This window comes from Pleurodeles waltl, chromosome 3_1 (genome assembly GCF_031143425.1).
Source record: "Pleurodeles waltl isolate 20211129_DDA chromosome 3_1, aPleWal1.hap1.20221129, whole genome shotgun sequence".
In the NCBI taxonomy this organism is placed as follows: Eukaryota; Metazoa; Chordata; class Amphibia; order Caudata; family Salamandridae; genus Pleurodeles; species Pleurodeles waltl.
This window is the reverse complement of record NC_090440.1, coordinates 55,900,097-56,044,275: the sequence shown is the minus strand read 5'-3', so window position 1 is coordinate 56,044,275 and position 144,179 is coordinate 55,900,097.

Below are 144,179 nucleotides of genomic sequence, written 5' to 3'. Positions count from 1 at the left end.
AGAGTGAAAAATAGCTATCAAGAAAACCTTTGTATTTCCAAAATGAGCACACGATAAGGTGTTGAGGAGCAGTGGTTATTTGCACATCTCTGAATTCCGGGGTGACCATACTAGCATGTGAATTACAGGGCATTTCTCAAATAGACGTCCTTTTTACACACTCTCTTATATTTGGAAGGAATAATGTAGAGATAGACAAGGGGCAATATCACTTGTTTTGCTATTCTATGTTCCCCCAAGTCTCCCGATAAAAATGATACCTCACTTGTGTGGGTAGGCCTAGCGCCCGTGACAGGAAATGCCCCAAAACACAACGTGGACACATCACATTTTTTGACAGAAAACAGAGGTGTTTTTTGCAAAGTGCCTACCTGTAGATTTTGGCCTCTAGCTCAGCCGGCACCTAGGGAAACCTACCAAACCTGTGCAGTTTTGAAAATTAGAGACCTAGGGAAATCCAAGATGGGGTGACTTGTGGGGCTCTGACCAGGTCTGTTACCCAGAATCCTTTGCAAACCTCAAAATTTGGCTAAAAAAACACATTTTCCACTCATTTCGGTAACAAAAAGTTCTGGAATCTGAGAGGAGCCACAAATTTCCTTCCACCCAGCGTTCCCCCAAGTCTCCCGATAAAAATGGTACCTCACCCCTTGGGGGCAGATCGGCCTAATAACAATAGGCCTAAAATAAATTTGCCCCCCGGCCAGGAGAGACCCTTGCCTACGGAGTCACTCCCCCTGAGTGACATTGGCGCAAAAAAAAAAATCCCCGGTGCCTAGTGGTTTCTGCCCCCCTTGGGGGCAGATTGGCGTAGCGAAAATCGGCCGATTTGGGGGCAGAAATGGCCTAAATACAATTTTCCCCTCCAGGGGAGCGACCCTTGTCCAAGGGGTCGTTCCCCATCTGTAAAACAAAAAAATCCCCGGTGCCTAGTGGTTTCTGCCCCCTTTGGGGGCAGATCGGCCTAATCAAAATAGGCTGATCTGCCCCCCAGGGTGGCAGGAATGGCCTAAAATAAATTTTCCCCCAGGGGAGCGACCCTTGCCTAAGGGGTCGCTCTCCTTTCGTGAAATTCACGTAAAAATAAAAAAACTCCCTGGTGTCTAGTGGTTTCTGTCCCTCTTGGGGGCAGATTGGCCTCATAAAAATAGGCCAATCTGCCCCCAAGGGGGGCAGAAATGGCCTAAATATAATTTGCCCCCTAGGAGAGCGACCCTTGCCTAAGGGGTCTCTCCCCACCTCCAAAAAAGGAAGAAAAAAAAGAAGAAAAAAAAAAAGATCCCTGGTGCCTAGAGGTTTGCTTTGTGGGAAACCTTGGTAGGCAGTGTTTGCTTAGCCAGCTGTTATTTTGTATTCCTTTCTAATTATATGAGTCTGTGTCTGATGGTTGCATTGTGGAAAAGCTTATGCTCAAAACTGTAGGCTTTAGTTGATTATGGTGACTAGTTATAGTTGATCTGAGAAACATTATGTCTGATGTCATAGGTCTGGTCTGCTTATTATGAACCATTATAATAAACGCAAACTTTAAATATGCTAGAATAATCAGAGTATTTTCACTAATTATGCATTACTCTTGTGATGTGAAATTACCAACAATATGACATTATGCCAGTTTAAGTAATTAAGGGCCTGATTTAGATCTTGGTGGTCTTTCCACCAACTCATGGCAGTGGTGGCCTGACAACACCGTCAAGTCAACGGTGTTTCTTTAGATGCATTGCAGCGGAGTCGCACACCGCCACTACAGAGTGCTCTTCCTAGTCGTCAGGCAGGTGGGTTCCTGCTGACCCTATCTAGATGTAACAGTCCTGCAGGCGGTGTACTGACAGTGGATTTCTAATGGAGGGAGACCACCTCCAGACCCAATGGACATCCGACAATGGCAGTGGCTATGGAATACAGGGAAGTCTCTCACACACAGTGTACCTGGGTCATATCTGTACACCTGCATCAAATATGACACAGCACACCACATGCACACTTGTCATTGCCATTCTATCCCAATACAACATGTATGTGCCACAAATACACTCTGACGTACATCCAAGACACAACATACACACATTAATGACTGCACTCACACACGACACAACCACAACAATCAACACAACTAGACACTCTTCTACATAAACACACTTCCACAACGGCACAACTGCACACATCACAACAATGATCTCAACACAACAGCACACACATGAATGTTGCATGCAGCAATACAACACACAACACAACATACACAGCACCATCAAAGCCATATGCAAGTGCCACACATTCTCATGCAACCACATCACCCACTCCAGCTCCTTCTACCTCAACCAGCCCATTGCATCACACACATACATACGTGTATTGACTCACATACACAACAGGAAGCACAGAATTACATGTACAGGTCCCCTTGAAATGTGCTCACATGGACACAGTTGATAAGTGTGATTGTACCATCATTGTGGTGACAACATTCATTTAGCAATGAAAACTGACACGAAAATGAGAGTCCCCATCCATTTCTGACCCAATTGTGTTCCGACATATGCATGTCACAGTAATTTAAAAACATTACTGTGACATGTATGTGACTGCTGTGGTCCCCTGCTCATATTCGGTGCCCCAAAAATGTACATAGGCAATGCAGGATCCCTACCTTTGGGTCCGGCAACAGAGGAGTTGTGTTTTCTCTGTGGTCCAGTGACAGTAGTGACGGAAGTTGAAAACAGAAGTAGATTCTGGAAAAAAAGGTATGTTTTCATCCCATTTCCCCCCAGTCCATCCACTCAGATGGGGAGGTCAGACCGCCACAGTTGGCTTGGCAGTAAATCACATTTAAATCTACCTGGAGGTAAGGGTGGCTGGAGTCCCACCTTCAGCCACAATTTCCTAGGGCACCATCAATGCGAATGGAAATCCTTTGCTGACTCGGTAGGACTCGGGCAAGCTTTTACCTATGGGACCATCAACATCTAAAGCAGGCTAGCGGACCTCCAAGGTGGCAGACGGGCTTTCAGTCAGAAAATCCATGAAGGGACTGTTACCGCCAAGATCCAAATCAGGCCCTACGACCAAATAGGGGCAAAAATCTTCCTCTGACCATGGTTCTGGAACTGACTGCATCTAAGACAGAGGAGGAAGTCCAAGATTCTGGCAGTGAATTTTCTGTCTGAGAGGAATTGTTAGAAATTGGGTTTCTGGTTGGCTAGGGTATGCACCTAAGCCAGGCAGAACCCATCCACTTTAGTCAGGGCAAGGGAGTTACACGTCCAAGATAACCCCTGCTCACCCCCTTGGTAGCTTGGCACGAGCAGTCAGGCTTATCCCAGAGGCAATGTGTAAAGCTTTTGCACAACACACACAACACACGTGATGCTCTATCCCCGCCACAAAGGAAACACAACAACAAGTTTTATGAAAATATACTGTATTGTACACGATGCAATTATTAGATCAAACATCACATATCAGTAATATCCTGCTACCTTAGCAGTTGTCGGAACATTACATATTAGTTACTCTGCAAACTAGCAGTAGTCACATATAACACACAGGTTCCTCAGTATTCTGCAACATAAGAAGTAGTCAGGAAACACGTTATTACAATAAAGCACTTATCATAAGAATATCATAAACGTCCATAGCAGGAACATTATAGAACATATGGAAGTCTGAAAAACATATTAGCATGTTATGCCCATAAAAAAAACATTTGCATACACATATGAAACATCATAAAACAGGTAGGAAACACATAAATCAATAAAGTCTTTAAAAATAACGTATGTTGTCTATATATTGTCATTGAGTAGTACCTGGTTAGATGCAGGCACCTCTAGTGCCTGCAGAACGGAAAATTGGGCCCCTGGTGCTCCTCTGAGCCAAGCGGGGGCCTCCTGCGACTTCTGAGGCAGAGAGGAGCGGCACGCCCCCCCTCTGTACTACTGATGGGCCCCTCTGGTGGCCCACGATCGCTGGGGCCTCCCTGGGCCTCCACCGGCCTTCACGAGGGGGGGCCAAGGCCGGCGAATACTTTTGGTAAAGGAGGGCACACCACGCACCGCCTCCGTTTTCAGGACGGGCCCCTCCCGGCCCTCACAAGGGGGGCCAGGTCCAGGCACTGGCCCAAAAGGGCCCAAACAAGGTGCCAGCAGTGCGGCGAGGCTTCTGTCCCACCTGCGGTCCGACAGAAGGCCCGACAGGGGCAGGGAGAGACCTCCTTCTCCCCTGCCCCTCGTGGAAGAGGAGAAAAGGGGCCTGGTGGGGCAGGGGAGCCTCCGATGAGGCCTCCTTCCCCCCGCCCGGTAGAAAACAAACGTTGCGGCCTGCCCAGGCTGTTAAAAGCAGCAGGCACCAAAGTAGGTGCCTGCCTGTGCCCTGGGGCGCTCCAAAGACCCTGCTTCATCCCAGGGCACGGTAGGAGCGCGCACGTTCCAATCTTTACTTTGGCAGTTTTCTTTGTGCCCCGAGAGCACAGAAAACTGTGCGACTCCGGCGCTGCATTCAAGACGGCCCAGGTCGCGGTGGTGATCTTTTCCATAGCAGAAAAATCTCCTTTGAAGCGCTAAACGAATAAAAGAGGCAGAGCTTTTCTGTTTCAGCGCTAAGCCTCTAAAATATGAAGCGCTTTCCAAAGCGCTTGGTCTGGCTAAGGATTGAAGCACTCCTCGTGCTTCACGATGTTGCAGAGGTCAGGGGCCACAGCACCCTGCCCCTGGGCAGTAGAAATTAATGAGCAGGCTCACTGGTGAGGGGGCCCAGCAACAGGCCAGCACACAGAGGATGCAAGAAGGTGGCAAGTCCTTACAGTGACCAGGCAGGTCACAGGTCAGCACAGCAGCAGCAGTCCATGGCGGTTCCTGGTGAGTCATTCCAGCCCTTTGTGTCCAGTTCCAAAATGGTTTTAAGAGTCTCCAAATTGTGGGGAAAATTCCCCTGCACTTATACTCAGTCCTTACAGTGTTATACCATGGTGGGGGAGAGGAGGTTTCAACCAATTACAACTGGTTCTGGGAGTGCCCTAACTCTCCTCCAGCACAGGCTGCGAACATCAGTGGGGGGTAAACGACCTTACTGTGTGAGGCCAGGGCACAGCCTCTACAAATGTAGGTGTACCCCGCCTCTTCCTTCTCTCAGCCCGGGAAGAGTATTCAGTATGCAGATGCACCTCTTTGGCACCTCCACCCTCCCTGTGTACAGGCTGTCTGAAAAGTATGCAGAAAGCCCAGCTGTCACTTTGCCCAGACGTGGATTGGAGTCAAGCTGCAAAACACCAGAATCACAGAGAAACACGCACTTTCTAGAAGTGGCATTTCTGTAACAGTGATAAAAAACACACCTACACCAGAAATCAGTATTTATTATCACCATCACAACCATACCAAACGCGCCTACGCTACCCCTCATAAATCAGACAATACCCCTTACACATAAGGCAGGGCATTTCTAATGCAATCCTATGAGAAGTCAGCAGTCACAGCAGTGAGACACCAAGTTAGGCTGTTTGTCACTACCATGGCAGGCCACGCAACCGGGCACATGTCCTGCCTCCTACATGCATGGGACCCTGCCTATAGGGCTAGTTATGGGCCTACCTTAGGGGTGACTTATATGTAGTAAAAGGGGAGTTCTGGGCCTGGCAAGTAAATTTAGATGCCAGGTCCCTGTGGCAGAAAACTGCTCACACAGGCCCTGTGCTAGCAGGCCTGAGACAAGTTTGAAAGTCTACTTCAGTGGTGGGTGGCGCAAGCAGTGCTGCAGGCCCACTAGTAGTATTTAATTTACAGGCCCTGGGTATATAGAGATACCACTGTAAAAGGGACTTACAGGTAAATTAAATATGCCAATTAGTTATAAGCCAATCATACCAACTTTAGATGGGAGAGCACTTGCACTTTAACACTGCTCAGCAGTGATAAAGTGCTCAGAGTCCTAGAGCCAACAGCGAGATGTCAGAAAAAATAGGAGGCAGGAGGCAAAAAGATTGGGGATGTCCCTGCAGAAGGAAAAAAAGTCCAACAGGAATCATCTGATGATGAAGCCACTCTCAGTGCGGTGGAAGTGCCTCTATTAGAGGAGGACACTGATATGCTGATAGTGCAGCCAGAGGAAGTGCTAAACTCTGGGTTTCCCTCAACATGGTGAAGCCTCAGTTGCCTGCTTTTTAGTGGTGTCACAGCGTGGAGAGTCAATACTGAAACCTTTTTGCTTATGAATTTCTTTCAGTTGCTTATGGATAATGTGTGCTTTAGATGAGATTGTTGACCTGACTTATTTTTTGCTGAACAGTATTTAAGGGACAACAGTGCCTAACTTAAGTCCCACTCTACAGCTAACCGGTGAACTCCCACAAATCTGGATGAGTTGAAGAAGTTCTTGGATTTAACTTTTTTGATGGGCTTGATAAAGAAGCCGTTTTATTCTTCATATAGGTGTACTAATCCCTTAGGGGCAACTGCTATAATTTCTGCAACCATGAGTCGTGCTCGGTATTTGCTTTTGCTTCTCATGCAGCTTCAGTATTGTCCTGGGGCCAACATGATTGTGACTGTCTCTTCAAGATTTAGCCTGTCCTTGATCATTTTGTAGATCGCTTTTCAGAGATCTATGTTCTGGGGAACTAAATAGCTGTGAATGAGTCTTTGGTTCGGTTCAAGGGACATTTGGTTTTTAGGAAATACATTCCTAGCAAGAGGGCATGTGATAAAATTAAGATGTCTCTGCTGTCAGGTTATGTCTTCAATTTCAGGGTGTACACAGATAGGGATTCTTCTATTGACTCTTCTGGTTGTCCATCCGCGTTTGGAGTCATAAGAATGTATGAGAACTTGGGAGAGGATATTTTAACAAAGGTCATCATTTATACATAAGTAAACTTTACAGTGATGTGCAATTGTTCAAAGTGAGCTGTTGGGCCTGGCAGGGATCCCCAATCTTTTTGACTCCTTCCTCCTATTTTTTCCTGGCCAGTTTGTGTTGGCTTTAGGATTCTGGGCACTTTACCACTGCCAACCAGTGCTAAAGTGCATATGCTCTGTGTGTAAATTGTATTGGTGATTGGGTTTTCCATGATTGGCATATTTGATTTACTAGTAAGTCCCTAGTAAAGTACACTAGAGGTGCCCAGGGCCTGTCAATCAAATGCTACTAGTGGGCTTGCAGCACTGGTTGTGCCACCTACATGAGTAGCCCAGCATACATGTCTCAGACCTGCCACTGCAGTGTCTGTGTGTGCAGTCTTGCACTGCCAATTCGACCCAGCAAGTGTACCCAACTGCCAGGCCCAAACATTCCCTTTTTATACATGTAAGGCATCCCTAAGTTAGGTCATAGGTCGCCCCATGGGCAGGGTGCAGTGTATGTTAAAGGTGAGACATGTACTGATATGTTTTACATTTCCTAACAGTGAAATACTGCTAAATTCATTTTTCACTGTTGCAAGGCCTATCTCTGATAGGTAAACATGGGGGCTACCTTTAAATAACTTTAAAGTGCAGATTCCATTTGGGAGCAGATAGAAATTTGGAGTTTGGTGTCTCTGGAGTGAATTTGGTTTTTATACTGTTAGTTTGAAAATGCCACTTTTAGAAAGTAGGCATTTTTTGCCTAAACCATTCTATGACTCTGCCTTTTTGTGGATTCCCTGTCTCTGTCAGTTTGGTAGTTGGGCTCTTTGTGAATCCCCTCTAGACAGTGAGACAAAGGTAGCTGGGCTGCAGCCTGCATATCCTTATGAGCCATCTGTGCTAGGTTGGAGGGGATGAGTGGTCACTTACACCTGAATGGGCTGTGCCTGCCCTCTCACAGTGCAGTTTTCAACCCCCTGGTGTGTGTCTGGGGCCTGGCCTGGGCAAGGCAGGATCTTGCAAACAAGAGAGACTTTCCTTTGAAGTTTACCAACTTCAGAGGCAGGAAGGAGTATAAGTATTGGACCCAAAACACCTGAAAATTAGATCACTTCTGGAACCTCTGCCAAAGAACAGAGCTGAGGAACTGAGAAGAAATGTTTCCCCTGCCTGTGACTGCACTTTGTTGGGCTATCCTGCAGTTGCTGCTTCTGCCTGTGAAAGGGGACAAAGACTGGACTTTGTGGTATATTGCTGCTTGTGAGCAATCTCCAAGGGTTTGGACTGAGCTTGCCTCCTGTTTTGAAGACTCAGGGTCATCAAAGACTTCCTCTGCAAGAACCTGGACTCTCTGCTGTGACTCCTGCCCTGCCAAGTGGCATCCTATCCAGGCCCTGGGCCCTTGAAAGGTGAAGTTGTAGGAGGCTGGCCTGGTTTTTAGTGAGTACCAAAGGTACTTACACCTTATACCAGGTCCAGTTACCCCTTATTAGTGAAATGTAGTCAGTGTCTAGCAGCTAGGCTGTCTAGAGGTAGCTTGTAGCAGAGCAGCCAAGGCTGAACTAGGAGACGTGCAAAGCTCTTGCAATACCGCACTTGTGGAACTGCGCCCATCGTCCGGCTCCATGGAAGTGAATGTGATGCGTTGTTGTCAGGCCATACAGTGTCATTGTCGGGCCGCGCAACCTGTGGATCAGCTGTCTCCAGGAAGCCACTGCATCATCATCGATGATCGATGTTCTGATATTCTGCCACACTCAAGGCGATGCCTAGCTTTTGCAGGTTTTAGCTGCAGAACCCACTTCTGAAGGCCAGGACTAGAGAGGGGCACCTAAGCCAAGGGTTGGACTAACTAATGGCAGAGTCCAGCAGCACTAGGAAAGTTGCAAGCAGTCTTTGAAGTCCCTGAGCCTACAGAATAACAGGGATCAAGATAGCAAGCCCTTGGAGATACTCTGATCAGTAGGGTGGACTGGTCCTTGTCCTCAGCAGGGAAGAAATCAGCAGGCAGCACAGCAGCTCAGCAATGCAGAGAAGCAGTCCTTTGAACAGTCAGACCAGGCAGAGTATGCACAGCAGTCAGCACAGCAGTCTTTACTCCAGCAGAGTCCTTCCCAAGTCCAGCAGTGATCTGATTTCGGGGGGGTCAGAGCCACAGTGCTTATACCCCAAAGTACCTTTGATGTGGAGGATAACTTCAAAGAATCTCCGTCCAGCCCTGGCTCCAGGCTATCAGTAGGGGGTAATCAGCCCTTTAAGTGGTGCTCAGGCCACTACCCTTTGAGGTGTAAGTGTGAGCCTTTGCCATCCCCCTGCCCACGGAGACCAATCAGTATGCAATGAATGCAGATGCAGCTGGGTGTCCTGTGTTATTGGTGTCTGAAGGGAATTCACAAATGTAGCTGTCAACTAGCCCAGAAAAGACTTGCATTGGGAGCAGGCTGTCAAGCACACAGAACAGTGATAGCAGAGAAATGTCCACTTTCAAAAATTGGCGTTTCTAAAATAGTAATAATAAATCTGATTTTACCAGTAAAGAGGATTTAACATTACCATTCCAATTATATGAAACATGATGCAGCTACTCCTTTCTAATCAAGAATTACTGTTTAAAAGTATATTTAGGAATTCCCAATGCTGGCCTATAAGAGGAGCAGGTCTCAAAGTAATGAAAAACAACGTGTTTTTCATTACCAGGACATAAAACACTTAAAAGTACATGTCCTGCCTTTTACTTACATGGGACCATGCATTATGGGTTAACTAGGGCCTGTCTTAGGGGTGAATTATATGTAAGAAAAGGGGGCTTTAAGGCTTGGCAAGAGGTTTTAAATGTCAAGTCAAAGTGTCAGTAGAACTGCATGCACAGGCCTTGCAGTGGCAGACCTGAGACATGTTTACTTTACAGGGCTACTTAAGTCAGTGGCACAATCAGTGATGCAGGCCCATTTGTAGCATTTAATTTACAGGCTTTAGGTATATGGTAAATCACTTTACAAGTAAATTGTGCCAATTGTGGATACACCTCTGTTACGATGTTGTTTAGGGTAGAAGCACATGCACTTTAGCACTGGTTAGCAGTAGTCTTGTGCTCAGGGTTCTAAGGCAACAAAAAGATACAGCAACAAAACAGAAGATAAAAGGCAAAAAGTCCACCCTAAGGATGTCAGGACTAACAGTTGCCTTTTAGACATTTTATTCTCAGTACAGTAGGGTTCCGTTGGTTATGGTGATATGCCAACGATAAAGGCCATAGGCCCTATTGTTTATTATGAATCGTTATGATAAAGGAAGTAGGCCTGGCATTTTAACTGTGAAAAGCAAATGTTAAAGTCAATAGGCACATTAAGGTGGATTAGTATTACTCTGAACTAAAACCTACAGATAGTTTTTTTGTTACATGGAACCTCACAGATTACCTCAGTAGCCTAAGATTTTGATATTGGGTACCACCTATGACAAACTGTGGGTATAGAAATGTTGCACTGTGAAAATCATTGTTTAGTCTTCTTAGGATAGATAGTATATTGCTTTGCCAACTGTAATTTTGTGCATGTTTGCAATTTTATCCCTGTATGCCTGATGGTTGCCTTGTAAGAATGTTTATGCTCAGTTATGTAGGCCTGCGTTGGTTATGGTGACAAGCCAATAATAACAGCAATACGCTTACTTGTTGTGAAGGGAAATGTCATGGCAAATGCCATAGGTCTTGATGTTGTGTTATAAAATGTCACTACAACAGCAGTGGGCCTGGCATATGTATTGTGAAAAGCATATAGTTGTTCAAACAGGCCTCTAAGAGAAGATTGTTGCCACATTATGTTACAGTCTGTAGAAAGATATGTGGTTACATGTATTCTGACAGATTAGCATAGTATGCACGGCTTTTGTTGTTAGTCACCCACCCTCACAAACTCAGGGAGCAGAATTTCATTGTGATGATTCTTGTTAAACCCTATATTTGTATATAGCTCTACAAACTGTATGTATGATGGTCGCCAGTTTATGCACACTTCAATGGGCAAAGGCTGTATATAGTGTCACACCAATGGTAAAGGCTAGCGACCTTAGCAGTTCAGTAGTAAAAGTTATGTCAGATTCCTTAGGTGTGATCTGTTTATAAGGAAAGGGTACGACTAAGCAAGTAGGCCTGGCTTATTGTGAGTGAGGAGCATGTGTTAAAGGTAGTAGGCTTTTAAGGGCAAGTTGTTATTATATTATGCTTGAGTCTGGATGCAGACATTTTATTACATGGTATCTCGCACATTACCTGAGTAGGCAAGGGCTTTCGCGTTGGTAACCCACCTGATCAAACAATGGGGATAGACAATTTGAACTATGATAATTATTATTAAGCTCTATTAGTAGAGATTTAATATTGTTTTGACAGCTGCATTATGTTTTTTTTTTTAATTTTATTGGTTGCCTTGTAGGAAGGCTTATAACCAACAGGGTAGGTATGAGGTGGGTATGTTGTCAAGTAAGGAAAAGAGCTGGGGGTCTGATGGTTCAAAAGGAAAAATATTTCTGATGTTGTACATCTGATCTGTTTATTATGAAAAGTTATGATAAACCCAGCAGGCCTGATATGCTAGTTGTGAAATTCATGTGGTAAATTTAACAGGTATTTAAGCGTGGATTGGTATTTAACTGTGTTAAAATATACAGATAGAAATTTTGTTAAATGAAATATCACAAATTACCTTTGAAGGGAAGAATTTTGGTGTTGTACAAAGAAAGTCATTACATAATACATACATCAATATATAAATATATATCCAAATAAGTTGGGTCAGCTCTGTTCTGCCATTGGTCTGTCTAAGTGTAATTTACACTGTGCTTGCATCCATGACACAGTACTGCATGTGGTAACGATTCAGCCCACATCAGTCATCGGCTCTCTTGCACTGTGAATGGCGGCATTTTCTGATCACGTGTGTACATCCGCCTGAAAATGAGCATGCTTCAGTGTCTGGGCTGGTTGAGCAGTCCTTTAGTTTTCAGTTTTGTCCTTTTCTGTTTCCCCTTTCATTTCTTTGCTTCTCTTCTTTTTATTTTAATATTTCTTAGGATGATACTACAGCTCTCTAGTGAGGGCTAATGGGTCACTTGCTTGATGCTCATTTCCTCTGCATTGTACCACTTCCCACTTGGGCACTTCCTCTAAACTAGGAGACCATGATGGAAAACTGTTGTCCATAGTGCTGGAACTTTAAAAGAAAGACAGACTGTTGACAATCCCTCGGCAAGACAGACGTCCACTGCTATGTTTAGCTTAGTTATTGCAAGCATTTGCCTATCAGGTTTTAGCCAGAAGCAGGTTTTCTTTTCACTACTTACATTCTTTTAATTTATTGTGCATGTGTTGTTGAATTTGTGTGTGTTTTACTGGAATTGTGTCAGAGAGTAACTGCAAGTAACAGTAGTCAGTCTGAAATGATGAATGAATGCATGCATGAGTACAAAGAGGAGTGACAAAAGTACATATATGATGATTCATAAAGTGATTAGGTGCCGAAATGCATCAGTGACACAATAGGCATTTCCATTCATAACATGTATTGACAATGCCAATGCTTGTTTTCTCACTGTGGATAGAATGCCATTCATTGAAGTAACCTGACAATGCTGATCTATCAGGGGCAACGAAGAAATGGTGGGAAAAACAAGGAAAACACATTTACACCCTTTTTGCTGCTTGTTTAATATCGTAGCCAGCATACCCTTAATTAAGTTCATATGTATTCTTTTGTTTTGTTTAAATAATCGAAACAGAGAAAATACATTTCTTCTAGTCCTAAAATGCGAAAGATAGCACCATTATTCAGGCAAATTAATTTTTTTTTTATAGAAGTTGCACAAACAATACAGATGCAATTGCTATGTTTTTTTAAATCGATGATCATGAGTTCCGTTTTATTTGTTAAAATCTCTGTGGCACTGGCGAATGTATTTATGAGCGAACAAAATTGGTATATTTGCCAACGGTTTCAAAATCTACATTCTGATTGTCACACTGAGGCTAAATCTTTCATGGAGTAAAAATGTTATGCAGGATTACCTAGTACTGAAAATAGTGCTAAATTGGATTTGTTCTGGCATTGACTCGTGTGTAAAGATTCCAAGGCGCAGGCCCAGAGGTATTGCCTTTGCCAGGATGCAACACCTGCTTACTATGTTAAGCAACTGACTCCCGCTCATCCGCGTCCGCTTCCGTTTCGTCAATTACTAATGGCGCCTCAAGCCTGTTCGCGTACATTTCTGCGCCCTCCGCAATTGACTCTGCTGCTCTGACCACATATAAAATTGGTGGCATTGTCAGCGCGGAATGTTCATGCTAATGCCGGGCATGCGTGTCACAAAGGTGTCTGAAACCCATTACCGCGGCTTGTTGGCGAAGGCGAGAAATAGACTGTGGCGGTTCAGCGCGTTTCCTAGCTATTATTGCTGGTAGCTTATTACCATCCCCGCCCACCGTACTAAGTCATCTGCATTTGCACCTGACTCTGAATCCGTAGCAGGTGTGGGGCGATGAAGAAGGATTCAGCAAATTCACGGGTTCCGCGACGAGATTCACCGCGATGCATCAATGTGGGTATCCTTGGCCTCCCAGAGGGCATTGCCTCTCCTGGAATGCAACGCTCTAGGGCATTGCATCTCCAGGAATCCAACACTATGGCCCATATTTGTGAAAAAGTGGCGCATCAGAGATGATGCTCCACTTTTTCTGCGCCCTTCCCTACTGGCATCTAACCACGCCATGGTTGCACCATATTTAACGCAGTTTAGCGTAAAAAAATTTAGCGCCGTCTAACGCCATTCCGAAGCGCCATGCGGGCGCCGTATTTATGGAATGGCGTTAGCCGGCGCAAGCAGACTGGCGCTGCCTGGTGTGCGTGGAAAAAAACCACGTAGACCAGGCAGCGCCGGCGTAGGGGGAAAATGGCGCTAGGGCGTCTTAAAATGGCGCAAGTCGGGTTGACGCTAAAAAATCGTCTTAACCCGATTAGCGCCATTTTTTCGACGCCCAGACGCCATTTAAATGACTCCTGTCTTAGTAAAGACAGGAGTCATGCCCCCTTGCCCAATGGCCATGCCCAGGGGACATCTGTCCCCTGGGCATGGTCATTGGGCATAGTGGCATGTAGGGGGGCACAAATAAGGCCCCCCTATGCCACCCAAAAAAAATTGAAAAATAACAAAAATTATACTTACGTGAACTTACCTGAATGTCCCTGGGGTGGGTCCCTCCATCCTTGGGTGTCCTCCTGGGGTGGGCAGGGGTGGCAGGGGGGGTCCCTGGGGGCAGGGGAGGGCACCTGTGGGCTCATTTTGAGCCCACAGGCCCCTTAACGCCTACCCTGACCCAGGCGTTAAAATGTGGCGCAAATGCGGGGTTTTTTGACCCGCCACCTCCCGGGCGTGATTTTTGCCCGGGAGTATAAATACGACTCATTTGCGTCGCCGTCATTTTTTTAGACGGGAACGCCTTCCTTGCATCTCATTAACGCAAGGAAGGCGTTCACGCTAAAAAATGACGCTCTTTGCCAATACTTTGGCGCTAGACGCGTCTAACGCCAAAGTATAAATATGGCGTTAGTTTTGCGCCGAATTTGCGTCGAAAAAAAACGACGCAAATTCGGCGCAAACGGAGTATAAATACGGGCCTTAATTGCTAGCCCAATAGCATCAACATTTTTTACGCTAACGTGGCGCTTTGCTACATTTGCTAAATTGCTCAAGTTTGACGCTAGTGTAGCAAACCGCAAGGAGGCCCATAGTTTTCTATGGGAGCGTCCTTTTAAACGCCTGCTCTGAGCAGGCGTTAAAAATGATGTGGAAAATGGCGCAGTCAAATCTCGCCGCGCCATTTTTGTGGGCCTCCTAGTGCCGGGAAGCCCCCCTTGCATACATTATGTCTGATGCAGGCAAAATGTGTTGCAAAGGTTTGCAAAGTGGCGCAATGCATGCATTGCGCCCCTTTGTAAATAGGGAATGTGGAAAAAGCCACTTTAGAGCTGATTTAGCATCAAAAGAATTATGCTATGGCCGCGATAAGGTGGTGCTGGGGGCTCTTAAATATGCCCCTACATTCCATCACGTTTTATACACTGTAGCATGTAAATAGTGGAGTGATGTACGCGATTCAGTGGACATGTGGCCATCTTAAGGAGCTGGAGAGAAGAAAATCACAGGTTAGGAGACAGGAGATGCCAAAAGAGGTTATACAACGTATGTTCACCAGGAACAAAATAGTGTAGATTGCTGAAAAAATGCATTAATCTATTGTAAATAACAAAGGGCCAGCATGTTGGGAAACATGCAAATTCTACAATACATAATCATATGCAATTAATTTGAAAAGTCTCTAGCACGCATTGGATTAAATATCTGTATGAGCTTTATAGACAAGAAAGATAGCTTTAAAGGCATTATTTCTGTCCTCAAACACATACAAATTGGTACAGTAGTCAGTCTGAAAATTGAGATACTGACTGAGGCAGGATTGATTACCCTCGCAAGTGGGGTGATATTTAGAGCGGAGTAGAGGCAAAAGTCACGCCATGAAATGCATGTGACAGGCTTTGAAAAGATTTCTGACAAATTTGACTGAAACAAAGTAAATCTTTCCATCCACCTGCTGCAAGGCACATTTCCACCACAGGATAAGCAATGGACAGGACTTGAGTTGCAATGACCTCTGTGCACTTTCAAAACTAGGAACTGGTTCAAGGGCTTTCATCAGTACCAGAGGTAACATTCGCCTTCTGTGCTTAAATTGTGGGTTAAATTTTAGAACGCTAGTTAGGTTTCTTATAAGTGTTATAACAGTTGGTCCTATTGGGGCACAGCTTCTTTGTTTATGATAGGGTGTCAGTGGGGTTACCATTGCTTCTGGTCATAAGATTTCCATATAGTTCACATCACACACAGCCACCCCATCACATTCCCCATATTGAAAATCAGGAAATGCAAAAAACTAAATATAATACACAGGATTTTTCTCCTGCTATCTTCGTAGGATTTCACTTCAGATCCACAATCAATCAATCAATCAATGCATTTGTACCCGTTAGGGTCTCAAGGCGCTGGTGGGGGGCATAAGTGAAGGTCAGAGGGGATCAGGTGAAGAGCCAAGTTTTGAGGTCCTTTCTGAATTGTGATAGAGTGGGAAATCTTCTGAGGTGGCTAGGAAGGGAGTTCCAGGTCTTGGCAGCGTGGTGGGAGAAGGACTTTCCTCTGGCTGTGGCCTTCCAGATGCGTGGGACGGCAGTGAGGGCGAGGTCAGCGGAGTGAAGTTGCCTGGTGGGCTTGTAGAAGTGGAGTCTTTGGTTGAGTGCGTGCGTCTCTTGGGAACCAGTGCAGGTCTCGCAGTAGGGCGGAGGTGTGGGTGTGTTTGCGGGCGTTCTTAATGAGACCGGTGGAGGCGTTCTGGGTGCATTGTAGTCTTTTCTGTACCCTGGTGTTGTTTCTGGCGTAGAGTGCGTTACTGTAGTCAAGGTGGCTGCTGACGAGGGCCTGGGTGACTGTTCTTTTGGATTCAGTTGGGATCCATTTGAAGATCTTCCGGAGCATGCGCATGGTGCTGAAACAGGCGGAGGAGACTGTGCTGACTTGACGGTTCATCGAGACTGCTGAGTCCCGGATGAAGTCGAGGTTGCGGGCGTGGTTGGTGGGGGCCAGAGCGCTTCCAAGGGCAGTGGGCCACCAGGAGATGTCCCAGGCTAAAGGGTTGTTGCTGATGACGAGGACTTCTGTTTTTTCAATATTTAGTTTGAGGCAGCTCTTCTTCATCCAGGCTGCGACTGCCTTCATTCCGTTGTGGAAGTTGGCTTTGGCTGTGAGCGGGTCGTTGGTGAGGGAGATGATTAGCTGAGTGTCCACCAGTTCTGATCTCTTCTCCAATTGCCATAGGAGCTGAAAACACACCTTTATATTTGTCATTTATTATTTTTTTATTAAAAGAACAAAACCAGCGTACATGACTTCTGACAAGTCAATCTATTAGTGAAAATGTATAGAACAAAAAAGGCAAATGATGCAACATGTTCAAACAGTCTATAACAAGAGAATAATGCTTGTCTTGAAACCAGTGTTAACAGAAGATGATCTGAGAAGTAATATGGGAAGAAAAGTTGACAGGCAAGTGTAGTGGGGAGAAGGACACAAAAGAAGGAGAAGAGAGAGAAGAAAAGAGAAAAAGAGAAATATATTACCGTCAAAACTTCCCAAACAGTGTGATAACAGATCATCGTAAAAACGTAAAGAAAACAACATGGCAAATAATCAGAATAATAAATATAAACAATAAACTGTAATTTGGCAAATAATTATGCTGTTCTGCTTGCAAGTGAAGACAAACAATGGTTTCCACAATGCTTCGCATTTGGTAAATAGAGAGGTAGAATGTAAACTATTCCGATCCAGATGGTGGTTATGACAAACCAAGGTCCACCATTGTTGGAGAGTATTAGTGTCTGTAGATTTCCAGTTGGAGGTGACTGTAAACCAATTGTGATCATAAGGTCTACTAACTTGACAAACTTGACAACCATTTTGTAATGAGAGCACAAATTATTCAAACCACCTAAAAATAAAGCAGCCATTGAGAATGGAGTAGGAATGCTAGTAATGTCACCCCGAATATGAGCCCCCGAATTGTGTGAGGTTAGGGCACAGAAAAACATGCAGATGTAGGTTCCATGACTTTTACTGCCAAGCCAGCAAATATCTTGTTTGAGCAATTTGATTTAAAGAGTGCTGGGGTATAAAAAAGTCTATTATGAAAACAATATAGTGTTTGAGTAAGGTTAGGTGGGAGTACCGTATTGTGAATCTTCTCCCATATTTTCTCCCATAAGGGTATAGGCCAATTAGATTTTAAATCTAATTGCCCTATCTGTTCTGATTTTGGTTTCATTCTGTCTGTTGGAAGGGTTTTCAGTGTTTTACATATAAAAGCAGCGTTGGAGTGGTTGGTGACGGAGATGGGGAAAATCTGCAGACCATGATCCCAAATGGGAGAAGATAGAAAGGAGCAAAGTGTGGCAGTAGGCACAGGTTTCAATAACTGATATTGTTTCAGACTCTTAGGTGGTAGAGAAAACGAAGAGGAAAGTATTTAGAAAGGAATAGCTGCATTATTATGGCATAGCAATTGAAAGACTGTTAATGAACGCTTGTTCAACCAATAACGCCAAAACATAGATTTTCCATTTTTCGAGAGCTATTTGTTATACCCGATGGGACTTGGAGCAAATTGCTCATATGAGGATAGGTGAGCTACCAAATACAGCTTGAATAATGAAAAGTAGTAGGATATAACAAAATGTAGGAAAGAGCTCCTTTTTGACCTGATCCCTGCCACTTTTTGCCTGGTACATGATGCACTTTCAGCAGAAAATGCACTGGGTTCCTGCTAGCCAGGTCCCCAGTGCCAGATCTCTTTCCCTGTAACTGTACATTGTTCCCTAATTAGCACTATCTTAAGTACCATTTGTAAGTCTCTAGTAAATTGTACCCCTGGTACCTGAGGCATAAGTACCAAAGAGGGTCCCGAAGGACTGCAGTATGTATTGTGCCACCATCAGGGACCACTCACCTTGAACACACAGACTGCCATTACAGGCCGCGAGTGTTGGTGCAGATAAAAGTGCAGCTTAAAGTGAGCCATGTCCCTTAAACACTGCATGCAGTATATGTAAGTCACCCCTACAGCAGGCCTTATAACCCTAAGGCAAGGCACATTACATTGCGTGTGAGAACATATATGCATGAGCAGATATGGCCCTGCTATGTCTTTGTCGATTATGAGTGAGTGAACAGTGAAGCCATTTTAAGTACATGTGCTGGACTGTAGTCATTACGAATTCCCCAGTGACATGATGGCTTCCCTGAAACTGGGGATGTATGCTATCAATCATCTTGCATTAATAAGCCCTCACTGATGCCAGTGACAGATTTATTAATGCATGCACCCAGAGGATACCTTAGATGTTCCCCCTAATACCCTACCAACTTCCAGTGTGGGAATCAACCAGTTTCAGCCAGTTTGCCACCACCAGACATCTAGTATTCAGGGAGCTGTGTTCATCGCTTAGGCCAGTTCCACCCCTAGGGTGCGCTGCCTGAAGTGGACACAACTTTTAAAAATCTCCCATCTTGGTGTTGGCAGATTTAGGAACTCTGGGACAGAGTTATGCCCCCTTTCCTCAGGAAGTGGTCATATAGGGGGCATAGTGACTCCAAGGGTCAGTAGCCGATTTGCCACTACCGTACATTCCCCTAATTCCCCTACATTCAGTATTTAAGGGAGTCCCTGGAACCAGAGAAAGAGATTCTTGCTGACCTTCGAAGAAGGACACTGAAGAGCCACGAAAGCAAAGGAAGAAGCACTTAACCTGGACTCAGCCCTTCTGGCCTGTCTGCTGCTCCTGCCGAACTGCGCCAAAGTCTTCTCGCCCTGTAGCTCCTGTGCTCTCAGAGCTTGTGAGGACTGCCTGCTTTTTAAAAAGACCCGGGAACTCCTGTGGAACATCGGAGCTGCTTCCCTGCATCTCCAAGCAACCCAAGAAAACCTGTGAGGACTCTGGACCATTGAAACCCTGACACCTGAAAGCATCACTGCACCCGTGCTGCACAGCTTGTGTCAAAGTGAATCAACAGTGCCAACGTGGTTCCCCAGCCTTCTAGAGGCAAAGTCCATCTCAGACTTGACCACTGAGGGTCCTCCAACAACGCCTGAAGCATCTGCACGCAGGCCCTCTTAACCGCGAGTGCCCCGGTGAAGAAACCCTGATTCCTCAGGACCCTTCTGCACCCGTTGCCCCTGACCCATGGAGAAGTGGACTGACGGTGTTCCCACTTCTTTGGACATTGCAAGATTGGAACTCCCTTGTTGGTTCCTCCCGACTGGATCCCATGTCCTCACCTGCAGCATCTTTCCAACCTGACGAATTCCCATAGAATAAAATTGGGCATGGGCTCCGTACTACCCCTGTGTACGGGGCCGCCCCAGTGCCGCCCGTTGTGACCTGTTGGTGTGGTCCTGACCCTTGTCCAGTACTTACCTAAGGTCCAGGAGATTGACCTCATAAGTCACTGTACTGTACCTGATTTTGTAGTGAATCCAATTGAGCTTTTATTGGGACTAAAGAAATTAGCTTAGACTTTGGCTTGCAGGCCTGGGCCCCCATCACCTTGTGACTTTTAACCTACTTAGTTTGCTCTGTCTGAGCCCATTTTCTTTATTATTTCTTTTAGGATGGCTGCTATTGTTTATATTTCGTGCAAATCAAAACATTTCTCTATCAGTGCCACTCTTTGAAGGCATCACTATTAGCGTCATAGTCAAGTGATGTATGCAGATATTCACACCATGTCTCGTTCTCATTTCCGAGTGACAGGAACATAATGTACACTTGTTGGAAATTGTTTACATAATTGCCGCCACAAGTCTGCCCCCTTACTATTGTTTGGGAACATACCTGTGACAGGGGTCTTACAAGACCTGTATTAATACATCCCAGACAGACAAGGTTATCAGAGGGATTCCTACCAGATGCCATCTACATCATCTATGCTGCACATCACCTCGCTGCAGAACTCAGCCTTTATGTCACCATGGAGTTTGACCTAGAGACCTCATTCCAAGGTAATCAGGGTTGTGGGGCCCTTCTCATGGACATGGTACTGACAGATTAGATTTATCACACCTAGCTCTCATTAGGTTAGAGATGAATGGGCATATTTATAGTGCCCTAGTGCCACCTTGCACCACATTAACGTCATTGTTTTTGACGTTAATGTGGCCCAACAAGGCAGAAATAACCCTGCACCTTATTTACAGGGTGCCACAATGTATGCATTGCACCACTCTGTAACCCTTTGCGCTACATTATGCTTGCACCAGGCATAATGTATGCAAAGGGGGCGTTCCCCAGTTAGGGGAGCCGGAAAAATAGCGTAAGGAAATCTATGAGATTTCCTTACACCATTTTTTATGGCACTTTTAAAGCCTGCTCAAGAGCAGGCTTTAAAAGGCACCTTCCATTCTTTTGAATGGGGCCCTATGTAGTCTGCAGGAGTAGCGCCAATATTTTGGTGCTACTCCTTCAGAGTACATCAGTAACCTCATGATTAATTACGCTATTGCCCCCTACCATGTGCCATGGTGCGCAGTATTTTAAATATGGCGCACACATGGTGGTTGTAGGGGGGTGTTAAGGGGTGCAGGGAAAGTGGTGCTGCACTTGGTGCAGCGCCACTTTCCATAAATCTGCCCCTAAGTTCTCTATGCTAGGAATTTTACATCTCATGTTTATTGCAAGATGGTGGGGGTCTTTGTATTCACGGCTCTCATCTTCACAATCACGCTTCTTTTCTTGTTTGCTATCCTAATCATTGCAGCTCACACATTTTACCGTAAATTGCAGTCTTTTCAATAAATACATTGAAAACTTTCCTGCATCATCGTCATTGCCTGGGTGTGACTGAGACTTATTGCTAACATGAGAAAAGGGTAGCTTCTGATGCATCACAACTCCCCTGAGATGTGGCACTCTAGAGTCCATCCGTAAGGTTGCCAGAAATCACTTTTACTGTTTGGGGTTTTGGTGAGGTACTGCCTGTAAGCCGGGAGGGTTGGGCCAACAGTTGGGGCTTGTTGTAGGATTGGCTTAGTCACCTAGAAAGAAAAGTGCTGTCATCCCTAAACCAGCATTCTGGCCTAGGAGCGAGAGTCCTACTACTACAATTTGCCATCTTTGATTTCCTCCAGAGGATTGGATTGCATCTTTCAGAAATTGCACAGTGTCGACTTTTCCAAAACTGTAAAGATTTCTCTTGCAGGACCTACTTACCTGAACCATCTGACTCTGGTACTAAAATATATATATAGATACTTGTTATTTTTGTAAATTGGTGTGAATCTCCTTCTAAGGCTCCTCGCCCACACTACCCCCTAATATTGTAGTTAGGGATTGCATAGCAAGCTTTCCCCACTGGTAAGGGAACACCTGGACTCTTTGCATGATATATATACATTTTGATATATCATATAAATAGCCAGCTTCATACACTGAAGGTATCCAATATTTAGGAGGATGAGACATATGAATGATGTAGTTATGAGAGAAAGGAGAAATCACGACAAGCTCTAATTGGTACCACAATTTGGAATGAGAATCTGGAGGGTCATAAAACAGCTTTGGCACTGCTTAATCCCAAAAGCTTCATGATAAACGGAAAATCAGTGAAAGTGACCCTACCTAAAGACTTGGGTAATTTCAGACATTATAAAGATATGTCAAATAATTCCCTGTTCCAAAGAAAATGAGATAAAAGCTTATCAATTGCTTTGAAATCTTTCCAAATTTTAATAGGTAACATCATACGATAAAAGTTAAAAAGAAGTATCATCATTTTGATGGTATCAAGGCAACCCCACCATGACAAAAATAATGGTGATCAACCCTGAGTTGGTTTAGTAAGTTTAGAGAGAAGAACATCCATATTAGACTATATTGTAGCTTTAAGATTATTGTTGTACAAGATCTCCAGACATTTTATTCTGTCAGGTTTCCAGGATAAGCATATTACAACGAGGAGGGGTTTGAAACAGAACTTATTCAAAGGCATCACTTCAGACTTTTCTATCTTAAGTTTATAACCAGACACCTCCAAATATGCTTGAATGAAAAATGAAGAGTGGATTCTGGTTTGGAATTATAAAGAAGGATATTGACCGTGTATGCTGTAAATTTGAGGTGTACATTCAGTCCAGTGATTGAACCAGAAATGACTGTAGGGAAATGCCATGTTCCCAGGAGTATGCTGGAGATGCTCGGAAAGATCAAAGCTTGGCGGCCATCTTGGGTGGCACGCACATCGCTCTCCTGGAAAACTCACCATTTGAAGCTAGGCAATTTAATAGAGTACCCATCAGTTACTAAACCGCCCAATAAAGATTGCCCTCTCCTATTCTTTCTAACTTTAACTCCTCTATAATTTGTTACTGTTCCACTCCACTAGTGACCTCAACCCAGTCCCCAGTGTGTGTGCTCTGATCACTAAAACATGGTAAAATTGACTAAACATTTTTTAGACCAGGCTTTTTCTGCAGGGTCAGCCCATATTTGTTGGCTTCTTTTGCTGAATCAGTTTGTGTTGGCTGATTGGGCTCTGTGCACTTTACTTCTGATATCCAGTGGTGAAGTGCTTGTACTCTCCCTTCTGAACGTGGTAACATTGGTATACACCTTATTGGTCCATGTAATTTACTCATAAGGCAATGGTACCTAGTACACTATGTATCCAGGGCCGGTAAATAAATACTACCAGTGGCTGCAGGACACATTGTGCAACCTACTACAGTATCCCTGTAAAGCATGTCTGGATGTCTGGGCCTGTGCCATTGCAGCCTGTAGTGCAGTTTTAGACTGCCATTTTGACCTGGCCTAAAGCGTCATTTTTCAATACTTATAAGGCACCCCTAAGGTAGGCACTAAAGGTTTATAGGACTGGGTGCATGTTATTTAAAGGAAGGACATGTGTACTTAAGTTTTACAGGTCCTTATAGTGGAAAACTCACTGTAGCAAGGCTCTCTCCCATTGACTAACACTGGGTGACCTTATTACATTACATTTAATAGGAGATAACTTCAGTTTCAGAACAAATAGAAAAATCCGCCTTCCACTCATTTGAATTGCAATTTAAAATCCTCTTTAATGGTAAAGGATGGCATTTTTCTGCCTAAACCAAATGTGCCTTTCTGCCAGTGTCCAGGGTCACATGACTGTGAATGCCTCTCTTGTGGTGTGTTGTGTATCCTTCCAGACATGGGGAGAGAGGGGCATGGGTGTATGGGGAGTGGGTCTTCATGACAAGATGGCTGAGGAAGAGTGTTGCCCTGCCCTCCTGCTTAACCCTTCAAAGAACACAGTATGTAGCATGCACAAATGAACCTGACACGAGACTTGCCATTGCCTTTGTCCCCTTAGATAGATTGGAGCCAAACCCAGGCAAGAAGGAAGAACCGGTCATAATTAGTATGGAAGTAGGCCAGGGATTGCCCACCACACAAAGGCTGAAGTGAGTCCTGATTCCCAGTAAGTGCATCAAGGTCCTGGACCCTTGCCTGACATCTGCAAGTACTCTTCTTGCTTTAAAACCAAGCTCCAGGTGAAAATCTAAAATTTTGGAGATCTTGAGCAATCCAGATCACGCTCCTCATATCAGCATTCTCACTTCGTCGCCCACCTTTGTGAAATTCCAACAGCAACCAGCTCTTTGTTTTAAACAGTTCCAGAGTCTCCTGCTAATTGCTAAAATGATGCTTCAGCAATGACCTGCTCCACACAGCTCCTGCCAGTGAGAAGCTCCAGCTGAGGATTCTCAGGTGGACTGGGACTTTAAGAAGGCAAACTCTTCACTGGGTTTAAACTGGTCCCTCTATATGACCCATGCTCAATCACAGTTGACCTGGACTTCTAACATTGATCCAGCCAAGCATGACCAGATAACTGTCCTTTGTGCTTTTCGGAGCTATTTTCATCCAATTTATCACTCTGGTTCTACTGAATGGATTTTTGTCATTTTATTCAGTAAAATATTATTTGTTTTCCTAAATTGGGTTGGAATTTTTGTTGTGTTGTGTTTTCATTTTATTGATGTTTAAGTGATGCATAAATACTTTAGGAATAAAGTTAAGCCTGACTACTTTGTGTCAAGCTACAAGAGGGTTAAGAACAGACTTATTTAGTGACTTTCGTTGTTCACCTTGACAAGGATTGCATTTATTATTTCAGTGGGGCTCTCCCCTTTCTCAAATAATAACTCAATTTCTTCCCAATTGGAATATTTAACTTTACAATAAGACCAGAGTATGTGGTGCAAGAAATACTCCATGGCATGGAAGCTAATGGTCATCTATACATTGCAGCGCATATTGTATCATCTGGTAGGCTCATAAGGAAAACCCAGTTTCAGTCTTTCATGTGTAGCCTGACGACTTAATCTTTTTCACCCCTAGTCTTTAATAGTGGAACATTTAAGAATTTAATGTTGGCATATTCCTATGAACCCAATACCAAGTTTCACTGTATGGGTCCTCTGGCTTTTCTATCAGAAGAGCTGAAGTAAAATTAAATTGCTATTTTTTCCTTTTGGTTTAAAATTAGCTACTTTGAACCACTGTTTTAATAGCTACTAGTTCGAATTTAAGTTCAAGTTTATTTAATGAGTTGGAACTCCGAAGAGGTCTACATTATAAACATAACCATACAACATACAAAAGCATAACATTCTGAGAATATTTACATGCACAATACACTATTAAGAAAAACTGTAGTAGATCATTTAGTCAGATTAATATGAGTTTAAAAACGCTTTAAAAAGTAAAGACTTGATAGCAGAGCATTTTATTGGTGAGGTTATACAATAAAGGACGTTTTTGCATTGAATTTTAGAAATAGTGGTTTCAACCCTTTTCTACGTAGTAGGAGCAGAGCTGACAAACAAATAGAGCATGTTTTACATCTTGAATATCTAATTGACAAAAGTCACATACATTGGAGGTACTGTACCATTTTGAGGTTAAATCATTTAATGGTGACATATCTAATCTTACTAATAAGAACCTGCGCCTCATCCGTGAGGCAAGTTCCACCCTAGATAAGGTTGGGCTCTTTTAATCTCATCAAAATTGGTCAACACTTCATATATTTTTTTTTTTGGTTGCATAGATTCAAATACAAATGATAACTTTTGTTTATGGAAGCATGTTTTACACAAATTCTCAACTGTGCAGGCAATAAAGAATGCAATACACTTAAGTCTAACTTCAGGTGCTCTAAAGCAGATTCCAGGTTTCTGAAAAACAATCATTTCTCCCTCATTGTTATAAAAAACCTCTTTATAAATAAGATGCCTAAATGAATATACCCCACTTTGAGTAAAACAATAGGCCCATCTGATAATCCCAAGTAAGCCTTGTACGAAGGAGCTCCTAATTTCAAACTCTAACCTTAGAGCAGCAATTGATGGTAAGGTATTATAAGAGGTCAAATGTCTTAATATTCGGTTTTATCCAGGAATCTTCAGGCTGCTATATCTATCAGTTCTACTGCATATGACAAATAAACAGGGGCCTTGGATTGAAAAGCTGCCAGAAGATGAGAAAAGTGCACCTACCTACTGCCTTGTAGAAAGTACCTAGCCTGCATGCTTGGGACAGGGCCTTCCCTACATTATTCAAAATATTCTCTGAATTACTAAGGGAGCTAGACATGATTTTCGCCCCCAAAACGGTATTGTTTTAACTTGCTTTAACTTCTGGGTGCTCAAATACCATGAATAATTTACCTTTTTACAAACTTTTTTACCCAAAAAGCATAATACCTGGAATTTAGAAGGGGCATATGTATAATGTCTTAGCTCCACCTTGCGGCGCATTAAATTATTTTTGACGTTAATGTGGTCCAACAAGGCCGAAATCCCCACACTCTATTTACAGGGTCGCGCAATGCATGCATTGCGCCACTCTGTAACCCTTTGCGCTACATTATGCCCGTGCCAAGCATAATGTATGCAAAGGGGGTGTTCCCTCGTTAGGGGAGCCGGAAAAATGTCATAAGGAAATCTGTGAGATTTCCTTGCTCCATTTTTTACTGCACGTTAAACGCCTGCTCGAGAGCAGCCATTAAAAAGGGGCTTCCATTCTTTAGAATAGGGCCTTATATACTCTGTAGGAGTAGCCTCAATATTTTGGCGCCACTCCTGCAGAGCACATCAGTAACCTCATGATAAATGATGCTATTGCCCCCTATCCTGCGCCATGGTGCGACGGATTTTAAATACGGTGCACACATGGTACGGTAGGGGGGTGCTAAGGGGTGCAGGTAAAGTGGCGCTGCACTCAGTGCAGCACCACTTTCCATAAATCTGCCCGTTAATATTTAAAAAATGTTGATCGGTGTAACCTTAAAGGGACCCAAAACGTTTATTCAAACCTTTCAGGATCAGATCAAAAAGCAGAATATCTTCTGCATAAAGTAGACAATCCAGAGGGTGCCCTCCTGTATTACATTAGGAAGATCATGGATGTATAGTGAGAAGTTTCTCCCACAAGGTAGCGCTTCAACCTAATCAAACACAGTGGAGAAATCTATGAAAGCTGCATAGACCGGAGCCCCCCTTCTTGTTACCTATTTTTCAGTTATTAACTGTAATGTGGCAATGTTATCAAGTGTACTACGCCCTTTTCTAAAGCCAGTTTGTTGCAGCGGAATAATCAGGCTTCTCTCTGCCCAGGACTAAAGGTGTTCTAGCAGGCTTCTAGTGAATACCGTGCCAACCGCGTACTGCAGGGCAATTTGACGTTAATTAGCAGGATTGCTTCTATCACCTTTTTTTAACCCCTTCGCTGCCAGGCCTTTTCCCCCTCCTCTGCCAGGCCTTTTTTAGCCTATTTGGGGCAGTTCGCGCTTAGGCCCTCATAACTTTTTGTCCACATAAGCTAACCAAGCCAAATTTGCGTCCTTTTTTTCCAACATCCTAGGGATTCTAGAGGTACCTAGACTTTGTGGGTTCCCTTGAAGGAGGCCAAGAAATTGGCCAAAATACAGTGAAAATTTCGTTTTTTTCAAAACAATTGGAAAAAGTGGCTGCAGAAGAAGGCTTGTGGTTTTTCCCCTGAAAATGGCATCAACAAAGGGTTTGCGGTGCTAAACTCAGCAGCTTCCCAGCTTTCAGGAACAGGCAGACTTGAATCAGAAAACCCAATTTTTCAACACAATTTTGGCATTTTACTGGGACATACCCCATTTTTGCAATTTTTTGTGCTTTCAGCCTCCTTCCAGTCAGTGACAGAAATGGGCATGAAACCAATGCTGGACCCCAGAAACCTAAACATTTCTGAAAAGTAGACAAAATTCTGAATTCAGCAAGGGGTCATTTGTGTAGAGCCTACAGAAAATAACAACTGAAAAAGAAAAATATTGAAATTGAGGTGAAAAAAACATAAATGTTTCTCTACGTTTTACTCTGTAACTTTTCCCTGCAATGTCAGATTATCGAAAGCAATATACCGTTACGTCTGCTGGACTCCTCTGGTTGGGTGTATATAGGGCTTGTAGGTTCATCAAGAACCCAAGGAACCCAGAGCCAATAAATGAGCTGCACCCTGACGTGCGTTTTCATTCTATACCGGGTATACAGCAATTCATTTGCTGAAATATAAAGAGTAAAAAATTGCTATCAATAAAACCTTTGTATTTCCAAAAAGGGCACAAGATAAGGTGTTGAGGAGCAGTGGTTATTTGCACATATCTGAATTCCGGGGTGACCAAACTAGCATGTGAATTACAGGGCATTTCTCAAATAGATGTCTTTTTTACACACTCTCCTATATTTGGAAGGAGAAAATGTAGAGAAAGACAAGGGCCAATAACACTTGTTTTGCTAATCTATGTTCCCCCAAGTCTCCCGATAAAAAAGATACCTCACTTGTGTGGGTAGGCCTAGCGCCCGCGACAGGAAAGGCCCCAAAGCGCAACGTGGACACATCCAAATTTTTGGAAGAAAACAGAGGTGTTTGTTGCGAAGTGCCTACCTGTAGATTTTGGCCTCTAGCTCAGCCGGCACCTAGGGAAACCTACCAAACCTGTGCATTTCTGAAAACTAGAGACCTAGAGGAATCCAAGATGGGGTGACTTGCGGGGCTCGGACCAGGTTCTGTTACCCAGAATCCTTTGCAAACCTCAAAATTTGGCTAAAAAAACACATGTTCCTCACATTTCTGTGGCAGAAAGTTCTGGAATCTGAGAGGAGCCACAAATTTCCTTCCACCCAGCGTTCCCCCAAGTCTCCCGATAAAAATGATACCTCACTTGTGTGGGCAGGCCTAGCGCCCGCGACAGGAAACGCCCCAAAGCGCAACGTGGACACATCCAAATTTTTGGAAGAAAACAGAGGTGTTTTTTGCGAAGTGACTACCTGTAGATTTTGGCCTGTAGCTCAGCCGCCACCTAGGGAAACCTACCAAACCTGTGCATTTCTGAAAACTAGAGACCTAGGGGAACCCAAGATGGGGTGACTTGTGGGGCTCGGACCAGGTTCTGTTACCCAGAATCCTTTGCAAAACTCAAAATTTGGCTAAAAAAACACATGTTCCTCACATTTCTGTGGCAGAAAGTTCTGGAATCTGAGAGGAGCCACAAATTTCCTTCCACCCAGCGTTCCCCCAAGTCTCCCGATAAAAATGGTACCTCACTTGTGTGGGTAGGCCTAGCGCCCACGACAGGAAACGCCCCAAAGCGCAACGTGGACACATCCAAATTTTTGGAAGAAAACAGAGGTGTTTTTTGCGAAGTGCCTACCTGTAGATTTTGGCCTCTAGCTCAGCCGGCACCTAGGGAAACCTACCAAACCTGTGCATTTCTGAAAACTAGAGACCTAGGGGAATCCAAGATGGGGTGACTTGCGGGGCTCGGGCCAGGTTCTGTTACCCAGAATCCTTTGCAAACCTCAAAATTTGGCTAAAAATACACATGTTCCTCACATTTCTGTGGCAGAAAGTTCTGGAATCTGAGAGGAGCCACAAATTTCCTTCCACCCAGCGTTCCCCCAAGTCTCCCGATAAAAATTATACCTCACTTGTGTGGGTAGGCCTAGCGCCCGCGACAGGAAACACCCCAAAGCGCAACGTGGGCACATCCAAATTTTTGAAAGAAAACAGAGGTGTTTTATGCGAAGTGCCTACCTGTAGATTTTGGCCTCTAGCTCAGCCGGCACCTAGGGAAACCTACCAAACTTGTGCATTTCTGAAAACTAGAGACCTAGGGGAATCCAAGATGGGGTGACTTGCGGGGCTCGGACCAGGTTCTGTTACCCAGAATCCTTTGCAAACCTCAAAATTTGGCTAAAAAAACACATGTTCCTCACATTTCTGTGGCAAAAAGTTCTGGAATCTGAGAGGAGCCACAAATTTCCTTCCACCCAGCGTTTCCCAAAGCCTCCCGATAAAAATGATACCTCACTTGTGTGGGTAGGACTAGCGCCCACGAAAGGAAAGGGCCCAAAACACAACGTGGACACATCAAATTTTTTTATAAAAAGCAGTGCCTACCTGTGGATTTTGGCCTGTAGCTCAGCCGGCACCTGAGTAAACCTAGCAAACCAGTGCATTTTTGAAAACTAGAAACCCAGGGGAATCCAAGATGGGGTGACTTGCGGGGCTCTGACCAGGTTATGTTACCCAGAATCCTTTGCAAACATCAAAATTTGGCCCAAAAAACACTTTTTCCTCTCATTTCGGTGACAGAAAGTTCTGGAATCTGAGAGGAGCCACAAATTTCCTTCCACCCAGCATTCCCATAAGTCTCTCGATAAAAATGGTACCTCACTTCTGTGGGTAGGCCTAGCGCCCACAAAAGGAAATGGCCCAAAACACAACGTGGACACAACATATTTTTTCACAGAAAACAGAGGTGTTTTTTGCAAGGTGCCTACCTGTGGTGTTTGGCCTGTAGCTCAGCCGGCCCCAGGGAGGGGCAGAAATGGCCTAAAATAAATTTCTCCCCCACCACCCCCGGGAGCGACCCTTGCCTACGGGGTCGCTCCCCCTGCGTGACATTGGCGCCAAAAAACAAATCCCCGGTGCCTAGCGGTTTCTGCCCCCTTGGGGGCAGATTGACCTAAAATCAGCCAATCTGCCCCCAAGGGGGTGCGGAAATGGCCTAAATACAATTTGCCCCCCAGGGGAGCGACCCTTGCCTAATGGGTCGCTCCCCATCTCTAAAAAAAAATAAAAAAAAAAATATTCCCCTGGCGCCTAGAGGTTTCTGCCCCCCGGGGGCAGATCAGCCTAATAATAGGCCGATCTGCCCCCAGGGGGGGCAGAAATGGCCTAAAATAAATTTGCCCCCCAAACCCCCCCCCCCGGGAGCGACCCTTGCCTACAGGGTCGCTCCCCCTGCGTGACATTGGCACCAAAAAACAAATCCCCGGTGCCTAGAGGTTTCTGCCCCCCCCCCCGGGGGCAGATCGCCCTAATAATAGGCCGATCTGCCCCCAGGGGGGCAGAAATGGCCTAAAATAAATTTCTCTCCCCCCAACCTCCACCCCCCCGGGAGCGACCCTTGCCTACGGGGTCGCTCCCCCTGCGTGACATTGGCGCCAAAAAACAAATCCCCGGTGCCTAGCGGTTTCTGCCCCCTTGGGGGCAGATTGACCTAAAATCGGCCAATCTGCCCCCAAGGGGTGCGGAAATGGCCTAAATACAATTTGCCCCCCAGGGGAGCGACCCTTGCCTAATGGGTCGCTCCCCATCTCTAAAAAAAAATAAAAAAAAAAATATTCCCCTGGCGCCTAGAGGTTTCTGCCCCCCGGGGGCAGATCAGCCTAATAATAGGCCGATCGGCCCCCAGGGGGGGCAGAAATGGCCTAAAATAAATTTGCCCCCCAAACCCCCCCCCCCGGGAGCGACCCTTGCCTACAGGGTCGCTCCCCCTGCGTGACATTGGCACCAAAAAACAAATCCCCGGTGCCTAGAGGTTTCTGCCCCCCCCCCCCGGGGGCAGATCGCCCTAATAATAGGCCGATCTGCCCCCAGGGGGGCAGAAATGGCCTAAAATAAATTTCTCTCCCCCCAACCTCCACCCCCCCCGGGAGCGATCATTGCCTACGGGGTCGCTCCCCCTGCGTGACATTGGCACCAAAAAACAAATCCCCGGTGCCTAGTGGTTTCTGCCCCCTTGGGGGCAGATTGACCTAAACTCTGCCAATCTGCCCCCAGGGGGGCAGAAATGGTCTAAATACAATTTGCCCCCCCTGGGGAGCGACCCTTGCCTGATGGGTTGCTCCCCATCTCTAAAAAAACAAACAAAAAAAATAAATAAATAAATAAATTTCCCCTGGCGCCTAGAGGTTTCTGCCCCCCCACGGGGGCAGATCGCCCTAATAAGAGGCCGATCTGCCCCCGGGGGGCAGAAATGGCAGAAAATAAATTTCTCTCCCCCTATCCTCCACCACCCCCGGGAGCGACCCTTGCCTAAGGGGTCGCTCCCCCTGCGTGACATTGGCGCCAAAAACCAAATCCCCGGTGCCTAGCGGTTTCTGCCCCCTTGGGGGCAGATGGACCTAAAATCGGCCAATCTGCGGAAATGCGGAAATGGCCTAAATACAATTTGCCCCCCAGGGGAGCGACCCTTCCCTGATGGGTCGCTCCCCATCTCTAAAAAAACAAACAAACAAAAAAAATAATCCCCTGGCGCCTAGAGGTATCTGCCCCCCTGGGGGCAGATCAGCCTAATAATTTGCCCCCCATACCCCCCCCCCCCCGGGAGCGACCCTTGCCTACGGGGTCGCTCCCCCTGCGTGACATTGGCGCCAAAAAACAAATCCCCGGTGCCTAGTGGTTTCTGCCCCCTTGGGGGCAGATTGACCTAAACTCTGCCAATCTGCCCCCAGGGGGGCAGAAATGGTCTAAATACAATTTGCCCCCCCTGGGGAGCGACCCTTGCCTGATGGGTTGCTCCCCATCTCCAAAAAAACAAAAAAACAAAAAAAAAACACAAAAAATAAATTGCCCTGGCGCCTAGAGGTTGGGGGCAGAAATGGCCTAAAATAAATTTCTCCCCCCCCAACCCCCACCCCCCCTGGGAGCGACCCTTGCCTACGGGGTCGCTCCCCCTGCGTGAAAAAAACAAACAAAGAAAAAAAAAAAAATAATAATAATTCCCCTGGTGCCTATAGGTTTCTGCCCCCAAGGGGGGGCAGAAATGGCCTAAAATAAATTTGACCCCCACCCCCACCCCCCCCCACGGGAGCGACCGTTGCCTACGGGGTCGCTCCCCCTGCGTGACATTGGCACCTAAGAAAGAAATGTCCTAAATACAATTTGCCCCCCAGGGGAGCGACCCTTGCCTGATGGGTCGCTCCCCATCCCTAAAAAAAGAAACAAACAAAAAAAAAGAAAAAAAGAAAAAAAAAATTGCCCTGGCGCCTAGAGGTTTCTGCCTCCCCTGGGGGCATCTTCCCCCAGGGGGGCAGAAATGGCCTAAAATAAATTTGCCCCCCCAGGGAGCGACCCTTGCCTAAGGGGTCGCTCCCCTTGCGTGAAATTCACGCAAAGAAAAAGCTCCCTGGTGTCTAGTGGTTTCTGCCCCCCTTGGGGGCAGATTGGCCTCAATAAAATAGGCCAATCTGCCCCCAAGGGGGGCAGAAATGGCCTAAATATAATTGCCTAAGGGGTCGCTCCCCACCTAAAAAAAAAAATGAAACATAAAAAAAAAAAAAAAAGGTCCCTGGTGCCTAGAGGTTTCTGCCCCCAGGGGGAGCAGAAAAGGCCTTCCTGAAAAAATGCCCCCCATGGGAGCGACCCTTGCCCAAGGGGTCGCTCCCTTATGTGAAGATTAGTAAAAAAAAAAAAATCCCTGGTGTCTATTGGGTTTCAAAAGCCGGATTGCAAGCAATCCGGCTTTTGAAACCCTCGGAGAGACTTCAAAGGGAAGGAAATACTTTTCCTTCCCTTTGAAGCCCCTCCGGGCCTCCCAAGTGATTGAAAGAGAAATGCTTTTGCATTTCTTTTTCAATCGCGCTGGAAGCAGAGCTTCCAGCGCGACGAGGGAGGCCCCTGTGACTAATCAGCACGCGCGCGCGCGCTTACGTCACAGGGGGGTGGGGAGGGTCGGGGGTGGAAGGGGAAGGTCTTCCCCTTCCATCCCCGACATGGGGGGGGAAGGGGGGTGCACGGGGGGCGCGCTAGCGCGCCCCCAAGTTCCCCTGTGCCATGGACGAGATGATCTCGTCCAAGGCACAGGGGAACTGTAGCCTTGGACGAGATCATCTCGTCCAAGGCACAGAAGTGGTTAATGCAAGGGAATGATTACACTTCCAACCCAAGAGGGGGTACTGTACCATTCAAGTAACAATATTCAAAAACAGGCCGCAAAAGTTTTGCCCAGAGAGAGGCCTCTTGCTTGGTCACTGAAATGGTAACCTCATCTAGGCCCATTGCTCCTGAAAATCTGATTGCCTTAATTGATAGCTCAATCTCTGCTGCTGAAGGGGGACCATAACTAACAGCATCCCTTTTGCAGACAGGCAGAGCATCTTTAACAAGATTAATGGTGTCAAGGTTTTCTGAGTATGGAGGGCAGATGTGGAGCCTTTCTGGCACCACAGCAATCTGCAATAATTGACCAGTACTTACATGAATTTCTCAAACTGGCCACTTCTTTCAGCTCAATCCACCTACGATCAGCGTTCTGTTTTCATAAACCTAACTTTACCAGCATCCTTCTTCTTTTTAATAATGTTATCAGCATAACCCTTTTCTTAGAGAATGAGATAAACTGTAGCTGAGTTAATTTATTAATGTCCTTACTTAGGGGTAGCATTAGAGGGAACCTTGCTTTATGGGAATATTAGGACGGAACTTGATAGTTCGTCTTTGTTATCAATTTCATAGACTCCAAAAACGAGTTAAGAATTTCATGTTCCCAAAGAGTAACATTTAAAATAGTCCTCTTTAAGCATCTTTATAAATTGTTTATTTTGGACAGTGGCCAGTGTGTTCTACCTGTGCCTCTATTGAACCTGGTACAAGAACCATCCAATTTACAAGACTCTACAGAAGAAAGCCTTTGATTTAGAGAGAGGACAAGTAAACTGTGATCACTTAACAAAGTATCCAGTACTGTCATTTCCAAGACAAATTGAGCTACGTGATAAGAGGCTATAGAGTAATCAATGACAGAACATCCCAACAGGGTTTTGTGAGTGAATTGGGCTGGTGAATCCATATTAAATCTCCCATTTAAAATTATATAACTATTCATTCTGAGCTGATTTAGAAGCACAAGCTCTGTTTTGTCTGTCTTTACATTTGAAGGAAACAGCAAAGGTGGCATTCTAAATGTGGTTTCCTTTTCAGCATCACAGTATAGATTAATGGAGTTAGACATTTTACGATTAAAAACACCAGCTATCAGTACCTCATAGCTACTAAAATCCAGTTCAATGGTGAAATACAAAAAAACATATATAAAGTTATATTATTCCTGCCTGGAGCTTTAGTAGCCTAATTAGGATTAGCCTGCATGCAGCTGCCTTCCCTGCCAGTGATTTACCCTTGACAAGGTGTGAAAATTGCTCCTCGAGAAGAGCTAATGACTTAGACTTTTCGGCAAAAAGACCTGGGGTTGTGGTATGTGACACATACTCTCTCAGGCAGAGCAGTTGAGTACAGTTTATTAACTGGAAAGGTACCAAAGTCAAATCTACCCATTTATTGTCAAGTATTTAGTGACACGAGGGCTGTAGGGGCCTTTTGATCCCAGGGCACACTTTAGCCAACCTAGATCAATCCTAGTGGGATGTGGAGCTTGTCCTAGAACCAGTTTATTGTGTTTGAGGAGATGGAGTCTGATCATTTTCTAGGACACACACCTGAGAGTTCTACCAACCTCTTCCAGACGCAGACAGATTCTACCATGTTGGTTTGAGTAAGTAAAATGAACTATGTGATAGTTTACAGTAAGGCAAAACAGGATGTGCTTCAAAAGAAGGGTGGTTTCCCCTGGTACTCTTTGCCCATTGTTAAGGAAGTGTAAAGGAGTCACCCACTGGATAGTGTACTGTATAGAAATGGAACCTCACCCCAAGCTCTTTAGCACACATCTCGACCTGTGGATGAACAGAACAGGAAAATGGCTGCTAGATTTTAGCTCTGGGGTGACCTGAAGGGCAGGACCTGCTCCCACATACATCCAGGGCATAAAAGTTGACTCCAAGGGCCTCATTTACGTGGCCCGTGGCGCAGGGTGGTGCAGCAAGTACCCTGCACCACAGGGAAAGGCAGAAATGTGCCATATCTACAAAATACTGCTCATTTCTGCCCTCTCCCTCTGCGCTGGCCCACAAAGTGCCTAGCGCCAATGCAGTCACCCCCATTGTGCAAGGATGCCTGCTTTACGGGGATGATTGTTTTTGTGCAAAAAGGGCCTCCTCCCTGCACAAAAACAATCACAAGAGGGTTTCTAACACTTTCTATGTGTGCTGCAGAATGCAACACACCTAGAAAGAGGAAAAAACAGAAAAGGAAAATATTTCTTCCTGTTTCAGCATTCTTACGCCACCCCTGAGATAGCATAGGAATCTGATGCATTCCTAGACTTGTAAATCTGGTAATGCGCCAGATTCTTTCCGGATCCATGGGTGTTGCATGGGAACACCCCAAGCAACACCCATGGAATGCCCCTTTCATGCAGTGTTATGTTTGAAAGGGGTCCATATTTACAATGCCATGAAAAGCCTCAGAGGTTGACTTTGCGCGGCTTGTAAATATGAGCTGGAACACTGCACTACTGGAGTTTTTAAAAAATGACGCTCCAGTGGTGCAGTGTGCCGCTAGGGACTCATAAATGAGGTTCCAAGAGTCAAGTGACTGATGGGTCTGTGTGGCTAGAGGGAAACAAAAAGCTGCAAAACCCTTTTTACATGGAGTGACTAATTGACAGGATGCAAACAGAGTCTGACTAGAATATCATGGTGCGCAATGTTGGACTGGGTACAGGACTCCAAGTGCTGCCCCTGGGTTCTGGGATCCAGAAAGTGACCAAGGCGAACTGATCCAAAAATCAGAAAGAAGTTTGGACAATAGTCAGAGAGACAAATATCCAAAGCTCACTATGCAAACAATACCTGCACAATAGGTATGGGGACATCAGGAGAACTCAGGGAATCTTGCTGCACTGGGACACACCACAGTTTGCACATTCCCTTTGAACAACATTTACACAGGAACTGACCCTTCAGGTATCTCAGGGACAAATAACACTAGAGTCAAGTGGCATGCCTAGCTGCACAATGTGGAGTGCAAGTCAACAAAGCAAATACAACTCCGACTGCATGGGACATACATCTAGATTAAGTTTTCACAGCCCCAGCAAGAGGCTCTTGTTTCTCTCATGCATAAGTTAAAATCTGTCTCTCCGTGCAATCCCTACTCCTCTACCACTATACTAGCTTTATCTGTCATAACTGCCAACCCTATGTTAGACCCTTTGAATAAGTCACTTGCTCAGTTTATTGTCCCTGACAGGTGAAAGGATGCAGTGATTCCTTCCTTGTCGAACAAACTTTTTGCACCCATTTCACTTCTCTGTGCAGCCAAAAGTTTAGAACATTTTGTTATGCAGGAGTTAAGCAAGTTTCTTTACTCACCCAACTTTCTTCATTCATGTCCGGCTGGTTTCTGCCCAGTCCATAGTACAGAAGCAGGGATGCCTTCTGTTCTTGATGACCTACATTCATTGAACACCTGCATTTCAAGGTGCAAATCTCACCCTGAACAGAATCTTTAGCTGCCGACCACCAGGAACACGAACCACATTTACCCACCTCATTATTGACTTTGTCTCTTCACCCACCATCGACTCCAGAGCCTACATTCTCCTCGGTGACCTCAACTTTCACCTCAAAGACCAAAACGACTCCTACTTCACTCCTAGAAAGAGCAACATTGGATTCAGAGAACCAACACACACATCAGAACACACACTGGACCCTATCTTTACCACAAGCAATAGCATCAAATACAATTCCACCACACACCCCATATGGACGGACCACTCCATCATCCAATTACAAATCAACACATCTCAAGTCAACAGCAGTAACAGGTTTAGCATTCCAAGCCACCGGCACCTACACAGACTCCAGACCATCCAGAATAATGCCACAAGACTCATACTCGACCTCCCATGCCGCACCCACATTACACTGCACATCAGGATACTTCACTGGCTCCCCAGTCAAACCTTTCATGCACACATACGAAGCCCTATACAACACAGGACCAGAATACCTGAACAGCTGCCTGCACTTTCATTACCCCAAAAGACACCTATGTATCCCTGAATCCCACACACTCCCTACAACCACAAAAGCAAAATTAGAGGTTGCTCATTCTCCTAAATTGCACCTAGGGCATGGAACAACCTCCCTCAACACATCAGAGCCTCCTCCCCACTTCTTGGGGTCTGCAAGAAACTGAAGACATGGTTCTTCATATCAGTACCTTTTGGATCACACACCTACACACCTTGCCCAAGTGCCCGGATACTTCTCAGGTGATTAGTGCACTATACAAATCAAAATAATATAACATAATATAATATAGCATAACATAACATAACAACAGCTTATAGAACAAAGCACACTGGCTGCTGCTTGCCTTACTGTGCAGGATATCCTAATGCTCAGGGGTGTAGTATAGGCCCCTGCAGCCCCTGTGCTGCAGTTGGACAGACAGCCCTTTAGGGTTATTTTCTAATCCCAAACCCAAGATAGCAGAGTTAATATTTTAATCTGTACTCTTGTTGTCTGCATGAGATAGCCAGGTCTGCCACAGTGAAAATAGCTTTTGAGGCCTTGTCACTGTAAGGACAGGGTGACATTAAGGGGCATATTTACACGCCCTAGTGTCACCGGAGTGTAACTTTTTTTAAGGCTCCGGTGGCGCTGTGCACTGCACTATATTTGCAAGGTGGCACTAAGCCATTTTTTGTGGCTTAACGCTGCCTTGTAAATATGGGCTTCTCTGATGCAGTTTTCTGTGGCAGAGGGGCGTGCAATAGTTGCTGCTGTGGGCGTTCCACCACAACACCCAAAGCTTTTGAAGCTGCCCCAGATTTACAAGAATTCATAAATCTGTGGCAGTGCCAAAAACGAATGCTACCCCAGGTGCGGTGTTAGCATGGCATAACTAGGTGCAATATTTTTATGTCTCCTCGTTTTTGCTTTTTCTATGTGTGCTGGTTTCTGTAGCACACATAGAAAGAGCAAAACACCATGAATGATAACATAAAAACATCATTCAGTAATGACAAATTGCTCTTTCTACAGCAACACATGTAAGTAACAAATCGCCATTGTAGATTGTTTATGTGCAGGAAGGGTCTAAATATGTAGACAAGATATTGAGAGACTTTGTACAAAATTTCCCTTCATCTGTGAAAGATACAAAAGATTTTCTTGGTAAAATCAATGGTATTCCATGGGAATCTAACTTTTGGCTCATGACCTTAGATGTCAGCTCCCTATACACCATTATAGACTAACGGTCAGGCATAGCTGCATGTGAGTACTTTTTGAGAACAAGATCTATTAGATTCCTGGACCACACAAGTATGTTCTTGGAAATGATGAGGCACTGTTTGGAAGTTAACATCTTTCTTTTTGATGGTGTTCTGTATTGTCAGATTAGGAGTACCGCAATGGGCACTTGTTTCGCCCCCAGATTTGTGAACCTTTTTCTGGGCTGGTGGGAGAAATAGGTATTCACTGACAAGACTGACAGAATATTTGGAAAAAGAGGTTCTTTGTCTCAGGTAAATGGAGGATTTTTTCATTATTTGGAACAGTTCAGAGAACAATGCGAGATAATTTGTTGAAATTTGAATAGAAACCCTTGGAATTTGGTATTCACACATACCCTTAGCAAAAACAAGATTGATGTCTTGGTTGAGGTGACATCTGGTGAGGTTCAGACTCGCCTCTTTAGAAAACCCACTGCTGGAAACAGTGTTTTACATGTTGAAAGTGGCCACCTTCAAAGTTTAAAATGGAGCATCTCCTACGGGGAACTCCTCAGGGCCAGAAGGAACTGTAGTACAGAGGCAGCTTTATGTGAGAAACAAGGTGGGCTCTTAACAAGGCCATCAAACTCATTTCCCAGATCAGCAGGGAGGCTATATTTTTTTAGAATGAGTTACCCACTCCAGAATCCACCACCAAGAGAGTAATTCTTAAGTACAATGAGAATACCTTGGAGAGCAGGCACACATTAAACAAACACTGGGATGACCTTAAAAGTGACCTTATCATTGGGAATGAAGTAGGGAAAAGACCTTCGATTACATTTCGGAAGGCCAAATCCATGAGAGATTCATAACTACTCAATGACATCACAGTGACTGAAGGTATTGAGGAACATGATCTCAGAGGTTTCTTTCCCTGTGGTCACTGTAGGGTTTGTAAGAATAGCTCTAATACTAGCAAGTACATGGTGGTTAGGGACAGGAAACATAAGATCAATTCTTTACATGTAGCTCCTAATATGTGATTCACATCTTAACATGTACTTGTCAATTGAGATATGTGGGCAGTACTGTGTGCACAGTGTGGAAAAGAGTTCAAGAACATTTGAGAGCCATAAATCATGGGGATGTTAAATATCCTGTGGCCGGACACTTAAAAAAAACACACAACAATTACCGTAACAAACCATCTTTCTTTGCTGTGGAACAAATTGAATATATTCCGAAAGTAGGGAACCAGACTCTAAGGTTGAGGAAAAGGGAGTCTAAATTGATTAATAATCTCGAGACCCATATACCAGGGAAGTTGAATTTGGTCGAAGAACTGAGCATTCCTTTTCAACAGTAGTAGCATGTTTCTCCGGAGTGACATTTATTTGCAATTAGGATGTAAAGATTGTATATATTTAGCTAGTCATGGATTATTGTGGCTTTTCTTCTCTTCTAATTTTCTGCCTTGTTTTATAATTTGTAGGCTGCTTCCCCCAATTTGTTTCTTGTGCACAATGGCTCTCCTGGTAGGTATTTACATACAGTGTTTTCTCTTTTTTTCCTTCTTTACAGGAGGAAAGGAAGGGGACCCTCACCTAGGCTCCATAGGGTTCCCCTACCCTTTCTTCACTTTTTCGGAGTTCAGCACTCTTAACTAGATAAGCACTTTATGGTTTTAAAATTATACACCTTTTGTTTGTGTTGATGGGGGTATGGCTATGTCACCAATATGATTTTGTTCATGTTCCTTTTATGATGGGCTACATGGTTGGAGACCTACATATATGATTATTGTTGTCTTGAGTTTCCCTGGAGTAGTCCACCGACTTTGGGGTTGTATGTGGATGTTACCAGTAGGATGATTGTAAAAATAGGTCTCCTCTTTTGGGAATCCAATATTTTTTCCTAATGAACCACCCATTTGGGATTGAATGGCTGATTGACATTTCCCCAGAGGTCAATTTTAATTATTACTGCTATATTTCTTTTCTAGATTTAGTACCTTTTTGACAATTTGGAGTGTCATACAGTCTGGGCCCATGTTTGTGGTAGCTTCACAATTTTCTATGGAATGTATTTTGGATATATTCAGGAGGTATTTTACTGATCAGGCACCACTTTGCTTAGTCACACATGAGAGCAGGACCATGTTATTAGGCTACTATAGCCGTAATTGTCAATATTGGATTTCTACCGCGCTGTCAAGCAAATGGGTGTTTATGGTTTAAATGCTCCTTTTTCACTTGACTCTGTTTCATTCAAAACAAGTATGGTTAATTTTGAGGACCCAGGTACCCTTGTGTTGTTGTTTTCTTTCTGTATATTTATAACTGTTCAAAGGGAAGAGACAATCATATCTTGATCTTGTACACTCATAACTATTCATAGGGATGAGATAATTATGATCTTGTGGCTTTTGTTTGATCTATTTGACATATGATGCACGATCAAGTTATCGCTTTAACGTTACCACTTTGTTTATAAGCCTGAATTGTCACTGTTTATACATTCCCATATGTACTATTATATGATCATGAATATTGTACTCAGGTGTCCATTGATATGGTAATGAATTATCGTCACAAGTTTTATATTTTATGCCAAACTGCAAGATATGGGGCATGAACCATTACATTTAACCATTTAAATATGGCGACGATGTTTGTTTTTTACCATTGTCTGTTGTTTATGTTTCGTATCAGTATATCATATGGTGAATTTGGTGCATAGGTCATGTGATCAAGGCAGCGTAATCGGCTGAAATGAATCATTTCGAGTAAAATTCTTGATATCGCTTCCTTCCCGAGTGAGTGTATTTTGTTTGTTTGCGTTGTGGATATTACTTGCCTGAGTGCTAGGCCAGCTTACGCTTCACCAACCCCCTGGTTAACAGGCCCTTTGTTGGAGTTATGTTGGATGGAATATATATATATATATATATATACATATACATATATGTATATATATATATATATCTGCAAAACAAAGTTGTTCTCCGGACAGAAAGCACACTCTCAACAGGTTGCAGGCCTGTGACTAAGGACGAGATGTCTGAAACGCGTAAGGCCTGGATAATGTGTAAAGAATTCTTTGAATGTTACTGGCGTTGCTGCTTCCCAAAATAAACTGCAACCCGTTGAGAGTGCGCTTTCTGTCCGGAGGACAACTTTGTTTTGCACATAATTTACGGCCTGTCCAGCCGTGAAAGCAGCACCACTGCAGATAGAAAACAGGTCTGTGTGACTTTACCATATCGTCATATAAAGAGCAACAGGAGGAAATAATTTCAGCAAAACTCAGTAACTGTGCTTTGAATTCGCCTACTAAGATTTTTAAATATGATTTTATGTGTGTTTGGCTGCAACAACCTACTAAGGCAGAAATGTTCATCTGCTAAAGATGTAATATAAATGTGCAGGACCACCACTACCAAGATGCACTGTGTAACTCACCAGAGTATTTAATGAAGTAATCAGGTGCCTGCAATCATTTGCTCAACCCAAGCATTTGGCCTGTGAGCAAGGACGAGATGTCTGAAACGCGTAAGGCCTGTATAATGTGTAAAGAATTCTTTGAATGTTACTGGCTTTGCTGCTTTCCAAAATAAACTGCAACCTGTTGAGAGTGTCTGGAGGGCAACTTTGTTTTTCACCTAATTTATGGCCTGTCCAGCCGTGAAAGCAGCACCACTGCAGATAGAAAGCAGGTCTGTGTGACTTTACCATATTGTCATATAAAGAGCAACAGGAGGAAATCATTTCTGCAAAACTCTATATATTTGTTTTAGAAAATTTTATATAGGTATGTATATTAATTTTTTTGGGGTGGTTTGGGTTCATCATACTTTTGTTTTTGTGGTTTTGGTCATGTTCTTTTAATTGTAGTGACAATATGTAATATTCCTTTATTTTCTATTTTGAAAATATTTATCTCAGTATTATGTTATAGAAACGTGTGGACACTGCGTTCATGTGCAGCCAACCGCCCAGAGCCTCTTACCCCAGCTGTGATGCAGCAGACCTTGTTGTAAAGGTGGACACTGGCGGCTACCACTCCTAATCTATTTTAACTAGTAACAATAGGTGAAACATCAGAGGTCCAAAAAATTGGTAGTCCCAAAAAAAAAAATTCAAAGGCGTTAAATGGGTTGGAACCTATTTTCCTACACCCACCAATTTTGAACAACAGTTTCCGACACTGAGGCCCTCATTACAACCCTGGTGGTCGGTGATAAAGCGGCGGTAATACTGCCAAGAGGCCGGCGGTAAAAAAAATGGAATCACGACCATAGCGGAAACCGCCAACACAGACAGCCACTTTAACACACCGACCGCCACAGCAGTAGAAACAAACACCGCGGCAATAACCGCCAACAGACAGGCGGAAGACAATGTACCGCCTACACTATTACAAGGCATTAATCCGCCAGCTTTTCCGGGGGCGTACCAACACCATCAAAAGCACAGCAGAAACAGTCTTTGGAACAGAAACCACTCACCTCTCGACACTCAACGAGGAACCACAACACCATGGAGCCCGAGTTACAGGTCCTGCCTATGTTGGTTTACCTCCTTATCTACCAGGAACATCAAAGGCGACGACGGTGAGTACTGCACCTAGCACACAGGGGAGGGGGGGAGGAAAGAGAGAGTGACACACACGCAACACGCAGCACCCCCACCCCCACCCTCACCCACAACACCATACACACAAAAACATGCAGCAACATTACATTTACACCCCATAACTCCATGGAAGAACGCAAGGACAAAAGGAATTGAGTTTAACGAGTGTAATAATCGAACAATCAGGCAGCCCAAGATAACTTTAAATCATCAGTATATACAAATATTTACAGCAAGTACAAAAGTCCATACACAGTCCCATTAAATGTTCGTGGACCAGTGGTCCCAAAAAGCATGGGCAAAGCCCACACATGACACCTGCCTCAAAACGGAGAGAACACTGCAGGGGCATCAGGTAAAAAAAACAGGCACCTCAGGGGGAAGGAGAGAGGGGGCACCTCAGCCGGATGATGGGACGAAGCCACTGCTCCTTGAGGGGGCTCCATGCCCACTGCTTTACCCTGGGGAGTGCAAAGCCACAGTCTCTCCAGTCTCTCAAGTGGGTGGTTTGCCCACTGCTTTATCCTGGGGAGTGCAAAGCCACAGTCTTCCAAGTCTCTCAAGTGGGTGTTTTGCCCACTGCTTTATCCTTGGGAGTGCAAAGCCACAGTCTCCCAAGTCTCTCAAGTGGGTGGTTTGCCCACTGCTTTATCCTGGGGAGTGCAAAGCCACAGTCTCTTCAGCGGATGCTGTTCTCCACTGGTTCTGGAGGGGGCTTTGTGCCCAGAGTGCTTCATCCTTCCAAGGACTGGGTGAGTGGATGCTGTTCTCCACTGGTTCTGGAGGGGGCCTGGTGCCCAGAGTGCTTCATCCTGCCAAGGACTGGGTGAGTGGATGCTGTTCTCCACTGATTCTGGAGGGGGCTTTGTGCCCAGTGATGCTGCACCAGCGGTGTGGCAGTTCCCATTCCCTCCTGGTAGTGCCAGTGCTGGTGGTGTTGCCTCATGTAATGTGTGCAGGGTCCAGGACATCTCCTGCAGCCTCGGACGCCTGCCCACTGTGGATGCTGCTGATGTCCGCAGTAGTGGCACTGGCTGGGCACGTCACAGGGCAGGTTGCGGTGGCTGCGGTGATGTCTGCGGCGGAGATGCTGCGGGTGGTGCAGGTGTCTGCTATGGTGGAGGGAGACACCAGGCCATCTCCTGCAGCCTCGGAAGGCTGCTCACTGGGGATGCTGCTGGTGACTGTAGTAGAGGCAGCAGAAAGGCAGGTGGCGGTGCAGGTGGCGGTGCAGATGGCGGTGCAGGTGTCGGTGCATATGGCGGTGCAGGTGACGGGCGTTGCGGCGGTGCCCACTGCCGTACAGGTTGCTGGCCTGTCTTGGAAAAGGGGTGACACCAGTCCCTCACCTGGAGGCTCCGTGCCCTGAGCTGACTTCCCTTTGCTTCTGTGTTCCTTCCCCACCTTGGAAGTCGCTGCTGGGACCTTGGCACTGTCCTCTTTGGTTCTGGAAGAGGCCTTGCTGGGTGGTTGGTGCAGCTTTTCTCTTCGGCATGCTGGCCCCTTCTTTATCTTGGCAGGTGGCGGAATAGGTTGGTCCTTGGCCGCACTAGGTGGCACACTGGCAGCCCTGATGGGTGCCCCTTCAATTTTCCCAGACTTGCGGGGACCACACTGGATGAGGATTTGGTGGCTGAGGAGCTGGGCTGGGATCTAGACATCCTGGCCCTATGAGAAGGAAGGGGGGGGAGGTGTAGGGAAGAGTTCAAAGTTAGCTAGGAAAAGTTTTTTAGACACATTGGGACAGGAAGATGGAGGGCGTTTGGGAGTGGAGGAAGAGGTAGGAGGTGTACGTCTGCTGAGTTTGGGTGAAGGTGCCATGGGCTGGAGGCTGTTGTGAGGTGGATGGCTGTTGAGTGGGTGTGTGCTGGTGTTTGTGTACTTTGGGAGGAGGGCTCACAGACACACTGGGAGAGGACACAGATGACATGTGCATGGTAGTGGGGATGGCGATTGCACTTGAGCGGTGTGTGGTGATGGGCGTGCTGGTGATGGAGGTAGTGGCTGAGGATGTAGTGAATGCAGGTGTGAGTGGAGACAAGACTGGGAGGGAGATGGACGACATGGAGGAGGGGGACACAGTGGAGGCAGTCGATGTTGTTGTGCTTGTGTGAGTGCCTGTGGGATGTGTGGTGTTTATGTTTGCCTGAGCCACTTTTGTGTGTTGATGTGTGTGCATGCTGGTCTGATGGTGTGCTTGGGAGAGGCTGAGGTAGAGGGGATTGGGTCTGGGTAGTGGAGGTTGGAGGGGGGAGTCTGGACACAGGGACAATGGCTGCCATCAGTACTGAGGCCAGAGCCTGAAATGCTCTCTGTTGGGCCACCACGCCAGAATGAATGCCCTTCAGGTATGCATTTGTTTGCTGCAAATGCCTCTCGACACCCTGGATGGCATTCAGAATGGTTGACTGCCCAACAGTGAGGGATCTCAGGAGGTCAATAGCCTCCTCACTGAGGGCAGCACAGCTGACTGGGGCAGGGCCTGAGGTACCTGGGGTGAAGGAGATGCCCACCCTCCTGGGTTAGCGGGCTTGGGAAACATGCTGAGGGGCTGCTGGGAGGGCGGTGCTGGTAGGGGGAGTGGCGGCTGTACCTGTTGTTGCTAGGGGCAAGAGAGCTCCCATCAGAGGAGGAGTCGCTGTCACTGGTGTCCCCTCCTGTCCCCGTCTTGGAGCTCCCCTCACCCTCCGTCCCACTGGTGCCTTCAGACTCCATCCATTCACCCTCCTGGGCCATGTGGGCTGCAGCTCCCTCCTGCTGCAGTGCCACTGCTCCTCCGCCAGATGATGCTAATGCACACAAAGACAGGGTGACAAAACAAAAAGGGGGGGAAAGACAGAGGACAAAAATGGTCAATGCCAGCAACACCACTACCATTGGCGGACACACACATAGGGAGCAGCCCTATGCACTAGCCCATGCACTAACAGTTCTTAGGAAAATCACCTGCCCATGGGGGACTATGCCTAACCACATTTGATGCACACCTGGAACCCACAGGAGGCTGACTAGTTGTAGATGGCCACTACCACTATTGGGGTTGGAGTGCCACAGAGCCTGCCTAACAAGGGACCTACCCTAGCAAGTTCGCCCTGGCCTAGGGGAATCCACAGCCCACATCCCCCACCCAGACACATCGTACAGCGCGCAGAGTCAGCTGAATGAGACTGTACTCACCCCCCTTTGTGGCTGCTGTGATGCCCTCAAGCGCCCATCCAACTCCGGATATGCCACCGCCATGATCCGGAACATCAAGGGGGTCATGGTGCGATGGGCACCCCTTCCACGTTGGGAGGCCATCCCCAGCTGGGCCTTCACCGTCTTCTTGCTCCAGCGGCGCAGGTCCTCCCATCTCTTGCGGCAGTGACCACACATCCTCGGCAATGGCACGCCAAATACTCTTCTTCTGGTGGGCGCTGACCTACAGGAAAGGTAAAGTAAGAATGGAACTTACTCCCCTGTCTGGTTCTTCTTACTCATTGGCCACAACTTCCCACTCATGCCCTGAAACAAATACACCGACCATGCTCACATGCAGGGCACAGCCCCCCATGTGTCTTCCATCCAGACCACACCATACATTCATGTCCCATCCATCATGCTCACAGTGTACTCACCTGTTTGTCTGGAGGACCGTGGAGTAGAGTGTACTGGAGCAGGAATACAGACAGACAGTGCCACACACCGATTAAATCATTATAGTGCAGAACACCCTTGTGCAACCTATGTGGTATATGTCCCTCTGCTCACCATTCTCCTCCATAGGGCCCATCCACTGGGACAGCTGATGAGATGGCGTCATCCTCCGATGTACAGACCCCTGGTGGACCTGTCGACAATGGAAGACAGACACATCATTATTACCTACAGACTTGATTGTGCCACTATCCATGAACTGTGTGCCCAGTAGGAGCCTGACCTGATATCAGTTATCCGCCATGCCACAGGAATCCCCCCTCTAGTGCAGGTCCTGTCAGTGCTCCATGTTCTGACTAGTCGTTCCTTTCAAACAACAGTGGCCATGGCATCAGGGATGTCACAGCCAGTGTTCTCTAACGTGTTGACCAGAGTGTTGTCTGCCCTGCTGAAACACATGCGCAGCTATCATCGTTTTCCCCCAGGTGGAGTATTTGCCCACAGTGAAAGGTGACTTCTATGCCCTGGGACATATCCCCAACTTCATTGGTGCCATTGATGGTACACATGTGGCATTTGTCCCACCCCGCAGGAATGAACAGGTGTACAGAAATCATAAAAGCTACCATTCGATGAATGTGCAGATGGTGTGTTTGGCAGACCAGTATATCTCTCATGTGAATGCCAAGTATCCTGGCTCTGTGCATGATGCTTACATTTTGAGGAATAGCAGCATCCCTTATGTGATGGGCCAACTCCAGAGGCACTGTGTGTGGCTAATAAGTGAGCCCAAAGTCCCCACACAGTTTGAATAGGTGTCTGGGTATGGGAGAGTCCCTAAGGGTTGGTGTATGTCTCTCTACTGGACATGCTTTGGTGATGGGTGTCCATGCAGGTCTGTAATGTGTGTCCATGCATTGTTGTCACATGCAGGGCTTGGTTTTGGGATGTGTGGGTTGTGATAAGGGTATCTGTGTGGTGTTGGGGTGATGGTTGTGAGGATAGGGGTAGGTGTTTGTGATGGCATGCAGGTAGGGTGGGTGATATAGTAGTAAAGATTTGACTTACCAGAGTCCAGTCCTCCTGCTATTCCTGCGAGGCTCTCAGGATGCATGATCACCAGGACGTGCTCCTCCCATGTTGTTAGTTGTGGGGAAGGAGGTGGGGGTCCACCGCCAGTCCTCTGTACGGCTACCTGGTGTCTGGATTCCATAGGACGCACCTTCCCCCATAGGTCGTTTCACCTGTTCCTGATGCCATCCTGTGTTCTTGGGTGCTGTCCCACGGCGTTGACCCTGTCGACAATTCTCCGCCATAGTTCCATCTTCCTTGCAATGGATGTCTACTGCACCTGTGATCCGAATAGCTGTGGCTCTACCCAGATGATTTCCTCCACCATGACCCTGAGCTCCTCCTCAGAAAAACTGGAGTGTCTTTGAGGTGCCATGATGTGGTGTGAGTGATGTGTGAGGTGATGGTTGATATGATGTGTGGGGTGATGTGTTGGTGTGTGTTCTTAGATGTGCTTGGATGTTGTATGAGTGATGGTGTTGTATGCCTCTGGATGCTGGTTTTGTCTTTGCTATTCTCTCTCTCTCTGCTTCTTCCAAAATTTTCATTGTATGCGGTTGTGAGTATTGTGGGTGTGTGTTTTATAGTGGTGTGGGTGTGTGGGTGTGGTGTGTGTATGTGTATCAGGTGTGTGTATTTTGAATTGTCCAATGTGGTTGTGTTTTGTGAGTGTGTGTGTATTTTGAGCACAGTGGTGTGTACCACCAATGGTTTACTGTGGTTGAAAGACGGCCGCATTGATTTGTGAGTCGTGATAGTGTGGGCGTATTCCTGTTGGCGTGACGGTGTGGGTTTTGTTATCACCAGTTTATCACTGACCTTTGGTGTGGCGGACTTGTGTGGGTGTCTGTGTTGTGGCGGATTTCTAGATGTGGGTCATAATACCTGTCGCGGATTTCCGCCGCGGCCACGATATGTTGGCGGCCGTCAGCTCGGCGGTAAACGGGATTGACCGCCAGGGTTGTAATGAGGGCCTGAGTAATCTATCCCATAAGGATCGAAAAAAATAAAATATCTCGGGCACCTATCCATCGAGAGTAAATATGAGTCAGGTGAACAGGACAACAGAGAACATTCCAAAGTATTACATTGATAAATCCACTCCTGAGAAACACAGGTTAAAGGTGCTGTTTGCACCGAATTAGTGTAATTTTCTTTTACTCTAATTCGGTGTAAAACTAACTCCGTATTTATACTTTGGTGCTAGACCCATCTAGCACAAAGGTCCTGATTTATACTTTTTTTGCGCCGCATTAACGTCATTTTTTCATGCAAAAGTGTCGCAAACGTACAAAATATTGGCCCTTATATATACTTTTAGCTGCAAAACTGCACTAACTCAGTTTTGCACCAAAATATTTAGAACCGGCTTGCACCATTTCTGTGCACCAGCCGGGCACCATATTATGGAATGGTGCAAGCCGGTGCAAAGGGTAGGCTAGAGTAAAAAAAAAAAAAATGACTTTAGTCGGGTGGGGCTGGCAGTATAGAAGAAGAGGATTTAGCACCAAAAAATGACTTTAGGCAGGTTAGAGTAAAAAAAAAATGACTCTAACCAGAATAGCATCATTTTATGGTGCTAAACCTACCATGCCACATGACTCCTGCCTTAGAAAAGGCAGGAGTCATGCCCACCACCCCAATGGCCGGCACATAGGACAGGGGTCCCCTGGGCATGGCCATTGCACCCTGTGCCATGTATAGGGGCCCATTTCAGGGCCCCCTATGGCACTTTCAAAAATAAAATGCAATCCTACCTGTACTTACCTGGGATGGGGTCCCCCATCCTCCGCAGTCCCTCTGGTGTGGGTGGGGGTGCCCCTGGGGCCTGCGGAGGGCAACTGTGGGCTTATTCCATGGTGTTTCACCACGGAAATAGGCCCACAGGTCCCCTAACGCCTGCCCTGACCCAGGCTTTAAAAAATGGGCCAAAGCAAGCTTTGCCCCTTTTTTGACTCCTCCTCAGTCCCTTGCACCATTTTTGCATGGGAGTATAAATATGGCGTTAAGGCCATAGTGTCATTTTTTGCATGGGAACGCCTTCTTTGCATCTCATTAAGGCAAGGTAGGTTTCCACTTCCAAAAAATGACTTTAACTCCATAAATTTGGTGCTAGACGGGTCTAGCACCAAAGTATAAATATGGAGTTAGTTTTGCACTGAATTAGAGTAAACACAAAATGACGCTAATTCAGTGCAAACAGAGTATAAATATGCCCCTTAGCTTCAAAACATGATGCTAATCTGGTTAGAGTCATTTATTGTGACTCAAACCTGCCTAACGTCATTTTTTTTTAAGCTAGCCTACCCTTTACACCGGCTTGCACCATTCCATAAATATGGTGCCCAGCTGGTGCTAACAAATGGTGCAAAACACGTTAGTGCAGTTTTGCACCAAAAAGTATAAATAAGGCCCCATGTGTCTAAATGAGCCTGGCAACATTAGGAACAGCACCAGTCTCATGTTATGGGCATTAAAAATAGAGAATAGACTCAGCGACGAATTATGTAAATCATCAACAACTTCATCCTTGAAATGTAAACACAGGAATGCCCAGCATTTAAAAGCGAAGAGCTGTCAACAAATCCAGCCATTAAACACATCCTATCACAGTCATATTTGAGACTGAGACAGATCAGTAGATGCCAGGCTGCCCTGCAACGCCCTCCATGATATCTAATTCGTTGGATCAACCTGCAAAACGAAGCACGGATTGAAATATAGAAGCTTTCATACTGACTTCTGGCAGGGTGAAGGGGAAGGACAGACAAGGACTCTCCAGGTGAAGTGAGGACCTGTCCTCTAGGATCCTCGGGTATTTTTGTCTGTAAGTAAGTATGTGCTTATCTGTGGCTGCATGCATGGGTTTGTATGTCTTCTCCTTTGTTTACATGTATGTCAACTTGTTGGCACAAGGAGCACTGTAAAGCAGAAGACCATCGTACAAGTTAGGAGTGGGACCGGAAAAAGGGGGTAAGTTCAGTTCCCTTAAAGATAACTTGGTCACATGTTGTTTGGTTTACTAGTCTTAAGGTGTAGAGTTAGCTCTAAAGACACACATAAACAACTCTAACCATTTAAAACCCTGTGGGTAAGTGCACCAGGAATTGCAATGTGGCAATGGAACCCCCAAAACTAGTGACACCAGAGGTGTAAGTAATCCCAGAGTGTAAAATGTGGGTAATCTCCTATGGAATAGGAAATGACATCAACCATTAAAGTTTCTGCATCTTTTCAGGACCCCGTACCCCAATGTCCAGCCTTCCTCCGCTTCTGCAGAAAAGTCATCAATATTGACCTTGAGAGTTTGCTGGTAATACAGTAGCTGAAATTACCGCACAGTATCTTAAATAAAAGATATAGTCAAAATTATCACTCAAAACATCACAAAACAAGCAAAAACGATGACCAGACATGGCTATTAGCCTAGGTTTATTTGTCCTCGATGACAGCTGCGCTCCTTTCAGCCTTGCTTCAGTCGGGCTTTTGCGGCGTAATTCGAAGCATGACTTTCACCATCACTTATTCATTTCCAGAAGTGTCATGGGCCTGCATTATTCACTTTGAGGTTCTTAGAAAGTCAGGTAGTTTCATTATGATGTCGGAATGAATTGCACAGTCAGATTCTCGAGGCCACTGAGTGCCACAGATGACCCCATTTTATTGCAGCAGCCAGGAGGCTGAGCCGGTAAGTGACTCAGTTGTTCTGAGCACCACACGTCTCCGAATGAGCATTTCAAGAGCTCCTGCCTGTGCGCACCAGAGCTGCAATCCAGGAAATGCTCTCTTTTTTTGTCACTACTTTATTTTATTTTTCCCAGCAAAAAAAGAAGACCAGAGGGGAAGTATTTTTATTTATCGATCACAAAAATATGCACTTTTTGCCTAGCAAGTTTGTTTGTGCTTTGCTAACAATTTTGACAGCTTTGACGAACGTGCACAAAATTGGACATTCAATTGGCCGACCCAGCTAACATTTGGTAGGCCAGGTCTTGCTGATCTGTAGAAGGGAGTATACCTTACGGGGAGGTGAGTCCCATAGGGATTTTTGCTCTCTACTTGAGCAAAAACACCAAGAGATCAGCTTTAGCATAAAACTTCAACGTTCTATCAGCATTGTTATTTTGTGGGTTCAGTTATTTTGTTGCACTCTTTGTACAGTAGGATTATGGGCCTGATTCACAAATTGCATTTTATAGTACGTGTGGTAGTACTACTGTAGTATACTTACTACAAATGCATTTCACAAACCTAGCAAACTAGAGAGTTTTCAGGAGAATCAAAAGGGACTTAGAGAGTATTAAGGAGGGGTTCAGATAGGGATGTGCACCAATCCACAAAAGAGTCAGGCCATTGCCATTCGTACAGTGCATTTCTAAGTTACTACAGCCAAAAAGGACACACAAAAAGTAGTAAATGTGTTGCAGCTCGGAGCTGAGTATGACAAGCATCACCCATGGTCAACGACTAGTCTTGCAACACCCTGCCATTGAAAATAATGAAGGTAGGGGCTTAAAATAAAACTCCAGAGGAAATTTTTACTTACATCATATTTACTAGTTAAAATACACCTATATTCATTTAAATGTTAAGAAACTCTAAAAGTAAACATTTATTTTATTTTAAAATGTTTTAAAAATATTTATAAATTAAAAAATATTATGCCATTTTTTAACTATAATTGAATTACTTAATTCTATATATTGCTTTTTAGTAATTGTTACAACCAAATACCAAAATATTGTTTACTTCAGAGTTGATTTTTTATATAATCTTTCATAAAGTTAAATAATATTTTAAATTAAAATTAGATTAATAGTGCTGTAGCCTTTTTAATTTATTCTAGATTTTAACTGAATATACAGAATTAATTTACAGAATTTGTTTTACTTTCCTTTTTGAAGTTTATTAAAGTTTTCTACCTTTCCCTTCCCTTGACCATAGAAAGAGCTCAGCATTCAGTCATCAGAACCTGACAAAGAAGATTCAAAAGCAAATGAGCTGTACATGCTGTCTAATCTAACCCTGTTGGGCCACTTACTGTGGAAGGACTGCACTGTAGTCTAGCTGTGCTCTGATCATGGCTTGTATAATGGAAAAATAACAGGATTGCAGAAGAAGTGGGTTAAGTATTCCTTCAAAGTTTAAGCTGTAAAAAGCATGCCAAGATGAATTTACTAATGTGTGTCTGGAAATTAAGAGCTGAATTCAATAACATCCTACGCATTGATTATGGCCACCTTGAGGAGGACAAAGGTGAGAAGATCCAAAAGGTGAGGAGATCCAAAAACAATACCTCCTTTTTATTGGAGTTTAATTTCAAGAAGATGATAGACATTAAGTTAACAACTGCTTTTAACACTTAAAAGATAATAACAGATATCTTGTGACTTCAGGGATCTTTCCCCATCCAAACTTAAAATAATTTGAATGCCATCTCCATAGTAGGTAGACAACATGTTGCAGCTCTTGATGACCACGGATAAAGGTGCAGCATAAAAGGTAAGTTGAGGTGGGGTTATTGGACGAACCCTGGGTTACACTGTTTACAAATTGATGAAAGGTGAAGTGTAGAGGAGTCATTGGGACTGACTGACTTTGGTCAACCAAACGGTCTTGATCCAAGATTAGACCTGATTACTGATGCCATTCTGAAGGCCTGGTTGATAGTCTTTTATGGCAGTGCTGAAGGCTGCCGAAAGATGTGAAAGAATCAAGGCAACAGTGCTGCACTAATCCAGGATCAGGCAAATTTAATTTAGAACTGCAACCAATGCCATTCTTGTTGGATCAAAGTCATCTTGGGCATCATCAGGTTTTCCCCAACATACTTAAAAGTTACCAAGTAGGAAAACTTCTCATGATGTCTGTGCAACAAGGAATAAAACATCGAATCTAGTAACTGTTCAAACAAGTGTATTCCTTTAGCAAGGGGAAGAAGATTGCTGATTTCGAGTTCACAATGATAGTTTCATATTGAATTGAGGGATTCATTAGGCCACAGTTCCAAGGACATAGACAGGTATAGCCAGAAATGTATTGGCAAAAAACACCGCCAAACATTCACAAAAATCAGAAAAATCAGGGGAAATGAAGGTGTCCTCACGTGAATAGCCATTGGATCCCAAAATTCTTCCATTATTTTAAAAGAGTCATGAAGGGGCAATGTTACTTTTATGGAGGTCTGTAGTATAACATTCTGTACGGACTCGTCTCAGCTTATATTTAGAAAATGTAATCACCTCCCTCTATTTAATTTTTTCCAATTTTACAGTTTTTCTGCCATAACTTCTCTAGTGCTTGGAAGCTGTTTGTAGTTTAGTCAGTTACACTAGGGTGCAGGTAGGACTTTCCGATGAGAAGTAATTGATCTAAAAGGAGCAATAAGTTGCAGAACAAAAGTAAACCAACAATTGAATTGGAAATGTGATCTTGAATGTCACCCTGAAAAAGACAAATGTTCCCATTGTGAAATTAACAAAACTTACTTTAATTAATTGCAGATAGTGCATGTTTAGAAAATGGAGGAGATTAGATGGACAATTGCACTATATATACCAGGTGAACACAAGAACGTCAATTCACCAAAATGCTATGGGTAGCAGAAGTGACATCACATGCCTTTTGACCTTCAGTTTCACTCACACACACAGGCTTACACACAAACATATTCACACATGCACATGCTCTCTCTTTTGTAAGCACACATTCACCTGCAAGCACATACAACATATATTTAAACCTATTTCTTTACTTACCTCAACTGCATGGAAGGTCGTATTCCAGCTAATTGTACTCCACATTTTATCACACTAATAGTGAAAAATGAAACATTATTCACGATCAGTGTAATAAACATTGGACAAAATCAAGTAAAAACAAATAATGGACGGAAGGCGGAGCCAATCAAGCATTCACTCCCAGTCACAGATCTAGGTTTAATCCATCAATTCTTTGCTCACCACGCCAACCCAGTCTGGACCCAGCCATATGCAAATCAGTCTTGACTGCCTTGCTTGGCAGTTTGGGCTGGACTGTTCCCATAGGGAGCAGGGTAAAGACTGATTTGCATATGGCAGGGTCCAAACTGGAATGCCATGGGTAGCAAAAAAATAATGGAATTAGACCATGTTCTCTCTGCTGGGGGTGAATGTTTGACATTGATCCGCATTCCATCTATTATTTGTTCTTTTTGCATTTGTCGCCCTAAGTGGGAAGGGTATGCCCAGGCCTGGGTCCCTTGCTCCCAATGCCACTGGAGTCAAGCTAGCCAGGCTGATGAAGACTGATACCCTGAAACCTGTCTTGTTTCCAGTCCAGGGTTGACCTGGCTTGGCAGTTCTGGCTGGACTGTTCACATGGGGAGCAGGGTCAAGACTGATTTGCATATGGCTGGGTCACAACATGGATATGGGTATGGGTCACAACATGGCACCCAACCCTAGAGGCACATAGGGCACACCTTAGGGGTGACTTATATGTAAAAATAAGGCAGTTTAAGACTTTGGAACTACTTTGAATTCGAAAGTCAAATGTGCATGTAACTTTAATTTAAAAGCAGCCAGCAAGGCAGGCCTGCCTTTAAAATGACACTGGGAACCTCAGCAGTGCACCTACGGGGGCACTACCTATGATGGGGTCCCTAAACCTCCATGCCCTACCATATACTAGGGACTTATAGGTAGGTTGACTTAGCCAATTATAATTAGCCTAATTTGCATACTGATTTTACACAGAGCACAGGCCCTGGGACTGGTAGCAGTACCCAGGGCACCATCAAAGTCAGGAAAACACCAGCAAAAAGTGGAAAATGGGGGCAAAAAGTTAGGGGGCCTCTACAATCAGCCCTGTTCTCTCACAATTAACAACTAGAATGCACCTCCTTCCCCAAGATGCCCCTGCCACCAGGGTTGGGCAGATAATTAAAAATGTAGACACGCTCAAAGTACAAGTAATCACAATTCAGTGCAAAGCTCAAAGTGCAAACAATTAAAAGCTATTGTCAATAATCATTGTGTTAAAACTGGCATTCTTGGCGTAGTTTCCCCTAGACTTTTGCCTTCTGACCTCCTGTTTTACTTACTTTATTTTTGTTGGCTCTAGGTTTCTGGGCTTAAGTGCATGTGCTCTTACCCTAAAACATGGTAACATTGGACTATAAACAAGTGGCATATTTACTTTACTTGTAAGTCCTTAGTACAGTGCACTACCTGTGTCCCTGTACATTAAGGCCCATTTACTGCTGGCTTGCGCCATTCCTGAGTGCAAGCCGGGCGCCATATTTATGGACTGGTGCAAGCCAGCATTAAGGATCAGCTAGCGTCAAAAGAAAATACACTAGCCAGGTGGGGGTGGCAGTAAGGAAAGAGGGGGATGTGTCTCTAACCAGACTAGCGCCATTTCCTGGCACACAACCACCAAAAGCATGACTCCTGTCTTCGAGAAGACACGAGTCATGACCACCATCCCAATAGCCAGCACAGGGGACAATTGTCCGCTGGGCATGGCCATTGTACCTTCTGTCGCACACAAGTTAGGCACCCGATGGCCAAAACAAAAATTAAAAATACTTTCCTGGACTTATCTGGGATGGGGTCCCCCATCCTCCTATGTCCCTCTGGTGGGGGTGTTCCTGGAGGTTGGGAAGGGCACCTGTGGACCCATTCCATGGTGTTTAACCATGGAAATGGGTCCACAGGTCCCCTAACGCCTGGTCTGAACCAGGCATTAAATATTGGCGCAAAGCAGGCTTTGCACCATTATTTAGGACCGCCTCCCACCCGTGCGCTATTTTTACCCGGGGGGGTAAATATGATGCTACAGACAAAGAAGGGCAGGGACCATGTGTACTTCAAAGGCCTCTATTTGAAGTCTCCCTCATTTTAAAAGCACAAAAGTATGTAGAAGTACTGGACCCCAATCCCCACCAAAGCAGTACACCACTGGACTTGAGGGCATTCAGCCAGGATGAAGGACTGCTGTGCTGCTGAAAGGACTGTCACTCTGCTGGCTCTGCTAGACTTGCTTGACTCATGCTTTGCTGTGCCTGCCCTGCTGCCTGCTAATCTCCTTACCTTGTAGTAAGAAGGACTGGACATGAATCTCTGCATCCCCAGAACAAAGTGACTCCAAGGGCTTACTGGTTTGCCTCCTGTTCTTCCGCACTCTGAGGGACATTAAAGATTGCCTGCAACTCTCCAACAGTACCTGGATTCTGCCATCTGTGAGTCTTGCCCTGCCACGTGGTGCCAATCCAGTCCTGGACCCCTGAAAGTTGGTTCTGCATCTGTGTTCTGAATAAATCCATGCATTGCCGTCTATTCAAAACTGATGCATTGATGCTGCTGCTGAGGACGTGGACTTCGCATCACTGAATGAGCAGCTCTGGACTGATGCATCAACATGGGCCGTGGTGCATCACCCTCGCATAGCTGGCTGAATGACTCAACAATCACGCATCACCTAAAGGGTAATCACCATCGAAAAGGGTTTGACACGGCACCTTGAGAGCACCACATAAACGAGTGCGATGCTTATCAATGACGCATCTCCTCACAGCATGGATTGGAACTGACACATCACCTTTGCATCACCTCCTCTGCTCTTCCCATCGGATCCTCGACTTCAACAACCCTCCACACAAGGTACTGTTTCAGTGGGACATGGTTGGTCCTTGTAGCCAGCTTGTGCTCTAATGCGGTCAGCAAGAACTTTTGGATTTGCTCTGGTTTGATGCCTCCATGTAGCTCTGGTTGGTGCTTTAAGATGCTTTAAGCACTACATTTGTTGATATTCTTTAAAAATTCATATCTCAACTTCTGTTTTTGGATTTTTGTTGCTTTGGACTTGTTTTGTTCATTAAATTAAGATCTCTGTTTGTAATTGATTTGGATTATTTTTGTGTGGTGTTTTCATTGTTTTTACTGTATTGAGTTTTGCACAAATACTTTACATATTGCCTCTAAAGTTAAGCCTGACTGCTCTTGTCGTAGTTTGGACTCTTGCTCTGAGCAAGACTGCTGGTCTCAGGATGACAGTACTTTCGTTTGTAGGTGACTAAGGGGCTGATTCCTAGTTAGGCGGGCGGTGGTCGCCGCCCGCCAAAGCGGGAACCGCCAGAAGACCGTACCGTGGTCAAAAGACCGCGGCGGTCATTCTGGCTTTCCCGCTGGGCGGGCGGGCGACCGCCAAAAGGCCGCCCGCCCGCCCAGCGGGAAAGCCACAGCAACGATGAAGCCGGGTCCGAATGGAGCCGGCGGAGTTGCTTTTGTGCGACGGGAGCAGTTGCACCCGTCGCGATTTCCAGTGTCTGCTATGCAGACACTGGAAATCAATGTGGGGCCTTGTTATGGGGCCCCTGCAGTGCCCATGCCAATGGCATGGGCACTGCAGGGGCCCCCAGGGGCCCCACGACACCCGTTCCCACCAGCCTGGTTCTGGCGGTCAAAACCGCCAGAACCAGGCTGGCGGGAAGGGGGTCAGAATCCCCATGGCGGCGCTGCCTGCAGCGCCGCCATGGAGGATTCAGCAGCCCAGGGGAAAACCGGCGGGAAACCGCCGGTTTCCCTTTTCTGACCGCGGCTTTACCGCCGCGGTCAGAATGGGCCTGGATGCACCGCCAGCCTGTTGGTGGTGCATCCGCGGTCCCCTACCCTGGCGGTCTCGGACCGCCAGGGTAGGAATGACCCCCTAAGTCTTTTCCTACAACTATTTGTAACTGTTGTCCAAACCTTATCGGCTTACTAGCAGTACCTCACCAAAAACACAATAGTAAAAGGTGATTTGTAGCAGTCGCTTACGCATGGACTCAAAATACAATATCTCAGGGTTGTCGTGGTTAAACAGAAATTACCCTTTTCTCACAGATTTATTATGTCTCGTACAAACAAAGGCAATAACACAGATGCAGTAAAGTTATAATAGTTTTTATTCAACATAACTGCAATTTGTGATAAGTTGCATGAACTGCAATGATTAGGATAATGAATATACCAAGCAACAGTATTGTAAAGAGGAGAGTCATTGTTATAAAGACCCCCACCATTGTGCAATATATGTTAGAAATATATGTATATGTAAAAGATGGAATAAGCCCTAATACCCTAAGGAGAGTAGGTCTAACCTCCTACCTAAAAAGGAAGAGCTGGGTTCGTTAAACCTAATCTGCCAAAACCGTGTCCATGAGAGGAGCCCCCAACCCTCGTTACCTTGGAATGAGGTCTCTATCTCAGACTCCGCAGGGACACGAAGACTGGATCAGTGTCAAGATGACTGCAGCATCGGTATCAGCGATGGTGGCGATGCCCTCTGGTCGGAATCCCTCTGATTATCTGTCTAAAAGTGTGTTGTATTTATACAGATCTACAAGGTCCCTTGACATAGTGTTATTCATAACAATAGATAACAGGCATGCTTGGGACGGCAATTAATATCAACAATCCCTCGAAAGTATAGAGAGGGAAAACCCCTAAGTGTGAATGCCTACTGTATGTTTGTCTTTCGTGCTTGATCTTGACGCCTTGGCGCAGTGACACTGATAATAGAACCCATAACAAGTGGCCTAACTATAAACAAGGCCGCCATTTTAAAGGAAATAAATAATTAAATGGACTAAGCCAGAGCAAGCTAAGTAGGTTAAAAGTCACTGGGTGATGGGGGCACGAGTTTACAAGCCTACGGCTAAGCTAACTCCTGTTAACCCGTTAAAACAAACTAGGATTCACTACACCCTCCCCATTGCCGTAACAGGTATGATGAAGGTAAAGAAAACCCAATCGCTAAAAAGCTGCTACTGAACTAAAAAGCCAAAATACTTAACGAAAAAATAAATGCTGTGTTATAAAATTCGTGTCTAAAAAACATTTCAGAGACTTTAATATCAACCATGACAAGTATAGCAAACTTTTAGTATAATTGCTTCTTTTATTAGAATCGGGAATTGGCAAGCAAATTCATCAAATTATGTGCTATATGCAGGATCTTGAAGAATGTCATCGAAGTCACCATTCAAGGATCTCAAAAATGAATCAACATCGTCTGAAGTGAAATCGAGAGCTGGACGGACAAACTGATCCACAGAGCAGAAGTGAGCCATAGTCATTGTTGTATCGACACTCGCTGTAGTGTCCTCATCCATGTTAGATCGAATAACAGAAGGCTCATAGGTGGCCTCGCGGAGCAACCTCAGTCTCAAGGGGCATGACCGTGTATGAACCCTCATCGGGGACATCAGCAGTTCGTGGTCCACAGGAGATGTCGGTGCAACAGCAAGACAGACCATAGGCAGATGTTCAAAGAGACACCATATGCATCGGAACACCCGTTTTACACACCACAGTAGAGGCCGGAATGACAATGACCAGTCAAATTCCAGTTCCACCAGCAAAGGCGTACCGAAGATCCGAACCATGCGTTCACGGCACAGCGGCGTTGACGGGAGCGGCTCCATTGCTCTGTGTCGCCGGAAAAAAACAACCACCGCGAATCAGAAAAAATAGCAGTAGTAGTCCGCCAATTAAAGCCAAAATAATTGGAAAGCCCCCAAACACACTGGAAAAAAGTGAATGGATGGCTGATGGGATGACTCCGAAGACAGTCTGGAAGAAGGACACGAAACCAGACCCGACAGCCTTAAAGAAATGAACAATCCCAGTTGTGCTTGAAGCATTGAATATTCTGGACACCAACTCTCCAAAGTGTTTGGGGAAATCGGTATTTAAAAGGGATTGTATCTCGGCTGATGATCTCTCAGCCTGGAGAGCATACGTCTCTTTTGCGGATGTCAAGGCGACCTGTTTTTGAAACAATAGCGCCTTCAGTCTACTCAACTTGTCATAGTTCACATTAATAGTATCAATGTGGGGCCATATTTCAGATACTTGTATCTCTCGTGTGGGGGGAAACAAAACATGGCCACAACACGTAACGACCTTCGTGACTGAGATTGCGTAGGCAATTCCAGGTCGCAAGCCGCAACAGCTGTCATCGCTCAGAAGAACATAACCCCCATTAGAAAGAACATGAAACACTGAACGAATCAAGGGGACGGGAGTACCCTTCAGAAAACAGGCCAAATTCGCAACCCCCGCATTGCAAAGACCGTGAAGAGACACCTGTTTGCATATCATGGAATGACGAACAGTAGTCTCACATTCACTTCCGCTAAGAAAGACCTCTTGTTCGCCGTTCAGACATCGATACTCAAAGGGCAACTCCTACTCTTCCTTAATAAAGCTATCTCCTAGCCGTTCATATCGTCCCACTGCAAGATGTTTCAAGCAGCTTGAGAAACGAAACGTTGAAAACGGTAAATTAATAATGCCGTGTAAGAGCCAGATAGTTGAAGGACTCTCTGCCACCGTGAAGGGCAACTTATCTAATTTTTCTACTTGAAGCAAGGTGAAACGAGCCTCTCTTTTAGCCATTGTCACTTGTTCCATGGAAAAATTAAAAGCAGCGAATAGTTCACTCCCATTAAGGTATTTCCATGGAATGTGGCCACTTTTCATCGTCTGTAATGCCCAACTCAGCTGCATGATGGAACGCAGCTGTGTTTGCCCAGGATATAACCGAGACAAATCAGTCTGAGTGATATCAATAGCTGATGACACTATATTCGACAGGGAATAAATCCTGTTGGATAGCGTGTTCATGCCATTGTCGACAACAGCCAATGTGTTTTCCAAATTCTCTTTATCAAGTTGCCGTAAACGTGCAGCAGCCTCAATTTGAGAAAGTTTCCAAATTTCATTATACATGGCATATAAAAACCGTTTCGAGCGTTGCTTTCTAGGACCTAATAGGAAATCTTGTAGGTCTATACTGTCAGAAAGAGTATTCAGGTGTTGTTTCACCGCTGTTAAGGTGTTCGTTTGTACCCATTGTTGGCACAGCTTGCCCACACTGTAAGTTGTAATTATACCAGCATGCTGACCCGATAAAAAGCGAGGGTCTGGTCTATGAATGGAAAAACCCCCTGAAGAGTTCAAAAAACGCCTTTGACACTCATCAGTATCGGTGGGCCATACCAACCATCCCCCGGGACTGGAAAGTGAAGAATTATAGTCACCAGCATTAACCAATGCATCCAGCCTTTCCTCAGAAACATTTAGAAAGTGTTGCCAATCTTTAAATCTTATTGGTGTAGGGATACTGGGTGTGTTTAGATCCTTTATTTTAGCTAATCCCAGACATTATGTCTGCTCAACAGTGTCATTTAAAAAAATCATTTGCACAGGAATCAAGCAAGCTCGAAACAAAGCCTCCCTACCCTGTATCTGCCAATCTTGCGTCCCCCATACACTCTTCAAATCGATAGTGTCCCTCCAATATTCATAACCCTCAATCGAAAGTCGGGAAACAAAGGGATCTGAATAAATCAGTTTTGTATCTGTTAGCAACAGTTTTCTAATGTGTGTCTTAGGTAATTTAAAATAATAAGATTCAGCTTTTGTTGTATCATGCCCAGAAAAGTATGTGAATTTGTCACTGTAATACTTTGGACTCCCCACCCGTGGTGTTGAACAATGTTCCCATTGTGTGTAGTTAAAAAGAGGCCTATATCTAGTTGCACGGTGCAGGTAGTGATGTCCCCAATTATTATAGCAGAACATTTCACCATAATTCATTGTAAAATCATATACATCATCACTTCCAAAAGCGGAGTAGTCCTTCATTTCAGTTAGCATGGAATCCACTGTTTGGACATCCCAATCATCAGAGACAACATGAGGTGTAATAACATCAGACATAGAAATTTTGTACACGTATGGTATTTGAATTATCTCTGTAGGCCCGTATATATCGAACGGAACTTTGTCCCAAACAATCCCATCAGAAATTGGAATAGCTGTAATATTGACAGGAGACAAATCACGTTGGACCTTATGTGATGAATGATGCAGTGTTAAAATTACATCAATAGGCTCCACTGAGGAGCGATCAGCAATATAGTGACCATTAATTAATAAAAAGAAAACAGTCACAAAACCAATCCATAAAAACAATGCAATAAATGTCAAACAGAACCAGAGATAGTTCCATGGATATATCAAATAGTTCTTTTTAAGCCATTGATAGAACTTGCTACCTCTGGAAAGTTTGTTAATCACAGTTGAGGATGAATCTGAAGAAAAATCATCAATGTCCACAAAATAACCAGAGGAAGTCTCCGCAAACACAGGACTCATCGAATTCCCATCCACTGTTCGTGGAGGTTCATGATAGATGACGTTACCAGTCGTGGAAGTGTTCGTGTAAAATACAGCCAATTCCTGTAGCGGTGCGTTCTCCGAAGTTGTTACAGGAACCAACAAAAGTTCATTTTCCGCCCTCCCCATTGTCGAGGAAGTGTCTGGAACAGCAGCTGACATAGTTGCATAGTCAGTAGTAGCGATGGTCATCCTACTATGTAGAGGGATGTCCTGTTGGGTAGTGAGAGGGGATCGGGAACCACCCAAGGGACCTCCTGGTCTACTGTGAAGAATCGGCCACATGGTGTAATTTGATGTCATCAATGGAGATGAATCTGTTTGATTTGGAACCAGATAATGGCGGAAGGATGACAGTCCTGGTGCCTTTTATCCCCAAGACCGGTACAGGTGCTCTGTATGCTGGACCAAATTCTTTTTTCACAGCGATCTTCTCACGAACCAGATCCCCAACGCTAGGAATCCAGCCAGTCGAAGTTTTCGCCAAATCCCTTATTCCCAAGGTGGCAGCGCTTGCAGATGAATTATCATCACAGAATTGTTGAAGCTCCTGTAAAACAGCGAGACGTTCTTTTATGTCAAATGGTGTTTCTGCTGCCACCATACCAGGGGCATCAAGATCGGTAACATACATAGTTGTCCCAAAGAGAACCTCATATGGAGACTTTCCCCTCAAGGACCGTCTTGGCAGATTATTCAGTGCTCTCTGGACCCCATATAGGTGATGTAACCAACTACGGCCTGAACCTAATACTCGAGCTGTTAAGGACTGCTTTAGATCACGATTCCGCCTCTCCACGACCGAATTTCCCTTGGGATGGTATGGTGAGGAGTAATGGAGTTCAACACCCATCGTCCTCATGGTGTCCCTGAAAGCCTTAGAGGCAAATGCAGGGCCCTGGTCCGAATGGAATGCTGCAACCGCATATGTACAGATAAAGATCAGCAAATCTTTTATAACAGTCCGGGCGTCAGCCGACTGCTGCGGCCATACCCACAGGAATCTAGAACAGGAGTCTACAGCCAATAAAATGTATTTGTATGCACCATCAGGTTGCAAAGGACCACAATGGTCCAGGTACACACAATGAAATGGTTTGTCTGACACTAAGAGAGATGTCTGCGGAGGGCGTCTGATATTCGAGCCCTTAATCTGCTGACAAATGTCAAAGCAAAGGACATACTGTTTAGTCCGTCTGCATAGACCAGGCCACCAGTACCGTTGTTGTAGAATGGTGATAGTGGCCTGTATACCAGCATGTGCAGAAGCGACACCCTCATGTGCAGCTGTAATCAGTTCCAATCTTTGGTCTTCATTTGGGATCACTCGATCACCAACATCAGGAATTGTTGCAAAAGCAACATTCTGTGCACTGATATGATATCTATAGTTCGTAGGGTATCCTTTCGGAAGGGGCTTGCCTGCAGCCGAGGCTTTAACGGCAATCAGTATTTCATTATCCAACCTCGTCCGAGAACGAGTCACTGCAGCCACAGAAGCCGTAGCTACTGAAGCTTTGGCTGCTTCGTCAGCCAATGTATTACCGGCAACATGTATTCCTACACGTTGGTGCCCCAATGTATGAACTACATGGACACATGGCAGCTTATCTTTAAGATCAGCCACCCTTCCCCACAATATTTTGGGGCATATTTATACTCCGTTTGCGCGGAATTTGCGTCGTTTTTTTCGGCGCAAATTCGACGCAAAACTAACTCCATATTTATACTTTGGCGTTAGACGCGTCTAGCGCCAAAGTTCATGGAGTTAGCGTCATTTTTTTGCGTGAACACCTTCCTTGCGTTAATGATATACAAGGTAGGCGTTCCCGTCTTAAAAAATGACTGCGATGCATATGCGTCGTATTTATACTCCCGGGCAAAAATGACCCCCGGGAGTGGGCGGGACTAAAAAACCCGCATTTGCGCCGGATTTTAGCGCCTGGGTCAGGGCAGGCGTTAAGGGACCTGTGGGCTCAGAATGAGCCCAGAGGTGCCCTCCCAAGCCCCCAGGGACACCCCCTGCCACCCTTGCCCACCCCAGGAGGACACCCAAGGATGGAGGGACCCACCCCAGGGACATTAAGGTAAGTCCAGGTAAGCATTTTTTTTTTTTTTTTTGTGGCATAGGGGGGCCTGATTTGTGCCCCCCCTACATGCCACTATGCCCAATGACCATGCCCAGGGGACAGAAGTCCCCTGGGCATGGCCATTGGGCAAGGGGGCATGACTCCTGTCTTTGCTAAGACAGGAGTCATTTCAATGGGGGATGGGCGTCGTAAAAAAATGGCGCAAATCGGGTTGTGGCGAATTTTTTGCCTCAGCCTGACTTGCACCATTTCTGGACGCCCATACGCCATTTTCCCCCTACGCCGGCGCTGCCTGGTGTACGTCGTTTTTTTTAACGCACACTAGACAGCGCCGCCGGCTAACGCCGGCTAACGTCATTCAATAAATACGGCGCCCGCATGGTGCTTCAGAATGGCGTTAGCCGGCGCTAATTTTTTTGACGCAAAACTGCGTTGGCGCAGTTTTGCGTCAAAAAGTATAAATATGGGCCTTTGTGTTTAATGGTGTTCCCTTTAGAATCTCTAAACCCGTTCAGTATCCAATGATTGAGGTATTTATTGTATGACTGGACGCAGTAATACGAATCACAGACGATCAAAGTCTGTGTTCCTGGCTCTGAATGTTCGAGCGCTAGAAGAAGAGCCTTAAGCTCAGCCAACTGGGCTGTGCAGTCCCCTAAGGTCTGAGTGTACGTGTTATGAGGATGAAAAACTCCGTCTTCCATTACCCCGCACACGGCTGCGCAAGCTGCCGAGTATTGATGTTTAGTACCCACAGCCGGTTGTGCCGATCCGTCAGTGTATATGATGGTATCATAACTGTCTATTGGCAATATGTGTAAGGGAGCGGGGTACTCTTGTTCATACTGGAGAAATTCTTGTGTCTGAAGTCTTGGGTCAAACACATAATCAACATCAGTGGCGGTCAGAGATGTTGCCCATTGAATCCATCGTGGATGCAATGCCTTAGCGTTAGGAACGCTCGCTTTAGTAACAGCCTCTAAGGCCAGAACCGGGGAGACAACAACAATGCGTTTCCCCTGGGCAAGCGGTCTCCCCTTTATGACGGCAATCTGAACTGCTGTTAGAATCTTTTCAGTAGGAGCAAAACGTTTTTCTGCATTGGAGTACAAATGTGATTTGTATGCTATTGGCATAATCTGTAATATATGTTCTGCAAAAATTAAAGAAACCCAGTAATGACTGCAATTTCTTAAGCGTGTTCGGAGGCTGTAGCTGAGCACACTTCTCTAGGAAGTGCGGGGCCAGGCTCTTCCCCTCGTTTGATAGTTCATATCCTAGGAACAATACACTAAGAAAGGCTATCTTGCTTTTCTTAAAATTAAATTTATATCCGAAGGTGGCAAATCCCAAAATTATCCGATCGACCCTGGCAAGATGAATGTCAAGGGTGTCATCAGTGAGATAGATATCATCCACATATGATAATGCCTCGGAATCAAGCTCCTGTAATATTGATGTGACACGGGCCGAAAACAGTCCTGGGCTGTTTTTATAACCTTGTGGTAAACGACAAAAGCGTTTCTGAGAACCGTAGGAAAATGCACTTAGGTCTCTACTTTCATGTGCTAAATTCTGGCAGAAAAAACCATTAGATATATCCAATGTAGTTTTGTATTTTTTACGCACTATATTATTAATTAGCGCTGTGCTGTGTGAATTTTGTATAGCATAAGTGTGTGCATGACTATTCAACTGCCTATAATCAACCACCATTCTATATGAATGATCAGGTTTCGCAACGGGAAATAGCGGATTATTCATTGCCGATGTACAGGGCTCAATTACTCCCTGGTATTCAAGTTGTGACAGTATCTCCGTCACTGGAGCTTTTACTTCATGTTTAACAGGGTATTGTGGCTGCTGGTGTGGTGTAGACCGAACGGGAATAACATGACAAGGAGAGTCCTTGTCCCATCCTACATGATTACGGTATAATGCAGGTGCTTGTGCTAAAGCCCATTCAGCAGCATACGCTTGTTTGTCTGTCTCCGGAACAAGATCAGAGAAAGAAGGCAAAATGACATCTTCCCCATGTGGGAGCATGCGGACATGTGCAGGTGGCCAGTCTCTCTCGGCCAACAGGATATCACTAGTAAGTTCATCCCAAAATATTACACTAATAATGCGTTCCACGTCTCCCTCTATCTGAATTGTTAAATCAAAAACCCGATCGGGTGGAAGTACGCGGCCATCCGCCGTTTCAACTGCGATGTAATCGCTAGTTGCTGTCGCATCCAGATGATCTTTCAGACTCTGGCGACATATCGTGACCTCTGCCGCGCTGTCCAACAGAGTCACTGCCCACCTCTTGTTCCTCAACAGTGTTCTCAACACTACTGGCATTTTTAACTGTCAGTGCTGCCACTTTCTTCTTTTTAAATTGTTGCTTCTGCTGAGTAGTCTTTTCTTCTTTTTTAATGGTAGACTGCAGCAAGTCTTTCTTTTCTTTCACGTATTCCGGACGTCGATCTTGACGGCCCCCTCTCTCGCTACGTTTATCTGGTGCGTCCTGAAAGGAACGAGAAGGACGTGAATCAGTATATCTGTCTGAAGTTCTAATGTTATCCCTATACCTGAAATTATATCTCCTGTCGGAGTACTCCGGATGCGGAGAATCAGCTCTTTTATTTCTCCTATCCTTGAAATCCTTTTGTTTGTCCCAGCGCTTTTTAGACCCCTCTAGTGCTTGCCTTGTACCTTCCTTATGGGTGGTACTTGGTATGTCCAATTTTTTAGGCTTGGCTCCCAGGCCATCCCGTCCTATACTAGTATAGGTATCAGATATTATGTTCGGTAGCTGTCTCTCTTGTTCCTGGTGTGGAGTTTCTCGGAGACGCTGGCGTATCGCCAGTGCTACTGCTTCCCCTTTAATATTACTTAATATTATCGAGGAGACAGCGTCAAAATTACGCATCAATTTCATTCCCAGATCTAGGGCCGGTGCAGCCCCATGCTCATTTTGTATTTGTTTCAACACTTCTGGCAAATTGGCCAGTGTAGGGGTACCATGCGTGGTAGTATAAAGGGCAGCAAAGACTGTACCCCAAGTGGCACATTCATCAACCGAGGGAACCATCCCGAATGGCAAGCACATAGTGAGCAATCTATGTTTCTCCTGTGGCCCCGTATGGGGGAACACAGCTTCCAGGTGATTTGTTTTCTGAGCAATCCAGAACGGTATTTTCTCTCGATCCGAGGGCACTTTACCCATAATGGTATGCACCGTTTGTCGATTAATCCCAGTAGCCAATTGATATCCACCAGCTACTGGCGGTGCCGGACGCGCTTGTGTAGTGTTTAATGTTTGCATTACGAACTGGACCAATCGTCTATATAATGCCACTAATTAATTATATAATATCCTTAAATCTACAAGCGGCATAGTCTGTATGCCTGGGTGAGGTGTATATGTGGCAAACATGGGCCATGTAGGCCCTTCATTACTCAAAGGACCTAGCCTCACTCGTCGCAGTATATGTGGTAGGGCGCCTTCAAACCAGTTTTGATGCTCCTGATATGTGAGCGATATTTCATGATACTGGTATGCTTTGTACCTTACGGGTACATCCGCAATGTCATAAGTGTGAAATGTGTGCGTTCGTTGGTCAGCCTCAGGAAAGGCAACCCAACAGTAAAATGTTTCCGTTTGGTATGCTTCAGTTGCTTCTATAATCAAAGTAACTTCCCCGCCCTCTTCTGTAAGGCCATGTGCTAATAAATGTTGTGTAAGTGCATGTCTAGCATTCGCAGGAATGTCTATGGTATTAGCCATAGTTGTTTAGAGAAACGGAACAACAAAATAGGGGAGGTTTTTTCCTTTTGTTTGAGCTCGAACAACCTACAGCCTATTTAGGAGTTACCTGTTTGGCTGAGGAGGATTCTCTCAAAGACCACGGACGTCTCCGTATAATGGTACTGAGGGTACCTGTTGTCTGTGAGACAGCGATAATCAGGGTAACCGTAAATTAGTGCCTAAACACCATCGTTGGTGGCGCCATGTCGTAGTTTGGACTCTTGCTCTGAGCAAGACTGCTGGTCTCAGGATGACAGTACTTTCGTTTGTAGGTGACTAAGTCTCTTCCTACAACTATTTGTAACTGTTGTCCAAACCTTATCGGCTTACTAGCAGTACCTCACCAAAAACACAATAGTAAAAGGTGATTTGTAGCAGTCGCTTACGCATGGACTCAAAATACAATATCTCAGGGTTGTCGTGGTTAAACGGAAATTACCCTTTTCTCACAGATTTATTATGTCTCGTACAAACAAAGGCAATAACACAGATGCAGTAAAGTTATAATAGTTTTTATTCAACAAAACTGCAATTTGTGATAAGTTGCATGAACTGCAATGATTAGGATAATGAATATACCAAGCAACAGTATTGTAAAGAGGAGAGTCATTGTTATAAAGACCCCCACCATTGTGCAATATATGTTAGAAATATATGTATATGTAAAAGATGGAATAAGCCCTAATACCTTAAGGAGAGTAGGTCTAACCTCCTACCTAAAAAGGAAGAGCTGGGTTCGTTAAACCTAATCTGCCAAAACCGTGTCCATGAGAGGAGCCCCCAACCCTCGTTACCTTGGAATGAGGTCTCTATCTCAGACTCCGCAGGGACACGAAGACTGGATCAGTGTCAAGATGACTGCAGCATCGGTATCAGCGATGGTGGCGATGCCCTCTGGTCGGAATCCCTCTGATTATCTGTCTAAAAGTGTGTTGTATTTATACAGATCTACAAGGTCCCTAGACATAGTGTTATTCATAACAATAGATAACAGGCATGCTTGGGACGGCAATTAATATCAACAATCCCTCGAAAGTATAGAGAGGGAAAACCCCTAAGTGTGAATGCCTACTGTATGTTTGTCTTTCGTGCTTGATCTTGACGCCTTGGCGCAGTGACACTGAAAATAGAACCCATAACAAGTGGCCTAACTATAAACAAGGCCGCCATTTTAAAGGAAATAAATAATTAAATGGACTAAGCCAGAGCAAGCTAAGTAGGTTAAAAGTCACTGGGTGACGGGGGCACGAGTTTACAAGCCTACGGCTAAGCTAACTCCTGTTAACCCGTTAAAACAAACTAGGATTCACAACACCCTCCCCATTGCCGTAACAGGTATGATGAAGGTAAAGAAAACCCAATCGCTAAAAAGCTGCTACTGAACTAAAAAGCCAAAATACTTAACGAAAAAATAAATGCTGTGCTATAAAATTTGTGTCTAAAAAACATTTCAGAGACTTTAATATCAACCATGACAAGTATAGCAAACTTTTAGTATAATTGCTTCTTTTATTAGAATCGGGAATTGGCAAGCAAATTCATCAAATTATGTGCTATATGCAGGATCTTGAAGAATGTCATCGAAGTCACCATTCAAGGATCTAAAAAATGAATCAACATTGTCTGAAGTAAAATCGAGAGCTGGACGGACAAACGGATCCACAGAGCAGAAGTGAGCCATAGTTATTGTTGTATCGACACTCGCTGTAGTGTCCTCATCCATGTTAGATCGAATAACAGAAGGCTCATAGGTGGCCTCGCGGAGCAACCTCAGTCTCAAGGGGCATGACCGTGTATGAACCCTCATCGGGGACATCAGCAGTTCGTGGTCCACAGGAGATGTCGGTGCAACAGCAAGACAGACCATAGGCAGATGTTCAAAGAGACACCATATGCAGCGGAACACCCGTTTTACGCACCACAGTAGAGGCCGGAATGACAATGACCAGTCAAATTCCAGTTCCACCAGCAAAGGCGTACCGAAGATCCGAACCATGCGTTCACGGCACAGCGGCGTTGACGGGAGCCGCTCCATTGCTCTGTGTCGCCGGAAAAAAACAACCACCGCGAATCAGAAAAAATAGCAGTAGTAGTCCGCCAATTAAAGCCAAAATAATTGGAAAGCCCCCAAACACACTGGAAAAAAGTGAATGGATGGCTGATGGGATGACTCCGAAGACAGTCTGGAAGATGGACACGAAACCAGACCCGACAGCCTTAAAGAAATGAACAATCCCAGTTGTGCTTGAAGCATTGAATATTCTGGACACCAACTCTCCAAAGTGTTTGGGGAAATCGGTATTTAAAAGGGATTGTATCTCGGCTGATGATCTCGCAACCTGGAGAGCATACGTCTCTTTTGCGGATGTCAAGGCGACCTGTTTTTGAAACAATAGCGCCTTCAGTCTACTCAACTTGTCATAGTTCACATTAATAGTATCAATGTGCGGCCATATTTCAGATACTTGTATCTCTCGTGTGGGGGGAAACAAAACATGGCCACAACACGTAACGACCTTCGTGACTGAGATTGCGTAGGCAATTCCAGGTCGCAAGCCGCAACAGCTGTCATCGCTCAGAAGAACATAACTCCCATTAGAAAGAACATGAAACACTGAACGAATCAAGGGGACGGGAGTACCCTTCAGAAAACAGGCCAAATTCGCAACCCCCGCATTGCAAAGACCGTGAAGAGACACCTGTTTGCATATCATGGAATGACGAACAGTAGTCTCACATTCACTTCCGCTAAGAAAGACCTCTTGTTCGCCGTTCAGACATCGATACTCAAAGGGCAACTCCCACTCTTCCTTAATAAAGCTATCTCCTAGCCGTTCATATCGTCCCACTGCAAGATGTTTCAAGCAGCTTGAGAAACGAAACGTTGAAAACGGTAAATTAATAATGCCGTGTAAGCGCCAGATAGTTGAAGGACTCTCTGCCACCGTGAAGGGCAACTTATCTAATTTTTCTACTTGAAGCAAGGTGAAACGAGCCTCTCTTTTAGCCATTGTCACTTGTTCCCTGGAAAAATTAAAAGCAGCGAATAGTTCACTCCCATTAAGGTATTTCCATGGAATGTGGCCACTTTTCATCGTCTGTAATGCCCAACTCAGCTGCATGATGGAACGCAGCTGTGGTTGCCCAGGATATAACCGAGACAAATCAGTCTGAGTGCTATCAATAGCTGATGACACTATATTCGACAGGGAATAAATCCTGTTGGATAGCGTGTTCATGCCATTGTCGACAACAGCCAATGTGTTTTCCAAATTCTCTTTATCAAGTTGCCGTAAACGTGCAGCAGCCTCAATTTGAGAAAGTTTCCAAATTTCATTATACATGGCATATAAAAACCGTTTCGAGCGTTGCTTTCTAGGACCTAATAGGAAATCTTGTAGGTCTACACTGTCAGAAAGAGTATTCAGGTGTTGTTTCACCGCTGTTAAGGTGTTCGTTTGTACCCATTGTTGGCACAGCTTGCCCACACTGTAAGTTGTAATTATACCAGCATGCTGACCCGATAAAAAGCGAGGGTCTGGTCTATGAATGGAAATGCCCCCTGAAGAGTTCAAAAAACGCCTTTGACACTCATCAGTATCGGTGGGCCATACCAACCATCCCCCGGGACTGGAAAGTGAAGAATTATAGTCACCAGCCTTAACCAATGCATCCAGCCTTTCCTCAGAAACATTTAGAAAGTGTTGCCAATCTTTAAATCTTATCGGTGTAGGGATACTGGGTGTGTTTAGATCCTTTATTTTAGCTAATCCCAGACATGATGTCTGCTCAACAGTGTCATTTAAAAAAATCATTTGCACAGGAATCAAGCAAGCTCGAAACAAAGCCTCCCTACCCTGTATCTGCCAATCTTGCGTCCCCCATACACTCTTCAAATCGATAGTGTCCCTCCAATATTCATAACCCTCAATCGAAAGTCGGGAAACAAAGGGATCTGAATAAATCAGTTTTGTATCTGTTAGCAACAGTTTTCTAATGTGTGTCTTAGGTAATTTAAAATAATAAGATTCAGCTTTTGTTGTATCATGCCCAGAAAAGTATGTGAATTTGTCACTGTAATACTTTGGACTCCCCACCCGTGGTGTTGAACAATGTTCCCATTGTGTGTAGTTAAAAAGAGGCCTATATCTAGTTGCACGGTGCAGGTAGTGATGTCCCCAATTATTATAGCAGAACATTTCACCCTAATTCATTGTAAAATCATATACATCATCACTTCCAAAAGCGGAGTAGTCCTTTATTTCAGTTAGCATGGAATCCACTGTTTGGACATCCCAATCATCAGAGACAACATGAGGTGTAATAACATCAGACATAGAAATTTTGTACACGTATGGTATTTGAATTATCTCTGTAGGCCCGTATATATCGAACGGAACTTTGTCCCAAACAATCCCATCAGAAATTGGAATAGCTGTAATATTGACAGAGGACAAATCACGTCGGACCTTATGTGATGAATGATGCGGTGTTAAAATTACATCAATAGGCTCCACTGAGGAGCGATCAGCAATATAGTGACCATTAATTAATAAAAATAAAACAGTCACCAAACCAATCCATAAAAACAATGCAATAAATGTCAAACAGAACCAGAGATAGTTCCATGGATATATCAAATAGTTCTTTTTAAGCTATTGATAGAACTTGCTACCTCTGGAAAGTTTGTTAATCACAGTTGAGGATGAATCTGAAGAAAAATCATCAATGTCCACAAAATAACCAGAGGAAGTCTCCGCAAACACAGGACTCATCGAATTCCCATCCACTGTTAGTGGAGGTTCATGATAGATGACGTTACCAGTCGTGGAAGTGTTCGTGTAAAATACAGCCAAATCCTGTAGCGGTGCGTTCTCCGAAGTTGTTACAGGAACCAACAAAAGTTCATTTTCCGCCCTCCCCATGGTCGAGGAAGTGTCTGGAACAGCAGCTGACATAGTTGCATAGTCAGTAGTAGCGATGGTCATCCTACTATGTAGAGGGATGTCCTGTTGGGTAGTGAGAGGGGATCGGGAACCACCCAAGGGACCTCCTGGTCTACTGTGAAGAATCGGCCACATGGTGTAATTTGATGTCATCAATGGAGATGAATCTGTTTGATTTGGAACCAGATAATGGCGGAAGGATGACAGTCCTGGTGCCTTTTATCCCCAAGACCGGTACAGGTGCTCTGTATGCTGGACCAAATTCTTTTTTCACAGCGATCTTCTCACGAACCAGATCCCCAACGCTAGGAATCCAGCCAGTCGAAGTTTTTGCCAAATCCCTTATTCCCAAGGTGGCAGCGCTTGCAGATGAATTATCATCACGGAATTGTTGAAGCTCCTGTAAAACAGCGAGACGTTCTTTTATGTCAAATGGTGTTTCTGCTGCCACCATACCAGGGGCATCAAGATCCGTAACATACATAGTTGTCCCAAAGAGAACCTCATATGGAGACTTTCCCCTCAAGGACCGTCTTGGCAGATTATTCAGTGCTCTCTGGACCCCATATAGGTGATGTAACCAACTACGGCCTGAACCTAATACTCGAGCTGTTAAGGACTGCTTTAGATCACGATTCCGCCTCTCCACGACTGAATTTCCCTCGGGATGGTATGGTGAGGAGTAATGGAGTTCAACACCCATCGTCCTCATGGTGTCCCTGAAAGCCTTAGAGGCAAATGCAGGGCCCTGGTCCGAATGGAATGCTGCCACCGCATATGTACCGATAAAGATCAGCAAATCTTTTATAACAGTCCGGGCGTCAGCCGACCGCTGCGGCCATACCCACAGGAATCTAGAACAGGAATCTACAGCCACTAAAATGTATTTGTATGCACCATCAGGTTGCAAAGGACCACAATGGTCCAGGTACACACAATGAAATGGTTTGTCTGACACTAAGAGAGATGTCTGCGGAGGGCGTCTGATATTCGAGCCCTTAATCTGCTGACAAATGTCACAGCAAAGGACATACTGTTTAGTCCGTCTGCATAGACCAGGCCACCAGTACCGTTGTTGTAGAATGGTGATAGTGGCCTGTATACCAGCATGTGCAGAAGCGACACCCTCATGTGCAGCTGTAATCAGTTCCAATCTTTGGTCTTCATTTGGGATCACTCGATCACCAACATCAGGAATTGTTGCAAAAGCAACATTCTGTGCACTGATATGATATCTATAGTTCGTAGGGTATCCTTTCGGAAGGGGCTTGCCTGCAGCCGAGGCTTTAACGGCAATCAGTATTTCATTATCCAACCTCGTCCGAGAACGAGTCACTGCAGCCACAGAAGCCGTAGCTACTGAAGCTTTGGCTGCTTCGTCAGCCAATGTATTACCGGCAACATGTATTCCTACACGTTGGTGCCCCAATGTATGAACTACATGGACACATGGCAGCTTATCTTTAAGATCAGCCACCCTTCCCCACAATATTTTGGGGCATATTTATACTCCGTTTGCGCCGAATTTGCGTCGTTTTTTTCGGCGCAAATTCGACGCAAAACTAACTCCATATTTATACTTTGGCGTTAGACGCGTCTAGCGCCAAAGTTCATGGAGTTAGCGTAATTTTTTTGCGTGAACACCTTCCTTGCGTTAATGATATACAAGGTAGACGTTCCCGTCTTAAAAAATGACTGCGATGCATATGCGTCGTATTTATACTCCCGGGCAAAAATGACGCCCGGGAGTGGGCGGGACTAGAAAACCTGCATTTGTGCCGGATTTTAGCGCCTGGGTCAGGGCAGGCGTTAAGGGACCTGTGGGCTCAGAATGAGCCCAGAGGTGCCCTCCCAAGCCCCCAGGGACACCCCCTGCCACCCTTGCCCACCCCAGGAGGACACCCAAGGATGGAGGGACCCACCCCAGGGACATTAAGGTAAGTCCAGGTAAGTATTTTTATTTTTTATTTTTGTGGCATAGGGGGGCCTGATTTGTGCCCCCCTACATGCCACTATGCCCAATGACCATGCCCAGGGGACAGAAGTCCCCTGGGCATGGCCATTGGGCAAGGGGGCATGACTCCTGTCTTTGCTAAGACAGGAGTCATTTCAATGGGGGATGGGCGTCGTAAAAAAATGGCGCAAATCGGGTTGTGGCGAATTTTTTGCCTCAGCCTGACTTGCACCATTTCTGGACGCCCATACGCCATTTTCCCCCTACGCCGGCGCTGCCTGGTGTACGTCGTTTTTTTTAACGCACACCAGACAGCGCCAGCGGCTAACGCCGGCTAATGTCATTCTATAAATACGGCACCCGCATGGTGCTTCAGAATGGCGTTAGCCGGCGCTAATTTTTTAGACGCAAAACTGCGTTGGCGCAGTTTTGCGTCAAAAAGTATAAATATGGGCCTTTGTGTTTAATGGTGTTCCCTTTAGAATCTCTAAACCCGTTCAGTATCCAATGATTGAGGTATTCATTGTATGACTGGACGCAGTAATACGAATCACAGACGATCAAAGTCTGTGTTCCTGGCTCTGAATGTTCGAGCGCTAGAAGAAGAGCCTTAAGCTCGGCCAACTGGGCTGTGCAGTCCCCTAAGGTCTGAGTGTACGTGTTATGAGGATGAAAAACTCCGTCTTCCATTACCCCGCACACGGCTGCGCAAGCTGCTGAGTATTGATGTTTAGTACCCACAGCCGGTTGTGCCGATCCGTCAGTGTATATGATGGTATCATAACTGTCTATTGGCAATATGTGTAAGGGAGCGGGGTACTCTTGTTCATACTGGAGAAATTCTTGTGTCTGAAGTCTTGGGTCAAACACATAATCAACATCAGTGGCGGTCAGAGATGTTGCCCATTGAATCCATCGTGGATGCAATGCCTTAGCGTTAGGAACGCTCGCTTTAGTAACAGCCTCTAAGGCCAGAACCGGGGAGACAACAACAATGCGTTTCCCCTGGGCAAGCGGTCTCCCCTTTATGACGGCAATCTGAACTGCTGTTAGAATCTTTTCAGTAGGAGCAAAACGTTTTTCTGCATTGGAGTACAAATGTGATTTGTATGCTATTGGCACTGTGTCACCCTCATTAAAGGTGACATAGGTAAATCCTAGGGCACCAGCTATTATTCTGATGACCAAATTCGTTTTATTGTCCCGTGTGTACAAGTGTCTAGCTTCTAGCATGTCTCGTTGTATGTCCCTTAGGATGTGTGTGGGTTCAATTGTCCATCGCCTGCTACAATAATTGGGCTGAATTAAGTCATATAGTGGCTTTACGCGTTCAGTATAATCTGTAATATATGTTCTGCCAAAATTAAAGAAACCCAGTAATGACTGCAATTTCTTAAGCGTGTTCGGAGGCTGTAGCTGAGCACACTTCTCTAGGAAGTGCGGGGCCAGGCTCTTCCCCTCGTTTGATAGTTCATATCCTAGGAACAATACACTAAGAAAGGCTATCTTGCTTTTCTTAAAATTAAATTTATATCCGAAGGTGGCAAATCCCAAAATTATCCGATCGACCCTGGCAAGATGAATGTCAAGGGTGTCATCAGTGAGATAGATATCATCCACATATGATAATGCCTCGGAATCAAGCTCCTGTAATATTGATGTGACACGGGCCGAAAACAGTCCTGGGCTGTTTTTATAGCCTTGTGGTAAACGACAAAAGCGTTTCTGAGAACCGTAGGAAAATGCACTTAGGTCTCTACTTTCATGTGCTAAATTCTGGCAGAAAAAACCATTAGATATATCCAATGTAGTTTTGTATTTTTTACGCACTATATTATTAATTAGCGCTGTGCTGTGTGAATTTTGTATAGCATAAGTGCGTGCATGACTGTTCAAGTGCCTATAATCAACCACCATTCTATATGAATGATCAGGTTTCGCAACGGGAAATAGCGGATTATTCATTGCCGATGTACAGGGCTCAATTACTCCCTGGTATTCAAGTTGTGACAGTATCTCCGTCACTGGAGCTTTTGCTTCATGTTTAACAGGGTATTGTGGCTGCTGGTGTGGTGTAGACCGAACGGGAATAACATGACAAGGAGAGTCCTTGTCCCATCCTACATGATTACGGTATAATGCAGGTGCTTGTGCTAAAGCCCATTCAGCAGCATACGCTTGTTTGTCTGTCTCCGGAACAAGATCAGAGAAAGAAGGCAAAATGACATCTTCCCCATGTGGGAGCATGCGGACATGTGCAGGTGGCCAGTCTCTCTCGGCCAACAGGATATCACTAGTAAGTTCATCCCAAAATATTACACTAATAATGCGTTCCACGTCTCCCTCTATCTGAATTGTTAAATCAAAAACCCGATCGGGTGGAAGTACGCGGCCATCCGCCGTTTCAACTGCGATGTAATCGCTAGTTGCTGTCGCATCCAGATGATCTTTCAGACTCTGGCGACATATCGTGACCTCTGCCGCGCTGTCCAACAGAGTCACTGCCCACCTCTTGTTCCTCAACAGTGTTCTCAACACTACTGGCATTTTTAACTGTCAGTGCTGCCACTTTCTTCTTTTTAAATTGTTGCTTCTGCTGAGTAGTCTTTTCTTCTTTTTTAATGGTAGACTGCAGCGAGTCTTTCTTTTCTTTCACGTATTCCGGATGTCGATCTTGACGGCCCCCTCTCTCGCTACATTTATCCAGTGCGTCCTGAAAGGAACGAGAAGGACGTGAATCAGTATATCTGTCTGAAGTTCTAATGTTATCCCAATTCCTGAAATTATATCTCCTGTCGGAGTACTCCGGATGCAGAGAATCAGCTCTTTTATTTCTCCTATCCTTGAAATCCTTTTGTTTGTCCCAGCGCTTTTTAGACCCCTCTAGTGCTTGCCTTGTACCTTCCTTATGGGTGGTACTTGGTATGTCCAATTTTTTAGGCTTGGCTCCCAGGCCATCCCGTCCTATACTAGTATAGGTATCAGATATTATTTTCGGTAGCTGTCTCTCTTGTTCCTGGTGTGGAGTTTCTCAGAGACGCTGGCGTATCGCCAGTGCTACTGCTTCCCCTTTAATATTACTTAATATTATCGAGGAGACGGCGTCAAAATTACGCATCAATTTCATTCCCAGATCTAGGGCCGGTGCAGCCCCATGCTCATTTTGTATTTGTTTCAACACTTCCGGCAAATTGGCCAGTGTAGGGGTACCATGCGTGGTAGTATAAACGGCAGCAAAGACTGTACCCCAAGTGGCACATTCATCAACCGAGGGAACCATCCCGAATGGCAAGCACATAGTGAGCAATCTATGTTTCTCCTGTGGCCCCGTATGGGGGAACACAGCTTCCAGGTGATTTGTTTTCTGAGCAATCCAGAACGGTATTTTCTCTCGATCCGAGGGCACTTTACCCATAATGGTATGCACCGTTTGTCGATTAATCCCAGTAGCCAATTGATATCCACCAGCTACTGGCGGTGCCGGACGCGCTTGTGTAGTGTTTAATGTTCGCATTACGAACTGGACCAATCGTCTATATAATGCCACTAATTAATTATATAATATCCTTAAATCTACAAGCGGCATAGTCTGTATGCCTGGGTGAGGTGTATATGTGGCAAACATGGGCCATGTAGGCCCTTCATTACTCAAAGGACCTAGCCTCACTCGTCGCAGTATATGTGGTAGGGCGCCTTCAAACCAGTTTTGATGCTCCTGATATGTGAGCGATATTTCATGATACTGGTATGCTTCGTACATTACGGGTACATCCGCAATGTCATAAGTGTGAAATGTGTGCGTTCGTTGGTCAGCCTCAGGAAAGGCAACCCAACAGTAAAATGTTTCCGTTTGGTATGCTTCAGTTGCTTCTATAATCAAAGTAACTTCCCCGCCCTCTTCTGTAAGGCCATGTGCTAATAAATGTTGTGTAAGTGCATGTCTAGCATTCGCAGGAATGTCTATGGTATTAGCCATAGTTGTTTAGAGAAACGGAACAACAAAATAGGGGAGGTTTTTTCCTTTTGTTCGAGCTCGAACAACCTACAGCCTATTTAGGAGTTACCTGTTTGGCTGAGGAGGATTCTCCCAAAGACCACGGACGTCTCCGTATAATGGTACTGAGGGTACCTGTTGTCTGTGAGACAGCGATAATCAGGGTAACCGTTAATTAGTGCCTAAACACCATCGTTGGTGGCGCCATGTCGTAGTTTGGACTCTTGCTCTGAGCAAGACTGCTGGTCTCAGGATGACAGTACTTTCGTTTGTAGGTGACTAAGTCTCTTCCTACAACTATTTGTAACTGTTGTCCAAACCTTATCGGCTTACTAGCAGTACCTCACCAAAAACACAATAGTAAAAGGTGATTTGTAGCAGTCGCTTACGCATGGACTCAAAGTACAATATCTCAGGGTTGTCGTGGTTAAACGGAAATTACCCTTTTCTCACAGATTTATTATGTCTCGTACAAACAAAGGCAATAACACAGATGCAGTAAAGTTATAATAGTTTTTATTCAACATAACTGCAATTTGTGATAAGTTGCATGAACTGCAATGATTAGGATAATGAATATACCAAGCAACAGTATTGTAAAGAGGAGAGTCATTGTTATAAAGACCCCCACCATTGTGCAATATATGTTAGAAATATATGTATATGTAAAAGATGGAATAAGCCCTAATACCTTAAGGAGAGTAGGTCTAACCTCCTACCTAAAAAGGAAGAGCTGGGTTCGTTAAACCTAATCTGCCAAAACCGTGTCCATGAGAGGAGCCCCCAACCCTCGTTACCTTGGAATGAGGTCTCTATCTCAGACTCCGCAGGGACACGAAGACTGGGTCAGTGTCAAGATGACTGCAGCATCGGTATCAGCGATGGTGGCGATGCCCTCTGGTCGGAATCCCTCTGATTATCTGTCTAAAAGTGTGTTGTATTTATACAGATTTACAAGGTCCCCTGACATAGTGTTATTCATAACAATAGATAACAGGCATGCTTGGGACGGCAATTAATATCAACAATCCCTCGAAAGTATAGAGAGGGAAAACCCCTAAGTGTGAATGCCTACTGTATGTTTGTCTTTCGTGCTTGATCTTGATGCCTTGGCGCAGTGACACTGATAATAGAACCCATAACAAGTGGCCTAACTATAAACAAGGCCGCCATTTTAAAGGAAATAAATAATTAAATGGACTAAGCCAGAGCAAGCTAAGTAGGTTAAAAGTCACTGGGTGACGGGGGCACGAGTTTACAAGCCTACGGCTAAGCTAACTCCTGTTAACCCGTTTAAACAAACTAGGATTCACTACACTCTGTGCCAAGCTACCAGAGCACAGGTGAATTTAGGGAGTGTATCTGACTTACCTTGACTAGAGTGAAGCTCCCTATTTGGACAGGGTGCAGACCTCTGCCAAGTAGAGACCCCATTTCTAACACACCCTGTAGGAGGCTGGCCTGATTTGTAGTGTACCTATGGTACTTACACCTTATACCAGGTCCAGTTATCCCTTATTAGTGAAATGTAGGCAGAGTGTAGAAGCCAGGCTCTCTAGAGGTAGCTGTAGCTGAGTGGCCAAGGCTTATCTAGGAGACATGCAAAGCTCATGCAATACCACTTTAGTCACACAGTACTCACACATGAAAGAAAACACTCAGGGACATATTTATACTCTGCTTGCGCTGGATTTGCGTCACTTTTTTACACAAATTCGGTGCAAAACTAAGACCATATTTATACTTTGACGTTAGACCCCGCTAACATCAAAATTTCTCAGTGTGCGTCATTTTCTGGATGCGTGAAACCGCCTTGCATTAATGACATGAAAGGTAGGCGTTCCAGTCCAAAAAATGACTTAGACACCCGTGCGCCATATTTATCCAAACGCCCAAAAATGGCACACGGCTGGTAGGTGGAGCCGGAAAATGACCTAAATCCCGATTTGCGTAAAAAATTAACGCCTGGGTCAGGGCAGGTGTTAAGGGAGCTGTGGGCTCTTTTCCATTGTGGGAGACCATGGAAGCAGTCCACAGGTGCCCTTCCCTGCACCCAGGGAAACCCCCTGCCACCCTAGCCCACCCCTGGAGGACACCCATGGTTGGGTGGACCCATCCATGGTGAGTGCAGGTAAGTACAGACAAGTATATATATGTATTTTTTTTAGAGTGGCATAGGGGGGGCCTAACTTGGGCCCCCCTACATACCACTATGCCCAATGGCCATGCCCAGGGGAAAGAAGTCCCCTGGGCATGGCCATTGGGCAGGGGGACATGACTCCTGTCTTTGCTAAGACAGGAGTCATTTACATTGGGGTTGTGCATCAAAAAATGGTGCAAGTCAGTTTGGAGCCAATATTTGTGACTCTAACCTGACTTGCACCATTCTTTGGTGCACAACCCCCAGTCTTCCCTTCGCCTCCGCTGCCCGGTTTGAGTAATTTATTTTGACGGAATCCAGGCCGCAGAGCCGCCTAACGTCATTCCATAAATAAGGCGCCGGCTGTCGTTGGAATGGGGTTAGCCAGCGGTTACCTTTTTGACGCAAATCTGCCCTGGCGCTGATTTGCGTCAAAAAGTATAAATATGGGCCTCAGTGTTACAAAAATAACAACACGAAACACCAGTCAACACGAAACACTGAGACCTTCCCATTCAATATGCCATGGTATACCTAGCATGGCTATGCATTTCCTAACAAGAAACCCCCAAGTTTTTCACAGAGCCACATCTGGTGGATGCCTACCTCTAAAAGCTTCACCTATCCACTGTCTAACAATGTGATGGCGAGGCTGGCTGCTTCCCTGCTGATTCCATCACTGAACCTCTGACCCTTGGCCTCATGAAGGTCCAAGGGGTCACTCTGGGCTGCATGTGGCTGATTGCTGCTGGACACTGCACAATGTGTGATGGCTGTAGGTGATTACACTGGGAACTATTTCAATGGATGCTAATCAACACTTGACAACCCAACACATCTCACATTTTTGCTGCGAGGGCCTCCATGGTCGAGATACGAGGATTTGACCACTACGCATTGGTAAATTCTGGAGTGAGAATTCTCTTACATTGACCTGTTTGAACTGCAAAATAAGGATGATTACATATCAATTAGTTCTAATTGTCGGAAAGATATGGGGGGAATGAAATTTGTCAGCAATGTTTGGGGGCTGATGTGGGTGGGGGATTGTTCTGAGGAAAAGTACAGTGATGTTCTTCTTCTACTATGTTGGTGCAGGCTGACGGGGGCCTTGATTGATGTACATGCACATTATAAATAATGTCATGCTATATTTTCTTTCTAACCAATGACAAGCAGTAGTGGGGGCAAACATACTCTCTACTCACTTTGAATGTACTGGGGGCTCAGTAACCATAGAAAACACAGACAAATCGCCACTTAGCTACAGAGACATGGGGGATTATTACAACTTTGGAGGAGGTGTTAATCCGTCTCAAAAGTGACGGTAAAGTGACGGATATATCACCAGCCGCATTACGAGTTCCATAGGATATAATGGACTCGTAATACGGCTGGTGGTATATCCGTCACTTTACCGTCACTTTTGGGACGGATTAAGACCTCCTGCAAAGTTGTAATAACCCCCATGATGTTGATATAATTTTTGTACACAAAATGCACTTGACTCCTGGGCAGAATTGTCAACACCAGAGCAGTACGCGCTCTATTAGCGACAAAAATGCAAAAACCCAGCACTCTCAAAACAACGTAATTTATGCATTGTGCTGATATGTTGTGGTTTAACCTTTTGCATTGCAGAGTTCAATCCTGAAAACTTATTTTTAATATGCTTACAAATACTGTTCCTTTGCAATATATTGCTGCAGGTTTTCAGAGAGTGTTAGGGTGTGGCCCCTTTCCGGGGCCTTCCAGAGACTTTCCCTGCAACATGCCTGGGCATGGTTCTGCGCTGGGCCAAGACTCTATAAAAGAGAGCCAGCCCAACTCCCAGTGCTCACTATTCAGAGGTCTCGGTGCAGAGCAGCAGCTTCTTCCTGAGCTCCTGTCCCGGCGGCCTATTTGGATCCTCCAGTCTTCTGCCCTTCATCCTTCATTGGTGATCATTGTTCCAGGCGGTAATACGGTGGTTGGACTGTTCCGACATTGTTATTGAGAATTTTCATATTCTTGGTGTAATTCTTAAACGAGTAACAGATTACTTGCGCGCTACCATTTCTTGACATTTATATGGTAGTTTACAAATACGCAAGACGCGCGATTTGTTTCATAAAGGTTTGACTTTGTTATTCATTGCGTGCTACCATTTCTTGACATTGGCATGGTGGCTTAAGAATCGGCAAGACGCGCAATTCGTTTTATGGTGTTCAAACATTGTTGTCCATTGCGTGCTACTATTTCTTGACATTAACATGATGTTTTACGAATTGGCAAGACGCGCATCTCGTTTCATGAGGATTTAACTTTGTTGTTCATTGCGCGCTACCATTTCTTGACATTTACATGGTGGCTTAAGAATCGTCAAAAGTAGCGCGATTCGTTTCATTGTACTTTGATCTTGTTATTTATTGTGAGCTGTTATTTCTTGACATTTACATCATGTTTTATGAATCGGCAAGACGCGCGATTCGATTAATGATGATTTGACTTTGATATTCATTGCGTGCTACCTTTTCTTGGTATTTTACATGGTGACACTTGAATCCGCAAGACGCACGATTCTCTCCTCAAGTTTATTTCATGTTGTTTATTGTATGCCACTATTCTAAGATATTTATTATGTAATATTCGAGTTGACAAGTTATGTGATTTGTTTCCTGAATCCATATTGTGTTATTCATGGTGCACAATCCTTTTATGGTGTTTACTATATATATATATATATATATATATATATATCTGCAATATGCGCATTTTGTGTTGAAACATTTTTTAAGAGTACACAGAAGGCCAGAGTTTCTAGATGCAATATTTTATGGACCTAGTATACATTCTCAAAACAGGATTTATTTGACTGGTTTAAAATTTAGTCAGAATGTTTTTTCTGATTCGCATGTAAAGGAAAGTACTTGAATAAGAAGGTTTTCATTTAATTCATCTTGATTCCCTTACAGGTATCCGGCCATCTTGAAACTTAGTCATTTTAAACTTAACTCTTAGATTGTTCATGTTTTCAGAGTGACTAGGCTTAGAATCATAGTCTAGTATTGATTTCAGGAGATACAATTTTCATATTGTGTGTTCTAACCTTTTTCTTACCACAGGTCTCCTTCCCAGCTGTTCCCTTCCTAATCCCCTCTTCCCCTCTTGAACTCTCTCAGTCTCTGTGATTTATCTATCAGAGTCTTGGAGCTGTTCAGTGGTGTATGTGTTGGGAACGTGCACAGACCCCAAGGATCTGGTGACTCTGTCAAGAATCCATGTTTGCTCTCTAAATAGGCAACCCAGGGCCTTACTGTCTCGTACTCTTCCTATGCCAGAGGAGTTGCCAATCTTATTAAACAGGGTGCACTGTTTCATCTGATGCACACTATAGCAGAACCCAAGGTGAGATTTGTAATCCTGTGGGAGTTCTGGGAGTGCAGCCTTTGACTCTAGTGAATAAATATGGTCTCAATACGGTTAATTTTCATAAACTATGGGCTGTTGTGAAAATGGAACACTCTGGACCCATATTTCAGGGTGGTGACTTTAACACAACGATTGACCCATGTTTAGATAGATCACACTTCCTGGATAGAGGTCACGTGAATTCTGCTCTGGAGCTTAATAAAATTAATAAAGATGGCTGCTTCAGAGATGTCTGGCATCTTAGGAATTCTGATTTCCAGCAAGGCACATTTTATTCAAGGGTACACAATATGTGATCGAGGCTGGATTTCTGACTAATGACTAATGATGTTAGCACATGGATGGTGGAAGTGACACACTCAGCCCATACGTTATCTGATCATTCACCAGTATTGTTCTGCTTCCACTCCCCTGGGCATCCTCGGACTGCCCGCTTGTGGCGATTCCCAACTAATGCCCTTCTGGACCATGTTTTCTGTGAGGAACTTCACACAGTGATTGACTGCTACTTCCATGAAAATAAGAGCTCGTTTGACACACATGCCTCCGTATAGTAGGCCTTCAAGCTGATGCTTAGAGGAGAATACATTTCAAAGAGACATCACATGTTAAGGAACATTGCATTCTCACCTCACAAAACTAGAAGTCCACCTCAAATAGTTAGAAAGTAGAATGGCTATTGACAGTGATCCAGAACTCTTGTGCACCTTGCATAGCAAGATCCCAGAATACAATGATACAGCAGACAGAGAGGTTCACTATTTAGAGAACTATGCATGGACGCGCACATACTGTGAGGGAAAAGCCTTAGCCCACTCTGTTGGCAAACCCTGGACAGCTGCAACAATGATGCAAATTCACGATTCGGTCAGCAACTTACAGTATGCTCTGGAAGGAGTCTGTAGATTACTTTGAGACATTGTAGGCTTCACATAAGCAACATGCCCCTGGTAGATTTGTGGATCACCTGGATAAAGTCACACCAGCCTGGAGAAGTGACACCCAGAGACACTTTCTTGCATGTCCCATAACTTTGGGAGAAACTAATGATGCGATTAAAGAACTATCTAATAGCAAAGCACCAGGCTCTAGCGGTCTCCCTGCTGAGCTGTATAAAAAGTATATTGATTTGCTAGGGCCCCGTCTATTTGCTGTGTATGTTGAAGCACTTGAAAGAAGGGAATTGCTTGACTCCAGGTGGGAAGCCATTACTGTCACACTGCTTAAGCCCAACATGGCAGACTGAATGTAGTTCTTATTTGCTGCTATCACTGATGAATTGCAATAATAGGATCCTAGCAAAAATCCTGACAAATTGACTTACACTATTTCTGCCAAATCTAGTTCTCTCTGACCAAGCAGGGTTTGTACCAGACAGATCAACTGCTCAAACGTTGTACACTTTTTTCCTACTGAATCAAATTGCTCCAGTAACGGAGCCTGCAGAGATCTTCCTCAATGCTGCAAAGACATTTGGAGGCAGGTTTATAACCCTGTACCACCACCTTGCTCCACATTTGAGGCATTTATTTAGACGCAAATGTGGCGTTAAGGTGGCATTTACCACGTGCCGTATTTACAAAGTGGTGCAATGCTTGCCTGCGCCAGGCATAGTGTATCCATGGGGGGCGTTTCCCCATTAAGGGGGCTGAAAAAATGGTGCAAAGAAATCTATGAGATTTCCTTGTGCCATTTTTTTCCGGCACGTTTAACGCTTGCTCAGAGTGGGTGTTAAAAGGGGGCATACCATTATTTAGAATGGGCCCCTAAGTACTCTGCAGGAGTATGGCCAACCTGTTTGGCTCTACTCCTGCAGAGTACATCAATAGCGTCACATGAAATGATGCTAATGCCCCCTAACCTGCGCCATGTGGCACCGTTTAAAAAAAAACGGTGCACACATGGTGGCTGTAGGGGGCACTAAGGGGCAGAAGGAAAGTGGCGCTACACTGGGTGCAGCCCCACGTTTCTTAAATCTGCCCCCTGGTTCCCTTGAATGGGGCTTCCTGTTCACTACACTTCAACGCTTGGGTATTCCCCCCTACTTCAACTACTTGGTTAAATGGCTTTACATAAAAACCAATTGCCAGACTGTACTTGAACGGGCAGGTTTGGTACCTATTGAGAGTCATAGAGGGTCCCGGTAAAGGTGACCTCTAGCTCCTATTCTTTTCACAATAGCGTTGGAACCCGTGCAGCTATACTGCACCATAGATATAGCAGATACTCCCTATGATTTGGGTGCAGATCCCTCTTGATGTTGCTCTATGCCGATAATATTACATTATTCATTCATAATCCATTATCAAGGAATTCATTCACTTCGGGAAGTGTACTGGACTCTCCATCAGTTAGGAAACATTGGACATTTAGCCCCTCAAACCCTGCACAAATAAAATTGAACTGGAACCCATTAGGGTGGGCAGACTCCTCCATTGAGTACTTGAGAGTATGGTTAAGTCTGGATAAGGAGGAAGTACTGCTCTTAAAGTATGGAAGGGATATCCCTCGACTGGAGTACCAAATTGACAGATGGCTTGAGTTGCTATTGTGAATGGCAGAGCACATTGGCTCGATATAAATGGTAATTTCATGAATACACCTATTCCCCTGAACAAACATTTTTTTTGAAACCCTCACCACCCTTCTAGTGCACCTCATCTGGGCAGTACAACAGGCATGAATGGCCTGGTCTACATTGAAGTTACCATATCACCTCTGAGGGTTTGGCATACCAGATATGGGGCTTTACTATCTCAGCGGTCAAGTACTTTTTGCCTACTATTGGCTCCACCTCCTAAATACTTACCCACCGGACCGGCGAAACTGATAAAGCCCACTCAAATCCACTAAATGTAGTACTCCTCACAGTGAACGAAATGAACACTGTACAGTGCACAGTGCATATGTGGGCTAACATATGAGAGAAGCTATGGCTTTTGTATACTCCTACGGCTCCACTTCGGCTCACATATTGTTCAATTTAACGGCATAAACCAATGGAATGCAACAGCACATAAAGACAACAAGACAGGGCTCCTCCACTTCACAATAACCTAAACAATCATCGATGAATCAACCAGGGAACTTTACAGAGCTGTAAAAACTGTTGGGAAATTTGTTTTGTACTTGCTTAAATTAGAACAAATTCAGGGGAGAGAGGAAGGCATGGGTGAGATGAACCAACAGCATCACAGACTAGGGGGCAGATTTATGGAAAGTGGCGCTGCACCGAGTGCAGCACCACTTTCCCTGTGCCCCTTAGCATCCCCCTGCCGCCACCACGTATGCGCCGTATTTAAAATATGCAGGGAAGGGGGCAATAGCTTAATTTCTCATGACACTATTGATGTACTCTGCAGGAGTAGCACCAAAATATTGATGCTACTCCTCCAGAGTACATAGGGCCCCATTGTGAAGAATGGAAGCCCCCTTGTAACGCCTGCTTTTGAGCTGGTGTCCAAAGTGCGGTAAAAAATCTCTTAGATTTCCTTACGCCAGTTTTCTGGCTCCCATAATGGGGGAACGCCCCCTTTGCATACATTATGCGCGGCGCAGGCATAATGTAGCGCAAATGGTAACAGTGGCGCAATGCATGCGTTGCACCACCTTGTAAATATGGTGCGGGATTTCGACCTCGTTGGGCCACATTAACGTAAAAAATTATGATGTTAATGTGGCGCAAGTTGGCGCTAGGGCATTATAAATATGCCCCTATGTCTGCAAATGCTAGGGAGAAACTATAATCATAAAATAATACATAACGCAACTATTGGCAGTGGCGGCTGGTGTCCCCTGAAAGTGGTGGGGAATACATAGGATACTTTTTTCTTCCGCTTTTTACATAGAGCGATCTCGATCTTGCACAATAGGGCAGCGCTTAACCTAGTTACATCTGTAAATGTAGTTAGTGCCCATGTTAAGCGCTCCAACACTGTGACCGCAATGTAAAATCCAGGGGGAAAATCAACAGACATGTGAAACAGCCGTATAAATCTTTAATGGCCTTGTGACGCCAGAAATGTGACATTTTTGATGTCACAAGGCCATTAGAAGCATGCGGTTGTTACACATGTGTATTGTTTTTTTCTTCGCTTTTAAGTAGTGTCTCTCACAGTATGGGAGCACTTAACATGAGCACTAGTTACATTTACATTACACAGGCCTCAAATGCTAAAAAATATAACCTTACCTTAACTTCTTTCCATGCTGCGCTGTCTGTCTGCTGCTGTTGTGATGTGCATGAGGAAACTAGCACCAATGCGCACCTCATCTAATGGAAGCAGTGCTCTCATGCTGTTTATATGTAGTTATATTAGTTATATTAGTTAACAGCATAAGAGCACTTATACGGATTGGCTGGGATGGACAAACACAGTGCTCCATGGGAGACTGACGGGGCTGTGTGTCTGGCTCTTCATCTCACAAACGCTGATGACTGGAAAAGACTGAACTGCGCATGTCAGATTGGTCACAAGCATAAAACCGGCCAACCTGTCATATCCAGTTCAGATAAACAGCCCCAGCGAGTCACGGTGTTTAAACCACGCCTCCAGCATTACACCTCCTGTCTGCTGGCATAATTTATGAAATAATATTGCTGGCAGGCAGGGGGTCGATGTCCCTTTGCCCTTACAGAGAAACCGCCCCTGACAATTGGATGTTGTCAATGGAGGAACATGTGGAGCTGTTTGGCAGGGAGAGTGGCAGGGGGAACGGGGTAATGTGCATAGGTGAAAAATACACATTAAAAATAATTATCACCAAAGCAAAACATTCAGACATTCGATCCAGAGATAGGGATTAGAACACTAACATTTAATTTTTAGGTCTAACTTTACCCAAGCCGTTTTGATTTTAATATAATTATATGTATAATAATATACTTACCTAAAGGGACTTCCACCAACCTCCCTTCGTCCATTCTTCTGTTGTTGTTCATTCACCTTTTGCTTCCACTTACTACTGCAGTCAGTATGGGGCAGTGGGACAGCCTACTTAAGCCACTGGATCACTTCACTTTGAGTGACTGCATTTTTCTCTCTCACAAGGAGCACATCCTCAAACAAGCTAGTTCCCTTCAGCGTCAGTGTTTTTATTTTTACTTTATAGTTACTTTAGTGTTGCATTTATGCTTTAAACCTGATGTTCTAGCAGGCTGCTTGTGATGTAAGCACAGGGTATATCCCAGCATTATCAGTTCCTATCTCCTGCCAGTGCTGCTATTTCACAAGTCGAAAACTTTGTGCAGAACCGAGCCTTTTAAAGGTCATCAGCACTACAAAGAGCAGCTCACACAAATCAATCAATCAATCAATAGTTTATAAAGCACAACAGCTGTTCATCAGAGTGTTCTGGCACTCACTAAACTACAACAATTCACCCCAGCCACCAAGTAAAGCCCTCAAAGGGCCTGATTGAATAGCCAAGTTTTCACAGCTTTTCTAAAGAGATACTTCCCCTATATCTTGTGGGAGAAGGAGTTGGCTCCATGCTTGAACTGCAAGATAGGCCGCCCTCCCCACTTACTTATTTTGGTCCTTGGCACCGATAGTAATTTGTCATCAGACAAATAGAGGGCTCTAGACAGATGATAATACTTTAGCCTCATCGAAAGATGGTGGTGGCCTCTGCCGTAGAAAGCAGCCTCTGTGAGCAAAGAATAGTGCCTTAAATTGAATTCTCTCCTTAACAGGTAGCCAGTGGAGCCCCTTCTTCTGGGGATCAATTGCCAGATACCTAGGCACTTTTAACAATAATCTAGCTGCCGCATTGTGGGCAAACTGCAATCTCTTGAGCAGATAGTCAAGCAGTCCCAGTTACCGGATTTGAGCATAATATATGCATGATGTAATTACAGCATGGATTACTGTCCACTGTGCCTGGAAGCAGGCTCCAAAACCTTTTTCATGATCTTCAAAAGACAAAACATGATCTGACTGCAGCAGAGTTCTGTGAGTGCATGGAGAGGTTAGAATCAACTTAACACCTAGATTCTGTGCCAGAGTGGTAGGGGGAGGAGAGTCAGCCAACTCTGGTCAGCATTCGTGGTCCCCACTTGGTGGCATATTTACAATCCCCTAGCACCACCTTGCGCAGCCCTAGTGTCATTTTTTTACGCTAAGGTGGTATTTAAGTGGAAACCCTTGCACCTCATCATGCCTCTGCCAGGTAAAATGGATGCAAAGGGGGGGCATTCTGAGGCAGGCAGACCCGAAAAAGTGGTGCAGTAAAATTTACAACATTTCACTGCACTATTTTTTGAGTCATTTTTTAACACCTGCTCAGAGCAGGAGTTAAAATTACTCACCCATTTTAATCAGTGAGCCTCCCTGTGCTTTGCTGCACTAGCATCACAAGTTTTGAAGGTAGTGCAGCAAAGCACCACAATAGAGTAAAAAATGTTGACACTATTGTCCGAACGACCACCATGGTGCGCTGTATTGTAAATATGGTGCAACCATGGTGTCGTTTGGTGGGGCATGGGAGGTGCAAAAAAATAGGTGCATTGGGACCGATGCACCACTTTCTTGTAAATATGCCCTTGGTGTGGAAGGGATAAATAGCATGATGTCTGTTTTCCTAGTGTTACACTGACGATTTCTGGCCCCCATCTAATTAAAACTGCTGACAGATAGTTCTTAAAGGCTTTTCAGGATTCCTTGGTATCCTGTCCATTGAAAAAGGAGATCTGCATAAGATATATTATGGACCCCAAAGAATTCCACTATTGAGGCCAGGAAAGCAATATAGAGATTTACAAGAGTACGGCTCAAATCAGAGTCCTGTGACATTTACACATTTACACATTTTTGGCTTTGTTGAATATGGGATCAGACAAACTGCTTACTGTGATTCTCCAGAAATGAGTACAGCCATGCCAGAGCAGCACCAGCCACACCAATGTCCTCTAGATGTTCTAACAGGAGGGTGTGGGAAACAGTATCACGTGCTGCTGATAAAGCCATAGCATTGGGATCAGGGTGATCTGTTGTGATAGCACCTAAATCATCTCCCACCATGGAGAAGTGAGATCCCTAGCAGAGGAAGCAGAGTCTGCCTCATCTACGCATCAGGGTGCAGAAAGATAGGATCCAAGCAAGGGGGGCACTGGGACAGATCACATCCTCTTGGATTGGGGGGCAGGGTTCTAATCTGTTGACTTTAAATTTTACTCCATCTATCCTCTGAAGAGTCGTAATGTAATGTGCCCGCTATACTAAATACAGGATCAGTATATTATGAAGCCTCCCATAGGCATTGCTCGCCCAGGTCTATCCTGTTCCCATCACTTTGAATCCTATAGTATTTTCTTTATGTAGCCCTGCAAAACCTATATCCACTTTTGAGAGTACCCGATAATGAGCACACACACAATATGTATTCCTTAAGGTGCTGTACTATCAATGTTAACAGCTAATGCTCTAATGTACTGCGCATGACAGACTTATATACATGTCTTACATGGTCCACAAATATTGTTGGGCTGTGAATGCTATCACACTATGGTCATGTATGACTCTAGTTAATTGTACCATGCTTGACAGGGCAAATAGCTTGTTTCCCTCTGCTGGAGCTGGAGCCAAAGAGTCTAAAAGGGCCCTGGGAATGAATGAGAGCAAACCCTGCCCGCGCCATGTACCTCCAAGATAAAAAGAGGTGCTGTGAAGGTTTGTTCATTGGCCTACCAACTGTGTCTGTACCCGTCCCAGATGGCTATACTTTTGTCCTGTGGTGCCAACACCTTAGCCTTCCTAGGCCCAGATACTAGGCTAATATCCTCTGAAAACCATGGTAATTAACTCCATTCACTAACAGGTAAAGGCCTCTGGAGGTATGAGTGTAAAAACTGGCTTTAAGACAAATATACATTTATATAAAGCTTCTTTTCAAATAATTGTACCCTAAATCTGATTTCCCCATAAAGTTAGATGTTCCAAACTAAGTGAAAGAGAACTGTGAATCATTGTGCTATAATTTTCCAAGGCAAAGATATTAATTAAGGATTTTAACTGTACCCTGGGCTGTTCATGAACAGCTAAACCTACACAGTGAAAACATATAGGGGGTCATTCCAACCCTGGCGGTCGTGGATGACCACGGAAGCACCGCCAACAGGCTGGCGGTGCTTCCCTGCCCATTCTGACCACGGCACTAAAGCCGCGGTCAGAAAAGGGGATCCAGCGGTTTCCCACCGGATTTCCCCTGTCTGGGCTGAATCTCCATGGCGGCGCTGCAAGCAGCGCCGCCATGGAGATTCCGACCCCCTTCCCGCCACCCTGTTTCTGGCGGTTTTTACCGCCAGGAACAGGATGGCAGGAACGGGTGTCTTGGGGCCCCTGGGGGCCCCTGCACTGCCCATGCCACTGGCATGGGCAGTGCAGGGGCCCCCTAACAGGGCCCCAGCATGATTTTCTCTGTCTGCTTAGCAGACAGTGAAAATCGTGACGGGTGCAACTGCACCCATCGCACCCCTGCAACACCGCCGGCTCCATTCGGAGCCGGCTTCTATGTTGCAGGGCCTTTCCCGCTGGGCCGGCGGGCGCTCCTTTGGCGGGCACCCGCCGGCCCAGCGGGAAAGCCAGAATGGCCTCCGCGGTCTTTTGACCGCGGAGCGGGCAAATGGCGGTGACCGCATGGCGGGCGGCAGTAGCCGCCCGCCACGGTCAGAATGACCGCCATAGTCAGTGAGGAGCACTATTTTAAATATACAGACTTGTATTCTTTTATATATATATTGAGCACCCAGTCCTGTGGGTTTGTAAGGCATTCCTTGTGTGTAACAAACACTTTTCTTGCCATGAGTCAGTGCGGTGCTTTTAAACTGCTGTCCAACCAGAGCACAGTGGTGCTCCACTTCTGCCAGTCACATAATTTGGCCTTGCATGCATTATCTGTGCCACCTGTCATTGCCTTACAGAAAAAAATAGATACATCCAATTGTAGGCATACTATTTTAGGGTCAGACCATGCCCTCTAAGTCACAATGCACAGAAGCATAACACAAGACAGTATTTCAGCATATCCTGAGAGATATTACTACCACCTGCAGTCCTGCAACAGGACATTAACCGGCAACAAAATGCTTTCTCTTCCTTTACTCAGTGCTGCCCTTACACCCCTGAGTGTCAGCCGGAAACCCCAAACTCTACTAAATGTCTGCAGTGTGCAGCATACTTTCCATTCCTCTATGCAGCCAGAACTACTGTGGCAGTGTGAAATTAGAATTGCATAAGCAGACTCCTCATAAAAAGACAGAGAGCTGTAGGTCCTCAGCAGTGTCCTTTCCACCCATTAGTACAGTGAGAACACTGACAACATTGCACCTGGTATTTGGTCATGTTGTCCACTTACATGCTAACTCCCTTCCATTTCTCTCAACCCATCCCATTTTGTAGCAAATAATCCTCATTTGCCAGCCCCTCTTACTTGTTCCTCCAACATTTACTAGTAAAACACAGGCTTACAATTGTGGAGATCTCTTCCACCTATGAGAAGATCACTGCACAGAAAAAATAGAAGTGGGGGTCTCTGCCGCAGGACAGTAAATAGAATTTGTAGTATGTCAGTAGTGCTGCAGTAGTACTACTTTATCTTCTATAAAATTAAATTTGTGACTAGGTTCTTGGATTGGCTGTTTACTTTAAGAGTGGTTACATTTCCTAAGTTTTTATCCACAGAGATTATTATCCCTTAAGGGACTCCTAAGAAAGTTCTGAACAGATTACACTTGAGACACATTTCAGGCGTAATTTTGCACTCATTTATGACTGTACTGTTATGCAATGTGGAATAATGTCAGCGTGACTAGTTGGGAGTATTTGTTGAAAGGGCAACTACACAAAATAAAGTACAATCAACAATCCTTGATAGGGTGAGTCACTAAAGGGACTAAAGTCACCCAATCTCAACCTCCTGGCAGCAGGGCACAGAGCAGGCAGGCTTAACCTACAGGCAATGTGTAGAGTATTTATACAGTACAAAAACAGTAATAAAGTAAGAACACAAAACAAAAGAAATCCCAAACCAAGTAAAAAAAAATTGAACACATTTTGTTAAATAAAATGACAAAATTCCAACAAAGAAAAGTGGAGATATATTTTTTTAAAAGGTTAGAAAATAATGCCACGATGCAATTAGTGCCAACTGTGGTCATCTGGTTGCCCTTGACTGGTACATAGGCTAGCATTAATGGCATTGGTAATGGAGTGTAGATATAGAAACCTTTCAGAATTAGGGCCTAAACTATTAACATCTGACGCAAGGCAACACAGCAAGACTACTTGCTGTGCTGCATCAAATCAAAAGCGCAGGAATGCATCATATTTATTAACATATAGTGCATTCCTACTCTGTCTGCACTGGTGCAATTTGTTCAGCCTAGCTCCAATGCAGCCACCCTTGCACAATGGTGCAAGGGTGATTGCGTTACAGGCAAGATTGTTTTTGTGCAAAAACGAGACCTTCCTGCAAAAAAAACTATCCTCAGAGGCATTTTCCTCTTTCTATGTTTTTGGCTGAATGCAGCACACATAAAAAAGCTTTAATAACAAGGAGAAATAAACATATATGCCTCTGTTGTATGGCATGCCATTTTGATGCATTCCCAGGTTTTCAATTTTTAGTAAATCTGGGAATGCACCACAATCTGTGGGTGGATACTTAGGAACTCCCACACTCCACCCATGAAATACCTTCCCACTTCAAAGTAAGGCAAGGCAGCAATTTGTTCTCCCATGCATTACTCAGGATTTACAAAGCCACACAGAGCCACGGAAGGTAACTCTGCGTGACTTGGTAAATCTAACTTAAGCCCTTGTGTTGCCTTGCATGACACAATGGCAATGCAAGGGCGTTAAAAATCTGGGCCTTAGTTTCTGAAATGAAATGAAATCCTGAGCTGGGAAAGGTGGCAGGCTGTGGTTGAATCGTTGAATCGAGCTCCATGACATTGAACAGCCATAAGATGAGGGCATGGCAAAGCTGTTGGCTTTTAGCTGAAAAGCTCTGAGAAGGAGAAATGTTAATTTAACATGCAAAAAATGCCCGTCATCTGCCGGATTCTTTTGGTGCCTTCACCTAGTGTTGATTTCCTCATTGGGTCTTAGTGACTTTTTTGGATCTTGGATTCTTCCAACAGGACACGGCTGGCAGGCTGTAGCTGATAAGGATTCCATGAGGACATGCACCTTCTCTATGAGTTCCCACTGAATCAGATTTGCTGCTGTGTAGGAGTTCCGAGTGGAAGCAATCTGAATTTTCAGCCAAGGGGCAACACATCTTCATTATGTGAGTTTGGTAGTATGGCCTCAGTTCTCCAGAGGTCTTTAGGGCCAAGAAGTTCCATGTTTCAGGAGATGTTAGGAGGAATAAACTTTGACACAGCCAAAGCTTCCAGGACCCAGCAATTGAGGATCAAGACTCAGTTCAGCAGAGGCCAGCAGCAGGGTCCAGGGCGGGGCTAGTTGGAGCAGAACAAGTGGGAAGCTGGAGGAAAGGCCTCTTGTAGCATGCTGTGTGGCTGTACTTGGAAAGGGTTGGCATTATGAACCTTAGAGCCCAATTCTTTGTCCTTCATACAGGAAGAGGTCAAGACTTCTAGGCTCCATTTATGTCCAGGGGAGGGCATTGTGGGTGCCACATTTATGTCTGGCACAAGCCTGTGGTTGGCGGGGGCCCCGTCTCCTCCCTAACCAATGGGGTAAAAGTTCCTTGCGATTACCCTACCCACTTCTGCTGCATTTCCTGTAGAGCCTTGTTGCAAACAATCCCACAGTGCAACTCTCTACTGAAAACACAATGGCAGAACCTTTTGTCAGCTGTATAGAACTTGTTTGACCACTCAAGAGGTTTACCAATGGAAATGAGCAAACCCTCCTCTCTGGTCACTATAAACCATGTATGGGAGCAGCTCCTCTCCCACTGGGATTGGTGCCTACCTGAATATAGGAGGGCAAAGTAAGGACCTTCCCAGGTGTTAGCTAACATTTGCCTCTGTCAGATTATGCCTCTTTGAGGTTTCTTACAGCTCCATGGACAACCTGTCAAGGGAACAACAACACACCCCACAACCAAAGCCTTTTGTCCTGCTCTAAGAGCAGTTTTTATGGCTTATCAAGGAGGCTTACCAAACTGCCAGGTGACAGTGGGAGCTCATGCAAATGGCCTTTGGAAGGGAAAAGGTAGTTTTCGAAAGGTATACTTGAGTATACGTTTGAGTATTTGAGTATTTGAATCATATGTTTAGCTGTTTCCTAACCAAAATTAGATTTAATGTATGTAATGCAGTGTTTTCCTTTGGAATAATCAGCCTTGCTACAGTGAAAATACCCTTTGGGGCTTTATCACTATAATACGTTTAGCATTAACCCCTTGGGTGGCCAACGCCCCACACTACCTTCCTGGTGCGGGTCACGACCAGTGGCCGACACTTGGGAGGGGGTTAATAAATCGCACCCGAGGATTTAATATTTTTTATTTTTATCGCCGGGAGACACAGAAGCTTTTCCCTGTCTCCCCCCGCCACCCACCCGCCCCTTTGTGACGTGAGTGAGCCGCGAGGCACGCTGACCTCACCTTGTTGGTTTCCCCATTGGAGCAGGAAGCGGCCATAAGGCCGCTTCCTGCTCCGATGGGGAAAACGGCCCCAAACGGCCTTCCCCACGCTCGGGGAGGCCTCGTAAGAAAGGGGAGACTCTCCCCTTTCTTACGAGGCCTTCCTGAAAGTGTTTCCTGGCCCCCGATCGCAGCACAGCTGTGATCGGGGGCCAGGAAACACCACTAGACACCAGGGATTTTACTTGGGGGGGTCGGCCCCCTCGGAAAATGGGCCGACCCCCCCGGGGGCATATTTTTTTAAAAAAAGGTAGGTGTCCCCTGGGGGGGGGGGGCGCGATCAAAATGGGCCGCTCCCCCCCGGGCTAAATTTTATTAAAAAAAATAATAATAATAACAAAAAAAAGAAATGGACAGGGGGTCGCCCGTGGGCAGGACGGGCAATATTTTTTTTAGTAGTTGTAGGGTTTCCCTGGGGGCCATTTTGGCCCGCAAGGAAACCATACAACTACTAAAAAAAAATAGGTTTATATATATATCCCACGTGTCCCATATCCCATTTATATAACCTGTTGGGAGTGCGCTTTCACATGAGGACAACTTCGTTTTTGATAATTAACCGGCCTGTCCAGCCGGGAAAGCAGCACCACTGCACATCGAAGCAGGTCTGTGTGACTAAAAATGGATTGTCACATAAGAGCAATCAGGTTGGGATATTCACAGCAAATCTGACAATTTTACTTTGGATTCGCCTACACAGGTTTTGCACTTTGTCTCATTATTTAGTTTGGCTCCAGCAACCCACTTGGGGCAGAATGAAAAAATTGCAAGACCACCACAACCAGCATGCACTGCTACATACTTGAGAGGCCCACGGGGGCGGACTGGTATTTAAAGAGACTAATCAGGTGCCTGTAATTAGACAAGCTGAAGTCATGCCGGTCTTTTCACTAAGAAAGAAATACCTGGAACACTTCCAGCACTGGCTGCACCTACAAGGGTGAAACACTTTTATATTTTTCTCTGCTGATGAAAGGATTGACCTAGAAACACGTGTCCAGAGATGATTTTATAACCTAAGGCCTGGAATAATGAAACTGCTTAAAGAATTCACTGTGAGTTGCTGGCTTTGCTTTTTCTTCCCATTTATATAACCTGTTGGGAGTGCGCTTTCACATGAGGACAACTTCGTTTTTGATAATTAACCGGCCTGTCCAGCCGGGAAAGCAGCACCACTGCACATCGAAGCAGGTCTGTGTGACTAAAAATGGATTGTCACATAAGAGCAATCAGGTTGGGATATTCACAGCAAATCTGACAATTTTACTTTGGATTCGCCTACACAGGTTTTGCACTTTGTCTCATTATTTAGTTTGGCTCCAGCAACCCACTTGGGGCAGAATGGAAAAATTGCAGGACTACGACAACCAGCATGCATTGCTACATACTTGAGAGGCCCACGGGGGCGGACTGGTATTTAAAGAGACTAATCAGGTGCCTGTAATTAGACAAGCTGAAGTCATGCGTCTTTTCACTAAGAAAGAAATACCTGGAATACTTCCAGCACTGGCTGCACCTACAAGGGTGAAACACTTTTATATTTTTCTCTGCTGATGAAAGGATTGACCTAGAAACACGTGTCCAGAGATGATTTTATAACCTAAGGCCTGGAATAATGAAACTGGTTAAAGAATTCACTGTGAGTTGCTGGCTTTGCTTTTTCTTCCCATTTATATAACCTGTTGGGAGTGCGCTTTCACATGAGGACAACTTCGTTTTTGATATTTAACCGGCCTGTCCAGTCAGGAAAGCAGCACCACTGCACATCGTAGCAGGTCTGTGTGACTAAAAATGGATTGTCACATAAGAGCAGTCAGGTTGGGATATTCACAGCAAATCTGACAATTTTACTTTGGATTCGCCTACAAAGGTTTTGCACTTTGGTTCATTATTTCGTTTGGCTCCAGCAACCCACTTGGGGCAAATGAAAAAATTGCAGGACCACCATAACCAGCATGCACTGCTCACTTGAGAGGCCCACTGGGGCGGACTGGTATTTAAAGAGACTAATCAGGTGCCTGTAATTAGACAAGCTGAAGCCATGCCGGTCTTTTCAGTAAGAAAGAAATGCCTGGAACACTTCCAGCACTGGCTGCACCTATGAGGGTGAAACACTTTTATATTTTTCTCTGCTGAAGAAAGGATTGACCTAGAAACACGTGTCCAGAGATGATTTTATAACTTAAGGCCTGGAATAATGAAACTGCTTAAATAATTCACTGTGAGTTGCTGGCTTTGCTTTTTCTTCCCGTTTATATAACCTGTTGGGAGTGCGCTTTCACATGAGGACAACTTAGTTTTTTATATATATAGATATATATAGATATATCTATGTAGATATATCTACATGGATATATCTATAGATAGATCTATATATATATATATATATATATATATATATATATATATATATATATATATATATATATATATCTATAGATATCTATGTAGATAGATATATCTATATATATATATATATATATATATATATATATATATATAAAGATCACTTTTGTCAATACATGTGTGGTTTCCCTGGGGGTTGCGATTGGCCCCCAGGAAAACCAGAACCACATATAAAAGAGCAAATCTGTATTTTATGTCAATAGCTGAGTACATTAGTAAAATCAGCCAATACCTGCGCTATAATACAAATGAAATGTATGTGCGGGTGGGGGGCGGCTATGGAGAGATGAAGGGCACTTTTGCTGGGTGGTAATGAGGGAATCTGAGGAGGAGGGAGTGGGAGCACAAATAATGATTATTGGACTGGGCTCAGGAGGTGCTAAAGACTGTGACGAATGGTATGTGACAAGGTGTTTTTTGAGTGTCTTGAAAGAACGTGCTGATTGAGGGAAGAAGCGCAGGTAAGGTGGCCTCTACTGTTGCACGTATCTCACACACACCATCGATTTTGTGACTGTCTACGTAGGCTACTGTTTTAGAGCAACAGTTTAGCCAATAGCAGAGATGGCATCTTGATGGATGACTGCTGCCGTCACTCGGGTTATAGAGGACAGCTCTGACATAGGATCAGAGACTGAGACATCAGATACTGAGACAGCATCTGAGGGATAGGACAATGGCGCAGACTCTGGGAGTGATTTTTCAGTCGGAGGAGTCCCATTCGATAACTCCTCTTCCGGTAAATTATGAGGGAGGTGATGAGGACAGTCCTGCTGTCCCTTCGCAAGCAGTCTGTGCAACTGGGTAATAGTGGGTTAGCCCAACCCAGAGAGCAGGTGAATGCGGCGGCAAGCAGAGAGAGAGAGTGCTCTCTTGGGAGCTCCCCAATTTAGTTCAGCCCCAAATTCCACCGCCCAAATCATATTGTGGAGACATCAAAATTATCTATCACAAAACAAACTGGTTTTGTAAGGCAGGCACCTGTGTTTTTGGTCCTGGGTTCGGCGGCCATATAGAGAAACATACTAAACCCAAACATTTCGGGAAACTAGACATCCGGCGGAGTCCACAGAGGAGGACTCAAAGTTTTCTTACCCAGAATACCCTGCAAAGCTGAAATGTTGAATAAAAACTCTATTTTTCTCTCATTTCTGTCACAAAAACTACAGGAATATGCAGGGATCCACAAAATTCCTACCACCCAGTGATTCCTCAACTGTCCTGATAAAAACACTACCCCACTTGAGTGCCTATACCTAGTGTCTGTGTCAGGAATGGATCACTCCAGGGTCAACACCTGCCTCATGTAAGGACCAACATTGACCGTTGTGTGATCTATTCCTGTCGCAGGCACAGGCCTACCCACACAAGTGAGGTACCATTTTTATTCGGAGACTTGGGGGAACGCTGGGTGGAAGGAAATGTGTGGCTCCTCTCAGATTCTAGAACTTTCTGTCACCGAAATGAGAGGAAAAAGTGTTTTTTGGTCAAATTTTGAGGTTTGCAAAGGATTCTGGGTAACAGAACCTGGTCAGAGCCCCACAAGTCTCCCCATCTTGGATTCCGCTAGGTGTCTAGTTTTAAAAAATGCACTGGTTTGCTAGGTTTCCCCACGTACCGGGTGAGCTAGAGGCCAAAATCCACAGGTAGGCACTTTGTAAAAAACACCTCTGTTTTCTGTGAAAAAATGTGATGTGTCTATGTTGTGTTTTGGGCCCTTTCCTTTCGTGGGCCCTGGGCCTACCCACACAAATGAGGTACCATTTTTATCGGGAGACTTGGGGGAACGCTTGGTGGAAGGAAATTTGTGGCTCCTCTCAGATTCCAGAACTTTCTGTCACCGAAATGTGAGGAAAAAGTGTTTTTTTGGCCAAAATTTGAGGTTTGCAAAGGATTCTGGGTAACAGAACCTGGTCAGAGCCCCACAAGTCACCCCATCTTGGATTACCCTAGGTGTCTAGTTTTCAAAAATGCGCTGGTTTGCTAGGTTTCCCCAGGTGCCGGCTGAGCAAGAGGCCAAAATCCACAGGTAGGCACTTTGTAAAAAACACCTCTGTTTTCTGTGAAAAAATGTGATGTGTCCACGTTGTGTTTTGGGCGATTTCCTTTCGTGGGCGCTAGGCCTACCCACACAAGTGAGGTACCATTTTTATCGGGAGACTTGGGGGAACGCTGGGAGGAAGGAATTTGTGGCTCTTCTCAGATTCCAGAACTTTCTGTCACCGAAATGTGAGGAAAAAGTGATTTTTTTTGGCCAAATTTTGAGGTTTGCAAAGGATTCTGGGTAACAGAACCTGGTGAGAGCCCCACAAGTCACCCCATCCTGGATTCCCCTAGGTGTCTAGTTTTCAAAAATGCACAGGTTTGGTAGGCTTCCCTAGGTGAGCTAGAGGCCAAAATCTACAGCTAGGCACTTTGCAAAAAATACGTCAGATTTCAATGTAAAAATGTGATGTGTCCATGTTGCGTTTCCTGTCGCGAGCATTAGGCCTACCCACGTAAGTGAGGTACCATTTTTATCGGGAGACTTGGGGGAACACAGAATAGCAAAACAAGTGTTATTGCCCCTTGTCTTTCTCTACATTTTTTCCTTCCAAATGTAAGACAGTGTGTAAAAAAGACGTCTGTTTGGGAAATTGCCTGTAGTTCACATGCTAGTATTGGCACACCGGAATTCAGAGATGTGCAAATAACCACTGCTTCTCAACACCTTATCTTATGCCCATTTTGGAAATACAAAGGTTTTCTTGAGACCTATTTTTCACTCTTTATATTCCAGCAAATGAATTGCTGTATACCCGGTATAGAATGAAAACCCATTGCAAGGTGCACCTCATTTATTGGCTCTGGGTACCTAGGGATCTTAATGAACCTACAAGCCCTATATATCCTCACAACCAGAAGAGTCCAGCAGATGTAACAGTATATTGCTTTAAAAAATCTGACATTGCAGGAAAAAGTTACAGAGTAAAACGTAGAGCAAAATGGCTGTTTTTTTCAGCTCACTTTCAATATCTTTTTATTTCCGCTATTATTTTCTGTAGGAAAACCTTGTAGGATCTACACAAATGACCCCTTGCTGAATTCAGAATTTTGTCTACTTTTCAGAAATGTTTAGCTGTCCAGGATCCAGCATTGGTCTCACACCCATTCCAGTCACTAACTGGAAGGAGGCAGAAAGCACCAAAAATAGTAAAAATGGGGTATGTCCCAGTAAAGTGCCAAAATTGTATTGAAAAATGTGGTTTTCTGATTCAAGTCTGCCCGTTCTTAAAGTTGGGAAGATGGTGATTTTAGCACTGGAAACCCTTTGTTGATGCCATTTTCAGGGGAAAAAAAGCCACAAGCCTTCTTCAGCAGCCCTTTTTCCCATTTTTTTGAAAAAAACTATCACTGTAGTTTGGCTAATTTCTTGGTCTCCTCCAGGGGAAACCACAAACTCTGGGTACCATTAGAATCCGTAGGATGTTGGAAAAAAAGGACGCAAATATGGCGTGGATAGCTTATGTGGACAAAAAGTTATGAAGGCCTAAGCGCGATCTACCCCAAATCGCCAAAAAAGGGCTCAGCACTCGGGGGGAAAAGGCCCAGCAGCTAAGAGGTTAACATTTTATATGTCCTACTTTTAAATACCATGGACCCTACCTTATGGTAATGAGATCTAGCAGCTAATGGAGACTGTCAGACTTGGCATCATTGGCATGGTCTCCCCTACATTTTTGCCAGGTTGCTTCTGTGTGCTGGACTCTGTTTTTGCTGTTTTTGTTTGCTCTGGACACTTTACCACTGCTGACCAGTGCTAAAGTGTAAGTGTTTCCTGTATAAAAGTTATGTGTACATTGGCTTATCCATGATTGGCATATTTGATTTACTAGTAAGTCCCTAGTAAAGTGCACTAGAGGTGCCCAGGGCCTGTAAATCAAATGCTACTAGTGGGCCTGCAGCCCTGGTTGTGCCACCCATGTTAGTAGCCCTGTAAACATGGCTCAGGCCTGCCACTGCAGTTGTAAACTGCCAATTCGACTTGGCAAGTGTACCCACTTGCCAGGCCTGAACCTTTGCTTTTTATACATGTCAGGCACCCCTAAGGTGGGACCTAGGCAGCCCCGTGGGCAGGGTGCAGTGTATGTTAAAGGTGGGACATGTACTTGTGTGTTTTACATGTTCTGACAGTGAAATACTGCCAAATTCTGTTTTCACTGTTGCAAGGCCTATCACTCTCATAGGTTAACATGGGGGCTGCCTCAAAATGTTATTAAAGCGCAGATTCCCTTTGGGAGCAAATAGACATGTGGAGGTGGGGGTCTCTGAACTCACAATTAAAAATACCTCTTTTAGTGAAGCTGGTTTTTAGACTGTGTGTTTGGAAATTCCACTTTTAGAAAGTAGGTATTTTCTTGCTTAAACCATTCTGTGACTCTGCTTGATTGTGACAGTTGGGCAGTTTGCACCTCTCCTCTAGACAGTCACATAAAGGGAGCTGGGGTGTAGCCTGCTTATCCTGATGGGCCATCTGGGCTGAGGGAGGGGAGGAGTGGTCACTTACACCTGAAAGGGCTGTGCCTGCCCTCACACAATGCAGTCTCTAACCCCATGGTGTGTGTCTGGGGTCTGGCCTGGGTAAGGAAGGATCTTGAAAACAACAGAGACTTCTCTTTGAAGTAGGCCTACTTCACAGGCAGAAAGGGTTATAAGAAGAGCACCCAAAACGCCTGAAAATCAGATTACTTCTGGAACCAAGAGGAACCTCTGCCGAGGAGAAGAGCTGGAAGCTGGAGGAGGAGTACTGCCGGTTTTCCTGTGATTGTGCTTTGCTGGGTTGGCCTGCAGTAGCTGCTTCTGCCTGAGAGAGGACAAAGACTGACTTTTGTGTGACTTCCCACTGGTGAAGAATCTCCAAGGGCTTGAACTGAGCTTGACTCCTGTTATTGAAGTCTCAGGGACATCAAAGCCTTCTCTCTGCCAACACTTGGCCTTTCTGCTGAGAGTCCTGCCTGTCAAGTGGTGCCCTAACCTGTCTCTGGGCCCCTGAAAGTTGCAGCTGATGGAAAGGACACAAATCCACGCAAAGACCGCCGTGCAGGGAAACTTTAGATGCACCACCTGCCTCGCGGCTGAAAAATGACTTGCCGCCGGCCTCGTGGCTAACGTCTACGCTCCACCTGCATCACGGCTGGAATATCAACGTGCAACACCCGCAGCGGCTGCTGTTAACAACGCAAACCCCCAAGCAGAGTGGTGTCGCTGTGTGACCGGATTTCAACGCAACATCGCTGGGCACGGAAAATCAACGCAAAGCCTGCCTGGACCCGAGGTGCTCATACAGATTGACGCATCGCTCTTTTGTGGGAGAGAAGAAACGACGCACGCCGACCCGACTGGAGAAGGAACAACGCACGTTCTCGCTTTTGGGTGAGAAATCAGCACATCGCTGGCCTTTTTCGACGCACACTGGCCCGTGCGGCTTTATTTTGACACTACTGAGGTACTTTTCTACAATACCAACGTTCTCACTGTTTTCTAAAGGATTTAAGACTCTTTTTCTTTTTAAAATTCATAACTTGACTTGAATATGTTGGATTTGTGTCGCTTTGGTCTTGTTTTGTTTAGATAAATATTACCTATTTTTCTAAACCTGTGTTGTGTCATTCTGTAGTGTTTTCACTGAGTGACTGTGTGTGATGGTACAAATACTTTGCACCTTGCTTCTGAAGTTAAGCCTGCCTGCTCATGCCAAGCTGCCAAGGGGGTGAGCAGGTGTTAACTGAGAGTGATTCTCCTTTAACTAGACTAGAGTGATGGTCCTTGTTTGGACAGGGGCGAACCTGTCTGCCAACCAAAGACCCCATTTCTAATAGACACAAATATTTAAGAGGAAAGTTTTGACCTGTCAAAAGATGTTCTTTTTACAGGTTGAATTTGGAGTTTACAACTGCAAAATACAAGCCACAAATGTTAAACCTGCAGTCATGTTTGCACTGTTGCTGTAGTAAATGGCACAATCAGCGCTGCAGTCCACTAGTGACATTTAACTTAGAGGCCCTGGGTTGACTTTGTACTGTGTACTAGGACCTTTTAGGTAAGTTGAATATGCCAATTCCACCATGTTGAAAGGGGAAGCACAACGTAATGCAACCAACAAAAATTGTTAGAGGAAAAATATGGGTTTGTATCATGTAAAAAAATGGTTATATCCATGAGTGACAAAAAAGTGTTTGCACCTGGTTTGCTCTTGTTATTATGCCTTTTTCACATTTTAAATGTCAGCTGCAAACTGGAGATTTCTGTCCACGTATAAAAAACAGTACGTCCAATTTGTGGTGAGCTCTCTGAGTGGCGATGTATGTGAATTCTTGCACAAATGCCATCTATCCAAATAAATATTCATCAATAGAAGATGCAGAGAGAAAAGGAATTGATGTGGACAATGGTATGGTACAAAATAATGTTGTCAGAATCTCACTTGGCATAAATATTGTGTCCTAAATATCATTTACAAAAATATCACCCCATTGAAGTTACTAATATAAGCTCTTCTCCCAATGGTACAATATGTTTTCTATCGCAGTGAATGCACTGTCTCAGGTGCTGCTGCAAATTAATGCCTGCCCTTGGGAGCTTTACGTCAGTGAAACACGGACTGGCTGTTTAGAGCCACTCATCCAGTTTTCACTGTGCAGGCAGACTGGTGGATTGAAGCTGTTAGTCGATCTTTCACTGTGAAGGCATCAAGTGACTTGCACTTAAAATAGAGACAGAGATCCCTCTGCACACAGATGACTGCACCCACCCACAGGGAGATTACTGTAAAACTTCTTCTCTCTCATGGGTTACCCTTGGAGGGCTTCCTGTGGCTGTGTGCCTCCTCAACTTGGTCAACTTGGTAAACAGTCAGCGCAACACTTGATAGATCCTTTGGCCCATATTTAACAGACAATGACGGAGCATGACCCCGCACCAAAATTGGCAGCAACGCACTCCGTTATTTTCACAATTCAGGGATGCGCCGTATTTAAGTGAATACGGTGCACACCTGTGTTGTCCCCTGTGCTGGCGCTAAATTGAGCTGCCTAGCGCCAATGCCAGCATCCTTGCACTATTGTGCAAGGATGTCTACTTTGAGGGGTTTGATTGTTTATGTGTGGGTAGGTGTTCCTTCCTGCACATGAACAATCTATTATGATTTTTTGGCACTTCTATGTGTGCTGCAGAATGCAGCACACATTGAAGTACCAAAGCATCATTTTGAAATGACAGTTTATGTGCAGGAAGGGACACCTTCCCTCACATAAACAATCATGTCTGGCATTTTTCTCTTCCTATGCATACTGCAGGTTGCAGCACACATAGAAAAAGCAAAAAATGAGGAGGAATAAAAATATTTCTCCTCGTTGTGCCTTGCTAGCCCCACCCCTGGGGTGGCGTTAGATTTTGCCGCTGCCTCAGGTTTACGAAAACTCGTAAATCTGAGGCAGCGTCAAAACAAAATGGGTGTTGCTGTGGCACACCCATGGCCGCACCCATTGCATGCCCCTTCCACGCAAAGGGCTGTGTGTGAAGGGGTCGAGTTGACAAGGTGGTTAAGCCACAAAAAGTGGCTTAACGCCACCTTGTAAATACAGTGCAGTACATAGCAGCACCAGAGTGTCACTAAAAGTGACCCTCCGGTGTCGCTAGGGAGCTCATAAATATGCCCCTTTGTCTCTGCTCCTACATCTGTGATAAGGTTTTGATGTACAGGTGAATTCTTATCTCATTTGCATGAGGTCATGCTACCTAACAAATGTTGGAAATGCTACACATGTTGCTCTGGCATAGTCTATATTACAGAAGGGACCGTGCAAAGGTCTGTAGCCCCTTCTTTAATACGAAAGTGCCCCGGGGGAGCAGAAAGTGGGCACATACAAATGTTGCACCCAGGATGGATGTGTATGTACAGCTTTGCAAAGACATTTTAGGAGATCTTTTGACGTGCACAATTGGTTAAAAAATTCCTGAAGCAGACTCGATCGCAGTATCCATGTTTTTTTTAGTTTTGCATTGAAATTAATAGGTGTGATGGGATTCTGCAACCTCACTGATGAGTTGAAAACACAAAACAGCTGAGGGGAGTGCTTAATCATGTACTCGCAAAATTTCATGAAATTCCAAGCAAACTTCATCAAATTATACATATACATTGGTCTAAAAAATTAGCTGTTTTCTCTCGACCATGTACTTCGTCCAAAAAGTGTTCAGAAATACAAGCAGGTGACTGGTTCGAGCATAAAACGTCCTTCTGTCACAACTAGTCTCCCGCTAATATCTTGCACAACTTGAAATTACATAACGCGAAATTTTGTGTATCATTGAAGAATTTTGCACATTTCGATACCGTAATTGAAATTTTCCAGGCTTAGTCATAAGGTATATGTCCCATTACAATTAGTGAAAGACTTATTGTAACTCCATGCAAAACAATGGTCAGCACTTATACAGACTCTGCCACTCTACTTTGTCTCGCTCTGTCTTCTTTCTAAACTATAAATCATAATGAAATATCCAGTCATATTCTTCCTCCTAATTATTTGCGAAACCCGACATGAGCACTTTAGTCTCCAGCTATTTCACTATTTGATAGGCAAAGCAAGAATATTCTTGGTCTTAATTTGTTGATTTGGAGGCCCAGATTTATGATGCACTACTTTTTCAGCGTCCCCCTACCCGTACTAAACGACATCATGGTTGCGGCGTATTTAACATACGGTGCACCATGGTGGTAGTTAGGCAATAGCGTCAACATTTTTTACACTATTCTGCTATTTTGCAACACTAGCATCAAACATGTTGACGCTAGTGTAGCAAAGTGCAAGGAGGCCCATTGATTACAATGAGTGCATCAAGTTCATGCCTGCCCCTCTGCAGGCATTAAAAATGACACCAAAAATCTTGCAGATTTCACAGTGCCATTTTTGTGGGCCTCCTAACACTGGAATGCCCCCCTTGCATATATTAAGCCTGACACAGGCATAATATGGTGCAAGAGGTCGAAAACCTGCACAATGCGTGCATTGTTCCACTTTGTAAATATGGTGCGGCAAAACTTGCCTCCTTGAGCCACATTAGAGTTTTAAAAAATTACGCTAATGTGGCGCAAGGAGGTGCTTGGGCTTCTTAAATCTGGCCCATAATGCCTACATCAAAGGTGTTTTGAAAGCTGCACACAGCACTAGTCCCGCAGTCCCTCTTACGCATAGTTGGAGCCACTGGAATTATGCAATTGTTCGGCCCTGGTGTGTTTTGCTTAATTAAGGATTTGCTGCAAACACCATCATCTGCCTACAATCTACAGATTTTCACAACAAAAAAGTTTGTAGCTCAAATAGTCCAGAAGTTACCAAAAATGCGGCGGCACGTGTTGTTGTGCAGTGGGATTCCGGTTTCAAAAATGTACTAGTCTCCTTTTTGGTTCCTTATTGCTGTATTTGAATACTTAACTAGTGCTAATGAGGTGCAACCAATGCCCAGTGTTAAAAAGTGTTAAACAAAATAATGAAGTAATAATATTACAAAATCTGCTTCTTTGTTGTCTTTTTCTTGCCACATAATTTACTCAATCTTGACGCATAATTTGGCCCTCCCCATCGTATAATTCCAGTGGCCCTGCCCATAGTTCGCTCTTCCCTCAGCAGAGATGCAGTGAAGTGTGAATAATACAAAGGTTTGCTCTGAAGTATTTCCTAGGCAGACTAGACACTCCCTCTTCTTCACAGTTGTCAGTGTCTTGGAAATACAAGCCTGATTTTTAATTGCCAGCGACAGTAAAAAATAGAAAACTCCGGACTTGATTAGCTGACCTGCTCACAGTCCCCTTATCACTTCCCCTCTGATCACCATTACACTCAGGCAGGTCCAAGTCACTTGGCATGCTGGCGGAGCAGAGGCGCTTCTCGCCCTCTGTGCTGACACTGTACTTTTGACTGCAGCTCCTCGCGCCATTACTGAAGCTTGAAACACACAGTGGGAAGCCTATTACTGGAAGTGTTAAACTGCAATATGTCCTGGAGACTCAAGCTGAACCCAGCCTGCCCTTTCCCTTTTTGTGAGGACAAGAGGGTGGTGTACGCTTGCCTTAGCTGTAGCAATTGTCTTATCATCCTCTTGTCTCTGCTTAACCTCAGCAAAGGGTGGCCCCCAAAGACCTGCAGGGGGGGTGTTTAAACAACTCTCAGGGATGTGCTAGTTTACTAACCCTACAACTAGGAATGAACTTGCCATTTACTCTTCGTTGAAAGAAGCGTGTGTCACGGACACCCACTGTGGACTGTCATCACAGTGAAACTGCTTTCATTTCCAATGTGTGGACCTCAAAAATGCTGCAACGTGGATGGCCTTCCATGGGTCAGATTTGCATGTCCACTAACACAGGAACAATGAAAAGACACAGGAAGACAGGATGTCCTGTTTGTGCTTTGTTTGGTCCATGCTTCAGGCCTCTAATTGGTCAGTGTACTTCCCAGTACGCTCTGATCTGCCCTGTCGTGTGGGAGGTGTGAGAAGGGCAAAAATAAATTTTACTGGTTTATTTTCCATTTGTTTTAGCCAGTGGGACGCCAGTGCGTGTCAAAGTGCTTTACAGAAAAACAAAAAAACAAAGAGAGTTTAGTCTCATAGTTACATAGAACAATATAAAGGACACAAAACATAACATTCAAGGGAGGGGTACCACATACCTTGAGGGAGATGGGAAGATAAGTGAAAATGGGGACGAGTGAAGGTGGAGAGGAGGAGCAGGTATGGGAGAGAAGGGATAGTAGGGAGGTAAGAACTTGGACAAAGTTAGATTAGAACGTGGAGGACAGGAAGGCAGGTAAGAAGAAAGAGGATATTATGGAGGTGTGGATAAAACAATCAAGGGGCAGAGGAAGGGAGCGGGAATGTGGGAGGGTAAGCAGTAAGGGGAGGGAGGAGGGTCATGGAAGTAGGGGGTAGGGTTCGGAGTAAACGTGGAGCTTTGGGGTGGAAAAGCAAAGGACAGAAGAACCTCAGAAACAGAGACGTAAGAGAAAAGAAGGAGAGTGGAAAGTGCAGTGGGAGGAGAGGCGGAGAAAGCATGAATATTTGAGTGATAATAGCAAGTGGATGATCGCAAGGGAAACACACGAGTAAAAAGGAAGGTTGTTGTAAGAAGGGGTTGAGAGAGGGCAGTCAAGAAAAGGTGGATGGAGGGAGGTCAAGAAGATTCTGAGAAATAAAGCAGTGGTTAGAAAAATGAGGAGTCGAGGTGGAGGGTGAGAGCCAACAGGCAGAGAGGGATAAGAGAAGAAAAGATGGAGGTAGGTGAAAAGAGAGAGGCAACGGAAACGGGTTAAATGGAAGATTGAGGACGTGTTGCAGAGTGTAGGAGAAAGAGGGAGAAGGAGGTGTCATGGTTACAGTGGGTGTAATGGAGACTCATATCAGAATTAATTGAAGTATCATAAAAAAATAAAGTTCATAAGTCTCTTTCAAAAATATAGGATGTCTCCTGACATCAAATTTCAGCAGAGAGAGAGTTGCACAGGGTAGGCCCTGCTTCAGAAAAATACTATGACTTGACTTACTGAGTTTACATGTTTTTAGATTCAAATCTGAGGATGCCTCTTCTTCTTGGGAACATTTTTCAACCTTTTTATGGTAGATCATGTATAGTGTGGGTGAGGAAAGTGAATTGCTTTAAAGGTTATGCATGCTAGCTTGAACTTAATTCTGGACTCAATGGGGAGCTGGTGCAGGTCTCATAGGAATGGGTTGATAAGGGTACATTTGCAGGTGTAAGAGACCAAGCAAGCTCCTGAATGAAAGATGGTTTTGAGGAGGACAAGGTAGTATTTTGGTACTCCAGTGCAAATCCTATTAATATACAAGCTTTGGGAGATTACGAAAGAATGGCCAAGGAATGGCTCTTGAGACGGAAGTCAGTTGATGGTAGGAAAGGTTAGAGTATTTAGTGAGATGAGGGACATACTAGAAGATTTAGTCATGTAGTTGATGTGTGATGTCATGGATAGGGAGGGATTGCACTAGCTTCTCAGGGATTGTACTTTTGAGAAAATGAGTTGGGTAAAACCGTCAGACTGTTTTTTCTGTTGTTTCTGTGGAGGACTGTTTCAAATGAATTGAGTCTGCGGAAGATATTGTTTTCCACTCTTGCCATTTTACTACAAGATATTGATTACACATGTAACCAGTGAAGTTTTAACTCCTCACTACCGTACTCCCTAACTAATTTCATTTTCAGAGGAAGAGTGTTGGTCTTCAGGTCAGGAAGGGAGGTTCATCCAAGCCAGTGCATACCTGTATCTTTATTCCCTTGCTGTAACCTGGGATGTACCATTTACTTCTGCCTCTCATCCCATTTAAACCATGGTTAAAGGCTTGCTGTTTAATCAAGTCAATTTTTTCCTCACTTCAACTCCCCCTTCACTTGTGATATCACAGTTAAATAGATTAATTGGAGACAAGTTGTGCTGAAAATCTGATACCAGTGGACAGTATGGGGAGAGACATTATTCCCCTGCAACGTATTTGTCCCAGTATTCCTTCTGTTGTGTATTATGATTACTAGCTCTGTCATCCCCAGGCCAGTAGCCAGCAGTATATTTTCAGGGGGGCATTGCCATCAGCTATGACCAAACATTAAAGCTGCGCTCTATAGGTGCATTCTTTCCTAAATACTGGTTGTACTACTAAATAATGACCCTTCCGCAGAATATTGAAAGATAAGTGTATATAGAAAAGTATAGATCTACTATGCCTAAAGTCACATCTACATACATTGACCTGTACATATATGTGGAGTGACAAATAGAAAAACTATGCTTACCTGTTGATATTTTGGGTTCCATGTTATGTCTTTGATATTCTGTGCAATTGATATCCTGTTTTTGATATTCAGAATGATTCTATGGGAATGAATATGTTGATTTTGTAAGATACATATTAAAGCACACTCAACTTTTCACGAGCCAGCTTCTAAAAACTATCAGTTAGATGGGAGTTAAAGTGAATGTAAATGGCCGTAATGTTGAAAAGTAAGCTGACTTGCAGGTTTATATGACCCTGAGCACAGTCCCTCCCTGCCAGACTTCTTACCTGAGGTAGTCAATGTACAGCGTCCACACTGTTTGTTTGCTGGAGAATGACCTACCTGGGACACTCTGCATCAGGAAATCATCACACTTGGAAGGTCCAAAAGGATAAACTTCACCTCAAGTAAAGATAGGAAACTTCATCTGGTTCATAAAGTGTGGAGTTTCTTAATTTTGACCAACTTGATGAGTGATGTTGGAACTAATTTAAAATACCTTAACAGCAGGCTTGCAGCATCTCCATCAAGAACATTTTGGGAAGTTAGTGGTGAACAGTGTGTTTGAACATTTTAGTGATGCACCAATGGGAACCACTAAACACAATTTAAATTCCATTTTACAGGGAAAGTTGAGAAGGTCCCACAATGAATGTCACTGTAAGATTGTGACAAAAGGTGAATAGTTCAATTACATTTCATCAAAAGCACATATCAAAACAGCCTGGACAGGTTCTGACATTGGCCTACAACCCTTATAGTTACAGTGAGGTTGTGCGAAAGATGTTGTACAAAAGGAGACCTTTGTTAGACATCAACCAGTAAGACAGGTAGGTATAGTAAAGTATAGGTGATTGTGTGAGTCCAGGATGGGTCCATTTGAGGCCTGTGGCCTAGCTGAAGTCATTACCAGCTGCACTGCCTCTAATGTGTTTCACATTTTGCATCTAGAGTCCTGCTTTGTAATAGCCTGTGGGTTTGATGGTGCTTGAATGGTACCTCCTATTTGGATGCTACGTGGTCCTCCTCTTCCAGAACTATGGGCATTCTCTATCTTTCACATGCAGTAGTCTTCTAGCATATGACCTTCAAGGTGGCACTCTATACGTGGCTAACATTGCTTGGACAAGCATGCACATTTCTGAGTGATTAATATAGGAAGCATGGTTTCCTGCCATGTCTACTAGTAATGGAAAATATTTACTTGCAGGTGGATTATTCAGCATTACTAAAGGCACAGGAAAATGTCAAGCTTAATGTTATGAAACAGGTATGAAACTGCCATATTTAAATGCACACTAGAAAGCAAAATCTCTTCTTTAATATAAATGTAACGTCTCAGCAATCAGTCTGTACTTTCCAGCAAATGTAGACATGGCTGATATGCAATAAAAGAGAAGGCAAATGCAATGTGAATCCAGAAACAATGGCTATACTGTATTAGTATTTTATAGACCACTAGGCAAGGTGATTATTGGATTTTACACTAAGATTCCTTTTAGAAAATAAAGTAAAAAATTATGCTTTGAAATCATGTTGGGCAAGGTGTATTGGCCAAAACATGATAAGCTATACAATCTACTTAAAATCTCCAGTCACCGTTTCTTTGTATGTACTTAGCTATCATTTTGCTTCTTTAGGCTCTCTCATACTTTCTCTGTGCACTCCTAACCTCCAATCTCTAGCACCACTGCCTATCTCCACCTTTTCCCTACTATCCCTACCTGTTTGCTGCTCCATGTCTTCCCTTTCCTGTCTCTCCTGCTCTTGTTTGCTTTTCATATGTACTCTCCTTTCTTTTTCTTACTCTTGCCTCCTTTTCTAGACCCCTTTCTCTCTATCTTCTTTTTTACCTTCTGTGTACTTTTCAATATTTTGATTCTCTCTGTAGCCTTTTTCTCTATATACAATTTATGGCAGCCGAAACTTTCTCTTGGCTATGTATGTCCATTAGCAGCACCTGCCACCTTTCTTTGACCACTGTGCTTTTCGACGTTCCTCAGTCCCAGAGACCTGCCATCCTAGGAGCCGCCTGGAACTGGAGATCTCCCCTACAATCATGTTACAAAGAAGTTAATGCAATGTGGCCATCATATCCCTTAGCCTACTGTCAATTCTTGTTGGACAGGATATAAGACTGCATGGATTTGGTGGGTATTAACTGCTTTAGGGCAGACGACGATCTGCTGATGTCCACCACACTACTTTTACAGTGTGACACACTTCAAGAGGTCATCCACAGGATTGGAAAAGAAAATATTCCTTGTAAAAGCACCAGAAACATTTTCTTTTGCATAATCTAAGTCAGTACGTGAAGACATTGCTTCCCAATAGTCTGAAGTTGGTAGTTTTTGTGTTGCTATATTGCGCAACACACGGTGCTCACTGACGTTACACAGCAAAACAAAGTGAAAGCAGATCACACAAATGAATCTTCGGGAAATGCAAGTGTTTACACTCCTCCCAATCACAGTAGTATACCACTTGTGTAACTGGGCTATTGTCCAGGAAAGGAAACACTCTCTAAGGTCCCCATGACACAAAGAAAGATTACTATTTTGCCAGGCAAATTAACTAATCCTGGCAATGTGGGTAGCTGAGGTATTTAGCCCATGGATTTGTCAGAACCCAAAGAAATCTTAAAGACCCAGACATTTCTGAAAACAAAGTACCTAGAGAAGTCTATGGTGGTATAGTTTGCGCAGATCCCAAAACACCAAACATTGGCTAAATCACATATTTTCTTATATTCCTGTGAAGGATAATTCCAGAATATAAGAGGAGCCATAAAATTCCTAACACCCAGCGTTCCCACACTTGACCCAATAAAAAACTGTCCATAAGTTCACAAACTATTATGCATTTAGTAGATTTATTACATAGGGCCTCATAACAGCAATTTATCTGCTTTGACCAAACATAAGATACAGGTAAACCAGAATTTCAAAGGAGTCCATACATTTTGAAAAGCAGATTCATACTAAACAGATCATAAATTACAATATACAAAAATCTGAAAATGTTAGTTCTGTGGAGATGTATATAGAGAGGTCAGTTTTAGTACATATGTTCAACCTCAGATGCCCTAATTATGGTTTCCACAATATGTGTTTCAAGGAGATAAATCCTCAGTGTGTTGACCCTGGCAGGGTTATCTAAATATGAAACCATTTTTTTAAATATAGTCTGTTATAGCCGCACTTGTGACATGGCAGGCTATATTGGGTTACTTCAGGTTCACACTACTGCTAGTTAGGGTATTTACACCCCTCTGTAGCATGCACATCAACCTAACAAAGTATCTGTCTCATACAAACAAAATAGCAATCTGTAGACCAGATACACAATCTCACAAGTCCATATTTCAAAACAGGCAAGTGTAGGCTAGAGCAATGTCAGTCAAATATAGGTCATACTTGATTTGTGATAACTCTGCCATGGGACAATATTCTAATAGAAGCAACATACCATATTGGAATCTTGGGTTTCCTGATTGAATATTGCTTCTGAATGACTGGTAGGTTTGGGTTGGCAACCACCTATGTATCAGGAACAGGAAAAGTTTCATAAAAGTTTCTGTCCTAAAGAACAACATGACTAATTGTCCTGTACAGTTGTGCAGTCTCTTCTCACAGCATATCTTAGTTTGACATATCATATGTGGAATGTGAGATGGGAGTCCAGCAAATGCCCGTTGTATTCTTGGCCTCTCAGCTGTGATGCAAACTAGTGTTGATACCATCTTTCATATCAACTGCTCACACACAACACTGTGGAATTAGACAGAGGTCCATCACATCCCCTCTACTCTTCAACATCTACCTAAACCCCTTACCACACCTGATTGAATCATTCAACCTCACCTGTTACAACTATGCACTTGATCCCCAAATCATTTTTAAAAATGGATGGTCTGAAAGACCTCTAAAATTTAAAACTTGATGACTGCCTTTGGGCTGTAAACACATGGATAATGAATAACAATCTAAAGCTAAATGCCTCAAAGGCTGAGCTTATGACCTGTGGACAATGACAACAATACCTGTCTGCTTCCATATGGCATGAGGAACACGACGACCCTTCAGAGAAGTTAGAAACCTAGGGGTAACCATGGATTCAGAGCTATATTTGATACCACATATTAACAACTTAAAACAGAATGGAAACACCACATTGAATTTTCCCCATACCTTTGATGCAAACAGAAGGTGCAAACAATTCTCACAATCATAATCACCAAGCTTGACTATGCCAACAGCTTATACCCTGTCACACCTGCATTCATATTATGCAAAATGCAACTCATCCAAAACACAGCTCCAAGATTTCTTCTCTGCCTTCATCCAAGAGAACTCCAGTCTTGCAATTACTCCACTGGCTACCTATATCCAGAAGGGCAATGTTCAAGGCACTTTGCATTGTTCACATAGCATCCAAGGAAAAAGCCTGCTACACCCATAAGCTAAATTCAAGCAAGAAAACCAAATCGGGACACTGCACTCCAGTCTTCCATCTTTTATCATATACCACCTTTACATAAGAAATACGTAGGATTCACTGCTTTCTCAGTACAAACCAAGCAATGGAACATACTACTAGTTGGCATTCAAAGCATCCAGGAGCCTATACACTTTAAAACATGGCTATTTCCAAGACAACAATAGCACCAAACATCTTGGCAACAGAACCTGGAAAGACAGTTGTACCCTGAAGATCAGTCTTTAGCTTACATTCCACAAATTGGAAACAAGCTGGTAAGTTAGGGAGAGCCGACCTATGCTTTGCCGAGGTAGTACATTGTTATTTCAGCTCATACATAATATTTCTGGCCGACACTAATACTAATACCACAACACCAAGTGTATGTCAGTCAACTATAACTTACACCTCTTACATTCAATTAAGGCATATATGCTACAAGGGATGTCCATCACCAGTAGTGTGCAGCCAATGAACCAGCCATCACTAAATGAACAGGCATGGAATAACTGCAGAGATCTGTCACACACTCCGGGTCATTCGAAGGACGTTATTCTAGTCCATGACTGCTGGTCCCAAATATCTATACAGTATGGCTGCTTTTTTTCATCTTCAGATATGAGATGATAGAAACAATGCACATCCCAGCAGATCTCTCCACTTCTCTCTTCCTACAACAAACCCTGTTATGGCCCTGCTCTATACAGTGGGGCGGATATGCTAAAATTTTGCATCAGGGTTGAGTAACTTTTGTGGTGCAGCTAAGACACAAAGGGGGTCATTTTGACCTCGGCGGTCTTTTATCAAGACCGCAGAGGGACCGCCGTGCTGAAGACCGCCAGTGGTGGCGGTTTTCCGCTCGGTGTATTATGACTGTTGGCAGCTCTCTGTCCTTTTTCGGACGGAGAGCCGCCAACAGCCATACTGGCGGGCGGCGGGAAATTGGAGGTTGCTCCACCTCCACCGCCACGTCAACAGAACACCGCCCACCGAATCACGTCCTGTGATTCGGCGTGGCGGTGTTCTGTTGACGGTGTGGTGTCGGCGGAGCAGCCCCCACGGATCCCGTCCCCTCCCGGAGGATCGACGGACCAGGTAAGTTGATCGTCTGTTAGGGGAGGGGGGTGGGGGGTTGTTGTGTGTTGTGTGCATGCATGGGGGTGTGCGTGTGTGTATGTAGAGGGGGTGTGTGAGTGCGTGTATGCTTGCAGGGGTGTTGTGTGTTTAGGAATGAGTGCGTGTATGTCTTAGGTATGTCTGTATGGATGTGTGCGTGTATGTTTGAATGTGGGTGTGCGTGTCTGACTGTGTGTGTGGATGTTGGCATGTATGTCGGTGTGTGCGTGTATGTGAGTTGGTGGTGCCTGCATGCGTGTCGTGTGTGAATGGGTGATGTGATGTTGGGGGTCGGGGTGGGGAGGGGGGTCCTGCCAACTTTGGGAGGTGGCAGCAGTGGTAGGGGGTGTAGGGGAGGGAGTCGGGGTGGGGGTGGTGGTTGGGGGAGACCCCTATCAGTGCCAGGGAAGTAATTCCCTGGCACTGATAGTGCTTACCGCCATGGATTTCATGGCGGTTCCAAATCGCATGAAATCCATGGCGGTCAGCGGATCCAAATACTGCCGGCGGTATAGTGACGACCGCCGGGCTGGAGACCCAGATCTCCAGCCCAGCAGTTGTCTCCTCCCTGGCGGGCGGAATGGAGAAGCGGCGGATGACCATGGCGGTAACCGCCATGGTCATAATAAAAAAAAAAAGACCGCCAGCCTGTTGGCGGTCTTACCGCCGCTTCTCCGCCATCCGCCAGGGTCATAATGACCCCAAAATGATTTTTGGTATTTACTAAGCCATGCAAAGCCATCTTGCATGGCTTTGCATAGTTTAGTAAACACAAACGCGAGGCAGCGGATATCATTGCCTTGAATTGGGAAGGTGTTCCCTGGGTGGAGTATGGGCATTCTTATGCATCCACCCATGAATTCTTGTGTGTTCCCAGATTTATTAAAGTTAGTAAATGTGGGAAAATGCTACATCTTCTCCAATGAGGCGTAATATCTTTATTTTTCCTTGTTACGTCCTCATTCTATGTGTGCTGCATTGTGCAGCACACATAGAAAGACCAATATGCCTCTAAGAATTGAATTTATGTAGGAAGTTGTCCATTCCTGCACAAAAAAATCCTGCTTGTAACGCAGGCATCCTTGCACCATGGTGCATGGGTGCCCGCATTAGGACTAGGCAGTACACAGTGCACCAGTGCTAGGAGAGAGCAGAAATATGCAAATATGCCATCTCTTTGTAAATGTGGAGCATTTCTACTGTCTTCCTTTCACGCGCCACAGTGCAGCAAGTTGCCTTGCTGCATTGCGTGAAATATAAGTAAATCTGCCTCAAAATGTCTGATTGGACAACCCAGTGCAGTGGCCAGTGCAGTGGACAGCTAAGCAGACTACAATCATAAGAAATATAACATTGGGATCTTGAGAGCTCTTCAAAGCTGCCAGCTTACTAAAAAACCACACACTACACATTTGTGTCTCTCACACTTCATCATTCTCCACATGGCTACATGCTGTGTCTCATAACAATATAACTGTACCTCAGTATTCATTACGCACAATATGGAAACACTTCCCACAATGGATCACAAAACAAAGACAATGGTCTTGTAACCGCACACTACCATATGGTGTAACTTGTTGCCCATGTAGGTAAGCATTTCAGTGCCACACGTAGGGGGAATAAGTGCTATATAAATTTCTATAAAATAGAATACAATATTTATCATTTGTGCTTCACCAACATTTGCTTTGATTGTATAACAATCTTTGCTTTCATCACACTTCAGAATTATGAAACACAATTTTCTACATTTGTGCTTTTATAAGTCATGGTATATCATGTTGAAATATGTTCACAGTTCATTTACAGGTATTTTATTTTTTGTGAATTAGTAACAGATTGACATCCTACAGCATTTATTTTCATATTCCCTGTACACAAGTCCACATGATTTATGCAATTCTGTGGCTGGAGAATTGTGCTATTCTGTGGTCACAGCAGTTTCTGCATAATAATGAATTTACTACATTTGCAAAGTAATCCATGATCTTCATAATCTGAAGATTTTTAACAAAAAAACTTTTTTTGCTTCTAGCTCAAACAGATTAAAATGACAAAAAATGCTGCAACACGTTATGCCATTCAGTGGAAGGTCCTTCGCAAAGGTGACTGGTCACCTTTCAGTTACTTACAGCTGTTTGTGGATGTGGGACTGGTTCTAATGAATTGAAACCTCTGCCCATACAGTGCTATCATGTGCGGAAAGTACAAAATAATGAAGTGATATTATTATAAAATATGCTACATTAAGCCACATAATGTGTTTTCTTGTCACGTAATTTAATCAACATTGCTGCATGATTTAGGCCTCCGCTGACTCCTAATTTCAGTGGCCCTGTCTGTTACAAAGAGATTGTCACATAGTTCACTTTACAAAATCCCCTCACTTTGTAGTCAATGAAAAAAAAGTAAACATCTCCACATTAGGAGAATAAGCAGCAATTTGTTTTAGAAGATGTAGCCTGACACTTAACCTGTCTTAGAACACACAGCCAATGCAACAATATAAAAGCATCACGTAATGGCATTTTTATTGCTCCTTCACTGTCTGAACTCCCACACCTCTATACGGTGCCAGGTGCCTTAGTCGTTTGGGGAGGGTGGCAAAGATAATTATGGGCTGGCACGGCCCTCAAATGTCCCCCTTAGTTACAGCTCCAGTCATCCCGATTACTATCACCAGTCACCCCACACCTACGCCCTCTTTCTCATGTTCTCTTGTGCTCTCCTGCTTATTATTTACACCACCTCATCAGGGTTGGACTGGATCAGAAAATAGGCCTGTGCACAAAAATAAATGTAGCCCCCATTAGTGAATTAGAAAGATGAAAAATGCATGTGCACTAGTGCAACCTAACTTTACACATTAGCTACCCCATAAACAGCAAGTGAAACAGAATGATATCTTCCTTCAAACTCAGCATGAGCAGGAGCAGGTGAATCTTCCTCCAAAAGCAGTAACTGTATCCATCATTGCTTTGTTCCTTTTCCCTTATAGACTTAACAAATGCATTATTGGGCACAAGAAACCACCATAAAGTAAAAGACTAAGGTGGTCATTATGACCCTGGCGGTATTACAACCGTAGGGCCAAAACGACGGAAGCACCGCCAACAGGCTGGCGGTGCCTCCCGGCGTATTTTGACCGCGGCGGTAGCGGCGCGGTCGCACCGCCGGGGCCGGCGGTTTCCCGCCGTTTTAACCCCGGTGGTGATAATCCGCCAGGGCAGCGATGCAAGCAGCGCTGCCCTGGGGATTATGACTTCCCTACCGCCAGCCTGTTTCTGGCGGTTTGCACCGCCAGGAAGAGGCTGGCGGTAAGGCTGACGGTAAGGGGGGCTGGCGGTAACAGGACCCCGTGCAGCTTTTCACTGTCTGCATAGCAGACAGTGAAAAGCGCGACGGGTGCAACTGCAACCGTCGCACAGCCGCAACACCGCCGGCTCCATTAGGAGCCGACTCCTATGTTGCGGCCGCATGCCCGCTGGGCCGGTGGGCGTAAACTAGGTTTGCGCCCGCCGGCCCAGCGGGGATGTTGTAATGGGGACCGCGGGAGTGCGGCCGCATTGGCGGCACGCCGCCCGCCAATGTTGTAATGACCCTCTAAGGGCCTGATTACAACTTTGGAGGAGGTGTTAATCCGTCGCAAATGTGACGGATATACCACCAGCCGTATTACGAGTTCCATAGGATATAATAGACTCGTAATACGGCTGGTGGTATATCCGTCACTTTACCGTCATTTTTGGGATGGATTAACACCTCCTCCAAAGTTGTAATCAGGCCCTAAGTGAGTTCCTGGTTATCCATAGTGATCAACAAATTAGAAGTTCTGGTAGTAATAATGCCCTTGAACTATCGCATGAAAATATGTAATATTAAATGTCTTAGGTTCCTAATTTAAATCTATTTAGGTAACATGAATCCCTGATAACCCAAAGATTGAAAGTCATGGATCACATAGTTGACACCTATGAGGCAACATCATGACCCTTTGGTAAACTGCATTCTATCCAGGTAAGTTGTCTAACATTCTAATGTTGTGAGTCTAATGTCAGAAACAAAAATCACTGTGAATCAAATGTTAAGATCCCCCATCCAAGAGATCTGCAGGTTCCTTAGAGAAATGAATGACAGGACAGAAAAGAGCAAGGAAGGGGAGGGGTAGGAATGGTTTTGTGGTGGAGAATGAGGGTTATTTGAAAGGAGTAAGGATGGAGAATAATAGATGAGGACAGAGAGATGAGGCAAGGAAAAGCGATATGTGATTGAAGTATAAAAGGCAGCAAAGACACTAGGAGAAGCACAGGAATGGAAGGATAGACTCATTCGTACAGGACATTAGCGGTTGGATTTGCAAAATTGAGCCTTTTGCAAATGAAAAAAGGTTTTTTCAATGTACAAAGACCCAATTTGAGATTCAGTAACCTATTACCGAATCGCAAACTTGGTTTGCGAGTTGGTATTAGGAAGGGGCGTGTTTAAGGCATCCCTTCCTAATATCGAATCACAGTGGTATGAGTGAATGTTTTATGACCAGAATGCGGTCACAAATCATTTGCATTTTACCACCAACTTCAATTTGGTTCTAACCTATTTGCAAATGGGAAAGGGTACCCAGGGGACCCCTTCTCCTTTGAGAATGGCTGTAAAAATATTTGTAAGAGCAGGCAGTGATCCCACGGATCGCTACCTACCCTTAAAAAATGAAAAGAAAACTTTTCATTTTTCTTTTTGAAACACATCATGTTTTCCATTAAGACAAAACAGGCTGCATAAAAAAAAACATTGCTTTATTTAACCTCTTAGCTGCTGGGCCTTTCCCCCCCCAGTGCTGAGCCCTTTTTTGGCTATTTGGGGTAGTTCGCGCTTAGGGCTTCATAACTTTTTGTCCACATAAGCTAACCACGCCAAATTTGCGTCCTTTTTTTCCAACATCCTAGGGATTCTAATGGTACCCAGAGTTGGTGGTTTCCCCTGGAGGAGACCAAGAAAATAGCCAAAATACAGTGAAAATTTTGTTTTTTCCAAAAAAATGGGAAAAAAGGGCTGCCGAAGAAGGCTTGTGGTTTTTTCCCTGAAAATGCCATCAACCATGGGTTTCTGGTGCTGAAATCACTATCTTCCCACCTTTCAGGAACGGGCAGACTTGAATCAGAAAACCGAATTTTTCAACACAAATTTGGCATTTTACTGGGACATACCCCATTTCTACTATATTTGGTGCTTTCAGCCTCCTTCCAGTTAGTGACAGGAATGGGTGTGAAACCAATGCTGGATCCCGGAATGCTAAACATTTCTGAAAACTAGACAAAATTCTGAATTCAGCAAGGGGTCATTTGTGTAGATCCTACAAGGTTTTCCTACAGAAAATAACAGCTGAAATAAAAAAATATTGAAATTGAGCTGAAAACAACAGCCATTTTTCTTTATGTTTTACTCTGTAACTTTTTCCTGCGATGTCAGATTTCTGAAAGCAATATACCGTTTTGTCTGCTGGACTCTTCTGGTTGCGGGGATATAAAGGGCTTGTAGGTTCATCAAGAACCCTAGGTACCCAGAGCCAATAAATAAGCTGCACCCTGCAGTTGGTTTTCATTCTATACTGGGTATACAGCAATTCATTTGCTGAAATATGAAGAGTGAAAAAGAGGTATCAAGAAAACCTTTGCATTTCCAAAATGGGATCAAGATAAGGTTTTGAGGAGCAGTGGTTATTTGCACATCGCTGAATTCCGAGGTGCCCATACTAGCATGTGAATTGCAGGGCATTTCTCAAATAGACGTCTTTTTTACACACTCTCTTATATTTGGAAGGAAAAAATGTAGAGAAAGATAAGGGGCAATAACACTTGTTTTGCTATTCTGTGTTCCCCCAAGTCTCCCGATAAAAATGATACCTCACTTGTGTGGGTAGGCCTAGTGCCCGCGACAGGAAATGCCCCAAAACACAACATGGACACATCCTATTTTTTTTAAAGAAAACACAGCTGTTTTTTCCAAAGTGCCTACCTGTAGATTTTGGCCTCTAGCTCAGCCGGCACATAGGGAAACCTACCAAACCTGTGCATTTCTGAAAACTAGAGACCTAGGGGAATCCAAGGAGGGGTGACTTGCGGGGCTCGGACCAGGTTCTGTTACCCAGAATCCTTTGCAAACCTCAAAAAGTGGCTAAAAAAACAAGTTTTCCTCACATTTCGGTGACAGAAAGTTCTGGAATCTGAGAGGAGCCACAAATTTCCTTCCACCCGGCGTTCCCCCAAGTCTCCCGATAAAAATGATACCTCACTTGTGTGGGTAGGCCTAGCGCCCGCGACAGGAAACGCCCCAAAGCGCAACGTGGACACATCAAAATTTTTGGAAGAAAACAGAGGTGTTTTTTGAGAAGTGCCTACCTGTAGATTTTGGCCTGTAGCTCAGCCGGCACCTAGGGAAACCTACCAAACCTGTGCATTTCTGAAAACTAGAGACCTAGGGCAATCCAAGGAGGGGTGACTCGCGGGGCTCGGACCAGGTTCTGTTACCCAGAATCCTTTGCAAACCTCAAAAAGTGGCTAAAAAAACAAGTTTTCCTCAGATTTCGGTGACAGAAAGTTCTGGAATCTGAGAGGAGCCACAAATTTCCTTCCACCCGGCGTTCCCCCAAGTCTCCCGATAAAAATGATACCTCACTTGTGTGGGTAGGCCTAGCGCCCGCGACAGGAAACGCCCCAAAGCGCAACGTGGACACATCAAAATTTTTGGAAGAAAACAGAGGTGTTTTTTGAGAAGTGCCTACCTGTAGATTTTGGCCTCTAGCTCAGCCGGCACCTAGGGAAACCTACCAAACCTGTGCATTTCTGAAAACTAGAGACCTAGGGCAATCCAAGGAGGGGTGACTTGCGGGGCTCGGACCAGGTTCTGTTACCCAGAATCCTTTGCAAACCTCAAAAAGTGGCTAAAAAAACAAGTTTTCCTCAGATTTCGGTGACAGAAAGTTCTGGAATCTGAGAGGAGCCACAAATTTCCTTCCACCCGGCGTTCCCCCAAGTCTCCTGATAAAAATGATACCTCACTTGTGTGGGTAGGCCTAGCGCCCGCGACAGGAAACGCCCCAAAGCGCAACGTGGACACATCAAAATTTTTGGAAGAAAACAGAGGTGTTTTTTGAGAAGTGCCTACCTGTAGATTTTGGCTTCTAGCTCAGCCGGCACCTAGGGAAACCTACCAAACCTGTGCATTTCTGAAAACTAGAGACCTAGGGCAATCCAAGGAGGGGTGACTCGCGGGGCTCGGACCAGGTTCTGTTACCCAGAATCCTTTGCAAACTTCAAAAAGTGGCTAAAAAAACAAGTTTTCCTCAGATTTCGGTGACAGAAAGTTCTGGAATCTGAGAGGAGCCACAAATTTCCTTCCACCCGGCGTTCCCCCAAGTCTCCCGATAAAAATGATACCTCACTTGTGTGGGTAGGCCTAGCGCCCGCGACAGGAAACGCCCCAAAGCGCAACGTGGACACATCAAAGTTTTTGGAAGAAAACAGAGGTGTTTTTTGAGAAGTGCCTACCTGTAGATTTTGGCCTCTAGCTCAGCCGGCACCTAGGGAAACCTACCAAACCTGTGCATTTCTGAAAACTAGAGACCTAGGGCAATCCAAGGAGGGGTGACTTGCGGGGCTCGGACCAGGTTCTGTTACCCAGAATCCTTTGCAAACCTCAAAAAGTGGCTAAAAAAACAAGTTTTCCTCAGATTTCGGTGACAGAAAGTTCTGGAATCTGAGAGGAGCCACAAATTTCCTTCCACCCGGCGTTCCCCCAAGTCTCCCGATAAAAATGATACCTCACTTGTGTGGGTAGGCCTAGAGCCCGCGACAGGAAACGCCCCAAAGCGCAACGTGGACACATCAAAATTTTTGGAAGAAAACAGAGGTGTTTTTTGAGAAGTGCCTACCTGTAGATTTTGGCCTCTAGCTCAGCCGGCACCTAGGGAAACCTACCAAACCTGTGCATTTCTGAAAACTAGAGACCTAGGGCAATACAAGGAGGGGTGACTCGCGGGGCTCGGACCAGGTTCTGTTACCCACAATCCTTTGCAAACCTCAAAAAGTGGCTAAAAAAACAAGTTTTCCTCACATTTCGGTGACAGAAAGTTCTGGAATCTGAGAGGAGCCACAAATTTCCTTCCACCCGGCGTTCCCCTAAGTCTCCCGATAAAAATGATACCTCACTTGTGTGGGTAGGCCTAGCGCCCGCGACAGGAAATGCCCCAAAACAGAACGTGGACACATCACATTTTTTCATAGAAAACAGTGCCTACCTGTGGATTTTGGCCTCTAGCTCAGCCGGCACCTGGGGAAACCTAGCAAACCAGCACATTTTTGTAAACTAGAAACCCAGGAGAATCCAAGATGAGGTGACTTGTGGGGCTCGGACCAGGTTCTGTTACCCAGAATCCTTTGCAAACCTCAAAATGTGGCTAAAATACCACGTTTTCCACACATTTCGGTGACAGAAAGTTCTGGAATCTGAGGGGAGCCACAAATTTCCTTCCACCCAGCGTTCCCCCAAGTCTCCCGATAAATATGATACCTCACTTGTGTGGTTAGGCCTGGTGCCTGCGACAGGAATAGATCACACAACGGTCAATGTTGGTCCTTACGTGAGGCAGCTGTTGACCCTGGGGTGATCCATTCCTGACACAGGCACTAGGTGTAGGCACTCAAGTGGGGTAGTGTTTTTATCAGGACAGGTGAGGAGTCACTGGGTGGTAGGAATGTTGTGGATCCCAGCATATTCCTGTAGTTTGTGTGACAGAAATGCGAGAAAAATAGAGTTTTTTCTCAACATTTCAGCTTTGCAGGGTATTCTGGGTAAGAAAACTTTGGGGAATCCACACAAGTCACACCTCTGTGGACTCCCCCGAATGTCTAGTTTCCAGAAATGTTTGGGTTTAGTGTGTTTCTCTATATGGCCGCCGAATCCAGGACCAAAAACACAGGTGCCTGCCTTACAAAACCAGTTTGTTTTGCCATAGACAATTTTGATGTCTCCACAATATGATTTGGGTGGTGGAATTTGGGGCTGAACTAAATTGGTGAGCTCCCAAGAGAGCACTCTCTCTCTGCTTGCCGCCGCATTCACCTGCTCTCTGGGTTGGCCTAACCCACTATTACCCAGTTGCACGAACAGCTTGCGAAGGGACAGCAGGACTGTCCTCATCACCTCCCTCATAATGTACTGGAAGAGGAGTTTTCGAATGGGACTCCTCTGACTGAAAAATCACTCCCAGAGTCTGCGCCATTGTCCTATCCCTCAGATGCTGTCTCAGTATCTGATGTCTCAGTCTCTGATCCTATGTCAGAGCGGTCCTCTATAACCCGAGTGCAGGCAGCAGTCATCCATCAAGATGCCATCTCTGCTATTGGCTAAACTGTTGCTCTAAAACACTAGCCTACGTAGACAGTCACAAAATCGATGGTGTGTGTGAGATACGTGCAACAGTAGAGGCCACCTTACCTGCGCTTCTTCACTCAATCAGCATGTACTTTCAAGACACTCAAAAAACACCTTGTCACATACCATTCGTCACAGTCTTTAGCACCTCCTGCGCCCAGTCCAACAATCATTATTGGTGCTCCCACTCCCTCCTCCTCGGATTCCCTCATTACCACCCAGCAAAAGTGCCCTTCATCTCTCCATAGACTTTACTAATGTACTCAGCTATTTACATAAAATACAGATGTGCTCTTTGCAGTAGGCATATAAACCTTCTGCGCTTCTTTATGGCACTAAAACTGCCACTAGACAAGTCGGACCCTTTTCCCCCCAGGGAAACCACACACATATTGACAAAAGTGATGTATATATGACAGCCAACCACCTGAAACTCAACTCAAGCAAAACCGAAATAATCCTCTTTGGCCCTCACCAAAAAAACCTGGGACCCCCCATGGTGGCCCACCACGCTAGGCCCTGCACCCACCCCCGCCAACTACGCACGCAACCTCAGCATCATCCTAGACTCCTCCCTCTCTATGACCCAACAAATCAACGCTCTTACCTCCTCATGCTTCAACAAACTCCGTATACTGAAAAACATTAAAATGGATCCCCACAGAGACCAGAAAAACTGTCACTCACGCACTCATCAGCAGCAGGCTTGATTACAGAAACGCCCTCTACACCGGCACCACTCTAAAACTCAAGTGCAAACTACACGCATCCAGAACTCAGCAGCACGACTCATCCTCGACCTCCACCGACACGAACACATCTCTCCACACCTCAAATCCCTCCACTGGCTCCCCATTGACAAAAGGATCACCTTCAAGATCCTCATCCTCACACACAAATCACTCCACAACACAGGCCCTGCCTACCTCAACGAGAGTCACCTTCCACACCCCCACACGAAACGTCCGTTCAGCTGACCTCTCTCTCGCCTCTGACCCCCGCATCAAACACACCACCACCGGGGGCAGATCCTTCTCCTACATTGCACCCAAAACATGGAACGCACTCACAACCCACATTCGCAAGACCCAAAACCTACTTCTTTTCAGGAAGGGCCTCAAAACCTGGCTTTTTGAACAGTGAACCTCCTAGCCCCTTTCCCTCCCCCCCGTCCCCCCCCCCAGCGCCTTGAGACCCTCACAGGTGAGTAGCGCGCTTTATAAATCTCTTTGATACAGATCTACCTATATATATATATATAAATATATATCTACATAGATATATCTATAGATATATCCATGTACCTAGATATATCTATCTACATAGATATATATATATAGATATATACATATATTTTTTTTTAGTTGTTGTATGGTTTCCTTGGGGGCCAAAATGCCCCCCAGGGAAACCCTACAACATCTAAAAAAAAAAATGCCCCCACAGGGGGTCACCCTGCCCACGGGCGACCCCCTGTCATTTCATTTTTTTTTTTTTTTTTGAAAAAAAAAAAAAATCCCCTGGGGGGGGGGGGGGTGGGTGGGCGCGATCGCCCCCCCCCCCCTCCCCAGGGGGCACCTACCTTTTTATTTTTTTAGGAAAATTATCCGGGGGGGGCGGCCCGTTTTCCGGGGGGGGGCTGCCCCCCAAAAGTGAAATCCCTGGTGTCTAGTGGGGTTTCCTGGCCCCCGATCGCAGCTGTGCTGCGATCGGGGGCCAGGAAACCGTTTCAGAAGGCCTCATAAGAAAGGGGAGACTCTCCCCTTTCTTACGAGGCCTTCTGAAACTGTTTCTGGCCCCCGATCGCAGCACAGCTGCGATCGGGGGCCAGAAACAGTTTCAGAAGGCCTCGTAAGAAAGGGGAGAGTCTCCCCTTTCTTACGAGGCCTTTTCAAAATGTTTCCTGACCCCCCCGATCGCAGCTGTGCTGCGATCGGGGGAGCCAGGAAACCTGAAAGTGTTTCCTGGCCCCCGATCGCAGCACAGCTGCGACCGGGGGCCAGGAAACACTTTCAGGAAGGCCTCGTAAGAAAGGGGAGTGTCTCCCCTTTCTTACGAGGCCTTCCTGAAAGTGTTTCCTGGCCCCCGATCGCAGCTGTGCTGCGATCGGGGGCCAGGAAACACTTTCAGGAAGGCCTCGTAAGAAAGGGGAGACTCTCCCCTTTCTTACGAGGCCTTCCCGAACGTGAAAAAGGCCGTTTTCCCCATGAAAGCAGGAAGCGGCCGCAAGGCTGCTTCCTGCTTTCATGGGGAAAACACCTTTGCAACGTCAGCGCGCCTCGCGGCGCGCTGACGTCACAAAGGGGCGGGTGGGGGGCGGGGGGAGACACGGTAGCTTCCGTGTCTCCCGGGGGGGGAAAAAAAATAAAAAATAAATCCTCGGGTGCGACGCACCCGAGGATTTATTAATGCCCTTCCTGGTGTCGGCCACTGGTCGTGACCCGCACCAGGGAGGGTGTGTGGGCGTCGGCCAGTGGCCGACGCCCGCATTTAAGAGGTTAAAAGAAATCACAGACACGTGGTCTGCTAACCCCAGCAGGCCACCATTACTGTGATTTTTGCAATTCCCATTTGGTCGCAAAGAGAGTCCTACGTCATGAATATTAATGAGGTAGGTCTATTTGAGACCTAGTGGGATTCGCAGGAAATGTAAAGCACACTTTCGTACATGGGTGTTTGTAAATAATGAGTCACACAAATTTGCTATTTGGTAATTGCAAACCTGAACCTACAATCATCTGGCCCTAGGTGTTTCACTCTGAGGTGAATTGCTCTGCCTTCTACATTGAAGGAGAGTAGGAGCTGTACAGTAACTAACAAGGCTGGAAGAGGAATGGTGTGTTGGCTTTTTAAGGGATGAAGTGTAATAGAGATGGTCTATTCCTTTCAATGTGATTGACTCGTTTGATCTTCATCCTGTTACTATGCACCAGCATATGTGAGGCAGATGACTTAGGCAGAGATGGTGAGAGACACAGAAATAAAAACAAAAAAGGGAGACCCAAAGAGATTTTGGAAGACTAAGGGAGAGGAAGACTCAGAGAATGATCTTGTGAGATATTCACAAACTCTTTATGATTATAAACAATAACGTCATCTTGAAAATGATGGGTCCCAAGATAATATGTTGTGTTTTGTAGAGCACTTTAACAAATATTAAGGTCACCTCAAAGCTCTCTGGTGTGAGGGAGGCATTCAAAGAGTAGGAGACAAGAAACCTGAAGAGAGGACAAGAGAAGATATGAAAAAAGGGAATACCAGCAGAGGTTTGTGAATGGAGTTGTCTAACCCAGAATACTAGTATATCATCAAGCAATATGAAAATGTCTTAGTGGATGGCTCAATTTGATGTACATCCATAAGGAGCAGGGTCGGACTAGCCATAGTGCAAACAGATAGTGCCTGACAGGCTGGCCTCACAAGCCAATGCGTGGGGAGCTTTTTTTGTTTGTTTGTGGACCTGTTTTATGCTCTGCTGGGCTGGCTTTCACTGTTTTTTTCCCTGATAATAAAACAAGCTTTGCTTGCAGCAAGCCCATGCAGGCTTCTATACCTTGCAAAACACTTATACAGCATAGCTTTATAGGTTCTAAACTGTCCCAATTTCCAAACATAAACCTTGGTTGCCACCCGTCAGCCCAGCGGGAAAGTCGCCATGGGCCCGGCGGGGATGTAGCCAGTAGGACGGCAGCCTCCACGTCAGATGTTTGGCAGACGGCTCCCCCTATCCGCCAAACTCGTATTCAGGCCCTAAGTTTGAATCCCTTTTATCATGATGAAATCTTGGGCCTAGAAATTGTTTAAAAAATAAACTTTCTTACAACTCATATTTTAATAGGAATTGTAAGAATAAATGTTTGTACAAAAAGAAGCAAAAAAAAGTTGCAGAAGATATTTTTATGTCTACTGTGACTCAGTAGTGAAAAGGAAGAGAGAAACAACACAGTGATCAGAGAAGAGAAGAGTGAAGTAAAGATATGATGAAAGTGTGGGTGAGATTTCTGGATGGATGTGGCATGCATGGAATGTGGAGATTGCTAAGAGGTATTTAAAACTAGCATCACTGTACTTAGGGGTGAGAGGAGGAGGTGGAGAACGCCAAGGAGGTCACTATGAAGGGCTTCATTGACTAATGTAGGGTGGGATACATTAGTCTAGGGAACGCCATAGGTGCATGGATAATTTGTCAAAACAGGTTCGACGAATAACTGTTGTCAGGACCAGTTTCTTCTTACATATATATTTACGTTAAATACGCAAAGAATCCACAAAAAGAAGGGAAGAAAAACAAGAAAAATATATAAGTATGCAAAAAAGTAATGGGAAAAGTGACAGGTAGACTGGGGTCGACCAAAAAGCCAGGGAGCTGAGCATCAAACCTTCACAGACAAAAGATGTGGTGGAGGGCTTAAACAGAAAATAAGAAAAAACATTTGCCAGGCTTGTTTCGTCAACAAGGTGAATGCCTTTCATGCTGAAAAATTCTTGGAAACCAGTTCAAAGAATATGATTCTTCAGAAACTACTTTTATGAATTTGTTTTTCGTCCTTAACACATAGAACTGTGTGTCAAATATTTGTTGGGGTATTTTTCTATTGAATTTTAGGGCTGAATGATTTCCCTGACAACATGTTATTTGCATTTTATTGTTAACACTATAACTGCATGTCTCGTGTTTGTTTTAAGGTTTGATTTGGTTTAAAAATGCAACACTTAAACTGGTCTGACCTCCCATGCTATGGTACAATGACAGTATGAAACATGGCCGGGCATTTTAGCTTTGTCGCTCATATCTATTAGAATCTACATTTCCAGAGGTAATTTTTTTTCTTTTGCCTAGTTATGTTTTATTTTTTTAGACGTTTTGTCAACGTCTAAATCAGTGAATTTCAAAAACCCTTTTTTGATTTTTGCACACGTTCTTTAGGACTCATTTGTGATTCTTGACCTACACAACTTTCCCCATACTACTCCATGTTTCCACACCGCCAGTTCTTAATCCACTCTTCTGTACCCGTGCTTCACCCATGCTTCTTCATCTGTGTTTCTCCCACACTTCCTTATCTGTGCTTGTTCGCAACTGCTTCTTCACCCATGCTTCTGCACCCCTGGTACTTCATCCACCCTTCTTCACCCGTGCTTCACCCATGGGACTTCACCTGTGCTTCTTCACCTGTGATCCTTCATGCATGATTTTTAGACTTGGCATCCTTGGCATGGTCTCTCCTAACTTTTTGCCTCTACTTTTCAGGTTGTTTCTGTGTGCTGGACTCTGTTTTGCGCTGTTTTGTTTGCTCTGGACACTTTACCACTGCTAACCAGTGCTAAAGTGTAAGTGTTCCCCGTGTAAATTCTATGCCTAATTGGCTTTCCATGATGGCATATTTGATTTACTAATAACTCCCTAGTAAAAACCACTAGAGGTGCCTAGGGCCTGCAAATCAAATGCTACTAGTGGGCCTGCAGCACTGGTTGTGCCTCCCACATGAGTATCCCTGTAAACATGGCTCACACCACGTGTCCTTTTGTGCAGTTTTAAACTGCCAATTCAACCAGAAAAGTGTACCCACTTGCCAGTCTTAAACCTTCAATTTTTCTACATTTAAGGCACCTCTAAGGTAGGCCCTAGGTAGCCCCATTGGCAGGGTGCAGAATATGTTAAAGGTGGGACATGTACTGATGTGTTATACTGCTAAATTCATTCTTCACTGTTGCAAGGCCTACCTCTCTCATAGGTTAACATGGGGACTGTCTATAAAGACAAATTCACTTTGGGCGCAGGTAGAAATATGGAGTTTAGGGTCTCTGAACTCATAATTTAAAAATATATATTTTAGTGAAGGTGTTTTTTAGATTGCTAGTTTGAAAATGCCACTTTTAGTAAGTAGGCATTTTCTTGCTTAAACCATTCTGTGACTGCCAGTTTGTGGATTCCCTGTCTGAGGCAGTTTGACAGTTCAGCTGTTTGTGAATTTCCTCGAGACAAAGGGAGCTGGGGTGTAGCCTGCATATCCTGATGAGCTATCTGTGCTAGAGTGGAGGAAGGAATGGTCATTCACACCTGAAAGGGCTGTGCCTGCCCTCACACAATGCGGTCTCCAACCCCCTGGTGTGTGTCTGGGGCCTGGCCTGGGCAAGGCAGGATCTTGTGAACAACAGAGACTTTCCTTTGAAGTAGGCCTAATTCAAAGACAGAAAGGGGTATAAGAATTGGACCCAAAACCCCTGAAAATTAGATTACTTTTGGAACCAAGAGGAACCTCTGCCAAGTAGAAGAGCTGGAGGAGGCGTACTGACCCTTCGCCTATGACTGTGCTTTGCTGGGTTGGCCTTCAGTAGCTGCTTCTGTCTGAGAGAAGACAAAGACTGACTTTTGTGTGACTTACCACTGGTGAAGAATCTCCAAGGGCTTGAACTGAGCTTGCCTCCTGTTGTTGAAGTCTCAGGGACATAAAGGACTTCTCTCTGCCAGCACCTGGACTCTCTGCTGGGACTCCTGCCCTGCCAAGTGGTGCTGTAACCTGTCTCTGGGCCCTTGAAAGGTGACGCTGGTGGAAAAGGACAGAAATCTGCACACAGACCACCGTGCGGGAAAACTTTCGATGCACCATCCACAGCTCGGCTGATAAACGACGCGCCGCCGGCCTCGTAGCTAAAATTGACGCTCCACCTGCATCGGGGCTGGAAGATCGATGCATTGCAGCTGGAGAAACGATGCACAATACCTGCTAGCAGCTGCTGATAGCGACACAAGCCCCACGCAGCACGGTTTCCTGACACCATATGACTGGATTTAGAACACAATATCGCTGGGTGTGAAAAATCAATGCAAAGCCTGCCCGGACCCGAGGTGCCTGTCTGGGAATCGACCCATTGCTCTCTTGTGGGAGAGAGGAAACAGGGCACACGACTCGACTGGAGAAGGAATGACGCACGGTCTCGCTTGAAAGTGAGAAATCCACGCATCGCTGGCCTTTTTCAATGCATGCACACCCGTGCTGCTTTATTTTTGACACTAACCAGGTACTTTGTGTAACAACAGTATTTTCACTGTTTTCTAAGGATTAAGGCCCTCATTACAACCCTGGCGGACGGCGGAAAAAGGGCGGGAAGACCGCAAACAGGCTGGCGCTCATTACCGCCCCATTATGACATTGGCGGTTTGGCATTTGCCAAACCGCCAATGTCCTGCACCGTCTGCCATGGCGGGAACAACCTCCAGGCTGGAGACAACGGTCTCCAGCCCGGCGCCCGGCACTAGACCGCCGGTGGTATCAGGATCCCGCATACCGCCATGGATTTCATGGGGTTTTGTACCACCACGAAGTCCATGGCGGTATGTACCATCAGTGCCAGGGAATTCTTTCCCTGGCACTGATTGGGGTCTCCCCCTCCCCTTCCCCTTCCCCTGAGTCTTCCCCCAACACCATGACCCCCCTACCACCCTCCAAAGGTGGTAGGACCCCCTCCCCCACCCACATGGAAACCCACACACATAACCCCCAAACCTCCCTACACGCACGCTCACACCACACACATACATGTGCACATACATGCACACATGCACACATACATACACGTTACATTTCCCATACACACATTACTCCCCCTGCATGCATACACGCACTCACACAACCCCTCTACACACTCACACGCACACCCCCATGCACGCACACAACACACAACACCCCTCCACCCGCCTCCCCTAACGGACGATCACCTTACCTGTTCCGGTGATCCTCCGGAAGGGAACAGGATCCATGGGGGCTGCTCCGCCGCCATCACCCCGTCACCAGAACACCGCCACACTGAATACTGGGTCGTTTTACTGTGGGCGGTGTTCTGATGACGTGGCGGTGACGGTGGAGTAGCCTCCCCTTCTCTGCCGACCGCCAGTATGACTGCTGGCAGCTCTCCATTCAAAAAAGGGCAGAGGGCTGCCAGCAGTCATAATATGGTTGGCGGAAGACCGCCACCACTGGCGGTCTTCGGCCCGTCGGAACCTCGGCGGTCTTGTGAGGTTGAAATGAGGGCCTAAAACTCTTATTCTTTTTTAAATTCATATCTTGGCTTGTGTATGTTGGATTTTTGTCATTCTGGTCTTGTTTGATTTAGAAAAATATTACCTATTTGTCTAAACTGGTGTGGTGCCCATTTTGTAGTGTTTCACTGTATTACTGTGTGTGCTGGTACAAATACTTTACACATTGCTTCCGAAGTTAAGCCTGTCTGCTTGTTCCAAGCTATCAAGGGTGTGAGCGAGGGTTAACTGAGGGTGATTCTCCTTTACCTGGACTAGAGTGAGGGTCCTTGCTTGGACAGGGGGTAACCTGACTGCCAACCAAAGACCCCATTTCTAACAAAGATCCACCCATGCTGCTTCACCTGTGCTTCCTCAATGGCGCATCTTGATCAATGCTTCTTCATCTGTGCTTCTCCCACACTTCCTTTACCTGTGCTTATTCACAAGTGCTTCTTCACCCACACTTCATCTTCCATACTTCTTCAGCCATGCATCTTCACTTGTTGTGCTTCACCGGTGCTTCTACGCCCATGCCTCTGCAAACATGTTACTGCACCCCAGTTCTTCATCTAACCTTCTTCACCCATGCTTGTTCACCCATGCTTCTTCCCTTGTGCGTCTTCATTCACACTCCACCCATGCTGTTTCACCTGTGCCTCCTCAATGACGCATCTCCACCCATGCTGTTTCACCTTTGCTTCCTCAATGGCGCATCTTGATCAATGCTTCTTCACTCATGCTTCTTCAGCCATGCTTCTCTCGCACTTCCTTACCTGTGCTTATTCACAAGTGCTTCTTCATCCATGCTTCATCTTCCCTACTTCTTCTGCCATGCCTCTTCACTTGTGATTCTTCATCCGTTTTGCTCACCCATGCTTTTGCATCCATGTTTCTGCACCCAAGTTCTTCATTCACCCTTCTTCACCCATGCTTGTTCACCTGTGTTTCTACATTCACGGTCCACTGATGCTTCTTCAATCATGCTTCTTCACCTGTGCTTCTCCCACAATTCTTTACCTTTGCCTACTTACAAGGGCTTCTTCACTCACACTTCTCCTTTCTTACCTATCCACCCATACTTCTTCTGCCCAAGGCTCTTGAACCACTCTTCTTCACTCAAGTTATTCAACCATGATTCGTCACTTGTGTTTCATCAGCAACTCTTCTTCTTCACCCACATTTCTTCTTTCAAACTTCCACTTCTCCATCCATGCTTCCTCACCTGTGCTTCTTCACACATACATCTTCACCTTCCTTCTACACCCAAGCTTCGTCACCGGTGCTAGCATGCTTCTGTGCTTGTGTTTCAGCAACCGCACTTCTTCACCCATGCAATTGCATTATGTTTCATATAAATAATCCTGAAGCCAGGCTGCGATGGGCTGTTGCACTCACACCAGATGGCATTGCCTATAAGGGTGGTATAGATAGCGTCAACAGAAACACAATAATCTATGCATCTCAAAGCACTGTCGTGTTAATCCTCACAAACGTCATGGTAACACACTCCTTGGTGGATCCAGCATTTTGTATAAAAAAATAAGGCACCTGGGGAAATGCAAGTATCAAGATCCCTTCTCTCCATATCAAAGTTTCTGCAACAGTTGAGCTTCTATGAGTCTATTGAGTTGGACGTGTGTAGTGTCATCTCATATTACAAAGCAGGTTGCCCATTGGCTGATCTGCATTCTGTCACAGAAGGAGCGCCAGAGCCTGCACACCTGGGCCTGTGATTAGCTTGGAGCAGTGGAAAAGAAAAGGAATCGCCCATCTGGCTCGGAGGCAGCTCATGAATAGCAAATCAGTCTTCCTACCAATCCTAATATATTCAAATTATATTCAGAAAACCGTGGAGCAGCTCTTCCACTTGCTGCCAGTGTGTCTGAAAAATCCCGGGATCGTAAAGACGGAAGGAATTGTTGTTGAAGGGATACCAGTTGTTCCTGGTAGTAACCTATTTCAAAAAACAGCACAGCTTTTGGTGCCATGGGACACCACGATCGTAACCGACTTCTTGCTAACTCTGTCCAAGTTCATCAGCGAATAGTTTGTGATATTTACTATGCTCCAAAGGACTTTACACTGTGATGATATATAAACATATGATAACCTCTGCTTTATATTTGTTACTGTTTCATGGTTGCAATATGCAATTTGGGGCCAGATTTACATGGCCCTAGTACCACACTAGCATAATTTTTTTTATGCTAATGGGACGTTAAGGCGGCCTTTCTCGTTTGCGATAGTTACAAAGTGGCGCAATGCTTGCATAGTGCCACTTTGTAACCCCTTGTGTCACATTATGCCTGAGCCAGGCATAATGTATGCAAGGGGGCGTTCCCCCACAGGGAAGCCCGTAAAAATGGCACAGTGAAATTTACGAACTTTCACTGTGCCATTTTTATTGTCATTTTGAATGCCTGCTCAGAGCAGGCGCTAATATGGCGTGCCCTTTACTTTCAATGGGCCTCCCTTTACTTTGCAGGATTAGCACCATTATTTATAACGCTAATCCTGAAAAGCACCACACTAGCATCATAAATTATGATGCTATTGTCCTATTCTGCTCCATGGTGCGCCGTATTGTGAATATGGTGCTACCTTGGTGTTGTTAAGTGCCGACGGGGGTCGCAAGAAAAGTGGCGCATCACAGTTGATGTGCCACTTTCTTGCAAATTTGGCCCTTAGATTCTTCCTTGGTCTTCATTTTTTGCTTGGGATCCCAATGTACGTTTTAGACTTTCAAAAATGTATGGACAGATTTACACGAAACTTGTGCATCAGCACTGATGCGCCAGTTTCCTTGCGTAGCCCCTACCCCACCTATGTGTGTGCTGTATTTATAATACAGCGTACCATGGCACACATTCGGCCAATAGCGTAAACATTTTGATGCAATTGTGGCGCTTTGCTCCTCTAGCATCAAAAAAATTGACGCTAGTGGAGCAAAGTGCAGAGGCCCATTGATTACAATGGGTGCGTCATTTTAACGCCTGTTCTGAGCAGTCATTAAAAATTATAGAAAAAGTGGCACAGTGAAATATTGTGCCATTTTTGCAGGCCTCCTAAGGCCAGAACATCCCCCTTGCATACATTATGCCTGGCTTAAGTATAACGTGGCACAAGGGGGGTGCAAAGTGGCGCAATGCATGCATTGCGCCGCTTTGTAAATTCGGCACAGAAAAAATGCCTTCCTGAAACCACATTAGCATAAGAACAAATGATGCTAATGTAGCGCAAGGAGGCGCTAGGGGTTTGGAACTCTGCCCCTTAAATTTTCATTCCTGACGGTTCCTAATCCTTCCTGGGTCACATCACAAAAGGTGTTCACGAATGCAAAGAATAAACACAGTGAACTCGTCTGCATCCTCTTCGCTGCTTTTTGAAAAAAGACCAGACAAGCAGTATTTGCAGAACACGAGCAAACTGATTTCACGCTAGGTTTCCCTTCTCCGTGATAAAAAATGAAGAAATTGCATGTTTCCAACTGCTCGAGTGGGGAATTTGTGACTGTGTTTAAGGCAAATGACGTTGTTCTATATTTTAATACAGGAGTGGAAAAAAGAGCTCAATACGAGTTAGCTCTATTTTTTTAACAACAAAAAGTTATTCATGGGATTCAATATTTTTTGTTTAAAAGACGCGGTTTATCGTTTTAAGTGATTTAAACAATCTGTGAGTTGCACATGCTTTCACAAATTGCCCGTCTGTTATTGTTATGTGGTGTCATGTTCTGTTGTATACCTCTGTGTACAGAGCACTGCTACTGTCTAGTCTCTCCTCAGTATAATCACGTCTGGTTCTGTCCGAATTAATTCAACAATAGAGGGGCCAGACGTCCCGGTTTTTGAAAGAGTGTCCGGGTGTCCTCACACTTCCTTCTAAAAGCGAAAAATGTCCCGGTTTTTAAGGGAGGGTCGGGTGAACTTGCACATTATTCATGATTTTGTGCAGTGTCACAATTCAACAAGACGGGGACAGAAGTTCAGTGGTTGTACGCTCGTGCTGTGCTGCCCCCGCCTCATTCAAGCAGCACAGCAGGACTTATTGAGGTGAAAATCAGACGCAGCGTAGGTCAAGGCTGGGCCAACCATCCTGACACAGGAGCTCTATATAGAAAAGGGAATATGTAAATATATATATATATATATATATATATAGGGCCAGATGTAGCAAATTTGAAAATTGCGACTTGCAATTTGCGAGTCGGAGCGACTCGCAAATTGTAAGTCGCAATTTCCAATGCAGAACGGTGTCTCAGACACCGTCTGCGAGTCGCTATGGGGTCGCAGAGACCCACCTCATTAATATTAATGAGGTGGGTCGCAAATTGCGGCCCCATACCGACTATAGGCACTCGCAAACATGGAGGCCTGCTGTAGTCAGCAGACCTCCATGTTCGTGACTGCTTTTAAATAAAGCAGTTTTTTTTTTTTTAAGTGTAGCCCGTTTTCCTTAAAGGAAAACGAGCTGCACTTAAAAAAAAAAACGAAACCTTTAGTTTCGGTATTTTTTCAGGGCAGGCAGTGGTCCCTTGGACCACTACCTGCCCTGAAAAAAATGTTTTGGGTCCATTCACAAAGTGGAAGGGGTCCCATTGGGACCCCTTCCAATTTGCGAGTGGGTTACCATCCACTTGAAGTGGATGGTAACTGCGACACCATTTGCGACCGCATATGCGGTCGCAAATGGTATTGCATACCACTCCGAATCGCAAATAGGAAGGGAACACCCCTTCCTATTTGCGATTCTGAAATGCATATTGCGAGTCGGTCCCGACTCGCAATATGCATTTCTGCATGGCAAAGAGGCATTTGCGCCTCGCAAACGGCAATTTTCGCAGTTTGCGACGCGCAAATCCTTTGCTACATCTGGCCCATAGTGCCTTGTGACCTAATAGAACACTTAGGCCCACATTTATACTTTTTTAGCACAGCATTTGCGTCATTTTTTGACGCAAAAGCGGCGCAACTTACAAAATACAATTGTATTTTGTAAGTTTGCGCTGCTTTTGCTTCAAAAAGCGTCACAAATGCGGCACTAAAAAAGTATAAATGTGGGCCTTAGTCCTATTTCTATGTCTATGTCTGTGCCCATCCTAGTTTTTCTGGCGGAAAATCTGGTCACCCTATTCAACAACATTTACACATTTCAGGAGAGGTCACACAATGTTCCGTGGGCTGATCAAATAAGGGATTGACTTGCATAGCTTGAACATAATAACATTTTTTATGGCATTTAATCGACTTTTCAGTTTAAATAAAGGACTAGCTGAGTAAGTGGTATTGTATGTAGATGGTGGACTGGCACGGCTTGATCAACATAACACATTTTTTATTGCATTTGATTTGTTTTTCAGTTATTCAAACAAGGGGTAATTGACACTATCTTTCTTTTCTTGATGTTACCTTTCAGCTGATTGGGTAGGAGACTTGTATGTTTGCACCTTTTGGGGCATTTAGCACTTAGAAACATCAGAGCATGACCACTTTTTAAAAAATATTTCCTTAACTTGAAATCATTTTGGCACACATGATGGCCCACAGCAAATGTTTCTGTCATTTGTATCACACAGGATGTGCTTGCATTTTGGTTCTGTCCTGATGAAGACCCCAGTGGATGTTTCAAGTCACATATATGGAATAACGGATTGAAACGTTGACGCTTTATAGAATATAGGGTCTGATTACAACCTTGGCGGGCGAAGGGTCCGTCCCAAATGTGACAGATATCCCGCCCACCGTATTACGAGTTCCATAGGATATAATGGACTCGAAATACGGTGGGCGGGATATCCGTCACATTTGGGACGGATTAACCCCCTCCGCCAAAGTTGTAATCAGGCCCATAGTTTGTAAATTATGTACCTTGTGGTTATTATTATTGCAAATTAATGTAAATTAAATATGTGTGAGTGAGGATCATTGCATGACCGCTCCTAATATACGTAAATTATTGACATGGAATCACATGTGATTAAACTGATTCTTTACCAAGGTTCTGAAGAAAATAGGTCCCCACCAGTTATTATGCCTAGCTGTTTCTCAGCAGTTACAGAATGAACACACTGAAATCACTCTGCAATATTTGAAAATTAGTTTGGCTGCCCATGACTTGCAACATTTGTTTCTCAGAATTTTCCAACACAGCTGCTTAATCATGTTGGTCATTCGCTTGTGCATCATTATCTAGTAAAAGACTACAAGGGTAAAAGGGTTAAATATTTCTATTATGATGTATTTTCAATAACGTAATGTTATACAATGCAATTTAACATCAGTGAAATAAATGTATATAAACTACTGTACCTTTAGAAGGATAACTCAGGTCACTTAACAATTCTGTTACCGTATATAGGAATAAAACTGAGTTCCTTAATCAGGTCATTGACAATGTCAGGTTACTTGTAATATCCTTTTAACATACATAAGAGGTTATTTTAGTTCTTGTATTGTATGGCCTTACTATCACCCTTCTCACAAAAAGTTCAACTGCTTGGTGTCGTGATCCTTCCTATGAAGGAGGTAGTAGGGTTGCAGACATTATAGGCCTGATTATGACCTTGGCGGATGGGATACTCCGTCACAAACATGACGGATATCTGCCCGCAGTTTTACAAGTTGCATAGGATATAATGGAACTTGTTATACGGCCAGCGGGATATCCGTCACAACTGTGACAGAGCACCCAATCCGCCAAGGTCGTATTCAGGCCCTATATGTTATATGCATTTGTAAAGCATACTATCAATTGTGAGGGTATCCTGAAATGAAATGAAAGCAGTATTTGTAGCATGACATTACACATACCAAAAAGCAGGTATTCATTTGTTGCAAAAACATATTAGAATCGGTCAGTGTAAGTTAGATTTTAAAAATAGCCTGTAGTTCATAATGAGTAGTAACATGCAGAGAGATTCTTTCTTTCCTGAAATAAACTGTAGTATGAAAAATCAATATGTTATGATGAACATTTTCTTTTTCCTGATGACTGTTCATTTGAGAAAAACATTTGAGAAACAGCGCCTTGAGGCCCTCACGGGTGAGTAGTGCGCTTTACAAATTCCTGATTGATTGATTATAAGAACGAAAGGCAGTTCTCATTTTTGTTGTTTAAACTATAGCTGAAATGATGCTCATTGACCTCCATTTCACCATGGTTGCTAGCTCTGGCTTTAGGTACTATGATGTCACAATTTAACTATAATATAATGTTACAGTTTAGCAGGTACTCAGGGACATATTTATACTCTGTTTGCGCCGAATTTGCATAATTTTTTTAATGCAAATTCGGGGCAAACTTAACTCCATATTTATATTTTGATGCTAGACACTCCTAGCGTCAAAATATGGGAGTTTGAACCATTTTTTGGATGCGTGAACCTACCTTGCGTCAATGAGATGCAAGGTAGGTGTTCCCATCCAAAAAATGGCACCATCCCTATAGCGCCATATTTATCCCCCTTTTGTAAAATGATGCACGG